At 41.6% G+C, this 144,179-nt stretch overlaps 2 long non-coding RNA genes across 4 annotated transcripts; both read right to left on the bottom strand.

Annotated features, from left to right (window-relative positions):
* Positions 52,039-114,859, bottom strand: LOC110257771. 3 transcript variants are annotated; one of them, XR_002340740.1, is made up of 4 exons: positions 114,716-114,859; positions 79,511-79,599; positions 68,760-68,884; positions 52,039-52,974 (listed from the first exon to the last, which is right to left on the bottom strand). It is a non-coding gene; the product is annotated as an uncharacterized LOC110257771 (long non-coding RNA). The 3 variants fall into 3 exon arrangements; XR_002340741.1 differs by lacking the exons at positions 52,039-52,974; positions 68,760-68,884 and adding exons at positions 74,146-74,739; positions 79,818-79,885; XR_002340739.1 differs by lacking the exons at positions 52,039-52,974; positions 68,760-68,884 and adding an exon at positions 74,146-74,739.
* On the bottom strand, positions 122,587-129,979 carry LOC102167122. Its single transcript, XR_309212.3, has 4 exons — positions 129,911-129,979; positions 128,936-129,106; positions 124,444-124,528; positions 122,587-123,826 (listed from the first exon to the last, which is right to left on the bottom strand). It is a non-coding gene; the product is annotated as an uncharacterized LOC102167122 (long non-coding RNA).

Below are 144,179 nucleotides of genomic sequence, written 5' to 3'. Positions count from 1 at the left end.
ATAAATAAATAAATAAATGATACATACCAAGACATATAATTAAAGCGGCAAAAAGGAAAGATAAAGAGAGAATTTTAAAGGTAGTAAGAGAAAAACAAAGTCATATACAAGGGAACCCATATAAGGCATTTGGCTGATTTTTCTGCAGAAACCTTGTAGGCCAGAAGCAAGTGGCATAATATATTCAAAGTGCTGAAGGGAAAAACCTGCAACCTAGGATAATCTACCTAGCAAGATTATCATTTAGAATTGAAGGAGAGAGAAAGAACTTCTCAGACAAGCAGAAACGAAAAGAGATCATCAATACTAACCTGCCCCTAAAAGAAATGTTAAAGGGTCTTCTCTAAGTGGAAAAGAAGAATAGGGAAAGAAAAATACCACTAGTAAAGCCAAAGCTGAGGCTAAACCACTTAAATAAGCTAGTACAGGAGTTTCGTTGTGGCGCAGTGGTAATGAATCCAACTAGGAACCATGAGGTCGCGGTTCCATCCCTGCCCTTGCTCAGTGGGTTGAGGATCTGGCGTTGCCGTGAGCTGTGGTGCAGGTTGCAGACGCGGCTCGATCCTGCGTTGCTGTGGCTCTGGCGTAGGCTGGCAGCTACAGCTCCGATTCGACCTCTGGCCTGGGAACCTCCATATACCGTGGGAAGCAGCCCTCGAAAAGGCAAAAAGACAAAAAAAAAAAAAAAAAAAAAGCTAGTACAAATATTAAGACAAAAATTGTGACACAACTATAATACAATAATGAGTAAAAGGATGAACATGAAGATGTAAAATAGGACATCAAATGCACAAAATGTGGGAGTTCTCTGGTGCCTAATGGTTAAGGATTTGGCATTGTCACTGCTGTGGCTTGGGTTTGATCCCTTGCCCAGGAACTTCTGCAGGCTCTGGGCGTGGCAAAAAAATGCCAACACAAAATGTGGCAGGGGGGAGTAAAAAAAATGTAGATCTTTTAGAATGTGTTGAATTTAAATGACTACCAGTTTAAAACCAGTAGCTATAGTTGTGTCATCGACTATGAACCACATGGCAACCACAATAAAAAACCTACAACAGATACACAAAAACTAGAGAGAAAGGAACTCAAGCATATCACTAAAGGGAATCACCAAACCACAAGCAAATAAACTAAAAGAAGAAGAAAATAACAGAGAATAACTACAAAAACAACCAGAAAATAAGTAACAAAATGGCAATAAGAACATATCTATCAATAATTACTTTAAATATCAATGGACCAAATGCCCCAATCAAAAGACATAGTGTGGCTGACTGGATAAAAAACAAGACTTGTCTATATTCTGAGACTTACTTCAGAGCTAAAGATACACAGAGACTGAAAGAGATGGGACAGGAAAAGATGTTTCATACAAATGGAAATGATGAGGAGTTCCATCATGGTGCAGTGGTTAATGAATCTGACTAAGAACCGTGAGGTTGTGGGTTCGATCCCTGGCCTTGCTCAGTGGGTTAAGGATCCAGCATTGCCATGAGCTGTGGTGTAGGTCACAGACGCAGCTCAGATCCCACATTGCTGTGACTCTGGTGTAGGCTGGTGGCTATAGCTCCGATTCGACCCCTAGCCTGGGAACCTCCATATGCTGCAGGTGTGGCCCTAGAAAAAGGCAAAAAGACAAAAACAAACAAACAAAAAAAATGGAAATTATGAGAAAGCAGATGTAGCAATACTCAGACAAAACAGACTTCAAAATAAAGTCTATAACAAAAGACAAAGAAGGACATTATATAAGGATAAAGGGATACATACAAGAACAGGATATAACACTTTTTAACATATATGAACCAATACAGGAACCTAAATACATAAAGCAAATACTAACAGACATAAATACAGTAATAGTAGGGGATTTTAACACTGACTTACATCAATGGACATATCATCCAGCCAGAAAATCAATAAATGGTACTCTTATATGACACATTAGGCTAGTTGGAGTTAGTAGCACACAGGACAGTCCATCACAAAACAGCAGAATACACATTCTTTTCCAGTCCACATGGAATGTTCTCCAGGATAAATCACATGCTGGGGCACAAAACAAGTCTCAACAAATTTAAAAGGATAGAAATTACATCAAACATTCTTTCTGACCACAATGGTATGAAATCAGAAATCAGGTACAGGAAGAAAAGTAGGAAAAGCACAAATATGTGGAGACTAAAGAACATGCTACTAACAAAACGATGGGTCAATGAAGAAGTCAAAGAGGAAATCAGAAAATACCCTAAGACAAATGAAAATGGAAAAACAGCTTTCCAAAGTCTATGAGATGCAGCAAAGAACTTCTATGAGGGAAGTTTATAATGATACAGGCCTTCCTAAAGAAACAAAAATCTCAAATAGACACCCTAACCAACCATCTAAAGTAATTAGAAAAAGAAGATAAAACAAAGCCCAAAATCATCAGAAGGAAGGAATTAAAGATCAGAGAGGAAATAAATAAGAGATAAGAAAAATAATAGAAAAGATCCGTGAGACCAAGAGCTGTTTTTGTGAAAAGATAAAGAAAACTTATAAACCTTTAGTCAGGTTCATCAAGAAAAGAGAGGACCCAAATAAACATAAGAAATGAAAGAGGAAGAGTTCCCATTGTGGCTCAGTGAAAATGAATCTGACTAGTATTCATGAGGATTCATGTTTGATGCCTGGTCTTGCTTGGTGGGTGAAGGATCCAGCATTGCCATGAACTGTGGTGTAGGTCACAGACATGGCTCAGATCCTGAGTTGCTGTGGCTGTGGTGTAGGCCAGCAGTGGCAGCTCCAATTTTTCCCCTAGCCTGGGAACTTCCATATGCCACAGGTGCAGCCCTAAAAAGAAAAAAACAAACAAATAGACAAAAAGAAATGAAAGAGGAGGATAAAAACTGATGTCATAGCTGATATCATAGGGATACAAGAAATAATAAGAGAATATATACCTATAAATTGGACAACCTAGAAAACAAGGACAAATTTCTAGAAACATAAAATCTTCCAAGGCTGAATCAAGGAGAAACAAACAATCTGAACAGACTGATCTCTAGTAGCAAAGTTGAATTTGTAACTTCCAGCCAACAGAAGTCCAGGACTGGATGGCTTTTCAGGGGAATTCTACCAAACTTATAAAGAACGGCTGATAACTATCTTTCTCAAACTATTCCAAAAAATTGAAGAAGATGAAATACTCCCAAATTTATTGTATGAGGCCATTATTTCTCTGATATCAAAACCAAAGACACTACAAAATAGGAAAATCACAGGCCAATACCTTTGATGAATATTACATTCAACAAAATGTAAACAAAGATCATACACCATGATCAAGTGGGACTTATTCCAGGGGTGTGTGGGTGGTTTAATATTTGCAAAGCAATCAATGTGCTACATCACACTAACAAAAGGAAGGATAAAAATCACAAGATCATCTCAATAGATGCAGAAAAAGCATTTGACAAAGTTCATCATCCTTTCATGATAGAAACCCTCATCAAGTTGGTGTAGAGGGAACATATCTCAACATAATAAAGACCATTTACGACAAACCCATAGTTAACATCCTTCTCAATGATGAAAAGCTGAAAGTCTTTCCCCTAAAATCAGGAACAAGACAAGGATGCCCACTCTTGCCACTTCTATTTAACATAGTTTTGGAAGTCCTGGGCACAGCAATCAGAGAAGAAAAAGAAATAAAAAAGGCATCCAAATTGGAAAGGAAGAGGTAAAACAATCAGTATTTGCAGATGACAAGATATATACACAAAACCCTAAGTCTCCACAAAAAAAAAAAAAACAGAACTAATACACAAATTCAATAAAGTTCCAGGATACAATATTAATATATAGAAATCTGTTGCTTTTCTATATACTAATAATGAACTATCAGAAAGAGAAAGCAAAAAAACAACCCAGTTTAAAATTGCACCAAAAAGAATAAAATGCCTAGGAAGAAACTTAACCAAGGAGGTAAAAGACTTAAACTCTGAAAACCATAAAATACTGATGAAGGAAATTTCAGATAATACAAAGAAATGGAATGACACCCTATGCTCTTGTATCGGAAAAATTAATGCCATCAAAACGTCCATACTATCCAAAGCAATCTACAGATTTAATGCAATTCCTATCAAAATACCCACGGCATTTTTCAAAGAACTAGAACAAATAATCCTAAAATTTATATGGAACCAAAAAAGACCCTGAATAACCAAAGCAATCTTGAGGAAAGAGAACAAAACTGGTGGTATCACATTCCCTGACTTCAGATTATACAAAAAACAACAGTAATTGAAAGAGTATAGCACTCATGGAAAAACAGACACATAGAGCAATGGAACAGAATAGAGAACCCAGAAATAAATCCATACTCTTACGGTCAAATTAATCTACAACAAAGGTGGCAAGAATACACAATAGAGAAAAGACAGTCTCTTCAATAAGTGGTATTGGGAAAACTGGACAGCTACATGCACAAGAATGAAATTTGAATACTCTCTAACATCGTATACAAAAGTAGCTCGAATTGGATTGAAGACCTAAATATAAGACTGGAAACCATAAAACCCCTAGAAGAAAACACAGGCAATATACTCTTTGACATACATTATAGTAATATTTTTTTGATCTGTCTCTTAAGGCAAAAGAAATACAAGCAAAAATAAACAAACACAACCTAATTAACTTATAAGCTTTTGCACAGCAAAGGAAACCATTGACCAAACAAAAAGATAGCCTACTGATGTGAGAACAATTTGCAAATGATATGACCTACAAGGAGTTAATATCCAAAATATATAAACAGCTCATACAACTCAATATCAATAACATAGACAAACTGATTTAAAAAAATGGGCAGGAGTTCCCATCGTGGCTCAGTGGTTAACGAATCTGACTAGGAACCATGAGGTCGCGGGTTCCATCCCTGCCCTTGCTCAGTGGGTTAAAGGATCCGGCATTGCCGTGAGCTGTGGTATAGGTTGCAGACGCGGCTCGGATCCCGCCTTTCTGTGGCTCTGGCGTAGGCCGGCGGCTACACCTCCGATTTGACCCCTAGCCTGGGAACCTCCATATGCCGCAGGAGCAGCCCAAGAAATGGCAAAAAGACAAAAAAAAAAAAAAAAAAAAAGGGCAGAAAATCTGAATAGACATTTTTGCCAAGAAGATGTACAGATGGTCAATAGACACATAAAAAGATGCTCAACATCACTGATCATTAGAGAAATGCAAATTAAAACCATGAGATATCATCTCACATCTGTCAGAATGGCTGTCATCAAAAAGTCTACGAATAACAAATGGTGGTGAGGATGAGGAGAAAAAGGAACCCTTGTGCATGGTTATGGGAGTGTAAATTGTTGCAGCCACTACAGAAACTGTAGAGGTTCCTTAAAGAGCTAAAAATAGAACTACCATATGATTCATCAATTCCACTGCTGGAAAAACCCCAAACACTAATTTAAAAAGGTACATGCACTCCGATGTTCATAGCAACACTATCTACAACAGCCAAGATATAGAAGCAACCTAAGTGTTTACTGACTGATGAATGGACAAAAAAGATGTGGTGTATACATACACAATGGAATATTAGCCATAAAAATGAATAAAATTCTGCTACTTGAATCACTGTAGATGGACCTAGAAGATATTATGTTTAATGAAGAAAGTCAGATAGAAAAATACAAATACTTTATGCTATCACTTATTTGTGGATTTAAAAAAATAAAACAAATGAGTGAATATAATAAAATAGAAACAGACTCAGATTAGAGAACAAACTAATGATTACCAATGGGGAAAAGTACAGGGGGAGGGGTAAGATAGGGATATAGGATTAAGCTATGCAAACCGCTATGAATGGAATAAATAAGCAACAAGGATATATTGTATGGCACAGGGAAATATAGCCATTATTTGTAAAAATTTTAAATGGACTATGATCTATTAAAAAAATTGAATCACTATGGGATTCCCATCATGGCGCAGCAGAAACGAATCCGACTAGGAACCATGAGGTTGCAGGTTCGATCCCTGGCCTTGCTCAGTGGGTTAAGGATTGGGCATTGCCGTGAGCTGTGGTGTAGGTTGCAGACTGGCTTGGATCCTGCATTGCTATGGCTGTGGTGTAGGCTGGCGGCTACAGCTCCGGTTGTACCCCTAGCCTGGGAACCTCCATATGCTGCAGGAGCAGCCCAAGAAATGGCAAAAAGACAAAAACAAAAACAAACAAACAAACCAAAAAACCCACAAAAAACATGTTATAGACCTAAAAGCTAAAACTGTAAAACTTTTAAAGGAAAATGCAAGAGAAAATCTTGGTGTTGGGTTAGGGAAAATACACAAAAGAACAAATTTATAAATTGGATTTCATCAAAATTATAAAACTTTTGTGCTTCAAAAGACACTATTAAGAAATTGAAAAACAGTCTACAGACCAGAAAAAAATATTTGCAAATTATATTCCTGGCAAAAGACTGTGTTCAGAATGTACAAAGAACTTTCATAACTCAATAATAAAAAGACAAATAACTCAATTAAAAAAAGGGCCAAGGTTTTGAAGACACATTTCACCAAAGAAGATATACAAATGACCAATAAACACATGAAAAGCCGTCCTGCACTCATTAATCTTTAGGGAAATGCAAATAAAAACCACAATGACCCACCACTTCATACCCATTAGAATGTTGGTGAGGATGTGGAGAAATTGAAACCTTCAAACATTGTGGTGAGACTATAAAATGGGAAAATGGGACAGCCACTTGGGAAAAACAGTTTGGCCATTGTCGTTTTTTTGCTTTGTTTTTCTTTTTCTTTTTTTTTTTTTTTTTTTTTGCTTTTCAGGACTGCACCCACGGCATATGGAGGTTCCCAGGCTAGGGGTCGAATAAGAGCTACAGCTGCTGGCCTACACCACAGCCACAGAAACGCAGGATCCGAGCCGCGTCTGTGACCTACACCACAGCTCACGGCAACGCCGGATCCTTAACCCACTGAGCGAGGCCAGGGATCAAACCCGAAACATCATGGTACCTAGTTGGATTCATTTCCATTGCACCACAACGGTAACTCCGAGTTTGGCTGTTTCTTAAATAAAGTTATAAATTCAGCAATTCTCTAGATATCTACTCTGGAGAAAAACATATAAAGATTATATGTTGACCGCCAATGTTCATAGCAACATTATTCACAACAGTCCAAAAATGGGAAAAATTTGAATGTCCATCAACTGATAATGGATACAACATGTGTTACATCCACTCACTGGGCTATAAAAAGGAATGGACTACAATTACATATAACAACAAGGATGGCCCCCAAAAGTATGCTAAATGGAAGAAACCAGAAGCAAAATAACATATATGATTCCATTTATATGAAATGTCCAGAAGAGGCAAATCTATAAGGATAGAAAGCAGTTTAATGGTTGCCTGGGGTCACGGGTTGGAGTGGGGTTTGCAAACATGATGCGGGATCTTTGTGGGGTGCTGGAAATGTTCTTAAATTGGATTGTGTTGATGGTTTCCATTCTAAACATTCATTAAAAACCGTTGAATTGCACATTCAAATGGGTGAATTTTGTGGCATATACATTATTCATCAATACATTTATTTTTAAAAAAGTCAAAGCAGGCATGGTTCTCTCCCACAAGATGCAAGGTGCCTGACATTTACCTGAGGAGACAGACAGATCTGCAAATGTAGTATTTTGAGCAAATTTCATTTATAGAAGTATATTCAATATGCTATAGTTTTCTTTCCCATTATGTTACATGCTGATATTAAAATTCAAAATTCTGGGCGTTCCCTGGTGGCCTAGCAGTTGAGGATTCAGTGTTGTCACTGCTGTGGCTTGAGTATAATCCCCGGCCTAGGAACTTCTGCGTGCCATGGGTGTGGCCAAAAAATTCAAAATTCTTGGAAAAGGTGGATTTAATAATAGTATCCTGGGGAGTTCCCATCTTGGCTCAGGGGAAACGAATCTGACTAGTATCCGTAAGGATGTAGGTTCGATCCCTGGCCTCGCTCAGTGGGTTAAGGATCCAGCATTGCAGTGAGCTGTGGTGTAGGTCACAGATGTGGCTCAGATGCAGCATTGCTGTGGCTGTGGCGTAGGTCGCAGCTACAGCTCCGATTGGACCCCTAGCCTGGGAACCTCCATATGCCACAGGTGCGGCCCTAAAAAGATTACATAAATAAATAATAGTATCCTAAACCCTCCTCTCATCATTGTCTCTCTTTCTCTCCATATACATATATATATATATATACCATTGTAGCAGCACAGAAGACAAAATGGAAAGGCTAGATTCAGTCTTTACTTTTGAGTAGTTTAAGTAAAAAAATAGAAGTTTTCCTAGTCATTCTTTCTATTTCTTGCTATCTTTGTCTCTGTTTTATCCTCCAGGTGGAAGATACTGAAATCATTGGCTTGATTAAGTTTTCTCAGTGGAGTTTGGGAACATTTTGCAGAAAAGATCAATTTACAGGTAAAAATTTCCTAGAGTGGAAGGAATTGGCGTGGTTAAAAAGAATAAAGTAAATGTTCCAGAAAAGGAAAATAAGGGAGAATAATTTGATTCAGTAGTTGGTGGCCTCTGTGTGGAGAAGAATACACGTATTTATTTGTTTGGCTAAACTTACTCCATGACAGATTTTTAAGGAGTGGGTGTAGGACCGAGAGGTTATTTGAAGAAGACCTGCAAGTAACCAATCCAAAATTTGCTTGAAATTCTTCATAACTCTTATCACATAGTTAAGACATTGGCTGAAGCAGCTTCCAGAAATTGCTTACCGAATTCCTGAACATGAACTGTTTCACCAGTTTGGATACTGCAGAAACTTATGGGGTTTAGAAGACCAGGAAAAGGGCCTTTAATTTAAAGAGATAAACTGGAAATTTACTACTGGCATCTCTTAGGCTGTCTTGGAGAGATTTATATATTTTTTCAATTTTCATCATAGGATTTTCTTAGAGACACAGAAAAGGAAAAGCCCCTTACAGAGACAGTAGCCTTAGTCTCCAAAAGTCTTAATTTCAACATTTCTACTGATGCTGGTTATGAGAAATGTATTTTCATGTGATTGAGGAAAGCAATGGATGAGTCGTGGCCGCATGGGGGCAGCAGACACTTAGCTTTTCTAGCTTTCTCTCCAAACTGCGATAAATGGAGAGCTTGATTCTCTTTGCTCTAAATGGCTTTTCCAGACCGCCCAACTAAGAGAAATGACTAGCCTTAAAATACTAATAACAGGAAAACTTCACTTGTTAATTAGAGTATTAGAGTTTGGGCAAGTGCTTGCTTTTTTTTTTTTTTTGGTCACACCTGCAGCATATGGAAGTTCCCCGTCCAGGGATCACCCCTGAACCATAGCGGCATAGGGAGGTTCCCAGGCTAGGGGTCCAATCAGAGCTGTAGCTGCCAGCCTACACCACAGCCACAGCAACGACGGACCCAAGCCACGTCTGCGACCTCCACCACAACTCACAGCAATGCTGCATCCCTAACAGAGGGATCGAAGCTGCATCCTCATGGATACTAGTCGGATTCAACCACTGAGGCATGATGAGAACTCCCAGCTTGCTTTTGTAAAATGAGTGTTTCAGAGGTCACTGAGAGCAAGTGCTCTCAGCACTTAGCAACACTTAGCAACAAACACTTAGCAACAGCTAAGTGTTTCTTAGCTGTTTGGGTATCCGCAGGGTAATCATAGTGCCTAGCATCTAGTGAGAGCTCCGTAAGTGTTGGTTTTCATTGGTGTTTTTAGAAGCTAACTCACTAAAGCATAATCTCTAAGCTCTCAGACCACTGCATGCAAAGAGGATTGTATTGCATCAGCTAAGGGTGCTCACACTGTCTAGCAGAGTTTCTACAGTCATGAATCTACACATGGTTCTGTCCCTGGCTTCTTAATGAACCTTAGAAAATCAGTGGTTTGGGGGCAAGAGCTACAGTTGCAGGTCTAAGGGTGGGAGCGCCAAGGTTGTGATTCTGTGTGTGCCCCTCCCTTGGCCCTGAGGTGAGGCGCTTATGCCCGCACCACCAGCTGCCCAGCTCTTTAGCTCTTTCACTGGTTCTACCCCATCTGTTTCACCATTGTCGAATGCCTACTCTTCCTTAGGTGCTCCTCACACATCTCATTAATATGTTTCTGCATTGCGGGAAAGCTGATTCAGGGCTATTTTTGCAGGTGCTACTCTTTTTGCCCAGAATACCTTTTCCTTCTTCTCCATCTAATTCCTGTGTATCTTTATAGTTCACCTAAAGGCAAACCCTGTTCTGGAAACGCCAGTAACAATTTTGACAGGGCCACGATGGATTTTCACGGCACCCGGTCTTATCCTGAGCCCTGTGCCAGATCACGGGTTGGTTGGTCTTCCTCTTCTATGAGACCATGAATTCCCTGAGGCCAGAGCCCTGCCTCATTTGGCTTTGCCCTCCCAGAGCCTAGCAGAATTTCTGGCACATCGAAGCTACTGCATACATGTTTGTGGAATGAGTAAATGAATCAATCCATTTATCATTGAATGAGATCTTTCCCAGTTAAAATGTCTTGATATTAAAAAAAAAAATCCTTCTTAGGAAATTATTCTTAAAACAAGCAGTCAGCTTTTACCTCCTACATAAAGAACATCAGAAAATACCAATGAACTGTAATTTACAAGTGTGACTTGCTGAAGGAGGAAGCTTATAGTGTGAACCCCTCAACATTGCAGGCTCTGTGCAATCCTATGGTGATATGGGCCAGGCTCCAGGCATGCAGCCCTGGAATATGCCCATATCAGGCTTCCAGAAGCCTTTCTTTCTTTCTTTCTTTTTTTTTTTTTTTGCTTTTTAGGGCCGAGCCTGCGGCATATAGAGGTTCCCAGGCTAGGGGTTGAATCAGAGACACAGCCATAGCAACAAGCGATCCGAGCTGCGTCTGCAACCTGCATCACAGCTCATGGCAATGCTGGATCCTTAACCCGCTGAGTGAGGCCAGGGATCAAACCTGCAGCCTCATGGTTACTAGTTGGATTCGTTTCCACTGAGCCACAATGGGAACTCTGTTCCAGAAGCCTCTCAGCATTCTAAGGATGCTATTTGTCGATTCTCACAGCATCTCTGAATGATAAACAGGAGAAATGGAGAATTTCTTTCCTTCTTTCTTTTCTCTCTCTCTCTCTCTTTATAATTGGAGAATTAGAACAGAGAGAAATATCTAAGCAAACGGCCTAGCATCTCTTAAAAGAGAACAGTCAAGCCAGGACACACTCTGGTGCTCATTCCACAAAGCTTTGCTTCCTGTAACTGAAACAGGTCTGTGTTTTAATGAATTTGTGGCATATGGGCCATAATAATCAAAGTGCCTGGCATTTCCTGGAATTTATGATCAGGTGGGGGATAGGTTGTTTTCTACTTTTGGATGAATTCTCACATGCCTAACTCTGGAGTTAAGAAACTTAACCTAAGTGCAAATAATTTCTGGAATAAGCAAGGCTTTTTTTGTTTGCTGGTTCTAGTATCTGTACCCATACCTTCTGTTTGTCACCTCAAACCTCATCCCAACCCATGAACTTGAGTCACTCTTTCTTCCCTGGCGTTTTAATAGTGAGTGGCAAGATATTGTCCTCAAAGTCTGGGTCATGGGAGAAGAAAAAAAATATCGTGTTCACTGTCTTCTCTGTAAACAGGGAAGTTCATGGTCCTTCATTAACCTACAGTTATTGGACACATGTCTGTAGACAAAGAATTCTCCTTCTGACTCTCTTGTTTTTCTGATTTCTAAAAAGCCTTGTCAAGCCAGGTAGGAGTGAAAGTCTGTGAATTCGGAAATAGCCTGACCAGCGTGCTCTGTGTTTGGTGGTCTTCTGGAGTTTTCTTGACTGTAAGAACAGTAGCTGGATCCTGAGAATCAATTTGGTCCCACTTGCCGAGAAAGTTGCCATTGAGTACTTGCTGTGGCCATTTAATTCTCAGTAAAGGTCACACCAGTTGATGCCAGGGAGCTTAAGCAAATGCCTGTGCTACTGATAGCGATGTTTGTATTATGTTCTTGAAATGAGTTGAAGCCTAAGCCTGACCCTCTCTTCTCCAGCAAATCTCTGGTTGCAGTGACGGCAGTGATTTTTTTTTTTCCCCCTAAGAACTTCAAATTGAGTTTCTCGGGAGTGCCTTTGAAAGGAGATTTTTCCCATACTGTTTTTCTTTCTTCCTCCTATCTTATGTGTGCAGTTCTCACCAGCTTATACGAACTTTTTAAAATGGAATCCTTGAATATGTCTGTGAAATGCATTCTTTTCTAAGACAGACTGTCATGGGAGCTATTTAGAGCCCACATCGTTCTGTTTCAGAGCTGAATGATGCATTTTTTCAAGCATATTCTTAAACAACAAAAGCCTGCAAGTTTGCTGAATATTTCCAGACCCAGGCAATTTGTCAGGGAACTGTAGATCTTTAGGATCTTTTCTCACACCGGCAGCCCTCCAAAAGCACCACTGGAATTTCCAGAATGAAGCTCCAGCATGTTGAAGCCACTGGCATGACCCTAGCTCCACTGGCATCCAGGGAAGTCCTTTGCTCTGTGTTAAAAGTTACCCCTGCCATACACCTTGGTTAAAATATTTGGAATTCCTAAGCTAATGTAATAATGAGGAAACTTCTAGGTTTCAAAGATCCCAGTTCAAATCCAAACATCAGGAAAACTAGGAAGCATGTCTCCTGGGTTTGGAATTCATTACAGATGTGCAAAGCTTGGGGTGTCTCGGAGCACACAAAGCCTTCCTCTTACTGGGGGAGACAAGGGCTGGGGGAGAAAAGAGAAGCACCTCCCAGGGAAACTCAATTCAGGCAGGTACACCGTATCTACATCAGATCTTGTTAGTGTTTGATGGGGCAAGAGGGTTCCCATGGCAACTCCCTGAGGTTAATCAGCTGTAACAGGGAAAAGTGATAGCCACGTGATTCATGGATGTGTATAACCAAACTCTCCCAGGCAAGGTTCACGGGGTCACAGAGAAACCAGTGTCTGAGGTCAGGTTTCAGGCTGTTGCATGTGCTGTCCCCGCAAGCAGACAGAAAGAGAAGCCATAACTGTGTTTCTTTCTTTCTTTTTCTTTTTTTTGCTGTTTGGTGGTTTTTTTTGTTTGTTTGTTTGTTTTGTTTTTTTTTTGCTTTTTAGAGCCGCACTGGCGGCATATGAAAGTTCCCAAGCTAGGGGTCGAATCGGAGCCACAGCCAGCTGCGAATGCCACAGCAACTCGGAATCTGAGCCACGTCTGCAACCTACACCACAGCTCACGACAACGCCAGATCCTTAACCCACTGAGCGAGGCCAGGGATCAAACCCGCATCCTCATGGACACTATGTTGGGTTCGTTAACTGCTGAGCCACGAATGGAACTCCCGAGAAGCCATAACTGTTGACTCGAATAATACCCACCCCATCCGTGATTCAATACTAGTTGGGAAGGAATTTGTAGGGGCATAAGATGGAAGAAGTGTTCTTTTTTTTTTTTTTTCTTTTCTCTCCTGTCATATGAGAATAATCTAGGAGAAAAATAGAAAGCTCATAATTTTACTTGGATTTCATTAAGGGTAGGCTGGTATCATGTAATTGATTTGGATCTTATAGGGCTTCTCAGATTCACAACCGACTTACCTGGCTTTGTGAAGTGGTTATTTTCAAACTTGAATGATGGACGGTAACATTCCACGGTTCACTGTGGGAAGAATTTAGAAAGGAAAACAATGACCCATAGTGTAAGGCCACAGGCACGTCAAAATCAGAATCTGTACTAATTAAAATAACTTCCTCGTGAATCTCAGCTTACCTTGGGAAAATGTACGATTTTCTGCACCAGCATTTCAAAACATTTAAGCTTTCGTAATGCCTGCTTGATTTAATTCCAAATGCATTACCTTCTGCAGATAGAACATGAGAGCAGGGATTGACTTCGTAAATAGTATAGATCAAACGAGGCCCAGTGACTTACCCAAGTGAATAAGTGCCAAAACCAAGACCAGAACATCAGAATACAGGGCTTAATCTTCTGAGCGAGGCTACCTTAGTTTTCACCCTCCTTGGCTGCCCAATGTTAAATTTTGAGGTGATACATGTATCAAATGGATTCTACTTCCTAGTCACTCAGTTGTATATTTTACTCCTTTTTTACAAATAGTACCGCAAAGAAATGTTGACATGACATTTTCTGCTTTGTTACTTACTTGTTAACATCATATGAAGGTCATACAAAATTGAAGTCACTTTTGAGTGCCTTCGTGGTGTTAGTTTTAGAAATGTTATCTTAGTAGAATAGACGTGTTTATAAATGTTCTTGAATTTTTTGAGTAAATCTAGTGTTATTATAAGAAACTGCTATTCAAGTCGGTAGTCAAAAAAGCTGGCTTTCCTATAAGCACAGGCTTAGAATAAGCTGAAACCAGATTGAGGGAGGCTTATCAACTGAAGTTCAAGAGGCATTGTGGATCAAATTTTAACACATTTCTATTTTGACCAATAGTTAAGTTAGTGAATTCTTCATTCTAAAGTGGATTCTATTAAGAATGATATACGGGAGTTCCCGTCATGGCATAGTGGTTAATGAATCAGACTAGGAACCATGAGGTTGCGGGTTTGATCCCTGGCCTTGCTCAGTGGGTTAAGGATCGGTCGTGGCTGTGGCTGTGGTATAGGCTGGCGGCTACAGCTCCGATTGGACCTCAAGCCTGGGAACCTCCATAAGCCATGGGTGTGGCCCTAAAAGGACAAAAAGACAAAAAAAAAAAAAAAAAGAATGATATATGAAACAATGAGATTGTTTAATGCAGCATAAGTTGTGCCCTACATTTTCAACTAGTCCTACAACTGATAGGGAAAGGTCCTGGTTTATGATACGAGGCAGTCCCTTTTACTCTATTTTTGGATTTTATTCTCAAGTATACTATTTGTTTTTGCATGTATAGGAATTATGGAATACCTCTGTCCTTTCTCAGAGACTGGAACTCCTACCCATGTTCCCTGACTATATTCAAATACTAGTTCCTTTGTGAGACATTGTTGATTTCTACCCCTTCACAGATATCAGAATAAATTCCTTCCTCTTCAGTACTTTCAAGGCTGGTTCACTACACAGCTATTCTACTACTTAACTTATTAATTTATTATTTTGGCCATGCCCACGACATGCAGAATTTCCTGAGCTAGGGATCAAACCCACACCAGAGCAGCGACCCAAGCTGCTACAGTGACAATGCCAGATCCTTAACCCACTGCACCACCAGGGAACTCCTTTAGTAGTACTTAATTTAAATCTGCCTTCTGAGTTCATTTATTTATTGAGTACCTACTATGTGCGAGGTGCTGGTCTAGGCCCAGGGATAGAACAGTGAGTAAAAAAGACAAGGCAAGTCTCATGGAGATTATATTTTAGTGACTGCAGACAGACAATAAATAAATACATTGAGAGGATGATAAAGCAAGGTAAGAGAGTTACAGAGTGCTGGAGGAGATGGGTGACTATTTTTATATTGGGTGGTTGAGGAATGCCTTGATGGGAAGGTGACATTTGGGCAAAAATCTTTTTTTTTTTTTTTTTTTTTTGTCTTTTTGCCTTTTCTGGGGCCACACCCACGGCATATGGAGGTTCCCAGGCTAGAGGTCTAATCAGAGCTGTAGACAACGGGCTACACCAGAGCCACAGCAACACTGGATCCAAGCTGGTGGTCTGCGACCTACACCACAGCTCACGGCAACGCCGGATTCCTAACCCACTGAGCAAGGCCAGGGATCGAACCTGCAACCTCACGGCTACTAGTCAGATTCATTAACCACTGCGCCATGACGGGAAATCCCTGGGCAAAAATTTTAAGGAAGGGAGAGAGTGAACCATGCAGATATTTTAGGTAAGAGCATTCTGAGCAGAGGGAAGATCTAGTACAAAGGCCCTAAGGCAGGGTTGTGCTTGGCAGGTTTGAGGAAGGGCAAGGAGAAAGAGATGCACAGTGAGTGAGGGGGAAAGCGGGAGATAAAATTGGGCCATGGAGGAGTTCCCATCGTGGCGCAGTGGTTAACAAATCCAACTAGGAACCATGAGGTTGTGGGTACGATCCCTGGCCTCGCTCAATGGGTTAAGGATCTGGTGTTGCCGTGAGCTGTGGTATAGGTCGCAGACCATGGCTTGGATCCAGTGTTGCTGTGGCTCTGGTGGAGGCCGGTGTCTACAGCTCTGATTCGACCCCTAGCCTGGGAACCTTCATATGCCGCGGGAGCGGCCCAGGAAATGGCAAAAAGACAAAAAAAAAAAAAAAAAAAAAAAAATTGGGCCATGGAAAGGCTTGGATTTTTACACAGGCAAGCTGTGAAGCCACTGGAAGGTGTTGAGCTGGGGAGTGATAAGCCTGCAGTGTTGAGAAGAGGCTGTTGCAGGCAGAGGGAGAAGAGGAGAGAATGGCAGCTTGCCCTGGGAAGTAGTGAGAAGTGGTCATCTTCGGGATTTCTTTAGAGTTGAGCAGAATTACAGATTTGATGGATTGGACATGGGGTATCAGAAATCAAGGATGCCCTACTAAGTACAGGAATTCTGCTCAGTATTGGGAATAAAGCCGTGAATAAGATCGACCATGTCCCTGCCTTCATGGAGCTTATATTAAGTGGGTATATATCCATATCATAGAGCATATTTCTCTTTCTCTATGTGTGTGTGTCTCTCTTTCTCATGGTCTGTCTCTTTCTCATTATGAGATATAATACAGGCTCTGAAGGAAAAGCATAAAGAATATACACACGAGGGCGATCTGATTTAGTTAGAAAAGGCTTCTCTGAGGAAGTGGTATTTTAGTTGAAGACTGAAGGATGGAAAGGGATTATCCCAGATAAGAGTTGGGGGGTGTATTAGATGGATAGGGCTGCCGCAACAAAATACCATACGCTGAATCACTTAAAACAGCAGAATTGAATCCTCTTGCAGTTCTGGAAATTAGAAGTCAGAAATCAAGGGCAGTAAGTCCAGGCTCTCTCTGAAGACTTTAGGGAAGAATCCTTTCTTGCTCCTTCCAGCTTCTGGTAGCCCCAGGCATTCATCAGCATGTGGCAACATAACTCCAGTCTCTGCCCCTGTCTTCACAGAGCCCTCCATGCTGCATGTTAATCTCTGTCTCCTCTCCTCTCATGAGGACACGATGATTGGATTTAGGGCCCACCTTAAATCTAGCATGATTTCATCTGCAAAGACCCTCTTTCCAAATAAAGCCACATTCTGAGGTTCTGAGTAGACATGAATTTTCCTCAGTGGGTTGGGGATCCGGCGTTGCCATGAGCTGTGGTGTGGGTCGCAGACGCGGCTTGGATCCCTCGTTGCTGTGGCTGTGGCATCAGCCAGTGGCTACAGCTCCAATTCGACCCCTAGCCTGGGAACCTCCACATGCTGTGGGTACGGACTCAAAAAGCCAAAAAAAAAATAATATATATATACATACACACACACATATGTGTGTATATATATGTGTATATACATATACACATATATATTTCACTTTGCTGTACACCAAAAACTAACACAACTCTGTAAATCAACTATACTTCAATAAAAAAAGAGATATGTCTACTATGGCTGGACCATATGAAGTGTGTGTGGAGGGGAGGTGCAAACTGAGTCATACAGGGTCTTGGAAACCACAGCAAGGATTTGGATTTTTTTTTTTTTTTTTTTTTTTTTTTTTTTGCCCTTTCTAGGGCCTCTCCTGTGGCATATGGAAGTTCCCAGGCTAAGGGTCGAACTGGAGCTGGAGCTGTTGGCCTACACCACAGCCACAGCAATGCCAGATCTGAGCCGCGTCTGCAACCTACACCACAGCTCACGGCAATGCAGGATCCTCAACCCACTGAGCAAGGCCAGGGATCGAACCTGCAACCTCATGGTTCCTAGTCGGATTCATTAACTAGGATTTGTTAACTGCACCACGATGGGAACTCCAAGGATTTGGAATTTTTAACCCAAGTGCACCTGGGGTCTGAGTTTATTTATTTAATTTTTAGGGCCGCACCTGCGGCATATGGAGGTTCCCAGGCTAGGGGCTGAATTGGAGCTGCAGCTGCTGGCCTACACCACAGCCACTGCAACATGGGATCCAAGCTGCGTCTGCGACCTGCACCACAGCTCACAGCAACACCACATCTTTGACCCACTGAGTGAGGTCAAGGATTGAATCCGCACCCTCATGGATACTAGTTGGGCTCGTTACCGCTGAGTCACAATGAGAAGGCCTATCTGAAAGTTTAAATCAGGAGAGTGGCAGGGTCAGATTTTTGTGTATCATTCTAGTTGTTCATAGGCCGGTCTTTCCTATCAGAGAGCAAGCTCCTTTTTTTTTTTTTTTTCTGCCTTTTGAAAAGGGAGTAAGCCCCTTTCATCTTCATTATTTTTTGTATCTATCTCCTATAAAATTTTACACATAATAGACATTTTGTAAATGCTGGTTGATCGAAACGAGGTTTATGAAGATCACATGGATTGGTACACACAGTGGTTAGTGAAGCGGGCAAACACGATCATTCAGGAGTGTGTCATAGAAGATCACAAGACAGTTGTATCCTTACTGTACACCATCCAATTAGCAGACATGCACTTGGAACTTACTGTTGTTGGGGGCATGGCTCGGATTGTCAGTGTCGAAAAAGGAGACACATGAACTCGGGGCCATCTCGACAAGGCTCTTGACTTCTGCAGAAGGGCGCAGGTGCTCAGAAAGCGCGCGCCAAGAAGCAAAGACCCTCCCTATTTCTCCCGAAGGCAGGTGATGGACCTGTCCCCTTCCCATGGGTCAGGTCAGGGCGCACATTCTTCTCGGTTGGCTCATTTGAAACGAATTGTTACTGGGAGAGGGGGGGTGGGCAAGAAGGCGTTTCAGCCGAAACCGGAGCAAAACGGAGTCCCTGAGATTTCCTTTAATAGAAAAGACATTATGTTACTTTCCACACGGTCTAGAGGCACGGTGGGAAGATAGCAGTGAAGAAGAAGACACAGTCCCACCCATAAGTTGGAATCTTATAGAGAACAAAAGGCTGTCAGAGCCCCTTGTGGTAAACCTGTGACAAGGTAAACATTACAAGATCTCTGAATTTGGGGAGCTTGGGGAAACTCCTTTAGGAAACACAATTTTTAGAAAAACGATTGCTACCTGAACTGTGCTCTGAGTTTGATATTGCCTTCTAAAAAGGGGTGGTAAGCCGGCTTGGAGGAATGAGGGGGCTGAAGGGCTTTGTGCTTTTGAAAGGATCCCGGAGGCTTGTTATACCCTCTGCTTGCCCACATTCGCCATTTCTGTCACCTTTATCCCTTTGGGCTGTGGTAGGCAGAATTCTAAGATGGCTCTCAATGACACTTGCTCTGGTATAATCCTCTCCCCTTTGTGTGTGGCTGGAACCTGCAAATATGATATTACTCCTGTGCTGATGTTATGTTACATGGCAAAGGGAGCTTATCCTAGGTGGGCCTGACCTAATCAGGTGAGCCCTTTAAAAGCAAATAGTGTCCTCTGGCTGGCTGCCTAAGAGGAGGGCAGAGATTTGAAGCACAAGAAGGGGTCAAGGCACTGATGAATAATGTGGGTGCATTTCTAAGAGCAGAGCATGGCCCCCCATTGAGAACCGGCGAGGCAATGGGGACCCCACTTCCATAGCCTGCAAGGAACTGAATTTTGCCAACAATTAGAATGAGCTTGGGAGCATCTTTTCTCCCCAGAGCCTCCAGACAATAACTTAGTCAGGCCAACAGCTTGATTTCAACCACATCACACTCTGAGTGGAGAACCAGCCATGCTGTGCCAGACTTCTGATCCACAGAACTGCAAGATACCAAATTTCTGTTGTTTGAAGCTGCCACACTGGTGGTCATTTCTCATCTAAGGATGGAAAACTAATACAAGGGCCTGGAGGGCCGGCTCAGGGCCAGTGAGGACAACATTTCTTTTGCTCCTTCTGTCAAGATGAGGAGACGAAAGCTCCATGCTGGTTTGCAGAGCTGGAGCTTTGCACAAAGAAATGTGTGTGAGGCTCCTAAGGGGATAGGAATGACATTATTTTACAAGGTGTTACTACATATGATTATGACTTCACAACTGTCCTGTAAATTACAATCACGTTTATGGTTTTCTGTCCCAGTCCTTATGTGGTGTGTTGTTATGAATAACGATCATGCCACACCGTGGGCCTTGTAGGCACTGATGCAAATCCTGGCTACAGAAAAGGAAGTCTCGTGAGACACTGCATCGTGTTCTTTCAGAATCCAAGTCCCTCTCTTGGAAGATAATTGTTCTCTTTTTACAACTTAGGCAGGGGCCCTGGAGGGTGTGGGGCCTAGGTGAGAACTCCAGACCTTGCTATATAGAAGTGGCAGCTTGGGGAGTTGCCGTTGTGGCTCAGTGTTTAATGAACCCAACTAGGACCCATGAGGACGTGGGTTCGATCCCTGGCCTTGCTCAGTGGGTTAAGGATCCCGCGTTCCCATGAGCTGTGGTATAGGTCGCAGATGCGGCTTGGATCTGGTGTTGCTGTGGCTGTGGCTGTGGTGTAGGCCGGCAGCTGTAGCTCTGATTTGACCCCTAGCCTGGGAACCTCCATATGCGTGGCAGCTTGCACAACAGAATCCTAGTGGCAGAGAGTTGCAGTGTTTCTGGCGGTTTCCAGTCTGTGTGAGGGGAATAACTTTGCCCTTGCATGAATGTATCTCAAAAGAGAATTTCCGATGCAGTGATCCATGATAGAAATTTCTTTTACTTTGTGTGTATTGTTGTAACTGGCTTTATGAAACATGCCCTCATGAACAATGCTGATGAGAGACAGACGGTTCTTGGCTGCACTTTTAGGTTTTTTTGATGATCACTTCCTTCAGATCCTCCCTAAACATGAGTTCTGACTTGAATTTCATGCTACCTAGCTTCTCTCACTGACTTAAGGTTGGGTCTCTATAGGAATAAGCAATCTTACTTGATTCTGTGTAAAATCAATGGATGTTGTGGGTATAGATATAGGGAATCTTTAAGGGAAACAGAAGCATCTGCTCCTTCTACCATGCAGATGTCTTTGAAAAATAATATAATAATGACATAATAAGACCTTTCCTTTCTATAGTACTTTTTTTTTCTTTTTATGGCCGCACCCATGGCACATGGAAGTTCCCAGGCGAAGGCGTCAAATCAGAGCTGCAGCTGCCAGCCTACACCACAGACACAGGAACACTGGATCTGAGCTGCATCTGCCACCTATGCTGCAGCTTGTGGAGATGCCGTATCCTTAACCCACTGAGTGAGGCCAGGATTTGACCCCGCAACCTCACAGAGACAACAGTGGGTCCTTAACCTGCTGAACCCACAATGCGAACTCCTCTATCGTACTTTTGACTCAAAAGCAGTTATCATCTCTATTTCACAGATACATAAACAGTGAAGATCAACACCTTCCCACTGAGAAACAATGGACCTGGAACTAGACATACGAATGAGAAGAGAATCATCAGAGCGGAGTACTGGGTGACAATGCCAATGCGAATGATGATGATAAGAAGGATGATTTTGGAAGGGTGTCGGAATGAGAGGGACCTTCCTGGATGTGTATGTAATACGGATCTTGATTTTTAAAAGTTTTTTTTTTTTTTTTTTCCATTTAAGATAACTTCGAGTAGTGGACTGAGAAGGAAGTTCCTCTCCCACTTGATAAATTCAAAGAGGCAATCTGTTTATTGGGTTTATTAATTTAACCCAAAACCTTCTTGCAGAAAATATTTCATGGTAGTGCAGGTGGTGAAACATCTTTCCCCCTCGACCCTCTCAGGTTCAATGGCTGGGACCCATGAATCAAGCTGATAAAATACCAATTAACAGGAGGAAAAAAAAAAAAACAATTTAAATTATGTAGTATAGGTGAGAATTCACAAAGAGAAATGTGGCTCAAGGAGGCAGCCAGATGATTGAGGCTTATATACCCTACCATTCAGGCTAAACAAAGGAAAAGGTGTTTGGGGCTTCTGGGCAGGGGAGGTAAATTATGGGAAGATGAGGGGAGGAAATGTATGGTAAATAAGGGCTGTCATGTATGCAGATAAGAGTCTTTCAGGTGCCAAATTGTCGCTGGAAAAGTAGTTCTCCTCCTGGTGGGAGCTTTACAAATGGAAATTTCCTTTATAAATGTAAATTTCCCTTACAAAAGGGGAAATTTATACTCTATTTTCAGGCAGTGAGGGGGAGAGAAAGAGCTTTCCCTGCGTCTGCAATTTCTCCATTGACTCAAAATAATCCATATGCCAAAGAGGCATACTTTGGGGTGGCATGTTCTGATCCCTTCAGAAGGCCCATAACGACTTCTCTTTAGAAGTGGCTTTTTCAATGTGACTGTATTTTGCAAATATTTCCCCACCTATCTTTGCCTCTTTAAAGTTGCAGATAGACAGAAAGAAAAAGCTGTCCTACTGATTTACAGCAATATTCCTTTAGTCATTATTTGAGGCAAGACATACCTGGGGGAACACTTGGGCAGAGACAGAAGAGATCTAGGGCAGTTTATTCAGAAAAAATGACTAAGCCAGCAGTACAGATAATGTCCCTCCCAACATGGAGCTTAGAGTTTAGTGGTGAGGAGACAGCAATTTAAGAAGTGAGACTTAATGAGAAAATTTAAGGTGAGAAAGGGGATCGGAAGATGTCGTCCCAAAATATGCCACTTTGGCGTAAGGATTATTTTGAGCTGAAGGCAATTAAGAAACAGGCACAGCAGGATCTCCCTGCCCTTTTCCTTTGTGCCTAAAAGCAGGGCAAAATTTCCATTAGTGAATGTTTCTCTGTCTCCAAAACCAGGAAGACGCTTACCACTGGTGATGGCACTGACTTGAGTCTGCATAACAAACCTTACTAAACAACCCTTAGCTACCATTCGTTTCCCCCTTATATTTACCTTCCTATAATTTACAATCCCTGGAGTCCAAATCTCTTTTCCTTTGACTAGTTACCGTTTCATAGTTTATCACTCTTTTGTTAAAATGGTATCTAAGCGCCCCCCCAGTCTAACCACCACTTTGGAGTTTTCACTTCTTTTCTGTATAGCCCCCCTCACACACACAAAATTAGAAATATCCGGAGTTCGCATTGTGGCTCAGCAGAAACGAATCCGACTAGGAACCATGAGGTTGCTGATTCGATCCCTGGCCTTGCTCAGTGGTTGAGGATCTGGTGTTGCCGTGAGCTGTGGTGTAGGTCGCAGACGTGGCTCGGATCTGGCATTGCTGTGACTCTGGCTGGCAGCTGCAGTTCTGATTAGACCCTAGCCTGGGAACCTCCACATGCCATGGGTGCAGCCCTAAAAGGACAAAAGACAAAAAAAGAAAAAAAAATCCATTAAGTATGTGTTTTTTTTTTTTTTTTTTTTTTTTTTTTTTTTTTTTTTTTTTTTTTTTTTTTTTTTTTTTTTTTTTTTTTTTTTTTTTTTTTTTTTTTTTTTTTTTTTTTTTTTTTTTTTTTTTTTTTTTTTTTTTTTTTTTTTTTTTTTTTTTTTTTTTTTTTTTTTTTTTTTTTTTTTTTTTTTTTTTAAATATATTCATTGATTATATATGTAATAATTAATCCATTGTATGTTGTGCCTTTTTTCTCTGATCATCTGTTTTGTCTGTTATTCTGTCTTTTGTCTGTTTAATTCACAGGCCCCAGGTACTGACTCTAAAAGGGTAGAGGAAAAGTAGCCACCCTCAAGACAGAGGATTGAAGGTGGTGACTTTAGATAAAGTATTTAGGGAGGCTTTTCTGAGGAGATGACATCTTACTTGATGTCATGGTCTGTGTGTGCAGGTTGGGAAAAGAATTTTCCAGACTCATAGCAAGGTGAAGAGAAAGAAGAGCTTACTGAGATAAGAGATGCTGCTAGCACAGTGGAACAACTTCCTGATGACCAGGGAGAGAAAACCCTGAGAGCATGGTCGTGCAAGTTTTCATAGTCCAGGGAGAGAGGAGAGGTCTTGCATTACACCTGCTGACCTGCTGATTGGTTGGGGAAAGAGGGGTCTTACAATACACTTGCTGGTTGGTTGGGGCGTATACTAGGGGCAGGGTGAGGAGTGGGCCACATACCTTTCCTAGTAGGGGGCAGGAAGGAGTAGGCCAGGTTACTCAAGGGGAGGGCCTTGCAATGAGTCAAGTGGGACAATGATAAGGGTCTGGTAATTCTTGTCTTGGCCAGAGGCTTTGAGTTCTATCTCCTTGAAGAGGCCTTGAAGTCCTGCAATAGGGACATGTAAGATGAAGAGGCACCAGCCATACCAAGACCCCAGGGAATGCATTCCAGGCAGAGGGAATAACAAGTGAAAAGTTCCCGAGTTAGACATTAGCCTAGAGTATTTAACAGGTAGGAAGAAGGCCAAAGTGGTTGGAGCAGGGTGGATGAGGTGGGGATCTGAACTAGATAAGGTCAGAAATGTTGGCAAGGACCAAATTGTGTGGCATCTTGTAGGCCAATGGTTCCCACACTTGAGTGAGCCTCAAAATCACCAGGAGGGCTTGTTAAACATAGATCTTTGGGCCCCATCTGTAGAGTTTCTGATTCTGAGAATCTGGAGTGGGTCCAAGAATTTGTATCTTAGAATGACCTGAGTTCTTATCCTTCTTTGCTACTTCTTCTTGAATGAAACCATTGATGTCACGGAGCCTCAATTTCCCACTTGAGTATTAAACATCAGCAATGAAAACTTCAGGAGTTCCTGCTGTGGTGCAGCGGGTTAAGGATCCAGCTTTGTGTCTGAGGTGGTGCAGGTTCAATCTCCAGCCTGGTGCAGTGGGTTAAGGATCCAGCATTGCCACAATTGTGGCATAGGTGTTTGGTTCAGTAACTTCCATATGGCTTGGGTGTGGCTGAAAATGGGGGAAAAAAAGAAAGGAAAACTTCATAGGGTCTTAAATGATTTAATGTATGTGCTAAAACTGGGAAAAGTCTTATGATTGTTAACAAAGATTACATTTCTGGGTTGCAAACAAAGGAAACAAACAAACAAAAAGCAAACAAAGGAAATCACAAATGTGGTTGTGGGATATGGTAAATGAAGGGATATAAGTGAAGAAGAAGGAGGCGTCATGGAGAGTCATAGGCAGGCATGATTTTTAAAACATTACATTTAAATTCAAAACTGTGTTAAATTGAGGAGTTCTCATCATGGCACAGTGGTTAACGAATCCAACTAGGAACTATGAGGTTGCGGGTTAGATCCCTGGCCTTGCTCAGTGGGTTAAGGATCTGGCGTTGCCATGAGCTGTGGTGTGGGTCGCAGACGCGGCTCGGATCCTGCGTTGCTGTGGCTGTGGTGTAGGCCGGTGGCTACAGCTCTGATTCGACCCCTAGCCTGGGAACCTCCATATGCTGCAGGAGCAGCCCTAGAAAAGGCAAAAGACAAATTGAGACCCCCAACTTGGGCTAGAGTTGAACTTGAATGCCTTCATTTTGAAAATTCACTTATTCATGGAATTTTGTGACTTGGATCTTTTTTTAAAAGAAACGTTCTCTTAAAGGCTCAAAAGATTTTTGTCAGAGGAGACCAGGAAGCAACACTTAAAACTTTTTTGAAGTGGAAATGATTCAAACTACCTAATATTTCACTCATCAGGGGAGAGGGTTTAGCGAGGTTCACCCTAGGGGCTGTCTTTGACTGTCACCTTCATGCTGATAACAGCTGGGTGTTTAAACATAATGTGCGTGAGTGTAAAGATATTTAAGCATAATGTGTGTGTATGGGAAGAGTCAATGTTGATTAATTTTATTTTTATTTTTATTTTTTTGGTCTTTTTGCCTTTTCTAGGGCTGCACCCACGGCATATGGAGGTTCCCAGGCTAGGGGTCCAATTGGAGCTGTAGCTGCCCACCTACGCCACAGCCACAGCCACAGCCACAGCAACTCCAGATCTGAGCCACATCTGCAACCTACACCACAGCTCATGGCAACACCGGATCCTTAACCCACTGAGTGAGGCCTGGGACCAAATCTACAACCTCATGGTTCCTAGTTGGATTCGTTAACCACTGAGCCACGACGGGAACTCCTTGATTAATTTTAAATAACACAATTAAGAAAGACTGGAGGGGGAAAGGGAGTGTGTATGTTTGTGTGTGTACATATTACATATGTATATTTACATGCATGTAGGATACTTCTGTTGCCAGTCTGACAGCAGTCCGAGGAAATCTACTTGATCTGTGGAGAAGCTGGAGAAGAGGGTAGTAGTTAAAGTACTCTTTTCTTTTCTTTTGTCTTTTGTCTTTTTTAGGGCCGCACCCATGGCCGAACCCACGGTTCCCAGGCTAAGGATTGAATCGGAGCTGTAGCCACTGGCCTACACCACAGCCACAGCAACACCAGATCCGAGCCGAGTCTGCGACCTACACCGCAGCTCACGGCAATGCCGGATCCTTAACCCACTGAGCGAGGCCAGGGATTGAATCTGTATCCTCATGGATGCTAGTCAGATTTGTTTCCCCTGAGCCACAACGGGAACTCTGCACTCTGACACCAGTCCTCAAGGCATTTAAGAAAATAAGAATGTCAACCAGTCCTCACGCATTTCTAGGGACAGAGAGATCAACAACCTTATAGTTTTATATTTAGGAAATTGTTATATGTCTTAGTTTAGTAACAGCTTAGTATAACTCCAAGTGTTTTATGTTTAAACTGTTTGAAACTAGAACCTGATGGCAGAGAAACTTTCTCTGAGGGTTTCTAATGAAAGGGTAGACGCCTATGCCATGGGAATAGTGTGTGTGTCAGGCTTTGTGGATGTGAGCCAAATCAGGGTTTGGAGATTTATCTAAAGTGGTCTGCCAAATCCTCTTCCCTTCATGTTCTCTAGAGAGAGGGACAGGGCTGGAGAAGGCTTTGCTTGGGTATCCCTTATTGGAATTCAGATATTCTGGAAACCTGTCACACTTCAAATCTTTTTTTTTTTTAGGGTTGCACCTTCGGCGTATGGAGGTTCCCAGGCTGGGGGTCCAATCAGAGCTACAGCTGCTGGCCTACACCACAGCTACAGCAAAGGGGGATCCAAGCCTCGTCTGCGACCTACAGCACAGCTCCCAGCATTGAGGAATCCTTAACCCACTGAGCGAGGCCACGGATCGAACCTGCAACCTCATGGTTCCTAATGGGATTCATTTCCATTGCACCATGACGGGAACTCCCACACGTTCGATTCTGATCAGTTAACAGAGATGAATGAGATTGACACCCAGAGTGGGTGGGCTGGGAACTCAGGAACAAAAAGAGGAGGATGTCAGAAGTGGTGGGCTGGTGTTGCCAACTAAAGAATGTCACTGGCCATCTGGCCCTACAAAGATTGAGTCATTTGCTACTCAAGTTGCTGACCTTTAACATGCCCTTGGAGAGTTCAAAGTGGAGATTAGGAACGAGGCACGCTGGGCTCTGGGAACACTGGCAGAACAGGCCTTCAGAGGATTAGATATTTTCAGGAGAAATGCCTTTATGAACCCCAATTCTTGCATCTTGCCATACTTAGAAAGGCACCAAAACCATTAACTATGGTATTCGTTCCTCGTGACTGGCAGCAACCTTCTACCGAGAGGAGTGCTTGGTCGCACAGATCCCCTCCGCCAAAATCACATATATATGAACCTCCCCCCTTACCTCATCGGGACAGTTTCTCGGAGCTCTATGAGGGGCTGGGTCCCAGGCTGTGGTCCTCAGTAAGACACTGAATACGCTGGACTCACAGCTTTTACGTTATGTTCTTCTTTTCCTGTCGACGGGGTCAAAGGGCAGACGGACCAAAGTCTGGCTTGGAGCCCTCTCCTTCCCCCCAGATGCTGCGGGCCCTCCAGGAGGGTGGGGGAGGGTGCGAGGCGGACTCGGGTTATTTAGACGAGCTACTGGCTCCACTGTGGGGTCATCTTGAAGAAACTTTTTTGTTTCATATTGTATAGAATAAATACCTACCTCATATCATGTCCTTTGGACATTTCTCTCATGGGTCCAACAACTATGTCGTGTGTTTTTCCCTCCCGGGAGGTTGTACTGGAGGACTCATCCTATTCAAGCCTCCTTTCCTCTCTGCTCTCAAAACTCCACCGAGTCAGCCTCCATGAAGGAGGACCTTCTAGGATGGAGGATTTGCGATGCAGGTGCTGCTGCTGGCAAACCAGGGAGGGAGTAGACAAGGAATCGGGTCTAGGGAGTCAAACGGTGCTGGATCCAAAGGTTAGCTCTGTGCTTTCAGGGTCTGTAACAGCAGGCACCCCTGTATCAGCCAGGATTAGGACCACGAAATAGAAATGACTCTCAGCATTTCAATCAATACGGGTGATAACACAGAGACTTAGTACTTGCATGACTGTTGCCAAGGGCTGGAGGGGCCAAAGTCCGGAAAAGCCACTGTTAGCTCTCAGATCCACTGCTTGCTTTCAGAGACTCAGGAAGTTGCTTCAGCTGTTCAGGAAAGGAATTGCAGGAGACGGCCACCAGTGGTCACAGCTGCCACCAGTGCCAGGGAGGGTGATTAGCAGAGAAACACCTGGAGGGCCAATGAAAAAAATTCATCTCTGTTGACACATCTAGGTCTACCTGCTGGTGCCTTTTCTTCACCTTCCCCTTTTTGCGCATATCCATTTCATTAGGGGAACCTGAAATGAATCCAGAATCCTGTTGGCAAGGAAATCTGGGAAATGTGGTTCCCAGATTTCTAACCCCTGAAAAAACCAGGCAAGGCATAGAAGGAGGTACAAAGAGTACTGAGTGCCAACTCAGTTGATGTCCAGCACAAAAGGCATCATGTCCGTGAGGCCGTGTCGTCATCAGCAGAACAGAGATCATAACATTCACGACCACAAGGTGCCTCGTTAGCACAGTAGGTAGCACGTCGGTCTCATATATTCATATCTAGAGCTATCTCACACACACACACACACACACAAATGTATGCAAAGGACCTGTGATGCAAAGCTCAAAAACCATTTGCCCCTTTTCTTCCACTGGAAAAATCATCACATGATCACAGAAAACCAAAACACTTTTTGAATGAAAAATTTAACATGAACTTTTTTTGCAAGTTGTTTTTTAAAATATAAGACTAATGAAGGCATTCAGAATATGCTACTCTGGCACAAAGGTTATTTTGAGCTGAAGGCAACTGAGAAGAAGCAGACACAAGAAAAACTCTGCCTTCTCCTCTACCAGGAAGAGCCGGAAGATTATTAATCTCTGGAGACAACTCCAGACTCTGATCAACCCAGAGAGATGAATCTACAATACAAACTTTACTAACTAGTCCTTATTTTCTATTAGCTTCCCCGTGTATTTGCCTTCCCACGATTTGCTGCCCCCCTAAAACTCAAAGTCCTTCTCCTTTGTCTTGTCACTTCTCTAAAATGCATTGCCCTTGGAGTTCCCTGGTGGCCTAGCAGTTAAGGATCTGGCATTGTCACTGCTGTGGCTTGGGTTACTACTGTGGTGTGGGTTTGACCCCTAGCCCGGGGAACTTTTACACGCTGTTAGGCATGGCCAAAAAAAAAAAAAAAAAAAAGCATCATTCTTCTGTTAGCCTAAGTCCCAACCACTTCTTCGAGTTACTCATCACCGAGTATCCCTGTGTACATGCATAATGCACATGTTAAGAAACTGTTTATTACCTCTTATTAATCCATCCTGTATCAGTCTAATCTGCAGGACCCCTACTGAAGGATCTAGGAGGGTAGAGGAAAAAAGTTCTCTCTTTCCTGTCCTACAATAATAAATGCTGATTATAAAAATTTTGAAAATACCGTCAAAGATAAAATGCACTGGACAATTAAGGAGATGATTTTATCCAAGCTACTGCAGTAGGGAAAATGTTCATTAATTAGGAACATTTCAGAGAAGAAAGAGAATGCCCGACGTTTCATACAGGGAAGTAACAGGGGAGCCGTGGGGCAGGCAGGACAGGGCGTCTTATGGGAGCCAGGAGGAGCCATGAGGAATGGAGCCATCTCTGAATACCAAGGGCAGCTGGTCCTTTGCAGTTATGCTTCCCTGGAAAGGCATGGGGAATTTCTTTTTCTTTTTTGCTTTTTAGGGCTGAACCCGAGGCACGTGGAGGTTCCCAGGCTAAGGGTCGAATCAGAGCTATAGCTGCAGCCTACGCCACAGCCACAGCAACGAGGCATCCGAGCCGCATCTGCGACCTACATACACCACAGCTCTCGGCAACGCTGGATCCCCAACCCAATGAGCCGAGAGCAGGGATGGAGCCTGCAACCTCATGGTTATTAGTCGGATTCATTTCTGCTGCGCCACAACGGGAATCCAGCACGGGAAATTTCTAAACTTTCACTGCTTTCTAGGAGCACAGGGTTCAGATGAAATTCAGTGTGGTCGGTCTCCACTTTTGTTCAAGACAAGTATCACGAGTCACTTCATAACTCAGAGGTGATCATAAACCTCCTGAGTGGAGGAAGCAGGGTCTAAGAAATAGTCTTTCCAGGACTCTTGTCGGCATTTTTTCCTGTAAAACCAGTGAGACCATCTGCTGAGATTTGCTGGCAAAGGTATGTTGCTTTGGGGTCCTAGAGACCAGGCATTTCAAAAGAGGGTTGCCTGAAGTGAAAAAGAGAAACACTGATGTAAAAATAAAAAGTTATGTTGAAGACTCAGGAGTTGAACTCTGATTTCAAGACTGACCCCTAGATTCCAAGAAATGAGTGGGGGAAAATCCTTAGCTCAGGAGTCAGGAGTATTGCAGATACTTGACAGATTTCTTTGTTGGTGTCTCAAATGTGATTATTGACTGTGAAGATGTCAGAGAAGTTTTGGGGAACAAATATATAGTAGTTGCTTCTACCTACTGCACATGCACCCTCTCTGGAACCAGAATTATGTGAGTACCAGTTGGCTAGGCAGCACAGCTCATTGGCTTGCTTTCTTCTTCTTCTTTTTTTTTTTTTTTTTTTTTTTTTTTTTTTTGGTTTTTAGGACTGCACATGCAACATATGGAAGTTCCCAGGCTAGGGTTGAAATGGAGCTACAGCTGCTGGCCTACGCCACAGCCAAAGCAACACACAGGATCCGAGCCTCGTCTATAACCTACACCACAGTTCACAGCAACACTGGATCCTTAGCCTAATGAGCGAGGCCAGGGATCGAAACCACATCCTCATGGTTTCTAGTCCCACTGAACCACAACGTGAAAATCCTGACTTTTTTTTTTTGCTTTTTTTGGGGGGAGCCGCACCCCCGCCCGGCGTATGGAGGTTCCCAGGCTAGGGGTGCAATCAGAGCTACTGCTGCCAGCCTAAGCCACAGCCACAGCAACGCAGGATCCGAGCCACGTCTGTGACCTACACCACAGTTCAAGGCAACACCAGATCCTTAGCCCCCTGAGTGAGGCCACGGATCAAACCTGCAGCCTCATGGTTCCTAGTTGGATGTGTTTCCACTGCACCATGACGGGAGTGCCTCACTGGCTTTCCTGAAGTTCTCAAGTTAGTATGTTCATGCTCTTGGTCATGTTGCCAGAGTCCTGGTCACTGCTGACATAAGGGTGTGCATGAGCTGATCATTTCACTGGACTTCCTTAGTGGTATAGACAGTGGCTTGTGCTTGCTTTTTTGGGGGGAGGGGGCATGCCTGCAGCATATGAAAGTTCCCAGGCTAGAGGTCTAATCAGAGCTACAGGTGCCGGCCTATGCCATAGCCACAGCAATGCCAGATCCTAGCTGTGTCTGTGACCTACACTATAGCTCCTGGTTATTGCTGAGCCACAACGGGAACTTCTAGACAGTGGCTTGTTCATGCAGAATTCTAGCCCATGCCTGGTTTACTCTGATAGTGAGTCCTTCAAGTTTTATATGGAGTCTTTGTGATTCAGTTTGCAAGATTTTTTTTCTGGTTCTAGGGGGAGAGGACAGCTAAAAGGGAGTGCAAAGCCTCAACAGGGATTGGGTGATCAGGCTTTAGTTCTTGGTGACTTTGAGTCAGGTAGAAGGGAGAAAAACTGGATATGTTAGTTTGGACGCTTATATTCAAATTTTGAAGAAAACGGGAAGAATTGACAATTTGTTAAGAATGGACAATTTGGGGAGTTCCTGTCATGGCTCAATGGTTAACGAATCCAATTAGGAACCATGAGGTTGCGGGTTCAACCCTGGCCTTGCTCAGTGGGTTAAGGATCCGGCGTTGCCGTGAGCTGTGGTGTAGGTCACAGACGTGGCTCAGATCCTGCGTTGCTGTGGCTGTGGTGTAGGTCAGTGGCTACAGCTCCGATTCGACCTCTAGCCTGGGAACCTCCATATGCCGTGAGAGCAGCCCAAGAAATGGCCAAAAAACAAAAAACAAACAAACAAACAAAAAAGGACGATCTGGGCAAACTAACAGGATCCAGTCCAATTTGCAGGTTAAGAACAAAACTGTTTTTTCCAGAGGGAGAGGAAGTCAATTAATCTCTGTGAGACAAGATAGATTTTGTATATTTATCATTTACCTGTAATTTACAAAGAAATGCAAGGTAGTTCAAAGACTATGAACAGGGCCAGAATCTGATAACCCAGAAGGGTGCACTATAAAGGAGGCAGAGTTCTCCACTGAAACAAAATTTTTCTCTGTAGGAGCCATCGTAGCTCAGCAGTGAATGAGCCCAACTAGTATCCATGAGGACACAGGTTCAAACCCTGGCTTTGCTCAGTGGGTTAAGGATCTGGCATTGCTATGAGCTGTGGTGAAGGCTGACGGCTACAGCTCTGATTCAACCCCTAGCCTGGGAACCTCTATATGCCATGGGTGTGGCCCTAAAAAGACAAAAGAAAATATTTTTTTTTCTCCCCAATACCGCGAAGTATTCACTTACCAATTCTGTGAACATTTGTTATACAGTTGAGACCATAATGAATATTCAACTCAGAATTTTGATTTATTTTTTATGTGCTTCCCCCCCTCAATTAAAAAGGAATTCTTCAGAAGGGAAAAATGTTATATATGTCTAGAATGGCATATTACTCTGAAAAAAGAATTTATTTTCAAGGCTAAAAAGTTAGCAAAGTTCAAAAATCAACGGGATATAAGTTGGGAAATAGAGGGGAAGGAAATGATATTACAAAATGCTAAATATTTATGTACTGGATGTTCACAAGTGACTTTTCACATATTTATTTTCACATCCCTCCAGCAGGAACAGAGTCATCAGCACTGAGAAGCCCTTTATTGAAGTACAGGAATGAGTATGTTTTGATCCTAATTGGAAACAGAGTTTTGTCTGCCTCAGTGAAAGGAGAAGCTGAAGAAACACAGCAGCCATTGTTCCTGCTAATTTGCTGTTATGATTCAATACAGGGGTGGAAAACTATGCCCCATGCCCCTTGAGCCAAATCCAACTTTGGGGGTGGGGGGGAATCTTTTTATCTACCCTCTTAGGTTCAGCACTCAGAGACCTGCAAATTAAACTGACAAAAGACAGATTAAAGCAAGAAAAAAGACAGATTTTTATTCACATAGGGACTCAATAGTTCACAGAAAAATGTGACTCAAGGAGATGGTTAGAATTTGGAGGTTCTATATGGTCTCAATAGGGGAGGGGGAGGGGCTGAGGGGCACTTCTGGGAGGACAAATGACTTCTTAGAGAGGGGCAGGGGTGGAGAAAGGGTCCTAATGGAAACAAAAAAACTTTTTGGAAAGATAAGTAGGCCCTTCGGGGAATAGCTGGGAGTTATGATAGTTTGTGACCATGGCTGTTTGAGTGTGGTGTCAACTCCTCCTCTCCTAGAGCAGAGAAGGTTAGAGTTGCTCCTGGGGAGGGATGTGTGACAATTGAGTTCTTGTGAGAGGCTCTGCTTTTAGGCTGATAAGGAATTTCTGGAACTCAAATGCCTTCAGCTCAAAACAAAATTCTTATGCCAGGGTGACATCCTGGTGCCTTTCATGGCCCACTGTCTGCTTTTACAAATAAAGTTTTATTGGAATACGGTCATGCCCATTTGTTTATATATTGTCTATGACTACTTTTGCCATAAAAGTAACAGAGATCTCATGGTTCACAAAGCCTAAAATATTTACTGGCTGGCTCTTTTCAGGAGAGGTTTTCCGATCCTTGATTTAGACATATACATGTATTTGTATATTTCACATTTTGTCCCTGAAGATAAAAAAATCTCATATAGATAAAAACCTTGCACATGGGAATGTATTGTGCGGCTTGGCTATTGTTAATACACCTCAGTTTAATACAAAATTATTATTATTATTGGGGCTCTTACTATGTGTCAGTCCCCATGGTTGAAACAAACCCTTGATCTCTGTTCTCCAGGGGCTTTTCTAGCAGAGGAACAAGAGGTCAGATGGCCTGTTATCTGAGGCGGCCAGTGGAAGTGTTAGGGCAGAGAAGAGCCAAACAAGGGACGAGCAGACACAGTCAAGGGACAGACTCTGTGAGGATCATCAGGCAGATTGTGGAGGAGTGGGAGTTCCCATAATGGCTCAGCAGTAACAAATCCCACTAGTATCCATGAAGACACGGGTTCGATCCCTGGCCTCACTCAGGGGGTTAAGGATCTGGCGTTGCTATGAGCTGTGGTGTAGGCCGGCAGCTACAGCTCTGATTTGACCCCTAGCTATGATGCGGGTGTGGCCCCAAAAAGATACACACACACACAAAAAGACTGTGGAGGACAAAATGATTTAAATGATGCATGGAGGGAACGGATCTATGTGCTTTATGTTAATAGACTGATGTGCTTTAGTAGCTAAAACTCTGGCTTAATATAAGATAGAGTATGGAGAACTGGGGACAGGGAAGGAAGAAGCCACTTCAGAGGCAAGAGTTAAGAAAATTCTGAGCTAGGGTACAATAGACAGGGAGCAGGAAGAAAATGATTGCAGAGACAGAATTATAGCAATTAGCAAACTGACAGAACATAGAGCTGTGCAGACGTTTTAAGTGGAGAGAGAAGTTATTGCTATTAAGCGCGGGAGGGCTAAATTGAGATGCGCATTCTAATAGAACACTTCTCTGCTTCCCTCAGCCAAAGAACAATCTAGAACTTCACAGTTCTAAGATGTGAATTTCATCTGGATAAGTCTGCTAATCTAATTATTAAAATTATCATTCAAACTAGCTATTTCCAGCTCTGGTTTTGAGACTTCTCAGTCTAAAACAATAATTTGAGGTACTGTCATGATATCTTTTAACAATTTTGAAACCTATATTTTTTCCGTTGTAAGTTAAAACAAAAATATCAGCTATACAAAATTTTTAGGAATGGATATAGAAGCAAATAAAAATTGTAGCACTCATTTCTTAAGCCATGGCAAATTAATGTCAGATTGACTGTGAATTTTATTTTTCATACTGATATTTTGGCTTTCTCTAGACTAGAGAGCCTCTGAGATTTTTACAACGACAGTTAGTTATATGAATAACAGTTATATGAATGGATTAATCACAGCATTGTCCTTTGAATGCCTGTGAAAGAAAAGGCTGTAAAGAGTCAGTCTCAACACAGGGAGGCAGAGTTGCTTAAAAGGAAGAATCAAAAAGACATGGGCTGGAGTTCACTGGTGCCTTAGCGTTAAGGATTTGGCATTGTCACTGCTGTGGCTTGGGTTGATCCCTGGCCTGGGAATTTCTGCATGCTGTTGGCTTGGCCAAAAAAAAAAAAAAAAAAAAAAGAAAAAAAAAAAGAAAGACATGGGCTGACTTCTGACTCTGTCACTTGCTAGTTGTGATAGCCTCTATAAACTGGGCAGGTAAGTTTCATGATGCCTTTGTCTCCTCATTTTAAGATGGACATAAAATTAGCTATTTCAGATGGTTGCCATGAGAGTTAAAGGATCAAATGCAGGTAGAAAATAGCTAGTATTGGGCCTGACCTTGGTCAATGTGGTCCTTGAGCAGGGCTGCTGTTTTCACAGGCTGTCACTCTCTGTGCCTCTGGTCAGTACACCCAAAGGATTCTCATTTTTGTTTTCTGCACATTATCAACATAGTGAAGCAGAATCTTGGTGCGAAAGCAGGAAATTCCTTTTAGAGACGTTACCTTTGTTTTCTCATTTTCTCCTGCAAGGATACTATGTCAGCTCTTCTGTCTCTTTCGGGGAAATTGTTTAGGTATAGAGAAGAGAGATTTTTTTTTTTTTCTTGACAAGTTGGATTTTTTTCCTTCCCCATAGGGTTCTGTTCCTTCATTTCCAAGTAGATAGCTAATCACTGTTACTTAAGCTCAGGTATTCAGAAGGTGAATTTGAGGCTAGTGCCAGGATGAGCTATCTAATGGTTGATGTTTTATAAAAGTCTCTGGTGAGTTTACATGTTTTCCTTATGAATATTTTAACAATTTGAATGGGACCATCTCTTTCCACTGTCACTTTACAGCTTGGAAGTTTGAGGTTAACCTTCTAAGAGTATTTATACCACCAGGTGATATAAAAAGCCACACTTTCTACATTCCGCAAAAACACTGGTGTATCATTTAGGATTCTCTAGAGAAACAGAACCAGTGGGATGGATGGATGGTTAGATAGAGTCAGATAAATAGATAGATAGATAGATAGATAGATAGATAGATAGAGTCAGATAAATAATGATAGATAGATAGATAGATAGATAGATAGATAGATAATGAGGGTATTCATTATAGAAATTGGCTCAGGCAGTTGTAGAAGCTGAGCAGTTCCTTGATCTGCCATCTGTACGATGGAGAACCAGGAAACCTGCTGATATAATTCAGTCTGAGTCTGAAGGTCTGAGAACCAGGAGCACCAATGTTCAAGGGCAAAAGATGGATGTCTCAGCCCAAGCAGAGAGAGTGAACTTGCCTTTTCTTCCCCTCTTTGTTCCATTCAGGCCGTCAGTGGATTGGAGGCTGCCCACCTGCATCAGTGAGGGGAGTTTTCTTTACTCAGTCTACTGATTTAAATGCCAAACTCTTCCAGAAGCACCCTCACAGATATCCCCAGAAATAATGCTTTGCTAACTATGTGGGCATCCCTTAGTTCAGTCACGTTGACCCCTAAAACTAAGAATCACGATTGGCCATCTATCTGAAGGACTTTCCACTTTTAGTTGTTTGTTTTGTGGGGGGAAAAAATCCTCTTAAATAAGTTGCCAATAGTGAATATAGACAGTCAGGCCTTTCCTCATCCCCTTGAAACTTCCAGGAGCACAAGCGAAGTGGCAGTAAAGTGGATGAAAAAAGGTACCTGTCTTGTTAGATTGTTTTTAAATGCACTCCCTTTTAGTTTCTTGGATACTTTTGGCTTGGTTTCCATGAGACCAGGGGGTCTGTGGGGAAACATGCCAGGCCACCTGCTCTGGGCAAGTTCTTGTACTCTTGGCCTTGTGATATGAAGAGTATGGGAGGGCAGATAAGGGCTGTGGCCCTGAAATTCATGTCATTGAAAGCTGTGTAACTCTGATTCAAGCCAAAACTTAGAAGGAAAAAAGGATTTTTTTTTTTTTTTTTTTTTTGTGGCTGCGCCGGAGTCATGCAGAATTTCCCAGGCCAGGGATGGAACCCGTGCCACAGCAGCCGCTCAAGCTGCTGCATTAGCAATGCCAGATCCTTAACCCGCTGTGCCACAGGGGAAATCCAAAGGACTCTGAATGCTAGAACTATGTCTTCAATTAAAATCGATCATCTTTCCACAGTGGGAGAAGTAACTGACATAAACAGCCAGAGAGGTGTCAGTTGACTGTTAAAACAATATTGTTTCCTTCTCATCACCTTTTCAGAGAACTGGCAGATTCTACCATTCGGGAGAGTATCGGCCTTTGTGATAAAGAGATAAAAAGAGCTGTGTCTAGCCCAAGATCTAGACGGGTTTGCATGTCTTATGCCTACTTTGAATTCAGAGCACAATGTGTTGAAGGATGATCAACTGTGAGATGGAAGTTATAAACTTCGCTCTCTGCTCATCTTTATTTCTGTGCTATTTTAACATGCTCTTCACTAGGGGTTCTTGGTACCTTTAGGGGCAGAACGTGATTCTGCTCCTTTTCACTTGTATTCATTAAGGCGTGTTCAGCTTTTACATAGTTCGCATAACTGAGTTTTTAAGACCGACATTGGCTGATCGACTGGTGCAACGGTATGTATTAATTTTCTCTTCCAACTTAATTTTATTTGCATTTTTTTCTCTCTCATGAGTATTCTTTGAGGATAACATCTCTAAAAACTCCGGATCGTCCCAAGTACCTTTGTGTGAATTAACTAAACCTGTGTTTAACTCAACAAAACACTTCAGTTCGTTTACCTGTATGACAAGAGCTTTTCTCTTTCTTAGAGATAATTCTTTCCTCATCTCTTTCATTGAATATCAACTTTCTTATTGATTTCTGTGATTAATGTAAGGGCCTAATTCATGACCCAAAAAAGCTATTCGTGGGAGTGAAGAAACTGACCTCGTCGAGGATGCCTTTTGGGGAGGAACACATGACATCTTCACTGTAGGCAGTCATGGTTTGGACATATTGGCTTATGTTTCCTGAGATCTAGCTTTCTTGTTTTGTTCTTAATCTTTGTTTTTGTTATTATTATTATTTTTTTGGCCATGCCTGCAGCACGTGGAAGTTCCCGGACCAGGGATAGAACCCGCTCCATGGCATGCCCTGAGCCACGGTAGTGACAATGCCAGATCCGTAACCAGTAGGCCACCAGGGAAATCCCTGTTTTATTTTATTTATTTATTTATTTATTTATTTATTCATTCATTCATTCATTCATTCATTCATTTGTTCATTTATTTATTCATTTATTTGCTTTTTGAGGGCCGTGCTTGTGGCATATGGAAGTTCCCAGGCTCAGGGGTCGAATCAGAGCTGCAGCTGCCGGCCTACACCACAGCCACAGCAATGTAGGATCCTTAACCCACTGAGCGAGGCCAGGGGTCAGACCTACATGCTCATGGATACTAGTCGGGTTTGTAACCCACTGAGCCACAACAGGAACTCCCGCTTGTTTTATTTCTAAATTTGAGTTTTTACAGTTTGTTAATAACCATGTCAGCTCATGCATACATAACACATGTGTATACACACTCACACAAAACACACTAACTCATTTGGTTAATGAAATCAAGCGAATGGATGGTTAGGTTTTTCAAAGTTGAGTCAGTTGTCTGACACTCAGGAAGAAAAAAAGCTTTGATGTGAATTCGTTGCTCAAAGCCAGGCATGAGGGAGCGGGTCGCTTAAGTTCACAGCAGCTATCCTGACTCATGCTGATACACGTCACAGATTTCAGCAGAAGAAAAGCCCTTTCCTCAAGGATGCTGTGATAATGCCCCCAAAAAGTGTGGAATGCTGGTTCTGGGAACCAGAAATAGATCTGTTCTTCTTGTAGTCATTTATTGCTCTAACAGAAACAATATATTCCATGGTTAATTGCGTACATAAGTCCTTCTTTGGAGAGACACTATGAAGCAGTCTCTCAAAAGAAGCATTTTCAAAAAGCAAAAAGGTCAACACTTGCAATAAAAGGGAACTATGCTAAAATCAACTGCACATATTTTTGTAGATATCTGACAAATATTGACATCTTGGACCACTAAATACAGAGAACATATAGAATAACATTAGCACTGTTATTGATTGAGATCATATTTATATTTTATTATTCACTGCCACTGAATTTTTAAAGGTGACTTTAGTTTATCTTAACATTGCCTTTTGGTAAGATATGATAGCAAGGTAATATTTCATGTTTGTGGCAATTTAATGCTCTTATACTTCCTTAACATAAAGCTGTCTTCTGTTCATATATTGACTGAATGGCAAATTATTGCCTGGCAAAAATAGTACCTTCTCAGTTCATTCCATCAATCAGTGATGCTTTCTGAGCACCTGCCAGGGCGAAGCACACAGGCATGTGAGAGAATACAGTTCAGAGTCTTCCTGCTCCTGAAACATATCTCGTTCTTTTCTATCTCAACTCTTCATTTATTTCTGTCTTATCCACTTATAATGGCCTTCTCTCCATCTATCTAAATTCTCCGGCAGTTCATTCCCAGCAGTGTTTCTTCTGCCATGGTATATTTTTGTGGTGTCTCCTTTGCCTAAATAAACAGGAAAGCCCTTGGGAAGGGTGAGTATGAGTGAGGGAAAGGGACAATGTCATATCTTTGTGTCCCTCATAGTGACTTGCCCTGAGAAGTGATTTGAGAATTTGGCAAAGACAGCGATCCCAGGGGTAAGGTCAGACAAGCGTTCAAGGGGGTGAGATTTGATCTGTACTTTGAAAGGTAGGTAGGATTTAGGTAAGGAGAGATGGTGGAGATTGTATTTCAAAGGAGTCTTGAGTGAAGGGCAAGTGTGAGTGAAACTGAGGACTTAGGGTGCATCAAACAGAAATGCGTAGTCTCAGAACTGTGAAAGCCTGCCAAGGAGATAGATGGGTTATGGAGCATCCTGAAACACACAGTAGCATATTTAACCCCAGAAAGTGCTGCAGAACAAATGATGCCCCAGGTACCTATTCTTACTGGCTCTTTTCTTCTTCTTTTTTTTTTTTTTTGTCTTTTTGTCTTTTTGTTGTTGTTGTTGTTGCTATTTCTTGGGCCGCTCCCGCGGCATATGGAGGTTCCCAGGCTAGGAGTTGAATCGGAGCTGTAGCCACCGGCCTACGCCAGAGCCACAGCAACGCAGGATCCGAGCCGCGTCTGCAACCTACACCACAGCTCACGGCAACGCCGGATCGTTAACCCACTGAGCAAGGGCAGGGACTGAACCCGCAACCTCATGGTTCCTAGTCGGATTCGTTAACCACTGCGCCACGACGGGAACTCCTCTTTTCTTCTTATAAGACCGGCTCTGCTATATTTAACTTTCTTGGTATATACATTTTTCTACCTCTTTTTTTTTTTTTTTTCTCCCCCAACCCTGATTTAAAATTTACTCGGACTATTAGGCAAAGGATTCAAAGGTCTCCTATTTCATCAGAGTTCCCATCGTGGCTCAGCAGAAACAAATCCAACTAGGAACCATGAGGTTGCGGGTTCCATCCCTGGCCTGGCTCAGTGGGTTGAGGATCCAGTGTTGCCGTGAGCCGTGGTGTAGGTCGCAGACGTGGCTCGGATCTGGAGCTGCTGTGGCTGTAGTGTAGGCCGGAGGCTACAGCTCCGATTCGACCCCTAGCCTGGGAACCTCCATATGCCGCGAGTGCGGCCCTAAAAAGACAAACACGCACACATGAAAAAAGGTCACCTATGTCATCACAGGAAAAATTAGGAATAGCCCTCTCATGAAGATAAAAAGTCTTATCCTAGAAGAGATGTAAAGTCCTAACTAAGGGGTACACAGAATATAGAAGCGATTATTGACCAGTGAATAAGCTTTCCCATCTCTTCCTACTGGGAGAATAAGGGTTTCATGATAGCAAAGGAAAGCGTGAAATTTTACTTTCCTTTTTTTTTTGGTTGTTGTTGTTGTTTGTTTGTTTGTTTTTGTCTTTTTGCCCTTTCCAGGGCCGCACCTGAAGCATATGGAGATTTCCAGGCTAGGAGTCGAATCAGAGCTGTAGCCGCCGGCCTACACCACAGCCACAGCAACTCGGGATCCGAGCCACGTCTGCGAGCTACACCACAGCTCACGGCAACGCTGGATCCTTCACCTACTGAGCAAGGCCAGGGATCAAACCAGCAACCTCATGGTTCCTAGTCGGATTCGATAACCACTGCGCCACAATGGGAACTCCATCGTTTGTTTTGAGCACCATGGTGCCTATGAGCTGTTGAGCACAGTTGACAATAAGGTAATGTAGAATTAGGAGAAGCTGTTATTTGAAAATTAGGGAGTTATGAATCAATAATTTTCTACTCACTAAGTTCAGAAAATTGCTATGTAGATTTGGCAACATGAATTGAGCTATGAATTCATTCATCCTGGAAAATAAATCTGAAAGTAAATAATTATGGGTTTCCTCCATGCAGAGTAAAATTTTGTTCAACTGGACATGGCTAATGCAAATTTTTATTATACTTGAGAGTGAGAGGTTAAATGCTCAAGGGAATAAGAAGATATCAAATATTTTCATTGCTTGTCATTAGGGATGTACAAATTACAAATACGGATTTTCTCATCTTTGAAGCAGAGCCCCTAAAGATTTTTCCTACTCAACACTTTGTTAATATAGCTGAATTACATAGAAAAAAGATACGAAGACTGCTTCTAATGATTATTTTCTTTAATCTGGTCTTATTAGTTTGTTCTAACCTTTCTTTTTCCAATATTGAAATATAAAATATGAGAGGCTGGGAGTTCCCTGGTGGCCTAGCAGGTTAAGGATTCAGCATTGTCACTGCTTTGGCTTGGGTCACTGCTGTGGCACAGGTTCACTCCCTGGCCTGGGAATTTTTGTATGCCCCAGGCATAGCCAAGAAAAATATGAGAGGCTGGAATTAATTTTACCAAATTCACAATTATGATTTTTCTCTGGAGAGAAAGAAAAGGGTGAGTGGGGATGTGCATCCTACAGGTTTTGACATAATGGTTTCTTTGGTCTTTATTCACAAATATTTCATAATTTCAGTTTTTACTTCCTCTTTAAATTGAGTCATTTTTAGTAGTTTACAAAATTATTTATAGTTTCCTCGTGCATAACTCCTTTTGACTATTCTTGTGGGGTTTTTTGTTTCTTTTTTGTTTTTTGTTTTTTTTTTTTGCTTTTTAGGGCCACAGCTGTAGCATATGGAGGTTCCCAGGCTAGGGGTCGAATTGGAGCTACAGCTGCCAGCCTACATCGCAGCCACAGCCACACCAGATCCGAGCTGCATCTGCAACCTACACCACAGCTCATGGCAACACTGGATCTTTAACCCACTGAGCGAGGCCTGGGATTGAACCCACAACCTCATGGTTCCTAGTTGGATTCATTTCTGCTGCACCATGACAGGAATGTCTCCTTTTGACTATTCTTGTTAATGTCTAATGTTATTGCACGTTGTGAAAGAATGGGCCTATATGATATTGACTTTTTGGAATTTATTGAGATCTTCTCTGCGCCATAATGCATTGTCTACTTCAGTAATTGCTCCATTAGTTGGCAAGAGTAAGTAGTCTCTATTTGTTGGATTCTATATTCTGTATAGGCTTACATTAAGCTTGTTAACTGGGTTCAGATCTTGCATGTTCGAATGTATTTTAAGTCATTCAGTTTGTCAGTATATGAACAAGAATGTAAATCATCCACTAGGATTCACTTATTAGTTCAATAAATAGTTACTGAAGACCTACCATGTGTCAGGCCTTGTTTTAAGTGTGGAGGATATAGCAGTGAATGAAACAAAGACTGTGCTCTCGTGGACCTTACTTTCTGGGTGGAGGAAACAGATGATAAATAAACAAAAAGATATAATATTTCAGGTGGTAAGAAGTGGTAAGAAGAAAATAGAGCAGATAAAAGGATAGCAAATGACATGGATGTTGGAGGTAGGGGGTGGGTGCTATTTTAGATGTGGTGTAATAGCAGGCCCCTTTGATAGATAACACTGGATCATGATGGAAAAGAGGGATGGGGAACAAGTACACATAGCTGGGACTCGGGGTTCCAGAAGGGAGTCCAAGACCAATTATGTCAAATACCAATGCAAACTGCATGTCAATTGTTTTTACCTCATCTATTTGTGTAGAGCCTTGAACCTGCAATCAGGGGCCCTGCGCTTGATCGGAGACTTGAATGAACTGGCAGGAGGTGGGGGTGGGGAGGCAAAGCATGGGATTATCTGGAGGAAGGATGTTCTAAGCAGAGGGAACATTCTGTGCAAAGGCTGAGATGGGAGTGTGCTTATGAAATTGCACGGTGAGCCAGAGGAAGCTGTAGGTACTATGATCAGGAAGGCCAAGGCCCTAAAGGTCAAAGTCAAGTCAGAGTTTTGGATTTGTGTTTTCCTTTTATCAGTCAGTTTTTGCTTTGTATAGTTTTGTCCTCTTAGTTGTTTTGATCTATATGAAGAGATTCAGACTGATATGGTTTCTTTGTAGACCATATTATTATCAGTGTGAAATAGATTTCTTCGTCTAATATTTTTTGATTGAAATTTAATTTTGTCTCCTATTACTATTGCTTACATTTTGATAGAGTTTTTATGGTATATCTTTGAAAATTCATTTATTTAAGATATTTTGGACATTTTGCCTCTTAAGATATCAAAAAGCCCAGTATTTCTTTTAGTTCTATTAGAGGAATTCCTTCATTTTTATTATGATTGCTAATACACTTGGACTTTTTTCAGTCATCTTACTTTGAGTTTTCTATTGTTTCTTCTTATTTTTCTTTCCCTTGCTCATCTAGGTAATATAATACCACCGTAATCTGGTATCTGACTGCCCTTCTGGCCTCATCACTAGCAGCTCCTGCCTTAGCTCACTTTGCTCCAGATCTAGTCCATGTCTCAGGGCCTTAGCACTGGCTCTTGCCTCTATCTGGGATACTCTTCCTCCAAAAATCCATCTGGCTTGCTCTTTCTACTTCTTTGTGTCTTGATTCAACTATCACCTTTCACTGAAGCCTTTTTCTGACTGCTATATTTATAATTGCACTCCCAAGACTTTCCATATCATTCTTTGCTCTATTTCTCTCCATAGCACTTTTAAACCTTTAACATGTGATGAAGGCAGGGATTTTTGATCTGATTTATTTGCTGCTGTATATTTAAGCCTAGCATAGTGCCTGGCATATATTTCTACACTTACTAAAAATGTGTTAAATAAATGAATGGTGATTGAATGAATGAATTTTGTTCAATAAGCATTAAAAAAAATAGCAACTAGATAATTGACTCTGCTCAGAACTAGAGGAATAGAGATTACTAACGAAAGCATGGTTTCTGCCTGAAGGACCTTTTTTTTTTTTTTTCTTTGTCTTTTTGCCTTTTCTAGGGCCGCCACCGTGGCATACGGAGATTCCCAGGCTAGGGGTCTAATCAGAGCTGTAGCCACCGGCCTACACCAGAGCCACAGCAACGCGGGATCCGAGCCGCATCTGCGACCTACACCACAGCTCACGGCAACGCTGGATCGTTAACCCACTGAGCAAGGCCAGGGGTTGAACCTGAGTCCTCACGGATACTCATCTGATTTGTTTCTGCTGTGCCACAATGGGAAATCCTAAATGCTGTTTTTAAAAATTTGAGAGTAAAAACTTACATTATGCAACCATCTTTCCTGGACATGAACAAGAAATCATCATATGTTATATATTCTGTAACTTATTCCTATTGAACTATGAAGTTTATGATTCTATTTCAATTAAATAATCATTTACAAGACACATATGTGGAAAGCATAATGTAGCAGGACTGCCCCATAGAGTTGGGCAGGTTGTACACTGCATAGCTCCAGAGGGCACATCTACATAACTAGGATGCATAGCCTGCACAACTCTTATGTGGAAGCCAAATAAGACAAATGTGATAGGACAAAATGATGAATAAGAATCCTCAGATTTACAGAGGAAGAACAGGACAAATACCCTGAATGACTCCTCACTTTATAGGGCTTCAAAGGGTAATGAGGTCAGTTAACTGAGGCTTCTTGGAAGATTATAAACAGGGAGTATTTTAGTGGAGATGGAGTTGGCAGGGAAAGGAACAAGGAGCGGGAGTGGGGAGAGCAGCATGAACTAAGATGGATGGGAGTAAAACCTGGACAGGCTGATTGATGAGCATGTGGTCCCTTGAGGATGGATGACAGATTAAGGAACATTCAGTAGAGAGAGAAGTTGACTGGAAAAGGTCCATACTACAGAGCGATTCAAAGTCCTGGCAGCGATGTTGGTACCAACTTGGTGAAGGGGGTCAAGCAAACACTGCAAACTGCTGATCCGCATGGTGTATCACCTGTACGATGATACACATGGTACACGGTCCAACCCCAAGGGTACAGTTTATATTGTGTTCTACACGAATGACGCTTATAGGGTTGTGCATTACACAGCCTACACAACCATGTGCCCATAGGCTCTATTCAGGTGCTAGAGGAGTTTAACCCCTACACCAATGGCTTCCTCATCGCCTCTACATTTTGGACAAGGGGCTGCAGAAGCCTCCAATCTGAAACCGCCAGTAAACACAAGCAGAAAAAAAACCCCTCCAAGACAAGCCTGTTTCCTCAGCCAAAGGAACAGGAAAAGGGTGGCCTTCCAGAAGAGAAAATCTTTCTTTTTTTAAGGGCCACACCCGCGGCACATGGAGGTTCCCAGGCTAGGGGTCGAACCGGAGCTGCAGCTTCTGGCCTACACCACAGCCACAGCAACGCCAGATCCGAGGTGCGTTAGCAACCTATGCCACAGCTTATGGCAACGCCGGATCCTTAACCCACTGAGCGAGGCCAGGGATCGAACCTGCCTCCTCATGGATACCAGTCTGGTTCGTTTCCGTTGAGCCACAACGGGAACTCCAAGGAAATCTTTTTGATAATACACTCCCTACTTCAGCCAATCACACCACACCAGACCCCTGACCACAGTTCCAGTGGGTCCAAACAGGGAGCTTATTTGCCACCTATCCCCCACCCCTGGCCCTGTGGAAGCAGGCAGTGGCACCCCAAGGTCCCTACCTGGTGCGGCCAGGCAGTTTACATTAGACAGGACCTTTAAGGTGATTGTAAAGACTGGGATATTCACTCTGAGAAACCAGTTGATTTTTTTTTTCTATATAATGATTTTTATTTTTTTCATTATAGCTGGTTTACAGTGATCTGTCAATTTTCTACTGCACAGCATGGTGACCCATGACACATACATGTATACATTCTTTTTTCTCACATTATCAAGCTATATCATAAGCGACTGGACATAGTGCCCAGGGCTACACAGCAGGATCTCATTGCTAATCCACTTCAAATGGGAAAAAAAAACCTGAACAGGCATTTCTCCAAGGAAGATGTACAGATGGCCAACAAGCACATGAAAACATGCTCAACATCCCTGATTATTAGAGAAACGCAAATCAAAACTACCATGAGGCACCACCTCACACCAGTCAGAATGGCCATCATGAATAAGTCCACAAATAACAAGTGCTGGAGGGGGTGTGGAGAAAAGGGAACCCTCCTGCACTGTTGGTGGGAAGGTAAGCTGGTACAGCCACTATGGAGAACAGTATGGAGGTACCTTAGAAAACTATACATAGAACTACCATGGGACCCAGCAATCCCACGCTTGGGCATATATCTGGTTGATGGTTTTGAGCAGGGAGTAACATGAACTGACTTAGTTTTAACAGAATCTAGTTGGTGAGTTGAGGGTAGACAGGGGAGGGGCAGAAACAGGCTGTATTTTCCTTGTTGAACTGCAGGACAACTCAATGAAGTTGTTTAGGGCATATTTTATCATGTCATTTTGTGGTTAAGATAACGGAGACTCAGAGAGGTAAAGTAGCATGTTCAAGGCCACACAGCTAGTATAGGATAGAGCTGTATCTAGCACCCAGATCTTCAAACTTCTATGAAAGGCGTAGCTAAATTTACAGAATGCAGTATCGCTTCAGGAAGATTTTTCAGCCCCTGCTAAGATGCTGCTAAGCACTTGTGAAAATTGTATCAGAGAGGGAGAATGGGGGAGAGCAGAGAAGGAAAAAAAAAAAAAAAAAAAAGAAAAGAAAAGGAGAGAGGAAAGATGCTAAATGTCAGCCTGCACTGTCTCCCTTCTACCATTAGATGGCAATTTTCTATTTGTTAGAGACGAAATGGCGCCACAGTTTGCTGGGCAGTTAATAGAAATGAAGGAATTAACGAATTGAAACTAATGAATGAGTGGATCAAGGCTTTGAAAAAACCGAAACCCAATTGATCCAATACATGTATGGGGCCATCAGAGAGTGGGATCCGGGCTTTAAGAGCAGTGGTAGAATGAACGAAAAAATTGGACAGTCACAGCTGACAGCACAAATTAGAACATTGATTTTCAAACAGCAGGTCGTAAAGAGTAGTTCCTAAAATCAATTCAGTATGGGGCAACTAGCAGTCTTTCAATTCACAAGAACAGAATAAAAGAACAGAACAGAATAGAAAATGTCAGAATACATTGCACATAGTAAGATCAGAATTAATTGCTGAATCTTGTCTGGTTTTATAAAAATAAATATGCATGTATTGAGCCATGGTGCAAAATGTATTTACAAATTTTTATTTACTTATTTATTTTTGAGAGCCACACTCGCGGCATATGGAAGTTCCCAGGCTGGGGTCTAAACGGAGCTACGGCTGCCAGCCACAGTCACAGCAACTCAGGATCTGAGCCGCATTTTGTTATGGAAGCCCTAGCATACTAACACGGGGCTAGAGTTTGATATTCCATTTCTGGAACCTGGGACACCTGAATGTCCTGTTGTTTTCCAAATGAGAGTTCCTGGATTCAATTCAGTGCTTCACAAAGGAAAGCCCATAAGCTCTTGCGCCAAATGTACCTGCATTCTTATAGCCGCTCCATCATTTTAATAAAGGTGTGATTTTGGCTTAGTTAACCTTTCTAAGATTAAATTTCCTCATATATAAAATTGGACTAATAATACTATTCCTACAATGTTGATATAAAGATTAAATGATACACAGTTGGCTCTCTGTATTCACAGTTTCGGCACCCGCAGATTCAACTAAACGTGCGTAAGAAGTATTTGTAAAAAAAAAATTCCAGAAAGTTTCAAAAAGCAAAACTTGAATTTTCTGCATGCTGGCAACTAGTTACATAGCATTTACGTTGTATTATAAGTAATCAGAGATGACCCAAAGTATACAGGAAGACGTACATAGGTTATATGCAAATATTATGCCATGACATTTTATATAAGAGACTTGAGAATCCACAGACTTTGGTATTCACAGACCTCCTCTGGGCCAGGAGGTCTTGGAAACAATCTCCTGATGATACCAAGTGATGGCTATAATTATCTAGAATTCCTAGTAGTCAATAAATCATTACTTATTGTTCCTGCTGTTGTCACTGTAGTTATTAGTGTTATATATTCATTTTGTGGCTGTTCCAATTTCTCTCTTTCCTTCAAAGGCATATTGTCTTCTGGAACATTAACTAAAATGGTTAAGAGGTAGAAGGTGGGAATGAGAGAAGCTGGAAAGACCAAAATCATTTGATCCAATGTAAAAAGGTTTGACGAGGGCAGAGGAGTAGTGGTCACATGGTTGTCATAGCAGCATCAGTTCAAGAGACTGAGGTTAATTAGTAAATGGATTAGAGATATTTTTGTTGGTCACAGCCATGGCATGCGGGAAGTTCCTGGGCCAGGGATCAAACCTATGCCGCGGCACTGACCTAAGCCGCTACGGTGACAATGCTGGATCCTTAACCCGCTGCACTGCAAGAGAACTCCTGCATCAGATATTTTAATAATAATAATAATAAAACCCATACAAATAATAGGCAAAAACATGAATAAATTTATTTTTTGAGATAATAATACAGAGAGATCTTGCATATCCTTTACTTAGTCTCCCTTCAGGGTTAACATCTTGCAAAACGATAGTACAAACAGGTAGATTTATAGAGACAGAAAGTAGAATAGAGGTTGCCAGGGGCTCAGAGGGCCAATGGGGGGTTATTATTTAATGATTATAGAGTTGTTTGTTTGTTTTGTTTGCTTTTTTTTTGAGTGGTGGAAAAGTTCGGAAAATAGATAGCAGTGATAGTTATATCACATTGCAAATATGCTTAATGCCACTGCATTGTACTGTTGAAAAATGGTCAAAATGGCAAACTTCAGAGTATGTATATTTCATCACGATAATAAAAAAAACGACCTTGTTACGGACTGTGTCCCTCCCAAAAATCATATGTTGAAGGCCTAACCCCTAATGTGATGGTATTTGGAGATAGGGCCTTTGTGAGTTCATTCGCTTTAGAGGAGATTATGAGAGTGTGGTCCCCTTATAAGAAGAGGAAGTGACCCCAGAGTTTTCTGTCTTGGCCATGGAGGATATAGCAAGGAGCTGACAATTCATAAGCAAGGAAGAGCCTTTACAAGGAACTGAATCTGTCAGGACCTTGATTTTTGACTTCATGGCCTTCAGAACTATGAGAAATAAATGTTACTTAAGCCACCAGTCTATGGTATTTTGTTATGGAGACCTGAGCAGATTAACACCCTATAGGACAATGTCACAACCAAGATATTGATTGACATTGATACAGTCAAGATACAAAACAGCTGCCTCCTCACAGGGGCCTCTCCTGTTGTCTTTTATAGTCACACTCTCCTCCCTTGTCCCTGACCTATGGCAACTATTAACCTGGTCTCCATTTCTATAATTTTGTAATTTCCAGAATGTTATATGGGTAGAGTCATGTCGTATGTGACCTTTTGGGATTGGCTTTTCTCTCTCAGCCTAATTCCCTTGAGAGCTATCCAAGCTGTTTCTGTATCAAGAGTTTGTTCCCTTTTATTGCTAAGTGGTATTCCATTGGTATGGATGTATCTCAGTTTGTTTAACTAGTCACCCATTGAAGGACATCTGGGTTACTGCCAATTTTAGGCTATTACTAATAAAACTTATATGAACATCTTGCATAGATTTTTGTGTGAACGCAAGTGTTCATTTCTTTGAGAATTATGCCAAATAGTGCACTTGAGATTTATGCCAAAGAGCCATACAATAATAGCTGGGTTGTATGGTAAGCCATGTTTACTTTTCTGAGAAAGTACTGCACTCTTTATTAGAGTAGCTGTACCATTTTTCCAGTCCCACTAGCAACGTATGAGTGATCCAGTTTCTCCATATCTTTGCAAACATTAGGTGTTTGTACTATTTTTTATTATGGCTATTCTGGTATTCAAACGTTGAACCAGCTTTTGATACTAAGAATAAATCCCACTTGGTTGTAGTGTATAATTAGTTTCCTATATTGCTGGATTAGTTTTGCTAATAATTTATTTAGGATTTTTTTGTGTTTAACTTCATGAGAGATATTGTTCTATAGTTTTTATTTTTTTTTTTGTACTGTCTTTGGTTTGGGTATCTGGGTAATATTAGCATCATACAATGAGTTGGAAAGTATTCCCATCTCTGTGATTTTCTGGAAAAGACTGTAAAATTGGTGTTCATTCTTTTTATACATTTGGTAGAATTCTCCAATGAAACCATTCAGGAGCTTTTTAATTACAAATTCATTTTTTTCACTGCTTATAGGACTATTCGGGTTGCCTATTTTATTGAGGTTGACTGTGGTAGTTGGTGGAGTTGGAGGAACTGGTCCACTTTCAAGTTTTCAAATTTATGAGCATATAGTTCATAGTATTCCCTTATTATCCTTTCAATGGCTTCAGGATCTGAAATGATGTCCTGTGTTTTATTTCTTATATTGATGATATGTGGCTTCCCTCTTCTTTATCTTTGTCAGTCTTGCTAAAGCTTTATCAGTTTTATCGATTTCCTAAGAACTTTGTTTCATTGATTTTCTGTCTTGTGTACCTGTTTTTAATTTCATTGATTTCTGCTGGTATCTTCATTATTTCCCTTCTCCTGCTTCCTTTGGGTTTATTTTGCTCTTTCTAATTTCTCGTTTTTAACCATTCCAATGTTCTTCTCTCCTTTTTGAATTTCCAAGCCTTCTTTTCTTATCATCTTTGCTATTTAGAGAGCCTCCTTTAGCCAGCCATTCTTTAAGGGTAGGCTGGCTAGTAACAAATTTTCTTCGTTTCCTTTGACTAAGAATGCCTTTACTTCCTCTTCATTCCTGAATGATCTTTTCACTTGATATTGAATTGTGAAATTGACAGGTCTTTTCTTCCAGCACTTGAAAAATGTTGTGCTGCTTCCTGCTGGCCTCCATGCTTTCATTTGAGAAATACCCTGTGATTCAAATCAGTATTCTACTATAAGTAATACATTATTTCGCTCTGGCTGCTGTCATGATTTTTTTTTTTCTTTTTGGTTTTCAAAATTCTTCAGAAGTCTCGTGTCTTGACATTGATTTTGTTAGGTGTCTCCTGTTTGGGGTTCAGTCAGTTTCTTCAATCTTCTTGAATTTACCACATATGGGAAGTTTTCAGCCATTATTCCCTCAAAAATATTTTCAGTTCTATTTTCTCTCTCTCTTCTGCTATCCCATGATACAAATGTTAGATCTTTTTTTTTTTTAAATCCCATCAGTCCCTGAGATGGTTAATTTTTTTCTCCTGTGTTCAGATGGGGAGATTCCATTGATGTATACTCAAATTCCCAGAATTTTATCTTTTGTTATCTCTACTCTTTTTATTATTGTATTTTTCAGTTCTATAATCTCTGTTTGGTTCTCTCATATAACTTGTATTTCTTTGCTGAGATTTTCTATATTTTTTCATTTGTTTGAAGACAACTTGTAAATTGCCTGTTGAAGCATCTTTATGATGGGTGCCTTAAAATTCTTGTCAGACAATTCCATCATCTGATTCATCTCCATGTTAGTGTCTGTGGATTGTCTGTTCTCATTCATGTTGTGATTTTCCTGGTTCTGGGTATGATGAGTGACTTTTTGATTATATCCTGAACATTTTGGATATTATAACAGTAGATTCTGGATCCTATTAATTCCTTTTTTTTTTTTTTTAAACAGGCAGTCCTCTGGTTGTTGAGTAGAAGGAGGGCTGAGTGGTGCATCTGTTCTGCTTCCCTCTGGTCCATGATGATACTACCCCAGCAAAAGTAAGCAGTGACTCCCACTGCTCTATTATGGACGTGTGGTGTGGAAGTTCAGCTCCCCCCTTGGCTCCACTGACACCTTCCCAGTGAAAACAGGGCACTGACTCATGATGTCTCACTGCCTCCTAGTGTGGATGGAAGCTCAGCACCCCACTGGTCCCCACTGACATCAGCGAGGGGGAAAGCTGAGGGTTGACACACTCCTTTTTTGCTACAGGGTAGGGGCAATAACTTGGCTTTGTGTTCAGCCCCTCAGACATACAGGGAGGGGAAAGGGAAAGTGGAACGCCAAGAAACCCCACCTCTCACCACTTCCTTCTGCTTTGTTGATGCCTTGGCGGAGGGGTGGGGGTAGATGAAGCTTCATCTCTTGACTGGGTCCCGCTGATACGAGGGGAGAGAGGAAGAGAAGTTTGGATTAGCTCACCTCTCACTACCTCATTCTGCCTCATCATTAATGTTGGGTGGTGCCAGAAGCCCACTTTTCCACTGGGACCTGCTGATGGCGAGTGGGGGAGAAGAGGAGTGCCTGAATAACCAGCACCTTATTCAGTCTGGTTGCTACTGGGTTGGTGTGGAGATTCAGCTTCCTACTGGACCATGCTGACACAAGAAGCAGGAGAAGAGTGGATAGTGTGGCATTGACTAGACCCGTACTAGCACCACCACCTTGTCCAGTGTCATTGATACCAAATGGGGGGTGAATACTTAGCTCCCCACTGCTGGGCCCTGCTAACACTTGGGCTGGGGGGAGATCAGAGTACTGATTAGCCTCGTTTCTCTCTGCATCGTTTCCCCCATACCCGCTGGGGATGGAGGCTCAGCTCACTGCTGGATCTGCTGGCACTACCCTATCAGGGAATCAGAGCACTGCCTGCTTCCTTGCACAGAGATAGAAGCTCAGCTCTCTGCTCAGCCCCATCAGTACCCCTGCAGGGGAACTGAAGCACCACCTGCTTCTGCCAGCGCAGCTTGGAAGATCCCACATAGGGGGAGGTGCTTTTTTGTGCTGGTTGGTTGGAGTAGGACTGGTATTGCCAAAAATATTTTCTGTTGTTATGCCATCCTTTTCCTGGTCCTTTGACTAGGGTTATCGAGCTTTTCTAGAAGCTTTTTCTTTTGTCTTTGCCTGATGGCAGGTCTCAGTTAGAGGTTTCCGCAGGGCCCTGTCTGGGACATAAGGGAGGCAATAAGGAAACCCAGGCAACTCCCTCGTGGTGTTGTGTTCGAGGTCCCTAGGAAGTCTGTTTTCTTTCTGCCTTTCAGAGTCTCCCTATATTTGTTTGTTGAATTATATCCGGGGTTTCTTAGTTGTAAGGGGAAGGCCCGAGGAAGAATGGGGCACTCCATCTTGGCCCAAACCAGAAGTTCCTTGTATTTCTTTCGTATAAGGTAGTAGAGAAAGCTTTTCAAACTATGACTCAACATTTAGAATCAGTCAATAAATGATGAATACACTTACTTACATTAAAAACACATAATCAAAAAATAAAAATAAAAACACATAATCAAAAGTAAAAGGACAAACCTGGAGAAAATATTTGACATTATATGACAGATGAAAGGTTGTTAGTCTTCCTAATAAACAAGGAGCTCTTAACAGTGAAAAAGAAAAAGACGAATATCTTGATAGAAAAATTGACAAATGGCAGAGTTCACAGAGAAATGCAAATGGACATTTGAAAAGATGCTTACTTTCACTCACAATAACAGAAACACCAATTAAAATTACACTGATAGCATTTTACCAAAATCACATTGGTCCAAACCCCCAAGTTTGACAAAACACACTGTGGATGGGCCTGTGAAGAAACAGTCTCAGATGTTGCTAGTGGGAACGCCACACGGTACGATTCCCAAGGAGGGGAATTAGGCTTTATGTAAGAAAATTACATGGATCCATTGACCTAGTGATCTCACGTCTAGAAATTTACCTGGTTGGTATGCCTCTATAATTATGACATAATAACTGTACAAGCGTATTTATTGTGGCATTATGTTTAATAATGAAGACTGGAACTCTGAAGTGTCCACCAGTGCAGAACCTATTGAATAAATGAAGATATAGCCTCATAATAAGTACTATACGGTTGTATAAAAAGAATGAAATGATGTCTATGAACTGATATGAAGGCTTATTTCGTTAAAAAGATATGCAGAACGTGTATATAGTGTTTTATCTTTTGAACATGAAAAGAGAGAAACGAGAATGTGTGTATATATTTGCTCCCCCCCCAATACTGGAAGAATAAGCAGAAACTAATAGAAATAGTTACCTACAGAGAGCTTGGCGAGGGGTTGAGGAGGAGAGAATAGGAATTAGAGAGGGATTTTTCTGAGTATGCCTTTTTATACAGCTTGACTTTTAAAATATATAAATTAACATCCCCCAAAAATGCAATTATATAAAAAGGAAGACAGAGCAAAGCCTAAAATTAGAGGAAAAAAAAAACCAACCAAATATACCTAACTGAATATCAAAGGTAACGGAATCACACAGAGACAAGAATTATTTCAAATAACTTATGAACATACTAAGTTCATAGTACTGAATTTAAAAAGAAGTGAAAAGAATCTTAAATGTTACTTTGTAGTTTTATTGTTAGTGGTAACATTGGTATTAAAATTTTGAAATGTATGTAGGTATATGTATGTATTATAGATAAAGCAAGTAATTGTTTATATTCAAAACCAAAATCTTCAGTGTAATAGAAAATAAATGCATGTATAAAATAACTTTTGAAAAAACCTTATAATGTTAAATTTGAATTGAAAATATCAATATGATCTCATGCTTAATATATGGCATATATATCAATATGATCTCATGCTTATACATATGTTTTATATATATAGCACATTATATATATGCACATATATTTTTTTAGGACAAGCAACATAATTTTTGTGGTCCACTATAAGAAAAAAATGTGTGGCCACTTGTTCAAAAAGCAGGATAGGGAGTTCCCATCGTAGCGCAGTGGAAATGAATCTGACTAGGAACCATGACGTTGTGGGTTTGATCCCTGGCCTCGCTCAGTGGGTTAAGGATCCAGTGTTGCTGTGAGCTGTGGTATGAGTCGCAGACTCCACTTGGATCTGGTGTTGCTGTGGCTGTGGTGTAGGCTGGCAGCAACAGATATGATTAGACCCCTAGATTGGGAACCTCCATATGCCGCAGGTGGGGCCCTCAAAAGACAAAAAACAAACAAACAAACAAACAAAAGCAGGATAGGAGTTCCCGTTGTGGCTCAGTGGAAATGAATCTGACTAGTATCCATGAGGACGCAGGTTTGTTCCCAGGCCTCTCTCAGTGGATTAAGGATCTGGCGTTGTGGTGAGCTGTGGTGTAGGTCACAGACACAGCTTGCATCTGGCATTTCTGTGGTTGTGGTGTAGGCTGGCAGCTGCAGCTCCAATTCGATCCCTAGCCTGGGAACAAACGCTGGTGTGGCTCCCAAAAGACAGAACAAACAAACATACACACACAAAAGAAAAAGCAGGAATAAAGTGCCATTAAAAGTAAGACAGTTCCCAGTGTAACAGGGTCATGATGCTGTATAGTAGAAAATTGGCTGAACACTGTAAACCAGCTATAATGGAAAAAATAAAAATCATTTTATATATATATTAAAAAAAAAGTAAGACATAAAGCCTTTTCCTTTCTTCCACAGTCTCTCACTCACTCAATTTGTCATGGTGTTTTTTATTTGTTGTTTAATATTGTTCTAAGTGGAGAAAAAAATAAAATTTTATGTTGCCAACATGAATTTTAACCATCTTTTTTTTTCTTTTTTTCTTTTTGTCTTTTTGCCATTTCTTGGGCCGCTCCCGTGGCATATGGAGGTTCCCAGGCTAGGGGTCAAATCGGAGCTGTAGCCGCCGGCTTACGCCAGAGCCACAGCCACGCGGGATCCGAGCCTCATCTGCGACCTACACCACAGCTCACGGCAACACCGGATCCTTTAACCCACTGAGCAAGGGCAGGGATCGAGCCCGCAACCTCATGGTTCCTAGTCGGATTCGTTAACCACTGCGCCACGACAGGAACTCCAACCTTCATCTTTATATTGTGAAATGTTAGTTTTGAAAGCAAATGTAAATGTGGACTAGCTGAAATTTCACAATTTTTTTTGTCTTTTTGCCTTTTCTAGGGCCACATCCTGAGGCACATGGAGGTTCCCAGGCTAGGGGTCGAATCGGAGCTGTGGCCACCAGCCTACGCCAGAGCCACAGCAACGCCAGATCTGAGCTGCGTCTGCGACCTATACCACAGCTCACGGCAACGCCGGATCCTTAACCCACTGAGCAAGGCCAGGGATCGAACCCAAATCCTCATGGTTCCCAGTCGGATTCGTTAACCACTGCACCACGATGGGAACTCCATGAAATTTCACAATTTGTATTTTGTGACTTGTCCTGGAGACTGTCTTGAGCTGATCAGAAGAGGCAAACACAAACCAGATTCAGGAAGTGGGAAGGGAAAAGAAAAGGTCTTGCGAGGCCCCGTAGACTCCCTTTGCACGAGACACTCAGGAGGCAAGGACAGATGATCCCAGGCTCTTAGGAGCCCTGCCCTGTGACAGTGGGGCATGACGAACGTGATGTGATGTGCACCCAGACAGTTCCTCTTCCCATGGGCTCCAACTCAACTGCTAATGGGAGACCTCTAAGCATAGTGGGACCTTTTGGCTCAGATACACGAGGGATCTGGATGGGTGGTGGATGAGGGGCTATATTAAGCACCTGCTGCACTCAGTCCCTGCACCCATACCCAGGGTCCCACTGGGGACGGAGGGCAACAGTGGTTGCTGGGAAGGGCTGGAGAGGGGGAGGCTGGGCAGGGCCCGGGGGCACCAGGAGGCAAGGGAGCGGGCCCTGGGAACCTGTCCTGGGGATCCAGGCCTGAACTGAGGCTCCAAGCCCCTGGTGCATAGTCCATGATCACAGCAGACTCCACTGACCAAATACAAAGATAAAAATAAAATTGCAAATAATTTCAAGACCGTGATTGCAGAGCATTACATTTCGAACACAGGGTTCTTCTGGCATGAGTGCCTGTGTGACTGTCCTGGTAGCTTGCCCACAAAGCCAGCCTTTCTGCTTCATATGCTGTTCACTGCTCTGGCCTAGAAGTGATGACATCCTAGTAGCAATAAGCTTACACTGAAACCAGATCTTGGTTTCTAAATACCATTCCCTAATAAAAGGAAACAGTGCTTCCTGGAGAAATGGCTTATTTCTCGATTGGAACAGTCAATCTATAAGTCGAGGCTGAAGCTTCTTATGCTAAAGAACAAGAAAGTGCTAAATGACCAGTGGGGCTGTGTCAAAAGGACAAAGGAGCTGGCTTAAAAGGGGCTCTAACTGGCCAAATTTGGGACAACTGAGCATCAAGGAGAATAATGCCTGTCTTTGCTTATGATGACTCAAGAAAGTATCATGACCCATGAGTATCATGAGTCCATCATGACAAATGAGAGCGAAGATGCAGTGATTGGTGATGACTGTTCTGCCAACGCTTTTATTCTGAAAATTGGCAACTAAAGGGAAGAGTTAAGCATCTACGCTGACTTTTAAGGAAAGACTTAAGTTTGTCACCATTTTGATTGTTTTGAGTGCGAGCTAACAACTGCAAACGAATTTCTACAATAGTGTCATTTTGCCATTTTCCAAGAATATCATCCATTCAGGCAAGGATCATCAAGGAATGCTGAAACAACGGGGCAACAGACTGGTGGAGGCAGTATACTTATGTGGTGCCTAAGTATCACCCTTCGAGTTCCTTTTTAATTGCAAAGAGAAAAACTTAGCCTGGGTGTTGTGATTTCAAACTGGTGATCACACCGAACACCACTTACAGTGAAGTGGGCTGAGGCTTTGTGGTGCAATACGATGTGATGCAGTATGAAGGGCAGAGTGGCCGCCATATAGCATTCTTGCCAAAACTGCTTAGCCTGAATCTGATCAGGCCTCTAGACCTAATATCTAGTTTATAGGTCTTAGTTTGCTAGGTTTCTCTAACTGAGAATCACAAACTGAGTGGTGAAAACAACAGAAATCTATCATTTCCCAGTTCTGGAGGCTGGAAATGTGAGATTAAAAGGGTGGGCCGGGTTGGTTCCTTCTGAGGGCTCTGAGGATCTGTTCCATGCCTCTCTCCTAAGCTTCTGACGGTTTGCTGGCAATCTTTCATAGTCTTTGATGTATAGAAGCATGACCTTGATCTCTGGCTTCATGTTCACATGCATGTCTATCTCCACATTTCTCTTTTTATAAGGACACCAGTCACATCAGGTTAGGGACCCACCCTACTCCAGTATGATCTCATCCTAACTAGTTCTGTCTGCAACTGCCCCATTTTCAAATAAGGTCATATTCGGAAGTACTGGGGATCAGGGCTTTATAGAGGAGGAAAAATAATTTTCCCTCTACCTCTCTAGGTTTTTGGCTGAGACCCCCTTCCCTGTAATAAAACAACAGATTAACAGGACAAAAACAAACAGTTTAATAACATGGATTCTGCCTATATACATACCCGAGATACCCAGGAAAACTGAGTAATCCTCTCAATTGGCTCAAGCCACCACTTTAAATACCATCTCCAGCTAAAGATAAAAGATTAGATGACAGGCTTGGGAGCCAGTTGGGGTAGGCTACCAGGAAAAGCACACGAGTCCCTGTCTTCTCCATTGATAAGAGTTTTTAGAGCTTTAGTCATCCTCTCTTTCTGGTAAAGAGAGGGAGACACCCTTACAAATGGACATCTCCCTTATCAATGTAAATGTCCCTTACAAAGAGTAACTTTTACTTGGTTTTCAGAGCTTTTCCTATCTGCTTTTTCTTAAAAAAAAATAATCAGCCCAAAATAGTCCTTATGCCAAAGAGGCTTTGTTTTTTTTTGTTTTTTTTTTTTTAGGGCTGTACCTGCGGCATATGGAAGTTCCCACGCTAGGGGTTGGATCAAAGTTGCAAGTGCCAACCTACACCACAGCCACAGCGATGCCAGATCCAAGCTGCACCTGCAACCTATGCCACAACATGCAGGGATTTGGGATCCTTATGTGAGGCCAGGAATCTAACTGCATCCTCATGGATACTAGTCAGGTTCTTAACCTGCTGAGCCACAAAGGGAACTCCCCAAAGAGGCATATTTTAAGATGACAAATTCTGCTCCCCTTCAGCTTCAACTTATGATTTCAGGGCACAGACATAATACAACTCTTAACATCAGGAAATATGGGAGATAGAAGAACAAGGTAAGTATCACCACAGGGAAATAATCAGACAAGTCCAGAATGTGAGACTTTTCTATAAAGTCTCTTCAAAAAGATAATGCCATTTAAATAAAGATGTAGGGGGACTATTCCAAAAAGACTAAAGAAACCAAATGTATGAATTGTGATTGGATCCTGGTTTTAAAAAAGAAACTGTTATAAGACATTATGATGGAAATTGGGGCTATTCGAATACGGACTGGGTATTCTAAAAGTGAAATGATATTATGAATTACTGTTAATTTTTTAGGGGTGCTCATGTTATGATAGTTATATATGAGAATGAACGTATATTAGGATATGCTGGCTGAAGTGTTTGGGCCGAAGTGTCATGATGTCTCCAATTTTAAATAAATCAGCAAAAAAAATATATATGCAAACATACAGAGAGTAAATATGTATGTATAATGTGTATATAGATAAGGCAAATATACCAAAAGTTTAGCATTTGTTGAATTTAAATGGTGGGTATATGGGGTGTTTACGTTTCAAATAGGAGTTGAACAAACAGTTGAACAAATAGTTCAGCTTTCCTGTATGTTTGACATTTTTTCACACTAAAACGTTGAAGGAAAATAAAGAAAAAAGTTGTTTTTTTAAAAAAGAAGATTCTGCCCACTTCTCTATTGAAAATGGAGCATGAAAAAAAAAATTTCAACAGGCTTAAGGTACAGAAGATGAAAATCCAATTAGCAAAGAAAGAGAAATTCACCATCAGGGTTGTTAAACAGTTGAGCTGCTTCCCAAGCGATTCCTTCCCTCCCAAGTCTTCACTGCTGTGAGTTGCAGGCTAGAGCACAAGGCTCTCAATCAAGAATGATTTGAGGGCCCCCCAAAGACCTGCTGACCTCTAAATATCTCCCCTGCTGGCTTCCCGTGTGGCCTGAAATCCCTGTAACCTGGGTCAGGCTTAGGACTCAAGTATTTTCTCACTATTCTGGGGCCCCCTTTTAAAATGCAAAGCTGGGAGGGTGCTGGGGCCTATTAAGCGGGAACAATTGTCTGCCGAGCCAGCACCAGCCCATAGGCCCTCAATTCTAATAGCTCCTTTCCCAACCCCTTACCACCGCTGAGAGCAGACAATATGTGCTCTAGGAAACTGAAATTGGACAATGTGTGCTCTAAGCAACTTTTTAGGTGGAGATACCATTTCAAGAAAGCTTACTTTCCGTGAATAAAATGGGGTGCATAAGGTCACTGCTGTTTTTACTTTGTCAACTGGGTGGCCTCTGAAAGCTTCTTAGAACACTTCAAAGGAAGCCTCCTCAACCCTTCCAGCCCTCCACCCCTTCCCTTTTGTAACCGAATTCTTACTGACCCCAAAGCTTTTCACTGAATGAAGAGTTTCCAAGGGGTCTAAAAAATACCTGAGACAATTAGAGAAATGAAAACCAGGGAGTCAAGATGAATTGACCCTTGGTGGAGGATTTACATAAATAGGTCCTAACCTCTGGCTGCGAATGAAAGATAAATGCCCCATTAGGGTCAGAACCACAGTTCAAGGGCGTTCTCGGGGCCAAGCCTGGCTTCTCTGCTATGGCAGGAATTTCAGGAATGCCACTGATCATTGTGTGTTGGCAGAGCGCAGGGGGTTGCAGGCAGGCTAACAGAAACCCAGCCCTGCCCACTGGGTGAAACTGCAGCTCTCCCACGCAGCGATCTGCAAATCGAGAGCGTGGGAAACCTGCAAGCTGAGAGAATGCCTTTGAAAATGGGAAGGATGCCGTCTCCTGAAAGGGGACCAAATCCAGGTTTTGGAGGGTGGCATTAACGTGTAAGATTAGAGCGGAGAAAGGGCAAAGAGCCCATGTGCTCCCCTCACCTGCAGATCGGATGACTGGCACCAGCCTCCTGCAGCCTGAAGGCCTCCGCCGCGTTGCCTTCTGCTGCTACCCCGGAAAGCAGTCTTTCAAGGTTGTTACAAGAGCCATTTTAGAGCCCAGGTAAAATCGTGACCCTCGCACAGACATAAAAGCGAACACGTGTTAAAGAGTTTATTTTACTCATAATAACTGAGGGGACCAGGCACGGGTTATAACTGATTTTAAAAAAGCAGCAGCCCGCATTGATAGGGAGTAAAGAAGGTTGAAACGAATTACAAATGGAGGCAAACTGTTGCTCTCTCCGCCCCTCCCCAGCCGGGGAAGGAAGTCCATTGAACCAGACAGAACAGAATTTACACGTCTATCCCTTCTTACAACTTACAGAGTTCGGAAATAACTCCCGTAGGAAGTAAGGGCTATAGGCAATTAAGAGTTTTCCACTGAAGTATGAACTTTCTCTACCAGGGCAAGAAAGTCTGCCTTCTCCTTATTGCCTTAAGGTAAGTGTCCCCTCCACTTGCTTACCTCTGCTCCTGCTCTGCCTCTGCCCCGTTAGGGGAAGACCCCCCACCCCCAAAAGAACCGTATATGTACTTTTTTAACCAAAGATGAAGGTGGGTTTGAGAATCTTTGGCAATCTTGAGTCCCACCTTCCACAATTTTCTACCTTACTTTTGTTTTTTTTTTTTTTTTGTCACATGCAAATGCATAGAATCCTGGTTGGGTTGTTCCTTGGCAAGAGCAGAAGGACGACAAAGCTGCTGCCTTGCCCATGACCTCTTGCTCTCTGTCACACCTCTTGCTCTAAAGAGAAAACACTAGGAGGATGGCAACTTGGGATGGAAAATCCATTTGCTCTGCAGCTGTTTTGGCCAGCAAATGCCTTAATTCTGAAACTGAGCAGGGCCCTGTGGCGCTCCTGGGCACAAAAGTCTTTCTGTGTTCCCCATGTCTTGTCCTTAGGAAATGGGCCTCATTCAGCCACCATGACCTTCCCTGAGTTCCTGGGGACAGGTTCAGCCAGCTGCTAATGGGGAAGGAAGGGGATGTAAAGACAAGAGAGGAACAGTCAAGCAACGACAGTACAGCCTTGGGGCAGGGTCCTGGGGCCCTCTCAAGGAGTACACATAACGATATAGGTTATTCCTTATGCTTCTTTTAGAAATGAATACTTTAAAATTGAACAGCTTGGAGTTCCCATCGTGGGGTACTGGAAACGAATCCGACTAGGAACTACGAGGTTGCAGGTTCGATCCGTGGCCTCGCTCAGGAGGTTAACGATCTGGCGCTGTCGTGAGCTGTGGTGTAGGTCGCAGATGTGGCTCGGATCTGGTGTTGCTGTGGCTGTGGCGCAGGCCGGCAGCTGTAGCTCTGATTAGACCCCTAGCCTGGGAACCTCCATATGCCGCGGGAGTGGCCCTAAATAAAATAAAATAAAATAAAATAAAATAAAATAAAATTGAACAGCTTAGAGTCCTTCCTTGTCCTTCTCCCTGGCTTAATTGCACCCTAAACACAATCACCTGTAAGCTAAAGATTAGGCACCCTGAGCATAACTGCCTGTGGGTTAAAGATTATTAGCACATGATGTTTTTCAGGAATCGTCCTTGTTTGTTCTAATTTCTGATCAATATGCCCTTTTCGCAAGTACTGTTATTCTAGGCAATAACCCAGAAGACCACCGCCATGATCATACCTCGATCTCCTGACTCCAGCTTTGATGACTAAAACCCCCCACCGAAAGAAGAATGCCTGTTTGTCCCAATCCCGATTCCTATGTGAAAACCTGTTTTTCTCCTTTTTACTATAAAACTCCTCACAATTCTTTCTAATGGGGGTGGGGGAAGGGGCGCGGCACAGTCTTTAGGGCATTAGCCTGCTGTGACCCTCCTTTGCCAGGCAAAGCAATAAAGCTGTTTTTTTTCTCCTTTACCCAAAACACTGTCTCTGCATTTCAATTCTGCACCAGCAGACAGAGGCTTAATTCCTGCAACAATCCTGATGGCCATTCTGGCTTTATTTTGCTGAGACTCTCCAAAGTGACCCATTGCATCATGGGAAACAAAGAATAGGGATAGCCTAGTTTTTACTGCTCAGAAAGTATGTTTTTCTTTTTTTCCTCTATTGCATCAAAGACATTAAGTTAAGCTTTCTAAAAGTACTAACTCTGACCTGCTATCTAAAGTAACAGAGGGAAAGGTAGGCTCTTTAGATGGCGCTCTTTCCCCTAAACCCGCATCTAAGTGGAGATTTCAAAACAAAACCAAGGTGGAGAATTACTTCTCATTTCTGGATTTAATGTCTTATTTTTATATTGTTGCAGAAGAAACCGACTCTAAAAAGCATCTGTTTTCAAATGCGGGAAATGTCGTTCTAGGCTCATTTCTGTAAAGACAACTGAAAACACCCAAACCCACTAGCGCGCTCAAGCTTTGATTGAGCCCTCCTCCCCCCACTTTCCTCTGGAGCAGTGATTATGGGGCCACTGCATGAATTTCACTCTGTTATCTCATGAAGAAAGTCAAGGCTGGTGATGCTGAGAAAGCATGAGAGGAAAAAAGGCTATCACATTGACAGCACACTTTTGGCGAGTTCTATCCGAAAGCAAATAGGTGACCTACTTACTGTTCTGTAAAGCACAGGGCAGATTCTCCCATGGAAAAATTGCCCGCAGAAGTACGTGTGAGACCCCGGTATGTGTACAGGAATTTACGCGGGGCTCTCTTCACGGTGGCATGCAGGTATGAGAGTGTGGGTTAGCAGGCATTCCTTTCTGACTCATTACCCATTTGGCCCCTGCACGCCCCCCTCCTCAGTGCTTGAGGCACTTCCCACCCACCCCCACCCCCTTTCCCTGGGCTGGGACAGAGGTGGATGGTATCTTGGAGCTCTCTAAAGAGAAGCTATGTCCTTTTACACTTGGCTCTCATGGCTAGTCATTAAGACTCGCTGCTAAGCTTGGGCAGAGAAGCCTGGCACAGCTGCCTCTGAGCTGAGAGTTCTTCCTTGTCACATGCTCTGGTACAGGGAGGCTCTTCTGGCAGTTGCTTAGTCAATACGTATTTATCAACTAGACAGACAGAGAGCCAGACAACAATTTAGGGGCGAAAAACTTTTACTGCATCCTCTTCTGTTCTGTATCTGAGACCCACGAGTTAAACTGAGAAACAAGACATTCGCAGGAGCAATTGAGGTTAATATTTTTTATACATTCGTGGGGGCTTCACAGAAAAGAAGTGAAATCCCAAAGCAGTTATTAGGCTTGAGTGCTTATATACCATTTTAACAAAGGGTGATAAATTGTGCAGAAGTGACTAGATAAAGGAAAGAGGTGCTGAGCTTTTAGGACAATAAACTGTGGGAAGGTGACTAGGAAGTATGTGGGGGAAACTAATGGTAGATAAAGCCTATTTAATAGGTTTGTTTATGCAGACTCATCTTGGTACCTTCTCTGTCTCAGTCATAAGTACTGTTCTCCTCTCCCCTGGGATGGCAGAGCGGGACATCTTCACAAGGGGAATTTATGCCCTACTTCTAGGCAGAGAACTCTGCTTGCGTTTGCCTTTTCACAATTGCCTTGGGTTCAAAATAATCCTTATGCCAAAGTGGTATAATTTGGGGTGTCGTAGTCTAATCCCCTTCAGTGAGAAGGCATCAACATGTTTTGCGGGTCTTTAAAATGCTCATACCCCTGGACCAAGGAAGTGAACTTCTATCACAGCCTAGAGAGCTAGATAGAGGCCGTGGTAGAGGAGGTCAACTTCCCCCATCTAAGAAAAGGATTCAGAGGCCTGGGGAAGCCAAAAGCAGGGATGGGAGCCGAAGAGGAGGTGTTCCAGGAAGGGGCTGCGAAAGAGGGTCCTTGATCAAGAGCTGCCTGCGGGCGGGAGTTCCCATTGGGGCACAGTGGAAACGAATCCAACTAGTAACCAAGTGGTTGTGGGCTTGATCCCTGGCGTCGTTCAGCGGGTTAAGGATCCCGAGTTACTGCGGCATGGTGTAGGCCAGCAGCTGTAGCTCCAATTTGACCTCCATATGTCTCAGATGTGGACCCGAGAAGCAAAACAAAACAAAAAATTAAAAAAAAAAAAAAAGAGTTAGCTATGGGCCACAACTGCTCTGCTGTCCCAAAGCTACATCTTAAGGTGGGGTGAAGAGAGTCAAAATTTAGCATCTTACATCCTGAAAAGAGACTGGGGGAGAGAAGAAGATGGACAAAGCGGTAACGTGATAGGAACCTAATCCTGTGCCTCAACTTTCTGGGAGTTTCCCATTGGTTCCTGTGTCCTGTTGCTCTCTACCTTCTGCAGAGGAAAGATGAAACTGATTGCCTTGCAGGTAAAGATATAGTCACCAATGAAGGGGATCAGAATATGCTACCCTAAAATATGCCACTGTGACACAGATGATTTTTGAGCTGAGGGGAACTAAGAAGCAGCAGACACAGGAAGAAATGACCCTTTCTGCTTAAAAGCAGGGCATAAATTTCTCATGGTAAAAGTGACATAAACTTCCATTTATAAAGGTGTCCCCTTCTGCCATACCAGGAAGAGGACAAAACTCTTTATCAGAGGAGAAGAACTTGAGTCTACATAACAAATCTTACTGAACAACCCTTATCTACCGTACATTTCCTAGTTTCTTTCCTACAGTTTACTGCTCCTGGGAGTCCAAACCCCTTGCCCTTTGTTAAAAGATCTAACTGCCTTTGGCTTTCACTTCTTTTCTGCAAAGCGCCTGTGCACATAAAACTATTAACATCAATAAAGAAAGTATGCCTTTCCTCCTGTTAATCAGTCTTTTGTCAGCTTAATTCACAGGCCCCAAGAACTGAACATAAGAGGGTAGAGGAAGTTTTTCCTCAGCTATACCACTATTTGTATTGCTTTGCTTGACTTTGACTGCTCAGGAAATGAGTTATTGGATTATTTTCCCCCTGTTTCTATTAAACACATGGTTTAACATTGTGCTGTCTGAGCAGCGATTAGAGATCTCCATAGAGGCTCCTCTAATATGTTGCTTATTTTGGAAGACAACAAGGAAAACCCTTATGATCATGTGTTTAAGGTGTGCTGCCCTGAGGGCTGCTGCTTTGCTCATCTGCAGTGTTGCCTTACTGGATCCAGGCAGTCCAGGAAAATTCCCTGGATTCAGACTTTCCCATTATTCTGGAAAATTCATTTTTCCTTACTCCCACATGGCCCTGCTTAGAAGACTACAGACCACTGACTATAAAGTCATGGTCAATTAAGGAAAATGACTTCTCCATTCCATGCCTTCGGGGCTAATAACAGAGGCCCAGGGACTCCTGAGGTATCAGAGAGAGGCACTAGGCTAGTCTCCCAGTGAAATCAAGTAGAGAAAAGCAAAGACAGAAATCATGGTGGGGGGGGCAGGGGCATTGTTCAAACTGTTTGATTTTTATGTTTGCAATTTGAATCTATAAATCAAAAAAGGGAAATTCACACTGGATCTGTGCAGCACGTGATAAACCACAGCATTGCTACCCAAAACTTTTTTCTCTCTCTCTTTTTTTTTTTTTTGTTTTTTTTTTTTTTTTTTGCCTTTTTTAGGGCCTCACTGGTGGCACATGGAGGTTCCCAGGCTAGGGGTCGAATCGGACCTACAGCTTGTCAGCCTACACCACAGCCACAGCAACACCAGAACCGAGCCGCCTCTGCCACCTACACCACAGCTCATGGCAACGCCAGATCCTCAACCCACTGAGCGAGGCCAGGGATCGAACCCACAACTCATGGTTCCTAGTCCGATTCATTTCCTGCGCCACAAAAGGAACTCCACTTTTTTCTCTCTTTACCATCAGTTGCCTCCTATCAAAAGTGTGTATTTTGAGTTTTGTAATACCTGACACTTTAAGTGGTAATGAAGACGAGTTTTTCACAGGCTAAAGAGATAGAGGAAAGCAGCGAGATCTTACGCCTGGAATATTTCTGAGGGTTATTTATCAGTGTATCCGGTTATTCTGTGACTAACTTTATTTTCTATGGTTTTTCTTAGGAAAACGTTTGTGAAAGTATCCAAATAGGATCACAAACTACTTCCTGTGAATTATCCGTGACGTCTATATTGATTTCCCCTGAATGTTTATACAGCCAGGATGTTTGAAAGCTTGGGCATCATCTCTGACATAAACAATTTTCTGTGAAAATGTTCGCTTGCAGTACCCGATTCTCAAACCTGATATACATTTAAAGCATTCTCTTTCTTTTTCTTTTTTTGCCTTTTCTAGGGCCGCTTCCCGCGGCATATGGAGGTCCCCAGGCTAGGGGTCTAATCGGAGCTGTAGCCGCCAGCCTACGCCAGAGCCACAGCAACGCGGGATCCGAGCCACGTCTGCAACCTACACCCCAGCTCATGGCAGATCCTTAACCCACTGAGCAAGGCCAGGGATCGAACCCGCAACCTCATGGTTCCTAGTCAGATTCGTTAATCACTGCGCCATGACGACAGCTCCACATTCTCTTTTCTTACATAACGTCTTCGATGGCAACTGTTTGGCTATTATTCTCAAGGTATACACGCTCTCTTCTCCCAGCCATGGGCCCCAAATCCCACAGTGAGGGTGACCCACAGAGTAACAGAGGGAAAAGAACATTGCTTTTCTTCCGTGAAGACTTTCCATCATATTCCACCTCTCTGTTCTGTGGATACTATTTTGTGCTGGGGAAATAGTAGCGTTTGCAATTTGGTCTTCTGGATTTAATTTATAGCTACTTCAAGTGGTGCCTTTAAAAACAAAACAAAACAAAACAAAAAACAAACCTCAAAAGAGCAAAATGGCAAGCCCTAAATGCTGGTTTTTCTCCTCCTTTGGCCCAAGGGGTGCCTATTCATCATCACCAAAAATACTGCCTTGTATATATTTGTGAGAACCAGGGGTGAGTTTGCAATGTTTTCCAGGCTTGGTTCGGAGCGCTATGTCCTTTTCCTTTTTGGTAGTCTGCCTGTGATATCTATGATGAAAACGGTGTCACTGTGTCTGCGTCAACATGTTCAGAACCAGAAACCGACAAAAAAATAAAGGTTCCAATAACTCAAGAGAACCTACCAGAGTCTGACCATCTGACAATCTCATCTCGACACCTCCCAGTCTTCAGTGATCAGAAAAAGTGATTGAAGCCCTGAGCTCTTGATTTTATCACAAAGTCCTTTTTCTTTGTGGGTGCCTTGGATCTGGAGATAGAGAACCAGGCGATCAGATAAAGCCATGTGGAGGGCTGCAGGTTTGCTGGAATGACGCTCGGGGCACAGTTTATGCTGCTGGAGCATTTCCTGTGTGCCCTTTGAAACCTCTGAACTCAGTTCTTCAAAGTGAGAGCTACCTCATTCTGTCTTTCTGCTGAACAAATATACTGCTGCTTATCATCTTTTTTTTTTTGCCACCCCCACCCTAATTGACTTAGCTAACATTGATTTATCAAAGCCAAAGCGTTGCCCTGACTGAGTCATAAGTTATACTTTTACCTGACATTATCTGGACCTTTGGAAATGACAGCACACAAATAATGGACGTTTTGTGCACAGGTCTACACACGCGTACATATATGTGTCTTTCTGTTTGCTTCATTCATCATGTTCTCTATACTCCCACTGTTTTTCTCCCCCTGTTCCCACCCTAGCTACTCTCACTCGAAGTAGTTTCGAGAGAGTTATATGTTTGCTCATGAGCACAGGGTCATTTTTCAAGTTGAGTCCTATTAACCTCAGTGACAAATGCTTGTTTTTCAGGAGTTCCTCTTTGCAAAACTCTGTTTTTAGGAACGAAGATTTCTTTCTATTTAGAGAGCTGGTATGGTAAGAGGAAACCAAAGCTGGTCTCTGGGTGTGTGTTTGTGCTAATTCGCTGTACAATCAAATTCGGATATAGGTCAATAAAAGCTGTTCTTTGATCTCTTGCTACAAAGGATGCATTGTAAATACATTACTGGATAAGAGGGTTATGGCTGCATGTAACTGCCCCCTGCAAACAGTGCCCTGTGCCACCCTTTAGCACGTGCAAGAAGTGAGACATCTGGCTTCAGCCTGCCTGGGTTGGTTTTTTTGTTTGTGTGTTTTTTAGGTAAAAAAAACACATAACAAAGTTTACCGTATTAACCATTTTTAAGAGTACAGCATGGCAGTGTTAAGCACAGCGTCCCAGGGTTTTAGTTTGTTGATTTATTTATTTTTGATGGGTAGCCACAGACTCATTGCATTTCTGTGTAGCCCCATGAAAGGATGGTGTTCAGGCAGAGAAACAGCCTTAAAAGAACAAAAACATTAACAGCAACGAAAACTTAGCAACAAGAAGTGAATAAAACTAAACGAGGCCAATATTTCTACAGCTAACTCTCTTGAGTTAATACCTGTTATTATTACGTGTCTAGCACTGGCCAAGGCCTTGTAAAAGAATGCAATGAGACACCATCAATGACCTCAAGAGGTTTACCCTCTTGTTATGGAATGAAAGTATCAGAGTAAATCACATTGGCTACAATAGGAATTAAGACTTCAACCATATATATCTACCTCACTCAGTGATTGTGTATGGGGGCACTTTTCCTTTTTACCATAAATGCATAGTCTTCGTAATTAAGTAGCGGAGCAGAGCATCGAGTTGAAAAGGTCATAGTTTGAAGGCACAGGACCTATCCAGGCATGACAAACAACCTATGGTGGCAGGAGATTTGGAACCAACCTCTGCCGAGTGCTGGCCTTGGGTCAGTGTGGCCCATAGGAGTCTCAATGGGAGAACAGGGAAAAGGCCTGCTTATGAGGGTGATGCGATCTTGACCGTGAATTTCTGGTTTCCACGGTCAGCATATAAGCCTTTCTGCTTTTACCTGCCTTGTGAGAGTGGAAGGCAAAGTAGAACCCAAAAGATGCAACTGCTGTCCCCCATACTGACTGGCTGTTAAGACAAATAAAAGAAAAACACTCCCCTTCCTCCCTTCCTTCCTTTTTTTGGAGATGTGTTGAGATACGAGATGAGCTGTTGGGAAGATGTGGATCATGAAATCCCTAACACGAAGCTGGCGTGTATCCCATGGACAAAGACCCCCACCTTTCAGATCCCATTTAGATGACATCCCTGCATCGTTTACACTGCTTGCTGCCATTGTCAGCCTTCAATACAGGCCATTCACTTTAGCCAAGCTGATCATTTAACACGTGATAATTCATATGAAAGCACTGATAATATCTAATGTGCTAAGCGAATATGAATGATACGGTTTCCGTTTTTATATGATGAAAATCACCCTTTCAAATGCCACTTCTCGGTTGTTTCCTGTAAAGACAGCCTCGCCCACCCTGGGGTCCTAGGGGGAAAGATGGAGGAAAGGAATTGCATTTGTCTGGTTCACACCGGAAATCAAACCGGCCCCCTTCTCCCCCAGTCTGAGTCAGTGACCCTCATTTGTTTTTACTTTTTCTTGTTTGCCTTGACCTACCCTGCAATCAGCATGTACATGTGTGCAACGCCCCCACAAGCGAACGCACTCGACAGAGCACCGTGGACTATATCATTGCTATAGTGATAACCTTGAATCTGCTCTCATCTATGCAAGAGCACACCAGTCAGAAAGTTGCATACTCTATTATTATTAACAAATTACTTATGACTCACCTCATAAATGACCCCAACACCACCTGGGACTGTGACTCAATGTTCCCAGCGTCAATGTGACGCTCTGGCAACAGAGTTGTTCTGTTTCCCCTTGCATTGACTCCAGTTCTGGGAGGCGTCCAGATCCTTTCAGTTCAATAATTTCTATTCCGTTTCACAGACGCTGAGCACCTACTGTGCCCAAGCACTCAGCCTATTCAGGGGACACAGACATAAAGCAGCCCTGGGTTCCACCTTCCTGATGCTCACAGTCTAGCGACAGGTTGTTTTTGTGATGTTCGCCCCAACTCCCTCTCTCCTTCCATCGGTGCCTTCTGGTCCCAGATTTCTCCCTTCTCCCTGCAATGGAGGTCCCAGCAAGGCTTGTAAGGGGCTTTTCAGCGGTGTCTGAGACTCCTATTTGCTCTCATAGACCTCTGGATATATAGTGACCATTCCATTACAAGAGACCCTGTACTACATTTTAGCCTATGTGCCAGGTGCTGTGTGCTTAGCCCTATTTCATCCTCACAACCGTATGAAGTCGGTGCAGATGAAGAAACTAAAGATAAAAAAAGCCAAGGAGCTGGTCCAAAGTCACACAAGCAGTAGCAGAAGAGCCCTGGCCTGAACTAGGCAGTCTGACTCCAGAATCTTTGTACTATCCTAAGAGTGAAGCGAAACTTGGCACCCACAATCTATAACCAGCAACAAGTGTGCAGCCATTTATTTACTTATTTATTTGTTTTTATCTTTTTAGGGCCGCACCTGCAGCATATGGAGGTTCCCAGGCTAGGGGTCGAATCAGAGCTGTAGCCGCTGGCCTATACCACGGCCACAGCAGCGCAGGATCTGAGCCGCACCTGCGACTTATACCCCAGCTCATGGCAATGCCGGATCCTTAACCCACTGAGCGAGGCCAGGATGAAATCTGCATCCTCATGGATGCTAGTCAGATTTGTTTCTGCTGAGCCACGATGGGAACTCTTGTGCAACCATTCAAACAAATAGTCTGACCATGATTATTTGAAGAACCTATACTTTTTTCTTCCATTTCTCTATATCCCTGATTCGTGATATTGGCTCTTAAAGCAAGCACACATCCCATGAAGTCCAGCCACCTGTTGATGACACAGGGCCCCATGCCAGAGCCCACACAGTGGATTCAGACTTTGGGCAGAGCCGTAGACACTGAGCAAAAGCCTTATTGGAGAAACAGCCTTCACTGACTACATAAAGAGGCTGGGATTTGCTTTGTTTTGTTTTTGTTCTGAGAAATGGCCAGAGGGCTGCCTGATGTACCAAGTAAGGTGGAATCAATGAGAAGCACATTTCCCAAATGGAGACACCAATATTATCTGTGTGGTTAATCTGGAGTATCTACCACCGTGTGACCCTTCGTGAAGCTTTAAATCCTGTAAATACAAATGGATTTTTCAATCTCCTTTGCATTTTAAATCGCCCAGATCTGGGAGAAATTGGTTGTTACCATGGTAGCCAGCCTACATAACAGAAAGTTTTCTAATGCATTATTTTCTTTGCATGGGCTTCAGTTAATAACTTGTAGAGAGCTTTTATAGACCCTTAATATGCTGAGCTCCACAGTCTAGAAGCTGGGCACATATCTCCCCCAAGGATTAGAAAGGCTAAGGCCAAGGATTAGACCAGCTATGCAGGGAACCTGGAAGGTCCTTGGACCTCTACATGTTTCTGGTGTGAGTGCTGTTAGGTGGCAACCAGAGCTGGTACAAAACCCCAAAGGAATACAAACCTGCTATGTATTCAAGACTACTCCTGGGAGTTCCCGTGTGGCTCAGCAGAAACGAATCTGACAAGTATCCATGAGAAAGCAGGTTCCATCCCTGGCCTCACTCAGTAGGTTAAGGATCTGGCGTTGCTCTGGCTGTGGCGTAGGCCAGCAGCTACAGTTCTGATTTGACCGCTAGCCTGGAAACCTCCATGTGCCGCAGGTGCGGCCCTAAAAAGACCAAAAAAAAAAAAAAAAAAAAAAAAAAGAATACTTCTGCACACTCAAAAATACAAGCCCAGTGTTGGAGGCTGCATTGCTTGCCTTCCTGTTAAAAAGCCCATTGATGATGCCAGATGCCTTGCCTGAGGTCAGTGAAGATTACATTGTTTTATCCTACTCTGCACAGAGCAAAACAGATTAAGAAATGGGATTAGGCACTCCTCCTACACTTTCCCCCAGGATCCTCTGTTCTGATTGCCTACTGACCTGCTTCTCAAACTGGACGGCTAATTTCAAAGAGGCCAGGACTCTGCTTGTCTTGTTTACTCCACAGCAAGGACTCAATCAATATTTGCTGAAATGGTGAAATAACTAAGTAAACGAGGCTTTTAAAATGTTCACTCAACAAAAAATTGATCATAGACCATGATCTTTACGTAACCCAGTGATCTGATTAGAGCCAGAATGGAGAGAAAGGGGAGTTGTTGAAAGAAACCAAGGCTCTGGGATGAGAAAGGAGGACATCCTTTCATTTGTGACAACATGGGTGGACCTTGAGTACATTAAGCTAAGCCAGGTAAATCAGAGAAAGACAAGTACTGTATGGCATCACTTATACGTGGAATCTAAAGCGAAACCTATAAAAAACAGAGTAAAGTGGTGGCATGGGGGGCATGGGGATAAGAGAGATGGTGTTTAAGTGTATAAACTTATAAAGAGTAGTAGATGAACCATAGAGATCTAAAGCACAGCATAATGAATATAGATAATATTGTACTGTCATTATATGATGTGATAAATACCAATACATGGTGAAACATATTACAAAATGTGTACATATTGCAATGTACTCCTTAAATTTGTATGTTGCATGTCAAGTTTATTCGATAAAAAAATTGACCTATGATTCATACACCATAAAAAAAAGACTTTGAGGCTCTGGCAGGGGGAGGCCGTTTCACTCAAAGATAGAAGAGTTGGGGTGAGCACTGGGAGAGGAGCATTGTGGCTGATCAGAGGCAAATCAGGGTGGGGTTCAGCTGCCCAGAAAAGGACTAGATGCGGGTGATTATGTACTTTGGGGGAGCAGAGAAGCACAGTAGGAAGGAGGGAGGGCATACAATCTAGACTGAAATGAAATCCTAGAGAATCACGAAACAGTCTCCCTCAGGGAGCTAAGAGAGCCGACCTGCAAGTGGAGCAGGGAGAACGAGCAAGCGAGCAAGCAAGGAAATGGGCTGGGACGAGGAGACCAGTAGGTGCCCGGAGCAGCATCCAGCTGGTTCTTGAGCAGCCAGGTGTTACTTATGCCCCAGGCAACCCTGAGATAATTTCCACAGCCAAGAGATTTTGCACCAAGGAGCTGACTCTTCCGTGGTGAAGGTCCCAGAGGAGCTGTCTGCACTGCAGGTGTGCAGACCCCAGGATAGGCAAACCAGGGTAATTGGGCCAAATGCAGTCCGCCACCTGTTTCTGTAAATCAAGTTTATCATTTATATTTTAAAATTTTTGATTGGAGTATAGTTGACTTACAATGTTGAGGTTTTGGCATACAGCAAAGTGGTTCAGCTATGCATACATATACATTCTTTTTTGGATGCTTTTCCATGATGGCTTATTACTGGATATTGAATATTAATTCCCTGTGCGATACAGTAGGACTGTGGTGTTTATTTTCTATGTAATAGTGTGTATCCGTTGACCCCAAACCCTAATTTATCCCTTCCCCATTTTCCCTTTGGTAGCCATGACTTTGTTTTCCATGTCTGTGAGTCTGTTTCTGTTTTGTAAATAACTTCCTTTGTATCATATTTTAGATTCCACATATAAGTGATCTTACGTGACAATTATCTTTCTCGGTCTGACTTATTTCCTTTAGTGTGATAAGCTCCTGATCCATCCATGTTGCTGCAAATGGCATTATTTCATTCTTTTTTATGGCTGAATAATATCCTATTATATATACATAATATTCCATGCCTTATCATTTATATCCATTCCTCTGTCGATGAACATTTAGGCTGCTTTCATGTCTTGGCTAATGTAAGTAGTGCGGTTAGTCTTCTCTAATTGCTAGCCAGTATCATCTCTTTTTAATCATACTCCTGGGCATAGATTTCCCCATTTTCTGCTCCAAATAAAGTCATCCCTTCTAGGCAGAGCCTCGGATCTGCCAGTTTTCAGTTTCCTCATGTCCTGTCCTCTCTCCCCACCCCAAGGAGAGTTTGAGCCATAGGGACATCTATGAGCTACTGTCCTTTTTTTTTTTTTTTTGGACCACACTGGCAGCATATGGAAGTTCTCAGGCTAGGGATCCAATTGGAGCTGTAGCCCCTGGGCTACGCCACAGCCACGGCAACATGGGATCCAAGCTGCCTCTGCGACCTACACTACAGTTCATGGCAATGCCGGATGCTTAAGCCACTGAGCGAGGCCAGGGATCGAACCCATACCCCCATGGATACTAGTTGGATTCGTTTCTGCTGCGCCACAACAGGAACTCAATGAGCTACTGTTCTTCACGGTTTTCCCTCCCAGAGTCAACCCTCTGTGCTATGGATCCAGAGCTGGAGGGGGGATGCGGAAAGAGGAGCCACTGGCCATATGCCACTCCACCTAAAGTGGAAACTCCACACTGTGGAACCAGAGCTGCAGGAGGATGGGAGTTGCTGGTCTTCATGGGCTACTCTACCCGGCCAGAACAGATCTTCTACAATACAGAGCTGGGGGGTTAGGTGGAGGGATGGGAACAGCCCTGGCTCAAATGTCACAGGCTCCCATTGTTCTTACTGAGATTCAGTAGATTTTATAGAATGCCTGCTTCTCAATTTATTGTTGTTTTTAACCGTTTCCCCCAGTTTTATCACTGTTTTTCTCGGGAGAGGATTGCTGAGTTCCTTATATAGCCACTGTGGAAGTCCTACTTCCTATTCCGTGACATTTTGACAGCAACAGCTGAATGCTTCCCGTTCTGTAAAAGCATCAGATTCATGGAGTCTGGGGGGAAATCATCAAAGTTCACGTGGAAACTCACAGGTTAGTTCCCTCTGGTTGTATTCCCTGGTGAGACATGCTGTTTGTACCCTTTACTGAGGTGGATGGTTTTTGCTATATCCTGTGGGGCCCCTGCTGATCATCTGCCCCTTAGTTGTAAGAGTTTGGCAGAGTGGACAGAATTTGCGCATCTCTAGTTCAGGGAAGATTGACAACCTGATAACAAAAGACTGTTCATATGCTTTCATGGGGCCCTGGTTAGGCTCTCCTGACTTACCAGGTTTGGTAAGCGCACACCCAGGTCATCTGTGGCCCAGTTCCCCGAGTCTTACTCTCCTTCCACTTGCCTAGATTAATTACTCCAGATACCTTTGGTCCAGCAGGCATCACACAATAGATATTGCTATTAATTGTTGATACCTCTGACTCTCTCTTGTTAGACTTGCAGCCCCTTTGAGGTAGAGACTCTCATCCAGGAGAGTACCTGATATATTATTGAAGTGGTGGCATTTATAATAGTAATCACTAAATATCATATAACAAGGCTCTCTAAAATGAAGTGCTAACTATAGCCCAGAAACTGTTCTAACCACTTTATATTTATTCACTCACTGAAGCCTCATAACCACCCTATGAGGGGTGTGTTGTTATCATCTCTGTTTTTCAGAGAAGAAAGCTGAGGCATAGAGCATGTGAGAAATCTTTCAAGAAACCATCTTTGCTAAGACAATAATAATTTGTATTTATTTAACTGAAGATGTTGTGTTAGTTTCTGACATACAGCAAAGTGGATCAGTTATACATATATGCCTTTTCATATTCTTTTCCATGAGAAGAATAATTTGAGAAACAGTCAACTGCAGAAAAGGCAGCCAAGCCATCGCAACTCTCGAATATAACCAAGCCCAGGGATGCACAGGAGAAAATGGAGTTTGCTGATCTTGCTCTGATGTTGGGGAACAATGATTTTGTGGTTCTAAGGCTTAGAAGCAGCACTATCTCTCATGTGTGTCGGTCTGTGGCTCAGTTACTTTGTCTAGAGGCTTCGAGGTGCTAATGGAGGTGGGGGTTTGAGGGGCTCCCCTGCTGCCTCCTCCAGAATTGCCAGGGCCACCTCATGAGGATGGGAATGGGCTCCTGGCAAGGGGCACTTATGCTTTCAGGCCTCAAATCTTTTGTCATTTAAACTTGCTTCTCGGCGGTGCTGTAGCAATGAATTTTTGAGACTGCAATTTTTCTTTCAGTTTTTTTTTTTTTTTTTTTAAGTTAAAGCTAGAGACCTGCGACTACCCTTGGAGCCATTTCTTTTATCCTTTCTAGCTTTTCGGAAAAAAATGAAAAATGTAAGAGGAGTGTACTTCCTCACTCAGACAGGCCTAAACTGGTGCATGGAGGGATGCAGGGTGTGTGTGGGGGTGGGTGCAGAGACTCACACCAGTGCGACTGTGGTATATCCTGAGTCGGAGCCCTCACATTACACTGACTTTTTATAGTTTGCTTTAGACGTGACTATACATTACCTCTGCCATGGCAACCCCACAGCTTTCCCTCCGCTCAAGCAATAATGTGGCAGAGCCTGCAGGAAAGCATCGCAATTTCGTTGTGGCTGTGACCATTGTATTGACTAATTTCCAGGCTCAGAAGGCAAGAGGTATCAGGCCCTTCACTGTGCCTTTCTTCCTAGAGGACAGAGACTGAAATGCATGTGACAGCTCAAGGATCTTCCTAGCTGTTAGTTGCAGCTGCTCACTCCACCCCTAGAAAGATTGGTTTATCCTTTGGGGTCAGAGTTACTTTTTTTTTTTTGGCTTTTGTCTTTTTAGGGATGCACCTGCGGCATATGGAGGTTCCCAGGCTAGGGGTCGAATTGGTGCTGGAGCTGCCGGCCTACACCACAGCCACAGCAAAGCTGGATCCAAGCCGAGTCTGAGACCTACACCACAGCTCATGGCCACACCAGATCCTTAACCCACTGAGTGAGGCCAGGGATTGAACCTGCATCCTCATGGATGCTAGTCAGATTCGTTTCCTCGGAGCCACCATGGGAGCTCTGAGAGTTACTTTTTGAACAGGGGCAATTAACCACTGTGGAATGGCTGAGTCAGGGAACTTCCTCTGTCTTTAAGATAAAAATGCTACACTTGATCTTAGCCAAAAGGCCAAGAAACTGTAATTGCAATGTATACATGTAAGGATAACCTGACCCCCTTGCTGTACAGTGGGAAAATAAAAAAAAAAAAAAAGAAAGATAAAAATGCTCTGGACTCCTGCCATTGGTGATCTGGTGTCTTCTCTTCTATCCCAAAATCTCCCAAAGCCCTCTTATTGAAATACCTGCCCTATATTCCCAACTCCCTCCTCTTAAAAGCCCTTTCCTGTATATAACTGAAGCTGGATTGTTCCATTTTATGAGGTTGAACCACATGAAATGGCTGATATTTACTTGCTTTTAACCTACAAAACAGTTCAACCTCATCTCATTAGAGGTTTTCTTCTGAGCAGGAGAGAGAAACATCACAGTGAATAAGAAGATAGTGCTGCTTCTTGGAGGAGAGGCTTGGGGCCCGAGGCAAGGGGTGGTCAGGGGTTCCCAGCCCTGTTCCCAGGTGTGGGCGCTGCAGCGGGTGTACCCATGCCACGACTTCAGCCTCAGCCTGAGATGCTGGTTGGAGTGGGAGGACAAATGCCAAGTAAGGAACATCGGCTTCACTGATGAGTTATGAAACTCTACAAAGTCCAAGCAGGTTGCTGTGGTTGAAAAAGGCAAACAACTGTGTTTTCACTGGAGTTAGAAAACACTGCCCATGTGCACACGCAAAAGAGCACTTTCGACCTGCTGTATTTCCCTTGCTTGGGCAAATGCTGAGCTTTGATTTTTTTTTTTCCCTTTCCTCTCATGTTCTTTATGGCAGTTGCTTTCCTAGATTAGAAAGGTTTGCATGTTCTCCCATCTTTCTCTCAGGATGTTACATCACTTGAATCAGAGTAATAACCAAACCAATCCAAACCAAATCGCACTGGCTCTGATAGAACATGCAGAAACTAGCTGGTTGGGGAACAGATGCAACCTTTTAATCTGTTAAGGAAGGGGTTCTATGTTGATTCGTGCCAATAAATAACTAGGAAACGAAGACTGCAATTTGAAATTGTGGACCTGTGCTTTTCTTCCTTAGTATCATAATCAAGTGTGACTCGTGGTCCTGTTGGTTACAGCATAGGACACACAGGCTTTTATTTGGGATTTACTTACCCAGAGGCCACTGTCAGAATTCCTCGGCTTTTGTATCTTCTTCAGCAACCAACATGCAACCCTCTTCTTGTCTCCTTGTGAAATTCACCCTAAATAGCAAGAGAAACCCAAGAAGGCTTTCAGTTGTTGGGCAGTGTTCCCATCAACCACTGTGGCCCAAGACCTTTCTCCAGTGTCTCAGATTCTGGCTATTTTGTCCACAAACCACAAATCATCCAGTGCGCTACATGAGTGATCTTGATCCTGACCCTGACTCTGCTTTAGAAAACCTCGTACCACTTGAACGCAGCCCCGTCGCAGAGCTCACCTGGCAAGAGTTTACTAGACTGGGTAACCCAGCGCTCTCTACGCAGCTCCTGTAAGGATTCTTATCACCTGAGTAGGAGGAGGAGAAGGAGGAGTATTGGTTGTAGTCCAGCTAATCGTGCAGGATTAATTAACTAACTAGTTTCTTCGTCTGCAAGCTGGTATAATAACATTACCTTACAAAGATGTTGCTATGATCATTAAGAATAAAGAGCCTGGAGTTCCCGTAGTGGCGCAGTGGTTAACGAATCTGACTAGGAACCATGAGGTTGCGGGTTCGGTCCCTGCCCTTGCTCAGTGGGTTAACGATCCGGCGTTGCCGTGAGCTGTGGTGTAGGTTGCAGACGCGGCTCGGATCCCGCGTTGCTGTGGCTGTGGCGTAGGCCAGTGGCTACAGCTCCGATTCGACCCCTAGCCTGGGAACCTCCATATGCCGCAGGAGCGGCCCAAAGAAATAGACAAAAAAAAAAAAAAAAAAGAATAAAGAGCCTGAAATACGGGCTGACACATAACAGATGCTCAAGAAACGTTCATCATCCTCAACTTAAGAAAAAGGCAACTCACCGGTTTAAAGCATTTACTTTGGAGTAACATATGCAAACTGAAATCTAGTGATTTCTACTTCACTTCACTTCGCTGATGCTTTGCTAACGGTCTTGGGACCTGAACTGATGTCAGCCCTTCTGAGGCCCAAGCTCAAGCCTCACACCTTCACCTTCCCCACGCTGGGGACATCCTGGTGACTTTTATCAGTCTTCTGTAGAGCAGCTGCTCTCAAGAGCATGGCATGGGGACAGCAGGAGCAGCAGCATCTACGAACTTGTTAGAAATGCAAATTCTTGGGCCTTGTCCAGACCTAGGAGTCAAACACCCTGGGTTTGGAGCCCAGTGGGTTTTGACAAGCTCTGCAGGTGATTCTGATACACTAAAGGCCAGAACCACTGCTGTAAAGGGTGAGCCATGGGGGAGGTAAGGGCGGGGAGGAAGGCTTGGCTTCTTTTCTCTTGGGGTCCCTTATTCTTGAGATTAAAAAAAGGGAGCAAGAAAGTCCCCTTGCTATTGCCAGTAGAAGACATCAGGAAATGCCTTTTTCATTCAGCCTCTCAGCTCTCAGGATTCTTCCCTCTTTGCCGGGAACCTCGAGTCGCAGCTCCATCGGGTCCCTCTGCCTCCTGTGTTCTGGGTACCAGCAGTTGGCCTCTGCATGTTGGATTTTAGGTGAGAATAACTTTTTTTTCTTTCATCATCTTCCTTCTCTCTTTTTCTTTTCTTTTCTTTTTAGGGCCGCCCCCTCGGCATATGGAAGTTCCCAGGCTAGGTGTCAAACTGGAGCTACAGCTGCTGGCCTACACCACGGCTCACGGCAATGCTGGATCCTTAACCCATTGAGCGAGGCCAGGGATTGAACGCATACCCTCAGGGATACTAGTTGGATTCGTTTCCGCTGTGCCACAACTGGAACTCCTCACCTCGCTTCTCTTGTTATCAGAGTCAGGCATATTTTCCCTCAAAGGCTTAACTTCCTTGCCCTCTCGATATGCCTAGCCCTGTCCTTTTCCTCATTGGTGCTTGCAGTCCTAGCCCTAGTGTAGAGCAAAATGATTTAGTCATATATATATGACACATATATGTAATATACATATATGCACACACATTCTTTTTCAGATTCTTTCCCCTTATGGTTTAGTTTATTACAAGATACTGGGTATAAGTTCCTGGGCTACACAGTAGGTCCTTGCTGGTTGCCTATTTTATATATAGCAGTGACTGTGAAGAACCGTCAAAGCCCTCCTCCTACTCCCTCCCCACCCAGGCTCCAGGAACCACTCCTTCCTACTCTCTTCAGGAGTCCCTCTGTTGTGGAGAAGATTAATTCAGCAAATAGAGGCACATCTGAAAACATTAGCATCCCCCTAGGAGGGGAATGAAAAAGGCCAGGTGTAATTTTTCCTGAGCAGAGTTTTTATTCCAATTAGGACAAAGCATCCAACCTCCCCCCAAAACAAATATTGAACAAAAGATGAAAAAGGTTTGCCTCTTCCCATAACACACTTCTGTATCACCTCGGAAAAGTCTTAGCCACCACCTACTTTCCTGAGAATGATCCCACTTCAATATTAGCCCAGTGAATGGTGATAAGAAATTAAAATTGGATGTGTAAAACATCATATGAAATATGTATATTTTAGTGTTTATTAAAAAAAAAAAAACAACTCTTGGAGTTCCCATCATGGCTCAGTGGTTAACGAATCCAATTAGGAACCATGAGTTTGCGGGTTTGATCCCTGGCCTCGCTCAGTGGGTTAAGGATCCGGTGTTGCCGTGAGCTGTGGTGTAGGTCACAGACTCGGCTTGGATCCTGAGTTGCTGTGGCTGTGGTGTAGACTGGTGGCTACAGCTCCGACTGGACCCCCAGCCTGGGAACCTCCATAAGCCGCAGGTGTGGCCCTAGGAGAAACAAAAACACAACAAACAAACAAAACCCTCTTTATTGTGGAGAATTTCAAACATAAAACCAAGTAGACAGAATAATATAATGAAAATCCCACTACCTATCACCCAGCTTTGACAACTGTCAGTTCATGGCCAATCTTTTTTCATTTGTGTTGCCATCCACTTGTCTCCTTCCCATGCTTTTTGAAGCAAATCTCAAATGTCATGTTACGTTATCCATCACATTTCAGCATGTACTTTTATTTATTTATTTTTTTTGCCTTTTCTAGGGCCACTTCCCAAGGCATATGGAGGTTCCCAGGCTAGGGGTCTAATCAGAGCTGTAGCCGCTGGCCTACACCAGAGCCACAGCAACGCCAGATTCAAGCCGTGTCTGCAACCTACACCACAGCTCATGGCAACGCCGGATCTTTAACCCACTGAGCGAGGCCAGGGATCAAACCCGCAACCTCATGGTTCCTAGGTGGATTCGTTAAACACTGCGCCACAACGGGAACTCCTCAGCATGCACTTTTAAAAGGTAAGGACTTTAAAAAAATATAGCCACAGTACCATTGTCAGACTTTAAAAAGGTAACAAAAAATCCTTAACGTCTTCGAATATCCATTAGATGTTCAAATTTACAACTTTCTCATAAATAGCATAGATTATTCATTTTAATCAGGATCCAAATAAGGTCCACACATTGTAATTGGTTATTTGGCTTTTAGGTCCATGTAAATCTACGAGTCTCTTCTTGCAATTGACTTGTCATTTAACATGACAAGTTCTCCTGTCTTCTGAATTTCTTATAAAATGTTAATTTGAACTAGACTTGGTCATATTCAGGTTTGACTTTTTTACAAGAATGCTTCATATGTGGTATGACATATAGCATATTTCATAAACATATATTAAAGATTAAAAGCTTATCAGCTATTTTGAATTACATGAATAACCATTTTATTTCTCTCCCAGCAGATTCTTGAGAATCCATAGTATCTCCCAGTATATCTTATTTTTTTGGCTGTACTTGTAGCATGTGGAAGCTCCCTGGGCCAGGGATCAAAACTGCACCACAGACCTAGAAATGATCATGCCAAGTGAAGTTACTCAGAGAGTGAGACACCAACATCATATGCTATCACTTACATGTGGAATCTAAAAAAAGGACACAATGAACTTTTTTGCAGAACAGATACTGACTCATAGGCTTTGAAAAACTTATGGTTTCCAAAGGAGACAGGTTGGGGGGTGGGGGGATGAGCTGGGGGTTTGGGATGGAAATGCTATAAAACTGGGTTGTGACGATCATTGTACAACTAGAAATGTAATAAAATTCACTAAAAACAAAACAAAACAAAAAAATGGCACCACAGCAGTGACAACCTGCTGAGCCACATGGGAACTTCTCTGCCAGTATATTTTGTTTAATTTAATTAATTAATTTATTTTTGTCTTTTTAGGGCCACACCCATAGCATATGGAAGTTCCCAGGCTAGGGGTCGAACTGGAGCTACAGCTGCTGGTCTGCACCACAGCCACAGCAACTCGGGATCTGAGCCCCATCTGCAACCTACACCACAGCTCACGGCAATGCCAGATCCTTGACCCACTGAGCAAGGCCAGGGATCAAACCCACATCCTCATGGATACTAGTCAGGTTCGTTTCCACTGAGCCTCAACAGGAACTCCCCCAGTATATTTTAAATCAATTTTAATTCTTCAGAATTTTTTTTTTCTATAGAAGAATTCTGTGTCTCTGGCTGTGTAGAGTGGGAGAGCATTAAGCTCTTAACCAGACCAAAGGCCACTTTGAGTAAACAAGTAAGGCTTTTGCTCTTTGATTTTTTTCTGCAAATGTCTCTAGAAGAGTTTTCCAGAAGTAAAATCTAGCATAAGTCAAACAAAAAGTCATGTAAGTTTCGTCAGGGCTCTAATTAAAAATGTCTAAAGGTATTCCCATCAGCAATAAGATATTAATATACAACAATAATTTAAAATAATTGTATCTTCTTACTGTTTTCTACAACCTAAACTTCCATATCTAAATCTGGATGACCTTTGAGAATGCCACCTACATCTGCTATTAACTAACTGTAAAAGAACGCTTCCTAAAGGCTTTATCTTCCTAAGAGTTTAACTTAAAAAATATCTGGTCCAAATTATTCTTGCAAGTGAATGTGTGTCCAAGTTGTCAAGTCACAAGGAAAGGAAATAAGATACTAATAATGTCTGATCATAAAGGGCAAACAACCTTCTGTAAAGCAGATTTAAATTTCTTTTAACTTCAAATGTGCGCTTGGAAAAAACATTTTCCCAGCTGTATTAGTTTTCTATGGCTGCTGTAACAAGTTACTATAAACTTAGCAGCTTAAAACAACAGCTTTATTATCTTATGGTTCTGGAAATCAGAAATCTACTATTAGTCTCATTGGGCTAAACTCAAGGTATTTGTAGGACTGCACTCCTTCTGGAGGCTCTAGGAGAGAATCCACTTTCTTGCATTTTCCAGCTTCTAGGGATCCACCCACATTCTTTGCCTCATGGGCCATTTCGTTAAAATTCAAGCCAGCAACAGCAGGTTGAGTCCTCCATATCCATCACTCTAACCTCCTCTTCTGCCTCCCTCTTTCACTTTTAAGAACCCCTGTGATTACACTGAGCCAACCAGATAATCCAGGATAATCTCCCTATTTTAAGGTGAGCTGATTGGCAACCCTAATAGCATCTACAACCTTAAGTCCTCTTTGCCTTGCAACGTAACATACTCACAGGTTCTGGGGATTAGGTTGTGAACATCTTGGGGAGACTACTGTGCTGTCTACTGTACCAGCCAAATGTTTGAGATATTTCTGGATTTAATCAAACCTAATAGCTAGGTTAAATATTTGAAGTTATTTGTTTTTTTGTGATCTCATTCCTTTGAGGAAGGCAGGATATAAATAAGTAAATGAATGCTATTTTGGTATTGAAGATAAATAATGACCCTACCCTGGTTTATATAAAATAAGAATGAACATGGGTCTATGTCTTGCATCCTTGTTTCTGTTTATTGCCTTTTATTTTCCAAAAGAGACATTCTATGAGGCCACCATCACCCTCATTCCAAAACCAGGCAGAGATACCACCAAAAAAGAAAACTATCGCCCAATATCATTGATGAATATAGATGCAAAAATTCTCAACAAAATCTTAGCCAACCGAATCCAACAACATATCAAAAAAATTATACACCATGACCAGGTTGGGTTCATCCCAGGTTCACAAGGATGGTTCAACATACGCAAATCAATCAGCATCATACACCACATTAACAAAAAAAAAGTCAAAAATCATATGATCATCTCAATAGACGCAGAAAAAGCATTTGACAAAGTTCAACATCCATTCATGATCAAGACCCTCGCCAAAGTGGGTATAGAGGGAACATTCCTGAATATAATCAAAGCCATTTATGATAAACCCACAGCAAATATAATCCTCAATGGGGAAAAACTGAAAGCCTTCTCACTCAAATCTGGAACAAGACAGGGATGCCCACTCTCACCACTGCTCTTCAACATCGTTTTGGAAGTCCTAGCCACAGCAATTAGACAAACAAAAGAAATCAAAGGCATCCATATAGGAAGAGAAGAGATCAAACTGTCACTGTATGCAGATGACATGATTCTATACCTAGAAAACCCTAAGGACTCAACCCCAAAACTCCTTGAACTGATTAATAAATTCAGCAAAGTGGCAGGATATAAGATTAACATTCAGAAGTCAGTTGCATTTCTGTATACCAGCAATGAAATATTAGAAAAGGAATACAAAAATACGATACCTTTTAAAATTGTACCACACAAAATCAAATACCTCGGAATACACCTGACCAAAGAAGTAAAGGACCTATATGCCGAGAACTATAAAACCTTAATCAAAGGAATCAAAGAAGATGTAAAGAAATGGAAAGATATTCCATGTTCCTGGATTGGAAAAATCAATATTGTGAAAATGGCCATCCTACCCAAAGCAATCTACAGATTCAATGCAATCCCTATCAAATTACCCATGACATTTTTCACAGAACTAGAACAAACAATCCAAACATTTATATGGAACCACAAAAGACCCAGAATCGCCAAAGCAATCCTGAGAAACAAAAACCAAGCAGGAGGCATAACTCTCCCAGACTTCAAGAAATACTACAAAGCCACAGTCATCAAAACAGTGTGGTACTGGTATCAAAACAGACAGACAGACCAATGGAACAGAATAGAGAATCCGGAAATTAACCCTGACACCTATGGTCAATTAATCTTTGACAATGGAGGCAAGAACATAAAATGGGAAAAGGAAAGTCTATTCAGCAAGCATTGCTGGGAAACCTGGACAGCTGCATGCAAAGCAATGAAACTAGAACACACCCTCACACCATGCACAAAAATAAACTCCAAATGGCTGAAAGACTTAAATATACGACAGGACACCATCAAACTCCTAGAAGAAAACATAGGCAAAACACTCTCTGACATCAACATCATGAATATTTTCTCAGGTCAGTCTCCCAAAGCAATAGAAATTAGAGCAAAAATAAACCCATGGGACCTCATCAAACTGAAAAGCTTTTGCACAGCAAAGGAAACCAAAAAGAAAACAAAAAGACAACTTTCAGAATGGGAGAAAATAGTTTCAAATGATGCACCCGACAAGGGCTTAATCTCTAGAATATATAAGCAACTTATACAACTCAACAGCAAAAAAGCCAATCAATCAACGGAAAAATGGGCAAAAGACCTGAATAGACATTTCTCCAAAGAAGATATACAGATGGCCAACAAACATGAAAAAATGCTCAACATCGCTGATTATAAGAGAAATGCAAATCAAAACTACCATGAGATACCACCTCACACCAGTCAGAATGGCCATCATTAATAAATCCACAAATAACAAGTGCTGGAGGGGCTGTGGAGAAAAGGGAACCCTCCTGCACTGTTGGTGGGAATGTAACTGGTACAGCCACTATGGAGAACAGTATGGAGATACCTTAGAATCTATACATAGAACTTCCATATGACCCTGCAATCCCACTCTTGGGCATCTATCCGGACAAAGCTCTACTTAAAAGAGACACTTGCACCCGCATGTTCATTGCAGCCCTATTCACAATAGCCAGGACATGGAAACAATCCAAATGTCCATCGACAGAGGATTGGATTCGGAAGAAGTGGTATATATACACAATGGAATACTACTCAGCCATAAAAAAGGATGACATCATGCCATTTGCAGCAACATGGATGGAACTAGAAAATCTCATACTGAGTGAAATGAGCCAGAAAGACAAAGACAAATACCATATGATATCACTTATAACTGGAATCTAATATCCAGCACAAATGAACATCTCCTCAGAAAAGAAAATCATGGACTTGGAGAAGAGACTTGTGGTTGCCTGATGGGAGGGGGAGGGATTGGGAGAGATTGGGAGCTTGGGCTTATCAGACACAACCTAGAATAGATTTACAAGGAGATCCCGCTGAATAGCATTGAGAACTATGTCTAGATACTCATGGTGCAACAGAAGAAATGGTGGGGGAAAAACTGTAATTGCAATGTATACATGTAAGGATAACCTGACCCCCTTGCTGTACAGTGGGAAAATAAAAAAAAAAAAAAAGAAACCTTAAAAGTAGATCTCTCTAAATTTCCAATTTAAAACATTCTTTAGCTGATGTTTTCATTTTCTTTAGTTTTCAGAAATTCTATTTTAATATGTCTCGGTATGGATATGGGTTATCCTATTTGGGTTTTTCTCAGCTTCTTGAATCTGCAGTTTTGTTTTTCACCAAATTTGGGAACCTTTCAGCCATTTTTTAAAATTTAATTTTTCTTTTAGCTCCACCTTCTTTTCTTCTTCTGGGACTCAGATGACATGCATCTTAGATCTTCTCATTTTCATATAGGTGTCTGAGGCTCTGTTCTCTTTCATTTTTTTCCAATCTATTTTCTCTCCGTCATTCAGACTGGGTAATTTTTTTGATCTACCTTAACTCTGATTATTTCTTCTGCCATCTCCATTTTGCTATGAAGCCCGTTTGATGAGTTTTTAGTTTTGGTCAATGGATTTTTCGGTTCTGAAATTTCCATTAGTTTCTTCTTTATATTTTCTATTTCTTTGCTGAGACTATTTCTTTTTCATTTGTTTCAAGAATTTTCATAATTGCTCCTTAACCATTTTATGATAGCTGTTTTGTAGGTTTGAGTTTTCTACATATATAATCATGTCGTCTGGGAATAGAGAAAATTTTATACCTTCCTTTCTAATCTGTATAGTTTCTATTGTTTTTCCTTGCCTCATTGTACTAACTAGTGATTACAGTACACTTTCCAGTAAGAGTTAATGGAAAAGACGTCTTTACCTTATGACTTCAGGGTGTTCAATCTCTCACCATTAATTGTAATGTTAGCTATAGGTTTCTTGTAGAGATCTTTTATTTGGTTAAGGATGTTCCCTTCTATTTCTGGTTTGTTGAGTGTTTTTACCATGAATGGATATTTTTTTCTTAAGATTTTTATTTTTTCTATTATAGTTGATTTACAATTTTTTTCTTGAGAGTTTTTTCTGCATCTATTGATAAGATCATATGGGTTTTCTTAGTCTTTTCATATACTTAACATTTTAAAAAATATTGATTTTTGGATATTGAACCAGCCTTGTATTCCTGGTATGAACCCCACTTGGTCTTGATATCCTTTTAATATACATGACTGGACTCAACTTGCTAATTTTAAAGGAATTTTGCATCTATGTTTGTGAAAGATATTGGTCTATAGGGTTTGCTTTTGATTACAATAATGCTAACCTCATAAAATAGGTTGAGAAGTGTTCCCTCCTGTTTTCTATGAGAGATTTGGTGGTACTGATATTTCCCCCCTGCCCCCCAATGTTTGGTCAAATTCACCAATGAAATATTCTGGGTTAGGAGTTTTGAGGGGGGAAAGGTTTTAAAATATCAATTCAATTTCTTCAATAAATACTGGGCTATTCAGGTTCTTTTTCTCCTTGATTGATAGTTTGGCTAAAGGTTTATCAACTTTATTGATCTTTTCAAAGATTTAGCTTTTATTGCTTTCTCTCTTTTCAATTTGTAATATTTATGACTTTCTTCCTTCTGCTTACTTTAGGTTTAATTTGCTCTTTCTTCTCTAGTTTCCCAAAGTCTAAGCTTAGGTTATTGATTTTAGGTATTTCTTCTTCTTCTTTTTTTTTTTTTTTTATACAACATTTTCTTTCTTTCTTTTTTGTCTTTTTAGGGCTGCGCCCATGGCATATGGAAGGTCCCAGGCTATGGGTCAAATCAGAGCTGTAGCCACTGGCCTATGCCACAGACACAGCAATGCAGGATCTGAGCCACATCTTCGACTTACACCACAGCTCACGGCAACGCCAGATCCTTAACCCACTGAGCAAGGCCAGGGATTGAATCTGCGTCCTATTGGGTGCTAGGCAGATTCGTTTCCACTGAGCCATAACAGGAACTCCTCTAACATTTTCATTTAAAGCTATGCTATACATTTACCTCTAAGCACTGTTTTATCAGCTTCCTGCACATTTTTTTATACTTTTCAAAATTGTGGTACAATATACATAACATAAAAAGTTGCAATTTTAATGAGTTTTTAAGTGTGCAATTTAGTGGCATTAAGTACATTCATGATATTGTGCAACCACCACCATCATCATTTTCGAGAACTTCTTCATCATATTCCCTCAGCCCCTGCTAACCTCTATTTTTTCTCTATAAATTTGCTTTTTCCAGGTATCCCAGATAAGTTAGATTATTAAATATTTGTCTGTGACTGACTCTTCACACTTCTTTTTGGCTGTACTTGGAGCATGTGGAAGTTCCCAGGCCAGGGATCAAACCCATGCTGCCATAGTAACTAGAGCCATAGCAGTGACAATACCAGATTCTTAATCTGCTCAGCCACCAGTGAACTCCTACCACAAATCTTTATACATTCTATTTTAATTTTAGTTTAAAATGTCTCAAAATTTCCCTTGAGATGATTTTTTTTTACTCCCTTGAGATGAGTAACTTAGAAGTATATGATTTAATTTATAAATATTTGGTGATTTTCTGAATATCTTTCTATTATTAATTTTCAGTTTAATTTTATTATGGTCTGAGAATGTACTTTGTATGATTTCTATTCTTTTTATTTTGTTCAGCTTTATTGTAAGTCCCAGAATGTGGTCTATGTTGGTACATGTTCCATGTGCACTTGGAGAAAATGTGTATTCTGCTTTCATTGGATGGAGTGTTCTATAAATATCAATTTGGTCAAGCTGTTTGGTAGTGCTGTCCAGATCATCTATATCCTTACTGATTTTCTGTCTACTTTTTCTTTTTTTTTTTTTTTTTTTTTTTGGTCTTTTTGTCTCTCTTTGTTGTTGTTGTTGTTGTTGTTGCTATTTCTTGGGCCACTCCCGCGGCATATGGAGGTTCCCAGGCTAGGGGCTGAATCGGAGCCGTAGCCACCGGCCTACACCAGAGCCACAGCAACGCGGGATCCAAGCCGCGTCTGCAACCTACACCACAGCTCACGGCAACGCCGGATCGTTAACCCACTGAGCAAGGGCAGGGACCGAACCCGCAACCTCATGGTTCCTAGTCGGATTCGTTAACCACTGCGCCACGACGGGAACTCCTCTGTCTACTTTTTCTATCAATTATTGAAAAAAAACTATTGAAGGTTCCAACTATAATTGTGGATTTGTCTGTTGCTTCTTTCAGCTCTATCAGGTTTTTTTGGTTTGTTTTGTTTTGTCTTTTTGCCTTTTCTAGGGCCACTTCCTGCAGCATATGGAGGTTCCCAGGCTAGGGGTCTAATCAGAGCTGTAGCTGCCGGTCTATGCCACAGCCACAGCAACGCGGGATCCGAGCCGCATCTGTGACCTGCACCCAAGCTCATGGCAACGCCAGATCCTTAATCCACCGAGCAAGGCCAGGGATCAAACCTCATGGTTCCTAGCCAGATTCGTTAACCACTGAGCCATGACGGGAACTCCCAGCTCTATCAGTTTTTGACACTCTGTTATTAGAATATTTAGGAAGTCTTCCTCCTTTTTTTGGGGGGGGGGCGTTGATTCTTTTTTGAATGAGGTAGACCATGACTAAACTGTAAACAAATCTTTTCTTAAACTAAACCTGGAAACACAGTGTCTTGAACTTGTAGTTGCTTAGTCATTTTGGTGAACCATTTCATTGTTTTACCAAGTCCCTCTAGTATTAAAAAGAATTCAGAAACTGCCTGTCTTATGGAGTTGTCACATGCACAGCTGGCCTTCAAGGTCTTCATCATGTGGCCAAAACTAAATTTAGGATTAATAGAGGCAGTTCAGTGGTACAGATTTGCCACGCTAAGACTCTTAAATGTTTGAAGGTTCCGGCAACTGGTTTATGTCCCAGAAAGGGGATACAGACAGGGTGGCTTCCCAGGGGACAGGGACATTGGAGAGGTGACATTTTTTCTGTGGTTGTTTTATATGTATGTAAGTATATATGTATTTATCTTCTGCTGACTAATCAGCAGCTGCAGACTACAACGCACTCACCATCTCTCCTTCAGCTTGTCACATATGCCTCTTACAAATAGGGCATAGCTATGTGGTTTGTCCTTGGCCTCAACTCTCCTGTAGTTTTGAGACCCAGAACAGGATCAAGAGTGTAAGTTACACTTCCCTCTAGCTATGTTGTTCCAACAAGAGTTCACAGTGGACCTTCAGGGCAGCGTCACTGGAGTTTGGAGAAGAAAACTCTAGTCCCTTTGAAGTAAACATTCCTTCCGTTCCATGCATTAAATATGGCAGTATTAGTCAGACTATTACAAAGCTACATTCATCAAAAATAGTATGGTACTGGCACAAAAACTAAAGTATAGATCAATGGAACAGGACAGAAAGCCCAGAAATAAACCCAGAAATAAATTAATGGTCAACTAATCTAAGACAAAGGAGGCAAGAATGGAGAAAAGACAGTATCTTCAACAAGTGGTGCTAGGAAAACTGGGCAGCTATATATAAAAGAATGAAATTATAACACTCTCTAACACCATACACAAAAAATAAAGTCAAAATGGATTAAAGACCTAAATGTAAGACCAGACACTATTTCAAAAATGGATATTCTTAGAGGAAGACATAGGCAGAACACTCTTTGACATAAATGCAGCAATATCTTTTTGGGTCCACCACCTAGAGTAATGAAAATAAAAACAAAAATAAACAAATGGGACTTAATTAAACTTAAAAGCTTTTGCACAGCAAAGAAAACCATTAAAAAAACCAAAAAGACAACCCGCAGAATCAGAGAAAGTATTTGCAAATGAAGTGACTGACAAGGCATTAATTTCCAAAATATACAAACAACTCATTCAGCTCAATATCAAAAAAACAAACAACAAAATCAAAAAATGGGCAGAGGATCTAAATAGACATTTCTTTAAAGAAGACATATAGATGGCCAAAAAGCACATGAAAAGATGCTCAACATCACTAATTGTTAGAGAAATACAAATCATGAGGTATTACATGATACCAGTCAGAATGCATGTCATCAAAAAGTCTAAAATCAATAAATGCCGGAGAGGATGTGGAGAAAAGGGAACCTGCCCTACAGGTTGGGAATGTAAATTGGTAAAACTGCTATTGAGAACAGCATGGAGGTTCCTAAAAAAACTAAAAACAGAACTACCATACCATCCAGCAATCTCATTCCTGGGCATGTATCTGGAGAAAACCATAGTTCAAAAAGATACATGCACCCCAAAGTTCACTGCAGCACTATTCACAATACCAAGACATGGAAACAACCTAAAGTTCATTGACACTTGGATTAAGAAGATGTGGTACATATATAAAATGGAACATTACTCAGCCATAAAAAGGAATGAAATAATGTCATTTACAGCAACATGGATGGACCTAGAGATTAACATATTAAGTGAAATGAGTCAGAGAAAGATAAATATCATATGATATCACTTACGTGTGGAATCTGAAAAAATTATACAAATGAACTTGTTTGCAGAATAGAAACAGACACACAGACTTTGAAAAAAAACCTTATGGTTACCAAAGGGGAAAGGTAGAGGGGAGGGATAAATTAAGAGTTTGGGATTAATATCTACATACTATATATATAAAATAGATAAGTAACATGACCTACTGTATAGTACAAGGACCAGGGAACTTCTGCTCAATATTCTATATAAACTATAAGGGAAAAGAATCTGAAAAAGAACGGATATATGTATATGTATAACTTGATCAATTTGCTGTATATCTGAAACAAACACAATATTGTAAAACTATCCTCCAATGTAAAATAAAAATTAAATTAAAAAAAGAATTTCAAGAATTTTCAATGGTTATATAAATGGATATTTTATACAGAAAAAGATAAATTTCACAAAATGATTTTTTTTGGTCTTTTTTTGTCTTTGTAGGGCCACACCAGTGGCATATGAATGTTCCCAAGCTAGGGGTCCAATCGGAGCTGTAGCTGCCAGCCTACACCACAGCCATAGCAACGTAGGATCTGAGCCGAGTCTGTGACCTACACCACAGCTCATGGCAACGTCAGATCCTTAACCCACTGAGCAAGGCCAAGGATCCAACCTGCAACCTCATGGTTCCTAGTTGGATTTGTTTCCACTGTGTCACGATGGGAACTCCAAAAAATGATTATTTTACTAAGGAAAATCTATGAGTTAAAATGTCTTAGGTTTTGGGATTATAGTCTGGCTTCGTGTTTTATGAATATTGGACTTTTTTGTAATGTAGTTAAAATGGTGGTTTCACTTTTTTATACTTAAGAAAATATGGGAGTTCCTATTGTGGTGCAGCAGAAACGAATCCGACTAGGAACCATGAGGTTGCAGGTTCGGTCCCTGACCTTGCTCAATGGGTTAAGGATCTGGCATTGCTGTGAACTGTGGTGTAGGTCACAGACGCAGCTTGGATCCTGTGTTGCTGTGGCTGTGGTGTAGGCTGGCAGCTACAGCTGTGATTGGCCTGGGAGCCTCCACATGCAGCGGGTGCGACCCTAAAAAGGACAAAAGACAAAAAAAATATATATATATATGTAATATATATATATAAAACCATATATATGGTTATAAATTTTTTCCCACTTTCCCCATCAAGAGGTAGAGTTGATTTCCTTCCTCTTGAGTGTGGCCTAGTCTGTGACTTGCTTTGTCCAGTAGACTATAGCGTGACACTGAGCAACTTAAGGCTGAGCTTTAAGATATCTGCAACTTCTGTTTTTGTATACTTGGAAGGATCCCTCTTATAACTCATCTGCCATGTTATGAGAAGGCCAAGTTACACGGGGAGGCCATGTATAAGATTTTTTTAAATTATTTATTTATTATTTTTTTGTATTTTTGCTATTTTTTTGGGCCGCTCCCGCGGCATATGGAGGTTCCCAGGCTAGGGGTCTAATCGGAGCTGTAGCTGCCAGCCTACGCCAGAGCCACAGCAACACAGGATCTGAGCCGCGTCTGCAACCTACACCACAGCTCATGGCAACGCCGGATCGCAAACCCACTGAGGAAGGGCAGGTATCGAACCCGCAATCTCATGGTTCCTAGTCGGATTCGTTAATCACTGTGCCACGACGGGAACTCCTCTTTATTTTTATTTTTTTATTTTTTTGTATAAGATGTTTTAATGGACAGTCCCAGCTGAGTTTTCTCAGACTATAGCCAGCACCAACTGCCACCATGTGAGTGGGCCCTTTTGGACTTTTCGGTCTAATCAAGTCCCTATCTGTCTGCAGCCCCGGGGGACATTATGTGAGTAGGCAACAAAGGATTAATCTTTCTCAAAGAAAGGTTTGATCCTTCCCAGCTTCTGAGAGGTAACCTCTAAGATCTTATCAGACCACTGTCTGATAAGAGTATTTTTGTTTACCTGGGGGCCATGGGCCATAGCAGATAGTTTTTGCTCACAATGTGATTTTGGGTAGAGGCCTTGGGCCATGTGGTATCAGCTTGATCTCTGAATGGGCTGGAGACTAAGGTTAGCCATATGGGGGTCAACCATGCCTATAGGACTGAGCTCCAGTAAAATCTCTGATATCAAGGCTCATGTTAGCTTCCCTTCCCTGGTTGGCAATATTCTGTGCATGTTGCTATACATCACTGCTGGGAGAAATAAGTTCTATCCATCCAACTCCACTGGGAGAGGACAACTGGAAGCTTGTGCCTGGTCTCTCCTGGTCCCGGCCCTATGTGCCTCTTACCCTTCGCTGATTTTAATCTGTATCCTTTCACTGTAATAAACTGTAATTCTGAGCATAATGGCTCTTCTCAGTTCTGTGAATCCTTCTTATTGAACCTGAGGGGTGTCTTGGGGACCCCTAAATGGCAGTGGAAAAGAAAGACTGCCCAGCTGAGCCTAGCCAACCTACAGCACCATGAGCGATAGTAAATGGCTGTTGTTTTCTTAAATCATTATGTTTTGGGTTGGTTTATTACGGAGCAATAATAGATAACTAAGACCTGTCTTCTCTATTAGATGATCATCTTTTTGAGACCCGAGATAACTATAATTTCCATTGTGTTAGCATAGCACATTATGTGTTTCAAATATACATAAACATTTGTTAAATCATTGAATTGGCGTCGTTAGAAACATCTTTGTGGACTCAAACAGGCTGAGATAGGGGACGTGCAGTATGATTACATTATTTCCATCTGTATATAAAAGAAATCTAAAGATAATTGCAGTTTTTCAGGATTGCTGTGCTAGTAATGATTTGTTCTTTCTTCTTTCACAATAGTTGTACCATGGTCGAGGAATAATACTTGGCAGCACTACAAAAGCCAAGACTTGGAGGCGATTTACATGTCCATCAACAGATGAATGGATAAAGAAGATGGATAAAGACACACACACACACACACACACACACGGAATACTACTCAGCCATAAAAATGAAACAATGCCATTTGCAGCAACATGAATGGACCTAGAGATTATTATACTAAGTGAGGTAAATCAGAAAAAGAAAGACATATACCATATGATAGCAATTACATGTGAAATCTAAAATATGGTACAAATGAACCTATATACAGAATAGAAACAGACTCACAGACATAGAGAACAGACTTGTGGTTGTCAAGGGGGAGAGGGCATGAGGGAGGGATGGACTGGGAGTTTGGGATTAACAGATGCAAACTGTTCTATATAGAATGGATAAACAATAAGGTCCTCCTGTATAGCATGGGAAACTATATTCAATATTCTTTTTTTTTTTTTTTTTGTCTTTTGTCTTTTTGTTGTTGTTGTTATTGTTGCTATTTCTTGGGCCGCTCCTGCGGCATATGGAGGTTCCCAGGCCAGGGGTCCAATCGGAGCTGTAGCCACCGGCCTACGCCAGAGCCACAGCAACGCGGGATCCGAGCTGCGTCTGCAACCTACACCACAGCTCACGGCAACGCCAGATCGTTAACCCACTGAGCAAGGGCAGGGACCGAACCCGCAACCTCATGGTTCTTAGTCGGATTCGTTAACCACTGCGCCACGACGGGAACTCCCCTATATTCAATATTCTGTCATAAACCATAAGGGAAAAATTATGATAAAGAAGATATATATATATATATATATAGGAGTTCTCATCATGGCACAGCAGAAATGAATCTGACTAGGAACCACGAGGTTGCAGGTTCAATCCCTGGCCTCACGCAGTGGGTTAAGGATCTGGCATTGCCAGGAGCTGTGGTGTAGTTAGCAGATGCATCTCAGATCTTGAGTTGCTGTGGCTGTGGTGGAGGCTGGCAGCTGTAGCTCCATTTGGACCCCTAGACTGGGAACTTCCACATGCCTCATGTGCGGCCCTAAAAAGCAAAAAAAAAAAAAAAAAAAGAGAATACATATATATTCTGAATTGCTTTGCTGTACACCAGAAGTTAATACAACATTGTAAATCAACTATAATTCAATAAAAATTTTTTTTAAAAAAGAATACTGCTTGGAATATAACAGTTCAATTCTCAATTCTACTTTTATGAACTTGGGCAGGACTGTTGACCTTATCAAATCTCGTTTTGAAGCAGAGATAATAGTGGCAATTTTATAGGGTTGTTGTGAGTTTTCAGTGCATGCAAAAGTGCTTTGAAAAAGGTAAAGTGCTATGTAGGTATAAAGTACCATTGTGTGGTGACTTTGGATTGAAGGTATTTGCTTAATTTTTATTATTTTTAGCCCTTTTGGTCCATCATTTGTTATAAATACTTTTAAGAATAACTTGCATCAATAGCATAGGGAATATGAAAATTTGTAAAACAGTAATAAACATTGAATTTTTTTTCAGAAAAAAAATGGAGAAAAATAATCAGAAAAGGTGACACTGCAGAATTCCTGCTGTGGCACAGTGGAAGTGAATCTGACTAGTATCCATGAGGATGCGGGTTCAATCCCTGGCTTTGCTCAGCGAGTTGGCAATCCACAGCGTTGCCATGAGCTACGGTGCAGGTTGCAGACGCAGCCTTTAACTAGTATTGTGGCGTAGGCTGGCAGCTACAGCTCCGATTCAACCCTAAGCCTGGGAACTTGCATATGCTGCAGGTACAACCCTAAAAAGCAAAAAAAAAAAAAAAAAAAGAAAGAAAGAAAAAAGAAAAGGTGGCATTGAAATAGGATTTTTTTCCCCAAGCATGTCACATTTCCCTACCTCACCCTTTCACCTCTCTTATTGACATGCCTTTTAATTCAATAAAGAACAATTGCAAGGTATTGATATTATTAGTTATGCCCCAACAACCTTAGTGAACTCTGGGCCCTTCTTACTGAGTTAGTTTTGATAGTGTCAGGTGGTGATGCCCCTAGTGCCTTAGAACTGGTCCACAGGCCTATGAGAGCCACTTTTTTTTTTTTTTTGCTTTTTAAGGCCACACCTTCGGCATATGGAAGTTCCTGGGCCAGAGAATGGAATCTGAGCTGCAGCTGCCGGCCTACGCCATAGCCACAGCAACTCCAGACCCGAGCCGTGTCTTTGACCTATACCACAGCTCGTGGCAATGCCAGATCTTTAACCCACTGAGCAAGGCCAGGGATTGAACCTGCATCCTCATGGATACTAGTTGGATTCCTAACCCAATGAGCCACAGTGGGAACTCTGAGAGCCACTTTTGGTTTCATACCTGCAGCACAGAGAAGAGAATCCAAAAGGGCTGCAAAAACCTTGTTGTGAATCTTCTTAAAGATGCTGTAATTCCCCAGTATACTGCTTTGATGCCATTTATAAAACACTGATTGTCCTCTGGGATCCCAAAAGGGGCTCTAGCGGCTCTTTACACTTACATGCACCTTATCAAAGGCAATAATTCCGAATATCTGCTGGTATCTAACATCGATAAAAGATCAGAGATGGAAGGAGCTTTAGAGATTGGTGCCCTGGCCCAGAAATGGGCTGTCATGACTTGAGAAGAGTCAAGAGCTAGGAGTAATGGCTTATAGGAATATGTGAGCAGGTTCTAAGAGCCAGAGCCTGAAGACAGAGTGTGAAGTTCCAGGGATGGGAGTAGGGGAGCATGGGAATGAGTCAGTCAGAGCAAGTTATCATGCTGATGAGAAATCAGAATTGAAAGATATTTTGACGGCTTGGAAAAATGAGCTGAAACAAAAAAGGGGCAATTTACAGAAGTATATAAAAAATATTCCACATAGATTCCAAAATCAAGCATATGGGCTATAATGCAGTCACTTGAGACCAGGCAGGTTCACCCCTAGATTTCCAGCAACCTAAAGAAGAGCCGAGGCACCGTGGGTAGATCAGACATCCCTTTATTGGTTTCACAAGCAGCAGTGGTGAAAGTCCTGTCTGCCTTTTATACTAGCATACACAAAGCTGGCTATTTGCATAAGGGGTAGCTGTCATCATATTCTACTGCGCATGCACATGCATAGTCATTCTTATATAACATTTGCTTAGTCATTCCTCACTGGAACAATGTGGTGGCTAGGAGGAAATAGCCTGAGTTACTCCATTTTCCCCACATAGGCATATAAGGGAAACCAGGTTTAATGGAAATTCAATAAAACACTCAGGTTTTCAGCTGCCAAGAAGGTCAGAATGAGTCAATCGTATAACATCATTTTTTATAATATGAGTACAGTCTTAGGATGCATGAATTTATCCCAGAACAAAGGAGGTAATGATCCCATCCTCCTCTGAGTTATTTGTAAACAGTATTCTGTTCTCAGTGCCGTGTTTTAAATTGTGCGGATAAATGATACTGTATTTAGAGAAGGAATGTAACATGGTGAAAGGTTTAGAAGCCACTTCACCTGTGGAAGGGTAAGTTCAACTGGGCTAGTGGCGAGCTAACAGAAGAGAGTAGGGGAAAAATATCAGGTGTTCTCGATAATTTGAGGGATTGTTATACGCAAGAAAAACGAGACCTATTTTTAATGGGTCTTACGGATAGAATCTTGATAACTGGATGGAAGCTATGGTGGGCAAATTAGGGCTCAGTGACCGAGAACTCTAGAGTGAAAGTGGCTCATACACGAAGAGAGATTTAGAATGAAAGGCATATACTACTCCCTGGGGAGGTGCTCAAAAAAAGAGGCTTCCTACCAGGAATGCTGAAAAGTGGGTTCCTACACGGAGTGGGGTGGTGGGGGTGGGGGGTGGGGGCAAGGATTCAGAGCTTGGGTATGTCTAAAGGAACTGGTGGACTAGTAGTTCCTCAGATATCTACTGGTACGTGTTGATTTTGCCTGGGGGATGCGGGCCTCTGAGGAGATGTTTGCCCTTTGTGTCTACAAGGAAAGATGGGGACACAAGGAGGCATCCTGGAATAGGTTCCCCCGAGGAGTAGACTCTAAGACAAGGATTTGCGTGCAAGTAGTTTTGGGGGGAGCTAATCCTAAGAGACACTAATAAAGGAGTGGGGAAGTGAGACAGCTAAGAAGAGAGCCACTAAATGATGCCTTATCAAGCCAGGTACTGCTGTGGTTAACTGGGGCTTCCTTGTACCGGGCAACTCTAGAAGTTGATACAGGACATGGACATTGGAGTTATCCACACTTATTCCTGTCAGTCGCTGGCTGAGGACTGCACCTGAGAAGCCTGCTGATAAGCAGGGCAGGCGGGCTACAGAAGAAGGACTCAGGCAAAGCGATGTAAGTGTTGGCCATTGGTAAGGCCTGAGAGATACGGATGGGACACAGATGGCATGTGACACAGGAGGTAAACATGGTATGCGCCCCCGCTTGTTGCCAGCAAGGAGGTCTGAGGCCCATGAGCAGAGGGGCTTCTGGCAGAAACTAAAGATTTTCTCATGAAGCTTCATGTTAATACTCAGGAAACAAAATAGTGCTTCTTAGGGGCCAGGTGACAAATGCGGCACAGAGCTGGGAGGAGGGGCGTCTCCCCCACTAAGACCTAGAACGCAGTGTGGTGCATCAGAGTAAGGACTCGAAACAAACCAGTTTTGTTCAAATACCTCATGGTGCACAGCTTTGAGATGAAGCACAAACCGCCTCCCTGGCATGAAAGATGATGCTCTTCTGGAGAGCGCTGCAGGTGGGGGAAATAGTGATGGAAAGGGTAAACGGAGGCCTCTTTTTGGCTTCACAAGACTTGGGGACCCCAAAATCAATGCCAAGGTGGGGAACGATTTTGTGAACACATGTAAAATTTTCCCCAAGAATTCTCAGCAAAAAGTGGGGAGACTTTGGGGAGAAAGATGTCCTGATGCAGCTGAGGGGCCTGAACCAGTGGGAGTTGAGTTTCTACCATTTCTACAGAAAGAATTGTACAGCCTGTGGACATTTACGTTATACGTGACTCCCTTCCTACACCTCTTCCAAAAGAGGCTGCTGATACTTATGGACCATATATTATGGTATGGTGCATGTATTCCAAGGATGTTATTTATTCATTGTGATAAACCCAATGCATATGTGAGAAAAACGAGGTTCAGAGAAGGTAAATAGTTTGCCTTAAACATATCTGCATGTGTGGTTGTGCACATATATATAGTTTGAACCCAGAAATGGATTTCAAGTTAATAATAATCTTGAGATGCTGGAACCATAACCATTTATTGAGTTATATGAGATGCTTAAGTTATGCAAGAGATTTTTTTTTTTTTAGGAACAACCCCAGCAAGTATTTAAAACAGGAGGATAAAGAACTGAGGAGGAAGGGAGTAAATGGCACTATTAATCATGGAAAAAAAAAAAGAGAGAAATGGAAGAATGGCACACCTCTTCCTTTTCTTCTAAGATGAATGATAGGTATTTGCTTTATATTGACTTTGTTTCATACAGGTGGGTATAATCTGGGTCCATATATTGAAGGATCACTTTTCTGCCCAGGATATAGTGAATTTTTTCAAGGCTAAAAATTCCCTTTCTAAAATGGTTACCCAAACCATTCCAAAAACAGAGACCAAGTGCTCATAGCAGGGCCTCATTCTTGCACTAACAGCTCTGGCACGGTCTCTCTTGATTGCTGTTATACCTATGAGAAGAGTTGACTTTATTTTGGGTGTTGAGTCCATATGTTAGTCCATGATGCCCTTGAGAAGAAGCGGGAAGGAAAAGAGAAATGGGGTTTAGAGTGTGGGAGTAAAGAAACTTATGCTCTCAAGTGTCTGGAGTGAGCAAAATCTAAGTGTGGCCAAGTAAGACATTTAAAGAAAGCATTAGGAGCCTATATTCTCCTTGGTTTTGGCAAGAAAGGTGTCAAAGACGTAAATAGGTGGCTAAATAAATACATGGAGGAAATATAAACCCAAGCCTTCTTTCATAACATTAGTGTATCCTCAAGAAATGGAAACATTTTTCTTATTACTTTGGATGATCCATAGTTAATACAATTGCAGGTAACATTTACTAAGCACTCATTCTATGTCAAGCAGTATGCGTTGTCACGTATCTCACCTAATTATCTCAAGGGCACCCCAAAGCAGGCTTCATTTTAAATGAAGAAACTGGGGCTTGGAGAGAGAATATCCACTACCCAGGCTTGCAACTTCGAAGTGGTATAGTTGGAATTTGAACTCATGGAGCCAGTCTTTAGAACCTGGTTTCCAAGATGAATATGTGATACTGCTCCCCTGTATGCTAAAATAGGAGCCTGGTCCTAAAGATTCTTTCTTGAAGTGTAGGGTTGCATATTTTTGGAGTGTTTGTTCCTGCTTAGCATTCATTACCCTGTGAATAAATTTCTGCAGTATTTATTCAATTTGTGCCTTTCTGCTGGATTAAGCTCAGTGACACTGGAGCTGTGTCTGTCTTGTCCATCTTTGCATTCCCAGCACCAGGACAGCTAGTTCCGATAGAGGAGGCACTGAGGAATTTTCGTTGACTGAATAAACCAGTCAATTCCTCTTTTTCTCTCTGTTAATTGGGGGGAAGGGAATCCAAGAGGTATTGAAGAATGTAATACATTTTTAATTGATTGGTTTCTAAAACAATGGTGTCCTGTCCTGATAGCTCTTCATGCTTGTAATGTCTGATTATTCGGGATGCGACATTTGTTAGCTGCCTTATTTTAGGCAGAATATCAACTCTTAGATGTGATATATTTTCATATTCATAGGGTTCAGAAATGTACCTATTGAAGCATTCATGGGGGTGGTACTTTAAATGCAGTTAAAAAAGGCTTGCACTCAGAGGAACTAATTTGGGCTTTTCTTTTGGCTGACAAGCTTTTCCTAGGTGTGGCTGAGACTCGAACAAATGTACCCTTCCAGTAATGTATGCATATCATGGGGTGCTGTACAAGGAGATACCTTTATGTGCTCCTTCCCTTTCCTTGGAACCTTAGGAAGGGAGCTATGTTCAAACTTGCCATATTCTGTAGTTGCGTGACCTATAAAATGTTTTGCTGACGTGCATTCAAGTATCCAAGATGAGTTTCACAGTGCGTAATACGGCGTGTGGTACATGGTAGGCACTCGGTAAATGCGGGTTAGGTGATTAACTGAATGAATGCATGAAGATAGAGTCTGAATCAACTTGGTATGATCTGAAGAGACAGAGATGCTCCACTTCTGCCTGCAGATGACCGAAACTCTCACGTGCATCCATTTTGGGGCTAAAGCTTTGGAAGGCAGTTAGAATGCAAATATACTGAATGAGTTCCTAACCCACTATCTTGAATGAATACTCCAGATTTAGAGCTTTCCGAGCTCTAGATGAAAAGGAGGATTCAAGAAGATGGGATTTGAGAAAAGTCTATTTCAATGAGGAGTAGTGGACGTGGGGAGGTGCAGTGAAGCGATGTGCAGGATAGGAAATCAACAAGAGGCAGGATACCATAATAAGATTGCAGGTAGAGGGGATAGGGGGCTTGGGGAGGCACTCGAAGTCATATTCTGGCTTCTCAGTCATCATGTGGGTCTACTCAGATGGTCATGTGTGGCCAGCAGAGCGAGACTGCAGCCCAAAGGACAGGCTGTTATCCACGACTTTGGAGAAACTATTTCCAAAGTGGTGAGCGTGTCAGGTGCATGTCTGTGGTGCCTGTGGGACTGAACGTTTGACACCTCTGGCTCAGCCCTCCCAGAATGAGCTGAACGCTTGCTGTGTTAGCCAGCCTCCGAGCTGGACTGTGATGATCCCCACTCTTGGGATTCACAGTCTCGCAGAGACTCTTCCTACTCGGAACAGGATATTGCGAAAATGATGGTGTGTGACCTCTGAGGTTGGATCATAAAAGAGAATACAACTGAACTCTGATCTCTTGGACAGTTTACGCTGAAGGAAGTGGGCAACCATGTCTTGAAGACACATATGCAGCCTTGTGGAGATGACTGTGTAAAGAGGAATAAAGGCCTCCCACCCACAGCCAGCACCAGCTTACCAGGCATGTGAGTGAGCCCCCTTGGAAGTGGATGTTCCAGCCTGAGCTGAGCTTTGAAGACGACCGCTGTCCTGGTTGACATCTTGAGTGCAACCTTGTGAGAAACCCTGTGCTAGAACCACCCAGCCAAGCCACCTCCAGATTCTTGACCTCCAGAAACTGCAAGATAATAAATATTCATTGTTGTTTTTTGATATTTGCTTTATATTGACTAAGTCTGGAGTAATTTTTTTTTTTTTTAACGGCCACACCTGCAGCATATGGAAGTTCCCAGGTTAGGGGCTGAATTTGAGCTGCAGCTGCCAGCCTATGCCACAGCCATGGCAACACCAGATCCAAGCTGCATCTAGGACCTACACTGCAGCTGGTGGCAATACCAGATCCTTAACCCACCGAGCAAGGCCAGGGACTGAACCCTTATCTTCATGAAGACCAGTTGGATTCTTAACCCACTTGAGCCACAAGGGGGAACTCCTGAAGTAATTTTTTTAATGCAGCATTAGGAAATAATACAATTTCTTTGTCTCAAAGTCTGTGATCATAATTGCTATTGTATTTGCTAGCTTGTCAGATGGGGATCAAGTTTTCTAGATCTCCTTAAAGGTGGTGATGTGTTCTTTTTTCTAGCTTCATGTAAATACATAAGAATATGGGGATGCAGAGTTGGGACTCTAGAGTCAGGCAGGCATGAATTTAAGCACTGATTTGGCCACCTGTGTGACTTTGATCACGTTACTAAATCTAACTCAAATTTACCACAAGCATTAAAGGGAGCAAGTGCATTTCAAGTGCTTAGGATGGTGTACCACTTATAGTAAGAACTCAGTGTGATAGCTATTATGGTTAGTAACTATAAAGAGAAGCTTCTAAGGGCCTTGCCCTATGGGCAACAAACACTAGTCAGTTCTCCAAAGTAGCTGAAGTATGTTTTGTACCTTAAAGTGGGTAATTTGGTTTCCGTTAGAATTATCAAATACATTTATTGAGGTATAATTTGTTTACCATAAATTCACCCATTTAAAGTATACAATTCATGCTTTTTAGTAAATTCACTGAGTTAGCATCCAGTTTTGGAATATTTTCATCAACCCTAAAAGAAATCTTCTGCCCATTTGCGTCACTTCCCATTTCCACCTTCAGTCCCAGACACCCAATAATTTATTTTCTGTATCTATAGGTTTGCCTTTTCTAGACATTTCATCTAAATAGAACCATACATTTTGTGGCTTCTTATGTCTGGCTTCTTTCTCATAGCATGTTTCTAAGGTTCTTCCATGTCGTAGCATGTATCAGTACTTCATTTCTTTTTATTGTCAAATAAAATTCCATTGTTTGGATATACTGCATTTTGTTTATCCATTCGTACACTGATGGACACTTGGGTGGCTTCAACTTTTTGGCTTTCATGGATAAGGCTCTCTGAACATTGGTGTACAATTTTTTTTTTGGTGTGGGCATATGTTTTCATTTAGCTTGGGTAGATACAAAGGAGTGGAACATCTGGGTAATTCAGTAAAGGTATGTTTAACTTTTTAAGAAATTCCCAAGTGATTTTCCAAAGTGGCTGTACCATTTACATTCCCCCAACAATGTATGAGAGTTGTTATTTATCCATATCCTTGCAACATTTCTTATTGTCTGTCTTTTTGATTATAGCCATTCTAGCAGATATCAAATGGTATTTCATTGTGGTTTTAATTTGCATTTGCATTTTCCTAATGTGAGCATCTTTTCATGTGCTCATCGGCTATTTATATATTTTCTTTGGGGAAATATCTATTCAAATCATTTGTCAATTTTTAATTGTTGCTTGTCTTATTATTGTAAGAGTTCTTTGTATGTTCTATATACAGATCTTTTACTGGATATGCGATTTGCAAATATTTTCTCCCAGGCTATGGCTTGTCTTTTTATTTCCTTAATGGTTTCTTTTGAAGCACAAGTTTTAAATTTTGATGAACTCCAATTTAATAATTTTTTTCTCTTGTGGATCATGTTTTTAGGATTGTATCCAGGACATCTTTATAAAACTTAAGGGCCTAAAATTTTTTTCCTAAAGTTTTTACAGTTTTAGCTCTAGCATTTAGGTCTACAGTTCATCGTATTTATATATGTATGTATGTATGTGTGTGTTTTCAGGGCCGCTCCTGTAGCATTCGGAAGTTCCCAGGCTAAGGGTTGAGTCAGAGCTGCAGCTGCCAGCCTGTACCACAGGCACAGCAATGTGGGATCCGAGTCACATCTGCGACGTACACCACAGCTCACAGCAACAGGGATCTGAGCTGTATTTGTGACCTACACCATAGCTGATGGCAATGCCAGATCCTTAACCCACTGAGTGAGGTCAGGGATCAAACCTGCATCCTCATGGATACTAGTCAGGTTTGTTACTGCGGTGGGGACTCCTACAGTTCATTTTAAAATAATTTTTGTGTATAGCGTCAGGGTCTTAGTTCATCTTTTGGCCTGTAGATGTCAATATGTACCAGCACCATTCGTTGGAAAGCCTATCCTTTCTCAATTAATTTCTTTGGTACTTCTGTTGAAAATCAATTGATCATAAGTATAAGAGTTTATTTCTGGACTCTCAGTTCTGTTCCATTGATCTATATGTCTATCTTTAATGCAGTACCATACTGTTTTGATTGCTGTAGCTTCATAGTAAGCTCTTAAAATTTTAACATGAAAGTCTGCCAAATTTCTTTTAAAAATTGTTTTTTAGCTATTCTGAGGCTTGTTTTTCAGCTATTCTGAGGCTTGTTTTTCATATACATTTTAGGATACTTTTTATCAGTCACAGCGAGAGACATACATACATTGCTGGGATTTTAATGGGGACTGCAATGAATCTACTGATGAATATTGGGAGAACTACCACTTTAACAATATGGAGTCTTCCAATTCATGAACATAGACTGTCTCTCTACTTAGATTTTCTTTAATTTTCCTCAGCAATGTTTTATAATTTACAGTGTACTTGGTCTTGAAATCCTTCTGTTAAATCTGTTCCTAAATTTGTATTCTTTTTGGTGATATTATGAATGTACGTACTTGTTTTCTTAATGTCACTTTGGATCATTTATTCCTCAAATACATAACAATACAATTGATTTTCAAATACTGGAACTGCATCCTGCAACCTTGCTGAACTTGTTAATCAGATAATGTTTTGGGGATTCCTTAGGATTTTCTATTCATAGTATTAAGTCATCTGTGGAATTTTACTTCTTCCTTTCAACCTTAATGCTTTTGACTTCTTTTTCTTACGTCATTGCACTGGCCAGACCCCAAATGCAATGTTAAAGAGAAGTGGTGAGATGGACATCTTTTCTTTGTTCCCAATTTTAGGAGGAAATTATTAAGTCTTTCATCATGAACTATGATAGCTATAGAATTGTCATAGATGCCCTTTCTCAGCTTGAGGAAGTTAACTTCTATTTCGAGTTTGTTGAGAGGTTTTTTTTTTTTTATCATGAATGGGTATTGGGTTTTGCAAAATACCTGTTCTATATTTGTTCAGATGATCATGTAGTATTTTCCCTTTATTCTTTTAATATTGTTTATGTTAAATGTTTTTTGGCTTTAAACCAATCTTGCACTCTTGGTATAAATCCCACTTGGTTGTGGTACACAATCCTTTTTATGTTTAACTAGATTTGGTTTCCTAATATTTTCTTGAGGATTATAGTGAGAGATGTTGGTCTTTAATTTTCTTTTCTTGTGATGTCTTTGTCTCGTTTTGGTATCATGGTAATATTGCCTCATAGGAGTTGGGAATTATTCCCTCCTCCTGTATTTTCTGTAAGTTTGTGTAGGATTGACATTATTTCATTTTTAAATGTTTGATAGAATTTACCATTTAATCCATCTGGTCATGGGTTTTGCTTTGTAGGAAGATTTTATTTTTAAAAAAATTTTTATAATGATTTTTATTTTTTCCATTATAGCTGATTTACAGTGTTCTGTCAATTTTTTGCTGCACAGCAAGGTGACCCAGTCACACATACATGTATACATTCTTTTTTCTCACATTCTCATGCTTGTAGGAAGATTTTAAATGACTAATTCTATTTCTTTACTTGTTATAGGTCTATTCAGATGTTCTATATTTTTGAGTCAGTTCTGCTAATTTTTGTCTCTCCAGGTACGTGTATATTTTATCTAAACTGTCTGGCTTGTCATAAAGTTGATCATGGTGTTTCCTTATAATTCTTCTATTCTCTCTAAGGTCAGTAGTAATATCCTCTCTTATTCATCCTGATTTTGGTGTTCTGTGTCTTCTCTTTTTTTCTTGGTCAGTCTGGCTAAAGGTTTCTCAGTTTCGTTATCTTTTCAGAGAATTGACTTTGGTTTAATTGATTTTTCCTTACTGATTTTCTGTTTTGTATGTCATTGATTTCCATTCTATTTTTATTTTCTTCTTTCTTCTGGCCTTGTGTTTAATTAGCTCTTCTTTTGGGTGTGGGATTCATAACATGAGTGCTTACTATGTTGATTTGAGATCTTTTTCTTTTCTAACATAACCGTTTATGCACATAATCTCCTCTCTTAGAATTGCTTTAGCTGCATGCCATACATTTTTATATGGTGTGATTTCATTTTCATGTAGTTCAAATACACTTTCCCTTGAGGTATAGTTGTCATTATATGCAGATGACATGATAACTGTATATAGAAAACCCTAAGGACTCCACATAGAAACTACTAGAAGTGATAAACAAATTTAGCAAGGTGGCAGAATACAAAATTAACATATAGAAACAGGTTGCATTTCTTTACAGAAACAATGACATATCAAAAAGGGAATGTAAAAACAAATACCTTTTGAAATTGCACCAGAAAAAAAAACTTAGGAATAAACCTGACCAAGAAGTAGAAGACATATATGCTGAGAACTAGAAAACATATATAAAGGAAACAGAAAATGATTCAAAGAAATAGAACCATATCCCATGCTCTTGGATTGGAAGAATTAATGTTGTTAAAATGGCCATACTACTTACAGCAATCTACAGATTTAATACGATCCCCATCAAATTACCTATGACATTTTTCACAGAACTAGCACAAATAATTCTAAAATTTATATGGAACCAAAGCAGTCCTGAGGAAAAAGAGCAAAGCAGGAGGCATAACGCTCCCAGACTTCAGACAATACTACAAAGCTACAGTAATTAAAACAGTGTGGTATTAGCACAAAAACAGACATATGGATCAATGGAAGAGAATAAAGAGCCTAGAAATAAAACCACACAGCTATGATCAATTAATCTTTGACCAAGGAGGCAAGAATATACAATGGGAAAAAGATAAGTCTCTTCAATAGGTGGTGTTGGGAAAGCTGGACAACCACATGTAAATCAATGAAGTTAGAACACACCTTCACACCATATACAAAATGGTTTAAAGACTTAAACATAACACCATAAACTTCCAGAAGAGAACTTAGGCAAAATATTCTCTGACATAAATCATATATATCAATGTTTTCTTAGGTCAGTCTCCTAAGGCAATATAAATAAAAGCAAAAATGAACAAATGAGACCTACTCATACTTATAAGCTTTTGCACAGCAGAAAATACATTCTTTTTCATTTATTAAAAGAACAAAAAGACAATCTGCAGAATGGGAGAAAATATTTGCAAATGATGTGACAGACAAGGGCTTAATCTCCAAAATACACAAACAGTTTATGCAATTCAATAACAAAAAAACCCCCAAACAACCCGGTTGAAAAATGGGCAGAAGAACTAAATAGACATTTCTCCAAATGAGACATACAGATGGCCAACAGGCACATGAAAAAATGCTCAACATTGTAATTATTAGAGAAATGCAAATCAAAATAAGATACCACCTCACACTAGTTAGAATCATCATTAGTAAGTCTACAAATAACAATGAGATACCACCTCACACTAGTTAGAATCATCATTAGTAAGTCTACAAATAACAAATGCTGGAGAGGGTGTGGAGAAAAGGGAATCTTTCTACACTGTTGGTAGGAACGTAAGTTGGTGCATCCACTATGGAAAAAAGCTTGGAGGTTCCTCAAAAAGCTAAAAATAGAGCTACCGTATGATCCAGCAATCCCACTCCTGGTTATATATGCAGACAAAACTATAATTTAAAAAGATACATGCACCCCTATGTTCATAGCAATATTATTCACAATAAGCAAGACATGGAAACAACCTAAATGTCCACCAACAGATGAATGGATAAAGAAGATGTGATATATACACACACACACACACACACACATATGTATATATAATGGAATACTACTCAGCCATAAAAAAGAATGAAATAATGCCATTTTCAGCAACATGGAGCTAGAGATTATCATACTAGGAGAAGTAAGTCAGAAAGATAAAGACAAATACCATATGATATCACTTATATGTGGAATATAAAAACACAGATGAACTTATCTATGAAACATAAACAGACTCACAGACAAAGAGAAGAGACTTGTGGTTGCCAAGCAGAGAGGGGGTGGTGGAAGGATGGACTGGGAGTTTGGGGTTAGCTGATGCAAACAATTATATATAGAATGGATAACAACATGATCCTACTGTATAGCACAAGGAACTATATTCAATATCCTGTGATAACTGAATCACTTTACTGTACAGCAGAAATTAACTCAACACTGTAAATCAACAAAAAATAAAATTCCAATAAAAAAGAAATTAAAAATCCAAAAGTCAAAAATACTTTCCCAGGAGTTCCCGTCGTGGCGCAGTGGTTAACGAATCCGACTAGGAACCATGAGGTTGCGGGTTTGGTCCCTGCCCTTGCTCAGTGGGTTAAGGATCCAGCGTTGCCGTGAGCTGTGGTGTAGGTTGCAGACGCGGCTCGGATCCCGCGTTGCTGTGGCTCTGGCATAGGCCGGTGGCTACAGCTCCGATTCAACCCCTAGCCTGGGAACCTCTATATGCCGCGGGAGCGGCCCAAGAAATAGCAACAACAACAACAACAATAACAACAACAAAAAACTTTCCCATGTAATTTCTTCTTTGACCCATGAGTAATTTAGAAAAGTGATATTTAAGTCCTAAATATTTGTGGATTTTTCAATTTTTTCTGTTTTCTATTTCTAATTAAATTCCATTGTGTTTCAGAGAACTTGTTTTAAATTATTTCAATCGTTTTCAATTTGTTGGTGCTAGTTTTATTGCTTAGAATATGGTTTATCCTGTAGAAAGTTCTATGTGTACTTGAAAAGAATGCATATGACGTTGTTTAGTGGAGTGTTCTATAGCTGCCAGGTCAAGTTGTTTGTATGTATAAGGCACAGCAAGTCTTAAATGTCCTTGCTGATCTTTTGTCTAATTGTCCTCTCAATTTGGGGGAGTCAAATATTGAATTCTCCAAATTTCCTGTTGAATTGTGTATTTCTTCATTTTTGTATCATGTGTGTATTGGCATAATTATGGCTCCCCAAAGATGTCCAAGTTATGATTCTTAGAATCCCTCAATATGCTATGTTATATGGCAAAAGAGAATTAAGGTTGCAGATGGAATTAAGATTGCTAATCAGCTGACCTTTAATAAGATCTGAAGTAGCTCTTAGTCTAAAATGAATCATTATTCCTTTCTGCCCACAAAACCACACAACCAATACCGAATTAGAAAACTGTGTGCTGCATTCATAGAATAAAGGAACGAGATCCAGTATCCCATTCATTATGTCAAGCAGCAACATATTTCGGCTTTTCTTCAGCCTTTTGTGCGACACTGAGAAAACGACCCGATATCACTGAGCTTCAATTTTGTATCTTTAAAATATTTTATACCTATTTTAAATACTGAGATCCTCAAAAAGATGCTAAGAAATGGAAAATAATCTAAAACTCACTTTGTGGAGTTCCCGTCGTGGCTCAGTGGTTAACGAATCCGACTGGGAACCATGAGGTTGTGGGTTTGATCCCTGGCCTTGCTCAGTGGGTTAAGGATCCAGCGTTGCTGTGAGCTGTGGTGTAGGTCGCAGACGCAGCTCAGATCTGGCGTGGCTGTGGCTGTCATGTAGGCCGGCGGCTACAGCTCCGATTGGACCCCTAGCCTGGGAACCTCCATATGTCGTGGGCACAGCCCTAAAAAAAGACAACCCCCCCCAAAAACAAACAAACAAAAAATTTCACTTTGTGCAGTGAGAGGAGTTTGAACACATTCCTGCCTGGGCACTGGGAGGCAGAAACTCTTTTTCTCAGAGGAAAGCTTGAGATTGCTTTATATCTCACAACAAATGACATTTGTGACCATTTCTAATTTTCCTTCACATTCTGTACCTTTAGCTCCGAGGAAGAACTGCCTCACTCAGGCATCTATAAACATTGTTTGCTGCCACAGTAAAGCACAAACTCCTCCCTGTCCCCTCTCTCTTCAGCATTTGAGTTGGAAAATTTATGATGATAACACCTCAGCTTTTTTTTCTGTGACTTTAATACTGAGCATGAGCCTCTCAGAGAATCCAACTACCATCTCCTTTTCTGATACCCCTCTGTGTGTTCTTAATTTGGATTTGCTACTGTCAGCCTACTCTCCAGAACCTTCTCCACCTCACCGCACCCCTGCTAACATACGCCCGCTGACACAATTTACACCCACATAGTGACTCCAACATAAAGTGTAGGGTGGTGAAGAAGCAGACATTTTGAGAACCAGAAATGCAGACATGAAGGCAATTTCCAGTTACATAAACTGCAGGGCCCAGTGCAAAAGAAAAACGTGGGGCCCTTTGCTCAAAAAGCAGGAACAACATGCCATTAATGGTACTAAACAGTACAAATTATTCCTTTCCTTCATGGTCTTTCCCTCAACCTGTCACGATGTTTTAAATTTGCTCTTGAACATGATTCTAAATAAAGAAAAATTAAACATTTGAATATTAGCATGAATTTTACCATTCATCTTTATATTTCCCAATACTACTTTTAAATGCAAATTTAAGAGTATTTATACCTGTATGCCGATTCACCAAAATCACACAATTAGTATTTGGTAGCTCATATGTGCAAACATATTTCATTCTTCCCAGGATCTCTGGAAGAGAATACTCCAGCTCTTTGCAATCCCCGATTAGACCATGAAGTTACACCGATGGGTTCAAAGGATGCTGAAAATTGCCTGAGGGCTTTGGCCTGGATGTCACCCAGGAGGAGGTCCTGTGACTTCCCTATACAGAGGTTGTAACTGGCAAGCCCTCCTGCCTCATTTATTTTTTTCTGGTGTTCTATTATATTCTAGTAACAGCTTTATTAAGATATAATTCACATACCATAAAATTTAGAGTATACAATAGTTTTCAGTATATTCACAAGGTCGTACAACCATCGCTACTAATTCCAGAATATTTGCCACCCCCCCCCCAAGAAACTCCATATTCATCAGCAGCAATTCCCCATTCCCTCCTCCCCCTGCCCAGGCCCTGGTAACCACTAAACTATTATCCCTCTTTATGAATCTGACTATTCTGGACATTTCATATAAATGCAGTCATATAATATGTGGCCTGTTATGTCTGGCTTCTTTAACTTAGCATAATGTTTTCAAGGGTCATTTATGTTATAGTACATTTTAGTACATTTTATGGCTGAATAATATTCCATCATACAGATACGCCACATATTGCTTATCCATTTATCATTTGGGTTGTTTCCACTTTTTTAAAAAAGAGCCCGATATTTTTTATTAGTATCTGATATGCCTCTAAAATAATTTCTGCATGTTTTAGGCTGCACACTATTTTGTCTTTTTAAAATGTCCATTTTTTGTATATTTTTAAAGTATATAATACACAGTGCAGTAAAACTGGCTTATATTTCATAAATAGATATACATATACTACAGATATATGCTGAATTTTTTTCCGCTATAGACATGGAGAAAAAATATTTGGAGATCACTGCTGTGAAGTAATGATTCTCAACTCTGGCTAGTACTGGAATCATCTTTTCAAAACTTTCAGAATGCTTGGGTTCCTTGTCAGACAGACAGGCACTGTTAGAATTTCCGGGAATGAAGCCCAAGGAGTCATTGTTTGAAAAGCTCCAATTTCTGGCTCTTTTCCCCTTTTCCCACACCTCAGCATCTGCAAGTTCCCAGTGCAGGGATTGAATCCGAGCCGCACCTGAGACCTACACCACATCTGTGGCAATGCCGGATCCTTAACCCACTTCACCAGGCCAGGATGGAGCAGGCAATGCCACAGAGACAAGCCAGATCACTAACGCACTGCCCCAGAGTAGGAACTCCTCCACAGGTGATTTTTTTTTTTTTTTTTTGGTCTTTTTAGGGCTGCACCCGGAGCATATGGAAGTTCCCAGGCCAGGGGTTAAATCGGAGCTGTTGTTGCTGCCAGCCTACTACACCACAGCCACAGCAATGCGGGATCCGAGCCGCAACTGTAACCTACACCACAGCTCACGGCAACGCCAGATCCTTACCCCGCTGAGCGCGGCCAGGGATGAAACCTGCATCCTCATGGATATTAGTCGGGTTTACTACTGCTGAGTCATGTCGGGAACTGCGCTCCACAAGTGATTCTGATATAGAGCTGTGACCTACCTTCTAGAGTCCGTCTCCAGCAAGGGTCCTTCTGCGCCCCCCCTCCCCCGTGTTAGTTGAGCCAATAGAATGAGTTTTATTCCGAAGCAAAGGGGAACTTCTTTCTTCCACTCTCTCCCCCACAAGGCGAAGGTGGGGCTGCTTTATAAGGATCCCTTCAGTGGGGGGGCGGAGCTCCGTTGCTCACGCTGCCCACGCTCCTCACGCTGCCCACGCTCCTCACGCTGCCCACGCCACTGACGCTGCTCAGTTCCCTGGGCGGCATCTCTGCACAGAGCTGGCTGCCGCCATCTTGAGTTGCTGTGATGTGGGGGGACGGTGCCTCTGCATGTGACCCTGAAGCTGCAGTGCCAGGCCCAGCCATTTGGTACTGGAAACTCCGAAGGGTGTGAGGCGTTTGCATGTGGCATCCTATGAGCAAATGAAACTAGATGAAGCACAAAGGAAGAAATAAGGTTAGATTTTATTTTATTACCCAGATTCTATTTTTACTTCCTGGGAATTGTTAATGAGCTTTGCTGGGGGACTGAGCCATGCCTAGGGATCACTGTCTAAGGACAAGGGAAGAGTTTCTCAAAATATACTCCACTGCCAGACTACCTGTAGGCTGCATACTGTTTGATCACCTCTTTATATTATAGTGATTTAAAAATATACATATGTATATTTTTTAGGGCCGCACCCGTGGCCTATGGAGGTTGCCACGTTAGGGGTCGAATCAGAGCTGAAGCCACCGGCCTAGCCACAGACCCAGCAACACCAGATCGGAGCCATGCCTGCAACCTACACCGCAGCTCAGGGCAACACCAGATCCCTTAACCCACTGACCGAGGCCAGGGATGGAACCTGCATCCTCATGAATGCTAGTCAGATTCGTTTCGGCTGAGCCACAACTGGGAACTCCTAAAAAAAATGTTTTTTTTTAATAGAGAGGATACAAAGATAGTCTTTCCTTTAGTATGGATGCTTAAAATATTTTATTATTGATGGTTTAACAAAGTTTGTTTTCTGCTTTTTGGTTCTTAGGAAAATGCCACCATAAACATTCATGGACAAATTTGTGTGTATACATACATAAGTTTTTAGTTCTCTTGGGTGTATAACTAGGAGTAGAATTACTGGGTCATATTTAATTTTGTGTGGAACTGACAAATTGTTTTCCCTGTGGCTGTACCATTTTACATTCCCACCAGTAGTGTATGAGGGTTCCAGTTTCCTCCCATTCTTGTCAGCACTTGTTATTATCTATCTTTTTGATTATAACCATTCTGGTGAATGGGAAATGGTATCTCATTGTGGTTTTAGTTTTTATTTCTCTAATGACCAGTGATGTTGAGCATCTTTGCTTATGTTTTTGACCATTTGTGTATCTTCTTTGGATAAATATTTACTCAAACTTTTGCCCCAATTTTAATTGGATCATTTTTGTATTGTAACTTCTTTTGTTAAATTTATTCCTTTTTAGTTTTTTTTGATGCTATTCTAAATAGAATTGTTCTCTTCATTTTCAGATTGTGCATTGCTAGTGTATAGAAAAATAGATGATTTTGTATATTGATCTTATACCTTGTAACCTTGCTAAACTTGTTTATTCTTACAATTCTGGTGTCTAGTCCTATGATTTTCTTTCTTTCTTTTCTTTCTCCCTTCCCTTCCCTTCCCTCCCCATCCCTTCCCTCTGCCACACCTGTGGCATATGGAAGTTGCCTGGTCAGGGACTGAATCTGAGCTACATCTGCTGCCTACACCACAGCTGTGGCAATGCTGGATCCTTTAACCCAGTGTACTGTGAGATCAAACCTGCACCTCTGCAGTGACCCAAGCCACTGCAGTTGGATTCTTAAATCACTGCACCACACTGTAAACTCTTTTATTTTTCTTAAGATTTTCTCTATATTAAGACCATGTCATTTGTGAATAGAGATAGTTTTACCTCTTCCTTTATAATCTGTATTTTTTTTAATATCTTCTTCTTGCCTGATTGCCTTGGCTAAAACCTCCATTACAATCCCGAATATAAGCTGTGAGGATGGACATTCTTGTCTTGTTCCTGATCTTAGGAAGAACGCATTCAGTCTTTCACCATTAAGTATGATGTTAGCTGTGGGTTTTTGTAGATATCTTTCTTAGGTTGTATAAGATCTCCTTTATTCCTAGTTTCTTGAGTGTTTTTTTTAATCATAAAAGTGTGCTGATTTTGTTATCTTTTTTTTTGCATTAATTGAGATGATCATGTGGGTTTTGTTCTCTGTTCCATTTATATGGTTGATTTTTGTATGTTAGACTAACCCTGCATTCCTGTGATAAATGCCACTTTTTAATATGTTGCTGGATGATCCTTTTTATATGCTGCTAGATTTAATTTGCTATTTTAGAGGATTTTTGCATTTGTATTAATAGAATATATTGATCTGTAGCGTGTTTAGTTACTTTTCTGGATTCGTTCTATAAAATCTATATTATTTGTTGTGCATGGCCACTGAAGTCTGCCTAGTTAGCATAATGATCAGTTATTTACAGAACAGGGATTTTCCTAAATGTGTGAACTAGTAAGTCTCCCAGCATTTTCTGAGGGGCTCTGTACATGTGTTGGGGCATACTTTTAATGTTCCAGTAGGCAGTTTTGTACCTCTGTGCTAGCCTTCACTTCCTGCTTGTGCAAAGCCTCAAGATAAGCCAGAGGTAAGCATTTAGGGCCCTCTGAGAGCTTTCCTGGGCACAGGAACAACCCAGAACATTCAGGTGGCTTTCTAGATAGCTGAGAATATGTTAGAGCTTTTCAAATCACCCTATGGAAATCTCATTCCCCAGTTTTTTTCTTTTAAATTTTTTGGTCAGCCTCTTTTTGACCCCACCCTTTAATACCATCTCAGGCAGGTGTGATGTTAAACAATTGCCAATGATTTTTTTTAATGAATGCCCTGCAGGTAGGGCTTTTTGCACAGAGAAGGGTCTAAGCTCACCTACTCACAGGAGCACATCAACATCCCAAATATCTGCAGAACAACCATTGATGAAGAAAGATCGGAACCTACCAAAAAGGATCTTTTACCATTAAAGACATATTGAAGGAACCATAATGAGATGAGTAGAAGGGATGGACTCATAATATAATCAAATTGGAGAATAATTACATTGCAGAGGTTCTCCCAAAGGAGTGAGAGGTCTGAGCCTTACCTTGGGCTCCCCAGCCTGGGGTCCTGCTCTGGAAAAATGAGAGCCCAGAACATTTGGCTTAGGAGGCCAATGGCGCTTACTTTCAGTTGTCCCAATGGGCTGGGGGAAATAAAGACTTCACTCTTAAAGGGTGCATACAAAATCTTATGCACTGGGACTCAGGGATGCAGCAGTATATTCAAAGAAGCCTGGGTCACACCTACCTGCTGATCTTGGAGAGTGTCCCAGAGAGTCAGGAAGCAACTGCAGCTCACCTTGGGAACATAGACACTGATGGCAGCAATTCTGGGGAGTTCCTTTTATTGTGTGGAAACTACTGCTGCAAGCACCATTGTGAAAATCCTCTCTCTAGCTCATTAATGCCAAAACCTGGCCCTACCTAATTGCCTTAGGTGCCAGTACTGGGATGCTCCAGCCCAGTAACTGAGTGGGGACATAGCCCTACCCACCAGCAGACAAGCTACCTTAAGACCCCCTGATCCCACATCCACTTCTGGGGCCCTGCCCACCAGAGGGACCAGGACCCAACTCCATCCACCAGTGGGCAGGTACCCAGAATCCCTGGGCCCTGGCCCTGCCCTCCAGGGAGCCTACTCTAGCCTTTGGCCAGTCTCACCCACAAGGGGGCAGATACCAGACTCAAGAAAACCACAATCCCACAGCCCAGAGGACCAGCCTGCCTATCAGCAGACCAGATCATGCCCTGGGACCAGCTGAGTCCTGGCCCTGCCCACTACTAGGCCAGCACAGGCTTCAGGACACCCCAGACCTCATACCCAGCCATGTCAGGAACTGCCTCTTCTCCCCCCAGCAATTGGACACCAGCTCTCAGACCCCTGTGTCCTACAGCCAGACTCTAGGACTTGACTCTGCCCACCAGTAGGCCAGATCCTTTTTGGTAGGTTCCGATCTTTCTTCATCAGTGGTGCTAGATCCTAGGCCCAGGATCTAGCTTCACCCACCACTGGGCAGAGAACAGCCCCAGAGCCTTCTGGACCCTGACTCTGCCCACCAGTGAGCCAGCACAATCTCTGGGGTTCTGTAGTCTGCTGCCTGGTAACCTGGTCCTGCTAACCAGTGGCTGGCAGCCTCCATACAAAGCAGGGCCCAGCAACCAACCAGACCTGGGGCCAACTGAGCCTACCAGACTGCCCACGTCGTTAGCCTACCAAAATAGAAGCACCCATACAGCCTGCATAGGGGGAACCCCCTATAGCTTGGGTGGTAAGAGGGGAGTGTGCTGCTGGGATACATAGGAGATCTCCTAAAAAAGATCACTTATCTAACATCAGGAAATGTAACCAACCTACCAGATACAAAAATAAAAATAGCAACTTGGGCAAAATGAAGCATCGGGGCAACATGTTCCGGACAAGGGAATAAGATAAAGCCACAGCAGATCTAAGTGAAGTAAAGATAGACAGTCTATCCAAGAAGCAGTTGTGATAGACTACATCAAACCAAAAAGCTTTTGCACAGAGATGGAACCTATCTGCAAAATGAAAAGGCTGCCTACTGAATGGGAGAAGATATTTGCAAATGATATTTCTGATAAGGGGTAAATAAAATATACAAAGAACTCATGCAACTCAACATCATACGGAAAAAACAACCAAATTTAAAAATGGGCAGAGGAGCTGAATAGACATTTTTTTTTTTTTACAGCAAAGACATATAGATGGCCATCAGGCACATAAGATGCTCAGTATCATTAATCATCAGGGAAATGCAAATCAAAACCACAGTGAGATATCACCTCACACCTGTCAGAATAGCTGTCATCAAAAAGTCAACAAATCACAAGTGTTGGCATGAATGTGGAGAAAAGGGAACCCTTGTGCTCTGTTGGTGGGAATGTAAATTAGTCCAGCCAATATGGAAAACAGTATGCATATTCCTCAAAAAATTAAAAATGGAACTACCATATGATCCAGCAATTTCACTCCTAGATATTTATCCAAAGAAAAGAAAAACACTAATTAGAAAAGATATATGCATCCATATTTTCATTTCAGCATTATTTACAATAGCCAAGATATGGAAGCAACCTAAGTGCTCATCAATAGATGAATATTAAAGAAGATGTGACATATATACACATACAATGGAATATTGCCCAGCCATAAAAAAGAATGAAACCTTGCCATTTGCAACAACGTTGATGGACCTGGAGGTTATTATGCTGAGTGAAATAAGTCAGACAGAGAAAGACAAATACTGTACGATTTTGTATGTGGAATCTAAAAAAGAAAACAAGAAACATAGCAAAACAGAAACCGAGTTATAGACACAGCGAACAAACAGGTGGTTGCCAGAGAGGAGGGGCGTGAGGGGAGGAAGGAAATAGGTGAGGGAGATTAAGAGGCATAAACTTTTAGTGCAGAATAAATGAGTCACCAGTATGAAATGTACAGCATGAGGATTATAGCAATAACGATGTGACAACTTTGTATGGTTACATTATAACTAGACTTATTGTGATCATTTTGAAATATATAGAAATGTTGAATCACTGTGTTGTGTAACAGGCACTAACATGGTGTTGTAAGTAGCAAACAAACTCATAGAAAAAGAGCTCTGATAGGTGGTTACTAGAGATGGGCTGTTGGGGATAGGGGAATTGGATGAAGGCAGTCAAAAGGTACTGATTCCTAGTTGTAAGATAAATAAGTACTAGGGATATAATATACAACTTGATAAATATAATTAACACTGTTCAATGATATATATAAAGAGAATAAATCCTAAGAGTTTTCATTGCAAGGACAAATATTTTTTTCTATCTTTTATTTCGTATCTCCATGAGATGATGGATGTTTGCTAAACTTATTGTGATAATCATTTCATTATGTATGTAACTTAAATCATTAATTATACTGTACATCTAAAGTTTATACAATGTTGTGTATCAATTTTCTCTCTATAAAACTGGAAGAAAAAACCCTATATTTTAGTCAGCCGTTTGTTTCTATTGAAGTTGGAGATTAGCTAAATATATTTTTCTATATACTGCCCATTAATATCTTTTTTTTTTTTTTGCCTTTTTGCCTTTTTGCCTTTTTTTCTAGGGCAACACGGGATTGGAGCTGAGTCGGCAGCCTATACCACAGCTCACGGCAATGCCAATCCTTAACCCACTGAACAAGGTCAGGGATCGAACCCACAACCTTGTGGTTCCTAGTTGGATTCGTTAACCACTGAGCCACGACGGGAACTCCCCTGCCCGTTAATATCTTTTAACCATTTTCTTACTTAGGTTTTGGTGTTTTTCAATTTTATACATATTTACAGATGTAAATTAATGTGCATAGGGAAATTTGGAATAGAGTGTGATTAAGAGGACAATTCATATTGTGGAAAATAATAGACTGTATAATGAATGGTGCCGTGAAAGATGGTTCTTTCTTTGGGAGACAAAGGAGTTAGGTCTTTATCTTATACTCTTCATAGAAATAATTCCCAGATGAAGAGTGAACTATAAAAACAAAACTATAAAAGAGTTAGATAAGAAAATATTTTTCACGTTTGAAATGGAGAAGGGTTTTTAAGACACAAAATCAATTCTCTGAATTTACCAAAGTAAAAGATCAAAACATGTATCTACATGAACGTTCAGACCTCCTTTGTAGCAAAGACATATAGGCAAGCGCAAAAAAACTAGTGATGGATCGAGAAGAAACATTTGCACCACTAGAAAAAGGCAAATTATTAGGATCCAGATTACAAAAAGTACCCTGCCAAATGATAAGAAAAGAGAAGCCACCCAGTAGAAATTGAAACAGTTGACACAAATAAAACGATGATCAACCACATTAACACCTCCAATTAAGAAACCATAGCTCTACTGCCTTCCTGTTGCTTGCGTGAAAAGTTCAAATTTCATGTATCATTCCCTGATTTCACTGCTGTATTTTTCTGGCCTCATTCCGGGCCCTCTGTCCCCACCCCCAGACGTCACACTTCAGCCATGAGGACCTTCTCCGGACTCCAAGCACAAACTTGGCTGTTTCTAATCTACCTGCCACGATCCTGTTTGGCATGCCACCTTGTTGGCCTGCTGAACGCTTACTCATACCTCAAGACAATTATCATCTCATCTATGAAACCTTTCCTGCCCCTCCCCTGTGCTCTTTGTGGAAGCCATTGCAACGTCTTCATCATTTTTGTACTCCTAATGTGTGTATATCTATCCATCCTAATGCAAAAAGAATGTACAGTCAGTGCTTATGAAATTGAACCTAGCAATATCCTTTCTTAGAGATTACGCTAGTGAGATGTAGAAAGATTATCCTGATGGCTAGATAGAATTAAAGTTAGATTAAAACCCATTTTCTCTTGAATCCTAGACTTTTAAACTTTCTTATGAGTCTTAAATTTTTTTTTTATTTTTTATTTTTTGGTCTTTCTGCTATTTCCTTTAAACTTTCTTATGAGTCTTAAATTTTTTTTAATTTTTTGGTCTTTTTGCTATTTCTTTGGGCCGCTCCCGCGGCATATGGGGTCAAATCGGAGCTGTAGCCACTGGCCTACGCCAGAGCCACAGCAACGTGGGATCCGAGCCGCGTCTGCAACCTACACCACAGCTCACGGCAACGCCGGATCGTTAACCCACTGAGCAAGGGCAGGGACCGAACCCGCAACCTCATGGTTCCTAGTCGGATTCATTAACCACTGCGCCACGACGGGAACTCCTTAACTTTATTTTTAAAATTCAATTTTCAGTATAAAACCTCCTCTTCATAGAAAAGCATACAAAGTAAAAATTAAAAAGCACCATTAACTGACCTCTCATCCACATATCTAGGAGAACCAGAAGAGTACATGCCACCAAAGGTAAGAAAGTACAATTTTAGAACATGGGCAGTAGGCAGCTGTATCAGATGCCTCCAAATTCAGTACAAATGGGGACACAAATAGTATCCTCCTTTTGGCAAAAAGTCCCTGGTGACTTTTCCCAGGACGGTTTCAGTGGAATGAAGGAGGAAAGTGCAGTAGGATAGAGATAATGAAGGAAGAAGAAGTGGAGACAGTGATGGGGACTATTCTTTAGGATAACATCCTCTGTTCTGTGATTCTCAAACCATTGGGACCAAAGATCAGGCCTGGCTGTTCTGGGTTTTGCAGTGCTAACCTACAGGATGTCAAGTGAAGGCAGAGACATTTTTGTCTTGGTCATGCTAAATCCACACGACCTTCTTAGCACAGTACCTGGCATATAGTATGTGCTCAGAAAGTATTGTTGAGTATGGAGCACGGTAGGCATTGAGGAAGGTTAGTAGATCGAGGTCAATGTAATTGACATAATTTGGGGAGACTCTGGGTCATAATGATGCCCCAGCGGCCAGGTCTGGTCTCTCTCTGCCATGTTTCCTATGTGAGACTTTGTCTCTCACCTTGACCATGGGGAGGGGAAGGAGGAGTGAATAATCCATGGATGAGCACATGATTCAGTTTTCGCACCATGACCTTCTTTCTTAATCTTGGTTAGAGAAGATTCCCCTTTTCTCTCCAGATCTGGGGCCATCACTGTTTGAGTCCAGAACTGCCAGAGGCCATGTTCCTTGGCATAGAAATAAAGTCCACTGAGAGTGTTGCTGAAACTCAGCCTCTGTCCACTAGTGCCAAGTAGAAACGTGGAGATAGAGTTTGGGGTGAAGGAGAAAAAAATAGCTTTTATTGCTTTTCCAGGCAAAGGAGGCCACAGCAAGCTAATGCCTTAAAGACCATGCCCTCTCTTGAAGAATGATTGTGGGGAGTTTTATAGTCAAAAGGAGAAAAACAGGGTTTCAGATAAGAATCAGGGTTGGGGCAAACATGCATTCTTCTTTCTTTCTGGGAATCTTAGTCATCGAAGCAGGCATCAGGAGATCTCAGCATGATCCTGGTGGTGGTCTTCTAGGTTATGGCATCTTGACTTTTCCTGGAATAATAATACTTGCAAAAAAGAGCATATTGATCAGAGATTAGAACCACCTAGGAAGGTTCCTAAAAAACCTCATGTGCTTGTAATCTTTAACCGTCAAGCAATTGTGCTCAGGGTGCCTAATCTTTAGCTTACAGGTGATCGTGTTTAGGGTACAATCACATGAGGGAGAAGCACAAGGGAGGGCTCCAAGCTATTTCAGTTTTGAAGTATTCATTTCGAAAAGAAGCATGAGGAATATAACTTTTCTTGTAGGTGTGTAAGATGCCTACATCATTACGTGTATCCCTTGAGGGGGAATCAGGACCCTGCCCCAAGGGTGCATTATTATTTCTTGACCGTTCCAACCTTGTCTCTGCATCCTTTCCCTTCCCCAATCAGCAACTATCTGAACTTAACCCCTTGGAACTCAGGGAAGGCCGTGGAGGCTGAATGAGGCCCATTTCCTAAAAACAGGAAATGGGGGCACAGAAATCCTTTTTGTGCCCAGGAGCCCCACAGGGCCTTGCTCGGCTTCAGTAGCAGGAGCGAAATGCCAAAATGTTGAATAAGCAGAGGGCAGGTCCTAAGGAGTTTGAGCTCCTGGAACTGTTTGTCCCTGAAGCCAGCTCACCCATGGTTCGGTTACCTGAGTCATTAAGTACTCCCTCTCCCCTGCTCCATTTCCCTTGAGCTCATTTGAGTTGGGTTTCTGGCACCTGCTTCTGAAAAAGCTGTGGAGAGACAAGGCTATGGTTAGAAGTCCAGTCTTATTTTTTTGTTCTTCCATCAGGTTCTTACCCAGGAGACCATATACAGGTTCCCTGTGCTTTAGAGCAGGACCCCATTGCCCATCCGTTTCAAATGTAACACTCTGCATCCACCAACCCAAACTTCCCATCAGTCCCCTGGTCTCCACCTTTCCCCCTGGGAAACACAAGACTGTCCTCCATGTCCATGATCTGTTTCTGTTTTGTAGATAGATCATTTGTGCCATATTTTAGACTCCACATGTAAGTGATACCACATGGTATCTGTCTTTCTCTTTCTGACTTACTTCACTCAGTATGAGAGTCTCTAGTTCCTCCCATGTTGCTGCAAATGGCATTATTTGTCCTTTTTTATGGCTGAGTAGTATTCCACTGCACATATATACGACATCTTCTTAATCCATTCATCTGCCGATGGACATTTAAGTTGTTTCCATGTCTTGTCTATTGTGAATAGTGCTGCGATGAACATAGGGGTGCATGTATCTTTTTGAATGAAAGTTTTGTCCGCATATATGCCTAGGAGTGGGTAGAAGCCCAGTCTTTTCCACCAGAGTCCACATGTACTTCTCATACCTGGTACTAGTGACAGACCAAGATGATGCCTTGCCTTCAGAAGGACAGCTGCAAACCAGAGTTGCCTGTTTTTGTAAATATTTTATTGGAATACTACCTTGTCCACTCATTTACATTTTGTCTATGGCTACGTTTTTTGCTAAAATGGTAGAGGGGAGTGGTTGTGACTGAGACTCTATGGCAAAAGCTTGAGCTATTTACTGTTTGGCCCTTTACAGAAAAAATTTGCTGACTCCTGATTTAGAAGATAAGGGTGGAGGGAGTGGTACTGGATGCTGCAGATGCCTCACCCCGTTTCCTGTTCCCTGCCCATATCCCAGCTGTGGTGACTGTCGGCTGATATCTTATAGGATACCTTCTTCTCCAGAGAAAATTGCTCAGTCATCTCCATGCCCTTCTGCCTACTGCAGTCCTTGGCCAGTAATTGATACAGGGGTATGTTAGTGCCCCAGAGCCTTCCCTGTGCCATCAGACTGAAGCTATACTCCCGCTTAGATCATGTCCTGCTAGTTACATCCCCACCACCAACCACAGCCTTGAGTCCTCCCTCAATACATCACTTCAACAGGAATTTCTATGTCAGTCACTGCTTCTAGGAACCGTAACAAAGGAAGGAGGCAAAGCATCTTTTGCAGGTATGGCCTAGGCTTGGAAGCACACTTCATGGAGACTGCTTATGACCTCTCTGGTGTTCCTAGATTCGTGAGCTGGATCAGGGGCATTAACCCACGCATCTGTTCTAATGCTCTTTTTTTTTTTTTTTTTTTTTTTTTTTTTTTTTTTGCTCCTGTATTCCCCTGCATGTCAAAAGTCCCTTCTTGACCCAAGGTACTTCCAAATTAAATATACAAAGAAAAAAAAATTGCCTTTCTGGCATTGAAACCAGAATGAATGTAAAGAGAACAGGTATGGGGTTAGGGCTGCATCTGTGGCTTTTGGAAAAGGCCTGATATTTTGACCGAAGTCATTGATCAACCAGGGCATTAGACCTCTCAGGTTCTATCTTTCCTTCTTCCCTTTGACTCCTCCCATGCTTAGGCAAAACTTCAAGACTTTGAACTTCTTAATGATCAGAGATTCCGATCCTGTGAATGGTGGATTCTGCCATTTCTGGGAGAACACATTGCTGAGCAAAGAAATGTATGATTAAAGCTAAGTTTATCAGCCTTTCACTTATTCATAGCTTGGTGTTACTCACTTTTTAATTCACTGAGGCTGGCCCAAAGTAGCTGCTTAATGCTTGCTTGCCCATGAGTCAGCCTGTGCCCATTTCTGGGTAGGGAAACACAAGACTGTGTGAGCATCTCAAGTTTGTAGCCTCTGGGAAGAGGGAAGAGATCAGACCAGCTCATTTCCTCATAGACACAGGTGTTCCTCAGCTCTGAAGTTGGCCGCTGGCTTGTATGTGAATTCCATGTTCAGGAGTGGCCAATGCCTCAGGGTAGGACAGAGGTGTGGCTGGGCAGAGTTCAGGAATGTATTGTTCCAGAAAATTTGTCCAAACAGTTTTTCTGCCTCCCTTTCCCTGGCTGGCTATAGTTTCAGTCATAGGAAATCTGCCCATGAGGGATTTGCTTTAGCTGCTACTGTAGTGGTCTAGGGACTCTTGCTGTATTTCAGAGGGCCAGTTGCCAAGGGTCTGTGCAAAGCACAGACTCAAATTCAGGTCTCATAAAGCAGTTAAAGGAGTAATGTCCTGAGTGGGTCATGTCACTAAAAGAACCCAGGTTATTACTTCCTACTGGAAATAATTAAAACAGACCCCAGTTTTTCTTGCTTAGATTTTTGCCTCCATTTTGCGTCCCATTTTCTTTCTCGCTCTTTCTCCTTTTCTGTTTCCCACTCCCCTGAACCTTAACTGGCGCTAGACAGCTTACAGACCACCATCAAGGCTTGCAAAGCACCCTCAGAAGAACAATTGTCCGTTGCCAAAATGAGATTGCACTGTTGACCTGAGAAAGAGGCATAAAAACCACCCTATCCTAAGCTTTCCAACAGCAGATTTTGCAGCCGTTACAGATAAATAACACAGCAACCTTGGACAAGACCCAAGTCCCATACCCTTCTCTTTTCCAGTCTATAAACAACTCAAATCTGGAGCTCAGAGAGTTACCTAGTTTTGAGACTGCCTGGCACACATCAGGTCAATGAAGCCTTCAGCCTCTATTTGGGTCACTTAGCTATTTTTATCTTGACAGTTTATTGCCGTGGCTTGGATAGAGTCTAGGTGAACCCTGGATCCTGCTGAGGTTTCAGAGAAGGATGGAATGTGCTGAGGAACCCTTACTCTCTCCCTTCTTGGTGACAGTTGGGTTCAGAGAAGAGTCCTCCTCTAAGCTTGTGCTTCATTCAATTTTACCCTGTTGCATGTAGGTTTCAGGATTGGAGTCTTTGAAAGGGTTAACATAATTGTCTGACAAGTTGCTGCATTGCTTTTCCTTTTGACTTTGGGGATTCTCTGGGCAAGCAGAGCATTAGATGATAGTCCTAAGGCCATGCTCCCTTCTTTTATCTAGGATCTCTTTGACCGTGGGAAACATAGTCTGCCCAACCCCCATGCACCCACGCCAGGCATTTGTTCTGCCCTTATGATCCTAATTGTTAAATTTCTAAGTGGTAGGACTTTAGGAAGAACTATTGAACTCCAGTGGCCCCTTGGAGGCTCTTGGGACAAATCAAAACATGTGTATTTGCATGGTATTTAGACCAAATGAAAACAAGTCATTTAAAATGGATGTTTTTCTTCAATACGTAAGAGGAAAGCCTCTGGAAAAAGGAGCAAGTCAAGCCGACTCCAATCTAGGGAAGTTGGCTCTTGAACATCCTTGGCCTTCTCCCTCCAGAAAGACTGCCTGCGTTCTGTCTAGCTGTTTCTGCCTCCTGTAACCTCACTCCTCTTTGGCCTCCCTCCTTTCCTGATCCTTCTGCCTCCCTCTTCCTCCTGCCCTTCCTCAGCTCTCTCACCTTTAGACCCAGACCTTCACCTGCTCCCCCTCAAGAAGGTCCTGACCCAAATCCAATACCTCAGTTACACTTTACCTTCAAACCCTGGTCCTGGGCTGACTGTCAAAGATTTCCCAAATCCTCAAAAGGATAGAGAGAAATGTACTGTAATTTGGGAGAACTGGAAGGGCTTATGCTCCTAAGTTTCCCCATCTATATTAGTTAACACACATTTAAGTAAGACCAAGGGGTGACAGAACCTGATTTGACAAGGCCAAGTGATCACCATAAATGAGGATTTAGCTAATTCTCCTAGAAATAACACCTCCTCCAGATAGACCAAAACCCTAGATATTGGAGAAAGTCTTTAAAAAGTAATTCCTGAAGTTTTTACCACCTCTCAGTGATTGGGGTGGGATGGGTCGTCAAGGGTGGGATGGGTTTGTCTCCAACTTTAGGAACTGACTGATACCACCCTTTCACACATGATCACCATCTTTTTTTTTTTAATTATTATGAATGGCCTTATGCCTAAAATATTAGATGTGGTTCAGAAGCCTAAAATAGGCTGGCAGATCATATCTATCCATGAATTACAGCACTTAGCATTTTGTGGATAATATGAAAAAAAAAAGAGGAAACCTTATACTGCAATTTATGGCATTACAGCTTCAACAGCTTGAGGGAAACAAAGGGCCTTCCACAAACATAACACAGTTTCCTGTCTGTCTCCTTGGATCCTTAACTTCTCGCCATGTTTTTCTCCTCAGTCCTTCCACCTTCCTCCCCTGTTTCCCAGGCTCTCATGAAGGGAACTTTTGGCTCAATGAGAAATCACTATTAAGGGCTCACCTGAAAGACTTTTTCTTGATCTCCCAAACTGGGATGACTCCGAACATCATCTTAGGGTGGCTTCCCTTAACTACCCCGCACTCTCGGCTCCCCAGCTTGCTTTCTCCTTAGAATCACCTCAGTTTTCTGATTTACCTTCCTAAGTGTCTCATGTCCTCTGGGCTTCGTCACCTACAAATGGGAGGAAAAAGAAGATGATAGAAGCCTTGTGAGATCCCACAATGCTTCTTCCTAAGTTGTCCCAGTATCTCCTAAAACCCAAAGCACCAGAGGGACTACAACACCCGGTGGGAGACTTGCTTATTCCTTACGTCGGTCCCTGTGGCGCTCCTGTCCTCCTCTTTACACACGGCTGAAGGGCTATAAGCCATATAGTGTGATCATGTTCTCCTGGCTTTATACCTCCATTTCCAGCATCGTAGTAATAGATCTGTTCAACCTTCTTCCTTAAGCAGAGACTTAAAATTGAGAGTTTCTTGAAACTCTTCTGAAGCAGATGATGACACAAAGGAGAAAATCTTTCCCAAGAAACTTAGTACAAACAGATGACCTTGGACAGTGGACAGCTTCTGCCCAAGATGACTTCTGTACCAATTTTATCAGCTCCCTTTTCATCCTAGGCTTGTTTCTCATTCTTCTAATTTCTGAATATATTGCCTCTGTGGAATAATCTCCAGGTGTTATCCTCATTCTGTTATTTCTCCTTCTTCTCCCTATTTTTCCTTTTCCTTCCTCCCTTTTCCCCTTTTCCTAATACCCCCAATTTTTGAACAGTTTTCTGGCTCAGCCTTATACCTATGAAGCTAAAGTCATCTATGATTGTTGATTCTGCTCATCTTTCCCCGTAAGTTCCATTGCCTTTTTAGAAGTACTTGTTTCCTACCCTGAGGGAAATCTGCCATTACTGTAGCCATTTGGGACAAATTTGCACCCAAACTGGGTCTCCAGTAAATCTCCAAGATTAGCACACCCTACCTAGTATACTCCGTGAAGAGGGGGAGCCTGTTTTCTTGAAATATCTGTTTTTAATCCTCAGTTCATGATCCTGAGCTTTTGTAATGAAACCTGGCAGGCTGATTTTAAATGGGTAAATATCATTGGGCCAGATTTAGCCAAGAAATTTACAATGATAAAAGAGGGCACTGCAACCAAGGGCCACCTACTGCCGTCACTCCTCTGGGAACACACACACCCAGCTGTTGCTGCTGCCAAAGGCTCTGGCCACCATCTACACCTCCCTGAGGGTCACTGCCAATGTCCAGGGCCTTGCAACCAGGAACAGCCTGTGCCACCTCCCTGTGGGTCCTTGCCACTGTGAAGGGCCTAGCAACCATACACTGGGTACTGGTCCTGCCCATTGCCTCCATCTTCCTGGAAGCAAGTGCAGGCCTTACCTTGGCACACCTCCTATCAAGGGGATAACAGCCTGTACACACTGAGGAAAGAGAGTGAAAGCATCCAAACCAAAAGCAGGTCTCATGCCAAAAAAAAAAAAAGTAAGCCCAGGGGCACTTTTGCATATAAATACCCCTCTAAGACTGCAGAAGTTGTTTCCCCTAAACTCACAGAATAACAAAAATATAAGCAAAATGAAGAAGCTCAGGAACCATTCCCAGTTAAAAGCACAGGAAAATTCTCCTCAAGGAGCAAACAATGAAACAGACCTCTGCAGTCTAACAGACACTGAGTTCAAATAGGAGATAGTGAAATACTGAAGGAATTAAGAGCAGATATGAACAGTAATGCAGATTACTTTAGAAAGAAACTAGAAAATATAAGGAGGAGCCAAGAAAAATTAGAAAATTCATTTGCAGAGTTGCAAGCTGAGTTAAAGGCATTGAAGAGCAGAATGAATAATTCAGAGGCATGAATAAGTGACTTGGAAGATAGAACAATGGAAATCACCCAATCAGAACAGAAAACCAAATGAAAAAATATGAAAGCAACGTAAGAGATCTATGAAATAATATAAAGTGGGCCAATCTATGCATAATAGGGATTCCAGAGGATGAAGAAAAAGAGAGAGAAAATATATTTGAAGAAATTATGGCTGAAAACCTTCCAAATCTAAAGGAAAGAGATATCAAGATACAAGAAGCACAGAGGGCATCCAACAAGTTGAACCCAAACAGACCCATACCAAGACATATTATAATAAAAATGGCAAAAGTTAAAGATAAGGGGAGGATTCTAAAGGCAGCAAGAAAAAAAGCAAAAAGATTATTATAATTATATATATAATTATAAGGGAATTCCTACAAGGCTATCAGCTGATTTATCTACAAAAACACTACAGGCCAGAACAGAGTGGCAAAATATATTCAAAGTGCTAAAGGGGAAAATTTTGCAGCCTAGAATACGCTATCCAGCAAGATTATCATTTAGAAAAATCTTAAGTCAACAGCTTAACCTACCACCTAAAAGAATTAGAACAAGAACAGAGACAGGCTACATACAGAAGAAGAAGGATAAGAATTAACCAAGCAATGAGATCCTGCTGTATAACACAGGGAAACTATATCTAGTCACTTGTGACAGAACATGATGGAGGATAATGTGAGAAAAAGAATGTGTATATATATATGTATACATATATATGACATATATATATGACTGTCACTTTGCTGTACAGCAGTAATTGAAAGAACATTTTAAATCAACTAAATTAATAAGTAAATGAGTAAATGTTTGCTCAAAAAAAAGAAAAAAATTACCATAGACTTCTTATCAGAAACCACACAAGCCAGAACACAATAAGTGACAACTTTAAAGTGCTGTAAGAAAAGCAAATCTTTCAACCCAGAATTTCTAAAGCCCACACAAATACCTTTCAAAAATGAAGGGGAAATAAACACTTCCTCTGACAAGCAAAAAATCAGAACTACTTTACCAGAAAAGTTAAAAGAAGTTCTTCAGGCAGAAGGAATGTAATACCAGGTAAAAACTTAGACACAAAGAAATGACGAGCACTCGAAATGGAATGAATTAAGGTAAAATAAAATTGTTTTTTTCTTACCTTAAATTGCTCTGCAATAAAACTAACTAAAGCAAAATTGTATTTATGACATACTGTGTAAAAGTTGAATGTATGATAATATGGAACAAAGACTGGGAGAGGGGAGTTGGAAGCACATTATTTAAGGTCTGTGCACTATACATGTAGTGATACTGTGTTATTTGAAGGTAGATTCTGTTTAACTGGTGATATACATTGTAAGCCCTAGAGTAATACAACATTTTTTAATGAAGTATAAATCATAAGTTTACAAACAGTAGTGGAGATAAAATGGTATAAGAAAAGTCTCAACAAAAATATGCAATGAATACAAGAGAAGGCAGAAAAATAACTATATGGTGCTACACTAAATCTACTTAAAATGAAAGATAAAAGGATGGAAAACTATATATGAAGCAACACTATAATAAAGAAGTTGGGTAGCTATAGTATTATCAGACAAAGTAAAATCCAGAACAAGGAATATTATCAGAGATAAAGAATTACATCCAATAATAATAATAATAATAAAGGAATAAATTCTTTAAGAAGACATAGCAATTTTATATGTATATGCACCTAACAATAGAGTTTCAAAATACATAGAACACAAACTGATAGAACCAGAAGGAGAAACAGACAAACTACAATTATGGTTGGAGACCTCAATACTAGTCTGTTATTTTTTTTTTAATTTTTTTATTTTTTTGGTCTTTTTGCCTTTTCTAGGGATGCACCCACGGCATATGGAGGTTCCCAGGCTAGTGGTCTAATCAGAGCTGTAGCTGCCAGCCTACACCACAGCCACAGCAACGTGGGATCCGAGCTGCGTTGCGACCTACAACACAGCTCACGGCACCACTGGATCCTTAACCCACTGAGCGAGGCCAGGGATCAAACCCGCAACCTCATGGTTCCTAGTTGGATTTGTTAACCACTGAGCCACAACAGGAACTCCCTAGTCTGTTATTAATTGGTAAAACAAGTACATAGAAAGTAAGAGCACAGAGGAACTGAACAACCCCATCAAACAATTTGACCTATATGCCATATATAGAGAAGGCAAACCAATAGGAGCAGAATCCACATTCTTTTGAAGTATACATAAAACATTCCCCCATGTAGAACATATTCTCTATCAAAAATCAAGGAGCATATTTAATATTAAAGAAATCATACAAAATATGTTCCCTGATGATAATGGAATTAAACTGGAATCAATCATATAAAAATGTCTTTAAAATCCTTTAAGGTATCAAAATTAAGCAACATTGTTGCTATTACCATTCAAGTTCAAGTTTTTATAAATACATAAGTTTTCACATCTCTTGGGTATTATAACCAGGAATGGAATTGCTGGATCAAATGGTAACTCTGTGTTTACTTTTGAGGAACTCTAAGACTGTTTTCCAAAGACTATTTTTTCCTCATTGTCTTGTCTTGGCACCCTTGTTGAAAATCAATTTGACTATAAATGTAAGGATTTATTTCCATACTTTCAGCTGTACCATTTTATGTTCCTGTCAGCAGTGTATGAGAATTTCAATTTCTCCACATTCTTAAAAACAGTTGTTATTATCTGTCCTTTTGATGATGGCCATTCCAGTGGGAGTGAAGTGGTATCCGACTGTGGTTTTGATTTGCATTCCCTGATAGCTAATGATGTTGAACCTCTTTTCATGTGGTTATTGGCCATTTACATATCTTTTTTTGAGAAATATCTAGTTGTATGTGTCCTTTGCCCATTTTAAAATTGAGGTATCTTTTTATTATCAAGTTGTAAGAGTTCTTTATATATTCTAGATACAAATCTCTTAATAGATGTATAATTTGAAAGTATTTTCTCCAATTTGTCAGTTGTATATATATATATATATGTATATATGTACATATATGTTTGTATATAGTTTTTGGCTACACCCATGGCATGCAGAAAGTACTGGGCCAGGAATCAAACCCCCACCACTGCAGTGACCCAAGCCACAGCAGTGACAACACCTGATCTTTAACTACTAGACCATCAGGAAACTCCTTTGTGTGTGTATATGTGTGTATTTTCACTTTTTTTTTTTTTTTGTCTTTTTGTCTTTATAGGGCTGCACCGGCGGCATATGGAGGTTCCCAGGCTAGGGGTCTAATCAGAGCTACAGCTGCTGGCCTACACCACAGCCACAGCAACACCAGATCCAAGCCACGTCTGTGACCTACACCACAGCTCACAGCAACCCTGGATCCTTAACCCACTGAGCAAGGCCAGGGATCAAACCTACAACCTCATGTTTCCTAGTTGGATTCGTTTCCGCTGCGCCACAACGGGAACTCCTATTTTCACTTTCTTGTTGGTATCTTTTGTAACAAAGTTTTTACTTTGATGAAATCCAATTTATCTATTTTCCTTTGGTTGCTTTTGCATTTAGTGTCGTATCTGAGAATCCTTTGTCTACTCTATGTTAATGATGATTATACCTATGCTTTCTTCTAAAGGTTTCATGATTTTAGCTCTCATATTCAGGTCTTTGATCTGTTTTGAGTGAATTCTGTAAATGGTATGAGGTAGGGGTCCAACTTCCTTTTTTTGCATGGAGATAGACAGTTGTCCCAGCACCATTGATTTGTCTTGGCACACTTGTTGAAAATCAATTGACCATAAACACAAGGATTTATTTCCAAACTCTCAATTCTATTTTATTGATTTATGTTTATCGGTATGCCAATATGACACTTAATTACTATAGTCTTTAGAGTTTTGAAATCAGGGAAATTTTGTTGGGATGAAACTATTCTGTAGCATGAATATGGTGTCAGATGGCTCTATGCACTTTTAAAATCCCATAGAACAGAGCAATAGAAAGAGTGAAATTTATTATATGTAAATAAAAAAAAATCAACTAGGATGTGGGGGAACCCAAATGGAATACAAACAGAAACAAATGAACCTACTATATGGCAAATGAATAATGCAACCATAGTGAAGCAAAGAATTAACCTAAATAACTTTAGGAAACAGTGTTTTGACTGGACATTGTAAACCCAGGGATAAAAAGAACCGTACATAAATGCCGCACTCTGGTTAGTATATGTGACTCTTACAGGAAATGGATAAGTAATTTTCAAATTATTTGATGTGAATTTTGGAGTTAAATAAATAAATATTTTATAGATAATGAGAATCACGTTTCCCTGTTAAGAAATACACTTATATAAATAAAGAAAGAGGGAAGGCTAGAATGAATCCTTCCATGCTAGATTGAGGTCATAGTTATCAGTGTGAACTCACAGGTTTTAAATATATCTATTTCTGTATGTAGATAGATACAGATAGAGAAATTAACATATGCATGGTCGAGATGCATAGATATATTTCTTAGTTCTGTCCACTGAGAGGGCCTAGAAGCAGTCAAACTCATTAGCGCCTGTATCTTGGTTTCTAAAACATCATTCTCCAATAAAAAGACTTCTTGAAGAAGCAGCTGGTTCCACGGAAAGGAGGACACAGGATGAACTTGAAGCATCTTAAATGCTAGAAAATAAGGAAGTTCTTTAAAAAATATAGGACTTGTCAAAAGAGCATAGGGACCAATGTGAAAAAGCTCCCAATGGCCAAAGATGGAGCAATATGAGCAACAAAATGAACAACAGTAGTACTGAATCATCAACCACAGGATAAAATAAATACCCATGAGTCCAGACTGATATAAATAAATGATTGAATAAATAAATGAAGAAGGGAGAAGAATAGCTCTTCTTTGGAGAAGAATTACAATATATGTAGAAGATACGAAGGAAATACAAAATCACCGTTAGAAGACAGCAGTAATAATTGTTTCAGGCAAGATAACCACTAATGAATGCCAAAATTAGTCAACAACATTTTGAGGATAAGCAGGATATTTCTGTATCCTAAAAGTATCTTTCCCAAGATATTTATTAGCTACAAAGAGAAAATCGTAATTTTGCAGTAGAGAAAACTCAACAGATGATACCTCCATCGGGTGATTATGGTTAAGATCACCAGTCATAAGACATATTGCTCTCATGTATTCTCTGATACGATGTACTGAGAAAGACGTAGCATCGCTTCTGTGATGTTCTTGACAAAAATGCATATCCTTAGTATAATCAGGAGAAAACATCCCACTAATCCAAATTGGGGGACATTATACAAAACAACTGACCAGTACTTTTCAAAAATGGCAAGGTTATGAAAGACAGGAAAGGAGAAATGTCACAGTCTGGAGGAGACTAAGGTGATATGATGACTAAATGCAATTTGGGACACTCATTTGTATCCTGAATGGAACATGTTCATTCGCGGAAAAACTGGTGAAATAAAAATAAAGTGTATAATTCAATTAATATTACTGTGCCAATGTCAGTATCTCAGTTTTGTAGTTTTACTATCATTATGTAAGACGTTAGCATTTGTGGAAGCTGGGCGAAGAACATATGGGGCTTCTTTTTCCTATTTTTGCAACATTTTTCTATATCTAAAATTATTTCTCTATATCTAAACTTAAAATACAAAGTTAAAAAATGTCTCTCTCAAAGAGTCCGGATGCAGCAGAGATTCAAGCAAGAAAAAAATTAAGCACAAAATATTTTGTCTTGGGGGTTGAGGTACAAAGTATGCTAAAGCGAACAGCTCTTGGAATTTCTGAACGGCTGCTGTCCACACCTGAGGTTACTCTAGGTCAAAGGATTCGGCTACTGGAACAGCAAAGATCAATCAACGTTGCACCACATAAATGCCCTTGAACAGGCTAGTGCAGTTTGGAACAGGCACTGTTTATCCTGCCCCTGGCCAGAGCTGATCAGCAAAATTATCAATGGAATATATTTTAATAAGCTATACTAGAAGGATAAACGTGCAAGTTCTTTGTGTTCATTGAGTAAAGCTGGATTAATGCTCCTTCCAGGGAATCAGGGAGTCTATGGAAAACTAGTGTCAAAGCCCAGCAACAAACATCCCTGTGTAGTTCAGCCAAATAGGTGAGAGTTCAGTGTGCTCCAAACGGAGTGTGTGATGATAGAAGGGAAACACAAAGAAAAGGGAAATCAGTCATTTGTTTCATGATTAACATCAATACTTATGAGAAAAAAGTAAATATAAAGTGTCTCCTGTGTGCATAGCAGCAAATAGTTGTTTAATTTCTGTGGCACTTTCCCATCCACCAACTTCTGACATCAGTCATCTCATCTGATCCTAACAAAAAGCAAGTGAAGTGCACAAGGTATTATAAAGTTTACACAAGTGTGAAGCAGTCTCACAAAGGTCCGTGGCTTTGCCAAGGTTACACATTAAATGGTCAGGCCAGGACTTGAATGCTGGCTTTCCAATTCCTAGCTTTTTTTGAGAATTCCATTTTGAAAATAAAAAAAGCCCAAAACAAACCAACTTTCCATCTACATCTCTCGATAATGCCTGAGTGAGCATCATAGAGATCTGGAGTCATCTGAAATCTGAAAATTTGTTTGAAATGTGCTACATTGGACATAGTCCAGAATGTTTCAAAAGACACGTTTTCCCTTTAAATGTTTAAATGCATGGCCTTAAGGATAAATTAAATCCACGTGTGCGTAATCAATTTGCATTTACTGTAATTCATTAAAATGCTGCTTTGGAAGTTATCGAGTGTTTGAGCACATTTTGAGTCTTTCTCCAAGTATCTGCAAAAGTTCCATGGATGGTCTTAGAATTAATGTAAAGTTTTTGGCATGAGTACACACTTGGCCCATTCATTTTCGGGAAGGTGATCCTTGGGCCAGTGAAGCCGATTTGAACTTTATGCCATTTCCCAGCCTTCTCAGTCTTAAAGTGGAAGGAGAAGAGCCCCACATAGGAGTGGGAAAGATGTTTGCCCTTTGAATGCTCAAAGTCCAATGGAAGAGGAAGTTAATATATACCTTACACATCTCTAGCATGTCTGTTTTTTTTTTTTTTTTTTTTTTTTTTTTTTGCTTTTTAGGGCTGCACCCACAGCATATGGAGATTCCCAGGCTAGGGGTCCACTCGGAGCTGCAGCTGCTGGCCACAGCCACAGCCACGTCAGATCCGAGCCACGACTGTGACCTACACGACAGCTCATGGCAATGCCAGATCCTTAACCCACTGAGCGAGGCCAGGGATCGAACCCGCAACCTCATGGTTCCCAGTCAGATTCATTTCCGCTGCGCCATGATGGGAACTCCTCTAGCATGTCTAAATACAAAACCCAACCATGTTCCATCCATCCATCCAGGTACCCTATCATTCAAATAACATTTACTGGAGTCCTTCTGTGAGCCAGGCATTGTACAAGATTCTGGGAGAAAAATGAGTAGCATCCTTTTTTTCTGTCATGTTTTATAAAGAATATTGTTTTATCCTGATAACAACTGTATAAGTTAGGTAGATAGTTCTATTCATACTTCACAAAAATGGATAAAGTGGGCTTAGAAAGGTTCAGCAACTCGTCTGTGATTCCAGGTGATTCCTAATACACAGTAGATGCTCTGTTAATTGAAATGAATGAGCAAGAGGTGTGGTGTTTTCTTTGAATCTGCTCCAGTTAGGATGTCAAAGCGTAAGACTGGGGTAATAGTAGGAACGTGGGTTTTGGAGCCAGACAAGATCTGGGTTCCAATCCCACCTCGATGACTCAATAACCATGTGCATCAGTCAGGATGATTTCAGGAAAACTTAAAAAGGCAACAATTTACGAAGGTGTGGGAAGGGTATATGGGAGCCACATGGGGTAGCGTACCTAAATGGTGTGGCTGTTACTACTCCTGGGCCTGAAGGAATAAGAGGAGAGAGTGGTTGCAATAACCCAGAGAGGGGCCTCTGACAGGAGCTGTGACCTTCAAGAATGGAGGGCTGCCAACAGCCTAAAATGACCCTGCAGGGAGGAAGCCAGGGAATAACTACACTGACCTCCTTCTCCTCCTGCCCTCCCATATCCTGCCAGGGTACCTGTTGGCTGAACCCAGTCGGGCAAAGGGACCATGATCTGGTCACACAGGTGCAACGTTGGGATGGACAGCAAGTGGGGGAGTGGATCTGGAGAGGTGTATGGAAGGTTTCAGACACTGCATATGATGCTGGGACATTATTTCACCTCTTTTATTTCAAGACTCTCCTCTTTTAAATGGACAAAATGAAACCTACCTTTTGGGGTGGCTGGAGGGGATCATATGGAATCATGTGTATGAAGCCTTGAGCACAGTGCCTGGTACCAAATGTCATTTGTGATTCTTCTTCCTGGGGCTCTGGTGCCCAAACATGATGGTTCCAGCAGCTCCAGACAATTCAACGCCCAGTTAATCTTTTTTTTTTTTTTTTTTTTTTTCTTTTTGGGTGTCCCTCGACATAAGGAGTTCCTGGGCCAGGGCTCAGATCTGAGCCACAGTTGCGACTTAAGCCGCAGCTGTGGCAACGCGGAATCCTTAACCCACTGTGTTGAAACGTGCATCCCAGTGCTCCAGTGACAGTGCCAATCCCATTGTGCCACAGTGGGAACTCCCCCCTGGTCAGTCTTACTCTCTGAGATGTGTAGTCGTTAGTTTCACAGGATAGTGCTTGTCATGTCTTGGGGACATGGAACTGACAGTAAGGGGCTGGGTGACAGCTGGGGAACTCATATAAGATGGGAAGGGTGACAGGGCGTGTGTCCAGCGCTGACAGCAGCAGAGAGTGACCAGCAGGTGTTCCTGTGAGGAGCAGTGGGGGAGGAGAGGCAGGAGGCTTCTGGGATGTTTGTGTCAGGACCGCCAGTCTTCACACTTTCAAATGCAGCTACTTCAATCTTTTGCTATAGGTTTGAGTGGGGCCCAAGAATCTGTGTGATTACACACTCCCTTTGACAGATGGCCCCGCTGTGTAATTCCTAAAACAACCAGGCTTTCAGCAACACTGACATGATGTCTCGGAGTAGATTTTGAAGTCAGACTGACCTAGTTTGGATCCTGGTTTTCTAATTTCTAGCTATGTAACCCTAGGCAAATCACTCAACCTCTCTCTGCCCTGTTGCTCACCTGAAACACTGCCCATCTTATCAAATTACATGAGGGCTGAAGTGAAATAATCCATATAAATAATTTAATAAATATTGACGCTACACCGGGGAACACTGACAGACCCCTAGGCACGACACCAGGGTTGTGGGAGGGAACTCTGACACTGTTATAGGTGGATCAGTCCAGAATATATCTTCGTAAAATGACACAAACCAATTCCAGTGCCCTCTTTCCCCCCAGTATCTACCATTAGACCTAATTTGGAGACAAGGAAAGATGGAGGCCCAAAGCCAAGGGGTTTCTCCTAGAGCCATGCTGCTAATTTAGCTTTGAGGCAGTATTTGCGAATCTTTTCTAATCAGAAAATTTGGTCACTTTATAGCCTCGGAAACACGTCTAATCAGGAAAGTGGAAACGGAGTAGAAGTGGCTCTTTCCCGCAGCACCAGAGTGGTGGTGCCGTATGGGGAGTGCAGCCAAACAAAGCTGGGTTTGAATCCTCATTCTGATGTATCTATTAGTTGTGTGAACCTGAAAATGTCCTATGACCTTCTGAACCTCCCTCCTGTCCTTCTCTGCAAATGAAGATACTGACACATACTTTACCCAATTATTGTGAGGATTAGTCAGGAGCATGTATATAACTTCTGGCGTTTAGCGACATTAAAAAAAAATTACTATTATTGTTGTTTTTAGCTCTATAAGGTTGGTCTCTTATCATTTGGGTTTCTACAATATATGTGTGCACTTAAAAAAAATGATCATCCAAACTGAACCCAAAGAACTTTAGTTTTTGTTTCTGATCCATTTCAAGTGAAGGACACTCTATAAAGGCAATGCCCTTTAATATACTGTCCATTCTCATTTCTTACCACAGACTTTATCATTGTGAGCTTCCAAAGTGAGAAGTGCTGAGGTAAGATTTTCTCGGGACATTCTTTCCAAAAATTTTGCATCTTTTCTTGTCTTTGAACAAAAAATTAAATAAAGCCAAGATGCTGGGCTTCCCGCCTACAAATAATTTACCATGGCATAACATGGATAAAGTAAATGCTAAACAGAGGTATCTCTGTTCTGGGGGTTAGGATGGTTTTGTAGTGTAGGACTCAGAGAAGGATGTAAAGGCTGGACCAGACCCAGTCACAGATTCATCTCCGTGCATCTGTTAGGACATTGTTAGAAATCACCACTCTTCCCTTAAGAAATAGAGTAGGATGTTCTTGCGGGTCTTAAATGGAAAGAAAAGGAAGCCACAGCCAAAGCATCTTTTCTGGCACATTGTCTCCGGATTCTAGAATATAGCCTTTGCATTTCTGCCATCTCCCTGGTCCCCATCTCTTCAGCTTCTGAAACTCATCTATCTGAGCTTGTTTATGGCGCTGTCAGCTTCGTAATCCACCCACAACTCTTCAGCGACTTACCAGCACTGACCTGTTTCTGGCTTGGTTTCCTCATCTGTGAGTTAGAAATGGTCAATTCACTCTCAGAGTTTTTACCATCATTAAATAGATAACATGAGTGGAGAGCTCTTTGTGTGACTATCCTAGACTTTATTACAAGCTAGCCTATCTAGAGCTTGATGATGCTCTCTGGTGCAATTGAGTGAGCCAGATAAAATGACTATTCTTAAGCCTCAGTTTTCTCATCTGCAAAATGGAGACAATGATGATTATTTTAAAGGGATATTAAAAGGAAACCAGTTAGCACCAGTGGGACACAGGGCCCCTAAGTATTTGAGCTGTCCCAATTTTAAAGATTTGGCTGGTCCTTGAGGAAGGTACCTTCAAATCTTCCCTTCCTAACGAATTATGCCTCTAAGACAAAGCTCCAGATGGTTTAGGAGCAAAATTTGATGCATTTGTAAATCGGGATTGTGTGACAGGAGGGCAGGGTATGCTTTTCTGTGTAGGATTCATCATAGTAGATTATAGAGTGTCACCTTCAGAGGGTTATTTTTTTAATAAGGAGAATATGATATTTGACCTAAATTACGATGGTAAAAATCAATGTTATACATAGAATTTATACTTTGCTCTTCTGACAGCTGTAAATGTTTCAAAACATCAAAAGATGTGTTTATTCCAAGGCTAATCATCCACCACTACTGAGGCAAAACCCCTCTCTATTCTTAAGCCAATGCACTATGGACTTTGAGGCTTTTCAGTGTGAATGGTGGGAATAGGCACTAGTACCAGGCCTCTGCGAGGGCTTGGCACTGTTGTCTCTAATCCTTTTAGGTGGTTCCTTCCCCGGCTTCAGGTAATTTCCTCACACATATGCACTGATGATTACTAAGTTGAATACCTCGGGGGGACCATCTGCGTATCTCCAGCATTTTTTTGGTGTACAGTCATCTCCTCTTCAGTACTCTTTTATGAGAATTCTAGTTGCCTTGATGTCCCCAGACTCTTAGATTTGTCTCTTTGAGTCAGGAAATCATTGAACTCTGCTTGCACTTCCCTTTCCTGAAGCACGGCCTGCAAAAATCTCTCAGGGCAGTAAGCTGGGAAAATTGTAGAGCTGACTTCCTTTGCTTGCCATCTCTCACAGATCACTGTTCTTTGTCTTATGATATATAGTGTCTCACAAACTGCTAATTCATATGGCAAGTCTGTTTTTTAGTTGTTTCGGTGTACAGGTTCAATCCCGGCCCTCTTACACCCTCTTGGCCTGAAACTGAAGTCCTCGGAGGGTTCCTTTTGTGATCTATAAAGAAGTTTGCTATTCCTCTTCTCTTTCCCTCCTCCCCTCCCTTTTTCTTTCTTTCTTTCCTTCTTTCTTTCTTTATCTCTCTTTCCTTCCTTCCTTCCTTCCTTCCTTTCTTTCTTTCTTTCTGACTGTACATTTCCATTCTCTTACTGAGATTCTAGCAGTTCTGTTAATAGCTATTATTAGCCTTGAAATTAATTTATCACTTTGGGTACTGTTTTCTCTTCTTGCTATTAAATCTTAACAATGAAGTTGACAGATGGGCTGTCCTGCGGCAAAGGTTATTTGCCTAAAGGAAAATGCAAAAAGAATAAGCTACCCCTTTGGATTAATTATCTACTGCTACATAACAATCTACCACAAACTTAGTACTTTATAAAAAAATACACATTTATTGTCTCTCAGGTTCAGTGGGTCAGGTATCTGGGCATGGCTCAGCAAGGTTCTCTGCTTCCGACTCTCTGCTAAGGCTGCCATCAGTGGTGTCAGTCAGGGCTGAGGTCTCATCCGGAGGCTTGACTGGAGAAGAATCTGCTTCCACGCTCGTGTTGTTCTTGGCAGGATTTCTTTCCTCAAGGAATGATGTACCGAGGGCCTCAATTCTTTGCCTGCTATTTGTCAGAGGCTGAATTCAGTTCTTTACCACCTGGTCTCCAGTGGGTAACTCAAAGTATGGCAGTTTGTTTCACTAAAGCAGGCAAGTCAAAGTCTCAATGAGCAAGACAGAAGTTATAGTCTCAGGTAACGTAATCACAAAAGTTCTATTCCATCCCTTTTGCTGTGTTCTGTTTCTCAGACACAGGTCCCAACCATCCTCAAGGGCAGGGGATGATACAAGGGTGTAAATATCAGGAGGCTGGGGTCATTGAGAGTCATCTTAGAGTCTGCCCATCAAACTCTCCTTTCCTGGAGGTGGGCAAAGTGCAGGCTTCTTTACAATATATGTGAATAATTAGTTCTTAAGCCTAAAAGTCCCTGTCAGTAGAAAACAGCTGACTGAATAAAAACTAAGGAGCTAGAGATACAGCATTAAGAAACATGGCTGGGAATGAAGGCTTACAGTCTAATTGCCTTAAGAGGCAAACAGTTCTGCTTTAACCCCTACTTCTCATCATGTTCCCTTCTCACCAGAAGGGTGGTTCTTTACCCTCAGAAAATAATCTTGCCATCTGAAAATATTTAAACTGCTCTAGTAAGTATTTTATTCAATAAGCATTTATTAGGTGTCACCCCGTAGCAGTCTTTACACTAGATGTAAGAGATAAAGTAGTGAATAAGAGAGTATGGGTCTCCCAGCGTAATGGGAAATTAGCCATTAAGCCAGTGTGGCCAGTGCTACCAAAGGAGATCCTAAGGTGCCTTGGTGGTGGATAAACAGGACAACCTATCACTTAGGTGTTGAGGAGCCCCAGTAAGCACCTAGAATACCATAGCAGATGAATGCTGCTTCATTAGCCCTTCCCCTGCAGTCAATAGGTATTAATCACAGATGCTAGGACCATTTTTGGCACCGAGTAGCCCCTTAATAAAAAGCTTTCTGCATTGA

Source organism: Sus scrofa, chromosome X, assembly GCF_000003025.6.
Source record: "Sus scrofa isolate TJ Tabasco breed Duroc chromosome X, Sscrofa11.1, whole genome shotgun sequence".
NCBI classification, from domain to species: domain Eukaryota; kingdom Metazoa; phylum Chordata; class Mammalia; order Artiodactyla; family Suidae; genus Sus; species Sus scrofa.
Note: the sequence above shows the minus strand (reverse complement) of the source record. Positions and strands in the feature narration are given on the sequence as shown.